Source organism: Oryctolagus cuniculus, chromosome 8 (genome assembly GCF_051225735.1).
Source record: "Oryctolagus cuniculus isolate XC-2025 breed Fujian yellow rabbit chromosome 8, ASM5122573v1, whole genome shotgun sequence".
Taxonomy (NCBI): domain Eukaryota; kingdom Metazoa; phylum Chordata; class Mammalia; order Lagomorpha; family Leporidae; genus Oryctolagus; species Oryctolagus cuniculus.
In genome coordinates, this window is record NC_142874.1 from 105,470,989 (window position 1) to 105,615,167 (window position 144,179).

Here is a 144,179-nt window from a genome sequence, read left to right on the forward strand (position 1 = left end):
GGTTTTAGCATGTCTGTCATATGGTGTTATCACTGGTCTGTCTGAGATAAAATGAGTTCTATTTTAACATCTACTTACATTTATGAATCATATGCCTTTCGTCAAGTTATCCAACTTTTCTTTGAGCACCAATTTATTCAGCAGTGAAATTTGGAATTAAAAATACCTATGCTGAAGACCTTCTATGAGAGTGTTAGAAGCTAGTAGAGTGGGCAGGTCAGTCATGGTGATCGTATTAGCCTTTTCTATATTCCTAACTTTCTTTGTTCCTTTCTATCTATATAATGTATGCAAACATGCTGTTTTCAGTAACCTACTAACCTAGCTAATAAAAAATGCAAATTTAATAATTTATAGACTATTTTCCCAATATGTGTGCACGTATTTTAGAGACAAAGCAGTTGGATTTTATTTTCGTATGTCTAAAACATGGATAAAATGTTAAACTAGCACTTAAAATTATACTACTTTCCCATCTAATCTTTCCCTTCACCTTATAATCAACATTATTTAAACTTCGGTATTTCAAGTTAAGCAATAAAAGCAGGTGCACGGCAGCCTCCCAGAGGAATGTGAACACAATGCAATGGGGATATGAGGATAATCTGTCGTTTTTCATTTCTCCAAACTGGGAACTTGTATCAAATACATAAAGGTGGAAATGGAAAATAACTCTGTGCTTCCTCAAATCTCATCCCTGTGGGGTACTTTCTGCATTTCACTCTCCTGACTTTGGAAGCCGTAAGCTTAGTGGTCTCAGTCTTACATGGCAGCTCAGTAAGAGTCCTGTTCAACAATGGGTAATGGCGGCTGCCTGGACACTTACATTCCTTGGATCTAGAGATGAGCAGGTGAGGAAACGAATCACCACCCTGGCAGTGGGCATTGACCCCGACTGAAAGGAGGAGTTAGACTGACTGTAACACAATGGAGGCAGGAAAACATTTGTATGGCAGTCACATGATCCTCATGGGTGCCATTCAATATTCGCTCATCTGGCTGTGAGAGGAAATGGGCATGTGTTACAGTCCTGACACAAGAAGGACATGGTGATCAAGGGCTCAGATCCCTCAGGCATGATAAGTCACCATAGCAACAGAAGCCACTGTCATCCCAAGCAGAGGTGACAGCTGAGGATGAGAGGAATTTAAATAGAAGTGTTGTATGGAAAAATAATGAGTACCAGTTGTGCCTCCTAAACTGCCTGTAGTGTTAAAGGCTACTGTTTAAAAACCAAAACCAAAACCAAGAAACTTGTTCTTCTCAATTTTCCCCCAAAAGAGAGGTCACTCATAATTCCGGAAGGATTAGAAATAGACACGAGGGTCTGAATGGCACAAACGGTATCCGTGGTGGACACAGTGATGAGCCACTCAGTTCTATAAGGCAGCATATATTGCCTGGCTCTCTCAGCAGGTGCCCTCCTGCTACCAGCTCCTGTGGAAGATTCAGACACCACTTGCCCACAGGCTGCCCCTCCTGGAGCTGCACCTCCTGTGACTAATCCAGGGCTGGCTACTTTAGTCAACAAAGGCAACTTCCAGGTGATGTCTTCTAGAACCCATGTGCTGACCAGGAGGATGGTCAGGGCTGAAGCACAGTTTGACTTCTCTTTCTGCTCAATCCTGTTTCCTCACCTACCTTCCCACAAGTATTCATCCACAGTAACCTGTCCTGCTGTTTAAAATACATCTCAGCACCTTTTTCTGTAGAACCCAACCCATTCTGGTTTTCCTTTTCCTTTTTTTTTTTTTCTATGCAAACAAAAAACCCAACATAAGATTACTATTCATCAAGGAGAATTTACTTGGAGAGTTTTAAGAATCCAGAGTAAAGGGGAAACTTGGAGAATTAGACCCAAACAGCTCCAACAATCAAAGAAGCAGCAACTGCAGGAGTAGTCACAGCAGAAATCAATGAGGTTGTTACACTTAGAATAAATGAATTCCAATTGTTTTAAATCACTTTACATTCTTTTCAGGAGTCAAATTTCAGGGGCCAGCTCTGTGGCCTAGTGGGTAATGCCATTGCTTGTGGTGCCGGTATCTTTTATGGGCACCACTTTGAGTCTAGACTGCTCCACTTCCAATCCAGCTCCCTGCTAATGTGCCTGGGAAAGCAGCAGAAGATGGCCCATGTGCTTGTGTCCCTGCCCCTCTTTGGGAGACCTGGAAGAAGCTTCTGGATCCTGGCTTCAGATGGGCCCAGCTCCAGCCATTTGGTGAGTGAAGCAGCAGATGGAAGATTCTCTCTCTCTCTCTCTCTCTCTCTCTCTCTGTAACTCTGCCCTTCAAATAAATAAATAATCTATAAAACAAAAAAAAGTCAAATTCCAGGGCAGGACCATCCAATGGCTTAGGAAGGTGCAGAGTAATTGATGATAGATCCAGAAGACTGTATGTAGTAAAAAAGAAGTAACTTTCCAGAACAAAGTGAAGTCACTGATACAAAGAAGACATAGCTGTAGAGAAGGCAGAAAATAATAAACATCAAATACACTCCATCTCTTTATACACCCATCCATTCCTCTTCCCACATACACATTACCAAAATAACGAGAATTATTTGTTGTTACTTTGTAACATCATGAGGAATGTATTATTTCAAAGTTTAGATACTTGATACAAAGAGAGTTTCTGTAACCTGGCCAAGGGCTTAAGATCTGCAAGTGTGACATAATGAATTAGCCAAGTCCATCTCAGAATGGGAATAAAATGTTTTGCAAGTAATGCAAATAGTGTTAATCAGTGCCATCCTTATTTCTACCCATTAATATGTCTACTCATGAATTCATAGGGCATACTTGTTGCCCTTATGATTGTAATTAACATCTTTTTTAAAGATTTATTTATTTATTTGAAAGGCAGAGTTACAGAGAGACAGAGGCAGAGAGAGAGAGAGAGAGAGAGAGAGAGAAATCTTCCAACTGCTGGCTCACTCCCCAGATGGATGCAATGGCTGGAGCTGTGCAGATCTGAAGCCAGCAGCCAGGAGCTTTTTCTGGGTCTCCCACGCAGGTGCAGGGGCCCAAATACTTGGGCCATCTTCCACTGTTTTCCCAGGCCATAGCAGAGAGCTGGATCAGAAATGGAGCATCTGGAACTCCAACTGGTGCCCATATGGGATGCCAGCACTGCAGGCGGTGGCTTTAGCCGCTACACCACAGCGCCAGTCCCTGTAACTAACACCTTAACTTAAAATATTCTAGCTTGGTTTAATACCTGATTACAATAGTTTACAGAAACCTTGCTCCAATATACTTCCAAAGCCTTCAACATTCTTCATATCATTATTGTCTAACACACTATATATTTATATTAAGCCATCGCTATAAATTTGTGATTATTGATTTATGCAGTTATTTTCAAATCAAATTGAAGAAAGTAATTAGAAACAAAAACATATTTATATTGCTTTTTATGTGTCCCTTTGTGGTTAGTTTTACTGGTGCTTCTTTTAAATTCATACTGATTCAAGTTACTGCCTAATGTCTTTATTTTAGTCTAAAGGACTCTGTTTAGCCTTTGCTGAGGTGCGTATCTGCTAGGAACAAATTTTACGCATTTTTCTTCACCTAGGAATATCTTAGATTCTATTCCACTTCTGAAGGAAGTTTTTACAGTACATACAATTCTTCGTTGAAAATCCTTTTTTTTTTTTTTTAATACTTTGAAGATGTCATCACACTGCATTGTGGTTTCAGTGGCTGCTAATGATAAGACAACTTTTAGTCTTTTAATTCACTCTTCATTACGAATCTTCATCACCTTGTCTGTGGTGTTTCCTGATGTGGCTGTCTTAACATTATTCTGCTTAGCATTCACTGAGCTTTCTGGATGCATAGAGACATGATTTTTCATTAAATTCTAGAAGCTTCCACTTTTTATGTCTTCACATATTTTTCTTCCCCCTTTTCTTCTCTCTCTCTAGGATCCTTTTACATACATATTGATATGCCTAACAGTGTTGTGTAACTCTGAAAATATTTCTTACCTGTTTTTTACTCTTTTTCTGTACCTTAGGATGGCTCATTTCCACTGACTTTTCTTCAGCTTCACCAATCCTTTTGCCAGGGCAAATTCATTGTTGAGTCCTTGTAGTGGCTTTTATATTTGTTATTGTACTTTTCAATACTGTGGTTTCTATTTGATTGCTTACTATTTTTTTTTAATTCTGTGTCTTTATTGATATTTTGTATTTTGTGGGACACAGAGGTTACACTTTCTTTTAAATCTATAACCATGGTTCTTCCCCCCCACCCCCAGGCAGAGTGGACAGTGAGAGAGAGAGAGAGACAGAGAGAAAGGTCTTCCTTTGCCGTTGGTTCACCCTCCAATGGCCACCGCGGCCAGCGCGCTGCAGCCACGCATCGCGCTGATCCAATGGCAGGAGCCAGGTACTTATCCTGGTCTCCCATGGGATGCAGGGTCCAAGCACTTGGGCCATCCTCCACTGCACTCCCTGGCCACAGCAGAGAGCTGGCCTGGAAAAGGGGCAACCGGGACAGAATCCGGCTCCCGACCAGGACTAGAAACCATGGTTCTTTAGTTCTTGGAACATACTAGCAATTTTTTTTTTTAAAGTCACTATCTACTAAACCCAACATCTGGGCTCCATCAAGGGTATTTTCTCTTGGGTACTTTTTTTCCTCTGTGAATTTGAGACCCTTTCTTGTTTCTTGACATCCCTTGCAAATTTTGATGAAAACAGGCTACACATGATGAAAACTCGATATTACATCATAATAACTCCAGTATTGAATCCATCCTACACAAAAGTTGTCTTGTTTTCCTCTTTTTTTGTTTTTGTTTTTCTTACTGTTGCTTATTTGCTTAATGACTTTCGTGGACTAGTTTTGCAGGTTTTGTATTTCTTGTAGTACATGGTCATAACCACTGATAGTGCTTATTTCCTCTAAGTTCTTGTTTTTTGTTTTTAAGCCTACCTTAGGGGCATGTCTGTATGAAAATTGTGGACAACCATTCATCAATCAGGAAGTGTCCTTAAGTGCTTAACTTAACGTGCCCTTTACCAAAGGGATCTGCCTGTGAAGGGCGTGCTTCCAGTCTTAGATAAAACCTGTAAAATAAGCAGGTTTGTTGGTTTTTTTGTAGTTCCTTCAGCTTATTATCAACACTGTTTCATTGCTACCTCCTTACCTAAACTTCCATCATGCCAAGTGAAAAATCAGTATCTTTAGATGGATTTGAATTATGGCAGCACAAGCAACCCTGAGTGCTCTCAACAGCAGTGTGTGAAAGGCATTTCATCACTCTTATGAAAGCCAGATGGCTAAACTTATTTTGAAAAAAAAAATCATTATTGGATTGATTCAAAGTACATAAATATTAATCTATAAGAATTCAAAATAGAACATGTGAACTTATAAGGAGTCCAGAATAAAGAATAACCCAGTCTAACACTTGGCTTAAACATTTTTAATTATATTGCAAATAGCCACTTCCAACTCACCTTGGAGTTGAGAAGCCAGATGGTCATGCCAGGTCTTATGCTGCCAGGAGCCATACTGATGAGTGGTGACTTTGAAGCAAAGTAACAGATACCTGGGAGGCCGCCAGTGTTGTGGCATAGCAGGTAAACCCACTGCCTGTGACACCAGCATCCTATATGTGGCCAGTTTGTGCCCCAGCTGCTCCACTTCTGATCTGGCTCCCTGATAATAGCCTGGAAAAAGCAGTGGGAATGGCCTCAGTACTTGAGCCCCTCCCAGTCACATGAGAGATCCAGATGAAGTTCCTGGCTCCTTGCATCAGTCTGGCCCAGCCCCAGCTGCTTCAGCCATCTGGGGGATAAACCAGCAGATGGAAGATCTCTCCTTGTGTCTCTTCCTCTCTCTCTGTAACTCTGACTTCAAATCAATAAATGAATCTTCAAAAAAAGATACCTAGGGGTTGGGGTTTTCAAAAAAAGCTCCTAACGGAAACGCCTGATCCCCACATTAAAATAGACATTCATACTTCAGCTCCTTCACTGTGGCATTTTATGCCAACTAGGTCTTGAAAATGTTCAGTGCATTTCTCTTTGGCTTTTGGGCAGTTTGTGTTGAAATTGTGGGGCCAATGACAGTCACCACTTTGCGTAGAATTACTTCCTTGTATCTTTTTTTAAAATATTTATTTATTTATTTGAAAGTCAGAGTTACAGAGAGGCAGAGGCAAAGAGAAAGAGGTCTTCCATCTGCTGGTTCACTCCCCAATTGGACACAAAAGCCAGAGCTGCACTGATACAAAGCCAGGAGCCAGGAGCCAGGAGCTTCTTCCAGGTCTCCCATATGGGTCCAGGGGCCCAAGCACTTGGGACATCTTGTACTGCTTTCCCAGGCTATAGCAGAAAGCTGGATCAGAATTGGAGCAGCTGGGACTCCAACTGGTGCCCATATGGGATGCTGGCACTGCAGGTGGTGGCTTTACTCGCTATGCCACAGCGCCAGCCCCTTCCTGGTATCTTTAAACTCTAGCCCAACCATATCTTTTTTTTTTTTAATTGCATACATACCATATTTGAGTTGCAGTTCTCTACCAGTGAGGGAATTCCTTTAAAGTTGTCCACGTGTGCTCTTGGTATCTTGATAGACTAACCTTGGGATTGACTCCCTAAATAGTATGACAGTATAAATAATATAGAGGTCTGTGGAATCTCTGTTATTACAGCGTACATTTAATAGTTTTTTCTTTCACATATTATATTTACTCCTGATTATGCAAGATATATTTTTAAAAGATTTTTATTTACTTATTTGAAAGTCAGAGTTGAAAGAGAGAGAGAATCTTCCATCTGTAGGTTCACTTCCCAAGTGGCTGCAATGGCCAGGGCTGAGTCTGGTCAGAGCCATGAGCCAGGGGTTCACTTGGGTCTCTCATGTTGGTGACAGGGGCCCAAGCATTTGGGCCACCTTCTGCTGCTTTCCCAGGCCATTAGCAGGGAATTAGAATAGAAGCAGTGCCATATGTGATGCCAGTGTCATGAGCGGTGGCTTTACTAACTACACTACAGTGCCGGTCTGTATATGAAGACATTAAATTATTTTTATTTAAGTCATAATACTCAGGAATACAATACAAAAGACCAAAAGTACAATTGTGCAGTTACTAGTACTTAAGAAAACACAGACTGGCAAAGACATTCTGGCATAGCAGGTTAAGACACCACGTGGGATGTCCACATCCCATATTGGAGTGGTGGTTTGAGTCCAGAGTTCTCTGCACTTCTCATCCAGTTTCCTGCTAAGGCACTTGGGAGAAAGCAGATGATAGCCACAGTACTTGGGTTCTTTCCATCCTTATAGGTGACCTATATGGAGTCCCTGACTCCTGGCTTTGTCCTGGCTGAGCCCTGGCTCTTGCAACCTTTGAGGAGTGAATCATTAAGACCTCTCCCCTCTCTCTCTCTCTCTCTTTCTCTCTCTCTCTCTCTCAATCTGTCTTTCCCCATCTCTCTGTCACTGTCTTTCAAATAAACATATCAGTAAAAAAAATAAGGGACGCTTACCCATAGGATAGCTAGAAAGGAAACAGTAAGAACCCCCTCTGCTGGCAGAGTGTAGGCAAAAGGAGGCAATGTGAGGTATTGAAGGGCTTCTGGAAAGCCATCTGGCAGTGTCCATGAAAAATATAACTAGCATATGTCTTTAAATACAGCAATGCCTCTCCTGGGAAATCATCCTATACAAATAAAAGCATCAGTAAGTCAGGTTATGTGGACAAGGATGATTGTTTGTGTATTTTATCACAGTAGAAAATTGAAACAAAGAAAACGGTACTCATTACTCAGTAAGGAAATGGCTGAATAGACTGAGATACGTTTCTATCATGGGGATTGTGCAGCATGAAGAGAATGAACCAGAGCCCCACTTCACCAAATGAATTAGAGGAATTAAAAAAAATTCAAATTGTGGAAACACAATCTTACTTTTGTAAATCAGTGGCTAAATAAAACCTCAAGTATATGTGTGATTTTATGAGCATGAAGATATGCATTGAAAGGTACACATGAGACTTTATAATATGGTTGATGTGGGGAAGGGAGGCAAAGGAGGGAAAAGGAGATGGAAGGGAAAATTAATTGAAGAAAGTTAAAAAATTAATGTTTGCATAAAATAGTATATTTGAGATTACCTGAAAATTTTTAGATTATGTAGGCATATGCACATGTGTATGCACAAAGAGAAGCAGTCAAGAAAGTAATTACCAAGTGGTAAACCGGGTTTTCTCTTGATAGAGTGATTTCAGAAAATTTTTATTCTTTTCATAGAGTTATTTTGCAATTTTAAAAATGAATATGTACAATTTATATAAAATATACATATAATATAAAAACATTTTCCTTGCGAAGAGAAAACATCAGTGATTATCATTAGAATCATTTTGTCTATCCATCAGGGTTCCTCAGGAAGTTCATGGAAAAATGGAATTAAAGGGTGATGCATGTTTTTCACAAACTTTTGGAAGATTGCTTGTATTTTACACAAATATAATGTTCCCACACCATTTTAAAGATTTATTTATTTATTTATTTGAAAGGCAGAGTTCCATAGAGGCAGAGAGAGAGAGAGTCTTCCATCCGCTGGTTCACTCCTCAAATGGCAGCAATGGCCGGAGCTGTGAGGATCCGAAACCAGGAGCCAGGAGCTTCTTCCAGGTCTCCCACATGGGTGCAGGGGCCCAAAGACTTCCACTGCTTTCCCAGGCCATAGCAGAGAGCTGGATTGGAAGTGGAGCAGCTGGAATAGGAACCGGCATGCATATGAAATGCCAGCACTGCATGCAGCCGCTTTACCTGCTAAGCCACAGAGCTGACCCTCCCACACCACTAAAAAAAAATTATTGATGAATCTTAGCTGAACTACTGGTGTTCCATGCATTGTGTCCTGGCTTACGTAGCTGCCATGCCTGATTGTCTGGACAACTGTTCTGATTCATTCCATAACCCTTTGTTCTTGAACCCTTTGTTCTGCTTACAAATCTGTTACATTGAATCTCCAACTCTCTAACTCTGGCTTTAATATCTGTAATACGGCTTTCATGTTATAATTTCTGGTACACTATTTTCCTACTTCTCCTAGCCATAATTTTGCATAGTAATTTACCCTCTAGTTGTCCCTTTGGATTTCTAGGCCAATTCCATCATAATAAATATAGTTATTTCACTCCTGAATTCTGTCTCTCAACCCAGCACAGTCTCTTTTATTCATTTCCTCTTGACATAGGCTTTCCTCTCGACTGCACCCAGAGACAGGGAAGAGTCTATAAATGAAAATACATGGATAACAAATGCATGACTTGAGAATTACTTGCACTTGGAAAGAGAAAACTTAATGGGAGTATTATATGAAGGCACTCCAAAAGGTTTGTCAAAAATGGAATTAAAAGATGTTTAATTTTGGTGAAATTTTTTTGAAATCTAGGTACAGTGTTTTTAGAATATGCATTTCCCATGAACTATTTGAAATACTCTTATATATGTATATAAATACTTAACTGGAAATGACATACAGAGTAAAGAACAAGACAGAGAGAGGTTCTAAAGAGTAGCAAAAGGGCAGGCCTTGTGATAACACAGAAGTTAAGACTCTTCTTGGAATGCCAGCATCCCATCTTGGTGTGAGTCCCAGATAGCCCACTTCCAATCTGGCTTCCTGCTAATGGGCACCCTGGAAAGCAGCAGATGGTGGGCCAAGTACTTGGGTCCCTGCCACTCACAAGGGAGACCCAGACTGGGTTCCTGGCTACTGTCTACAGGGTGGCCTAACCACCCACCCCCTGCTTTTGCAGGAACAGGAATTTGGTGAGTGAATTAGCAGACACAAGATCTCTTTCTATTTCTGCCTCTCTCTGTTATTCTGCCTTTCAAGTAAATTTTAAAAACCAGATAAAATAAATAAATAAATAAATAAGCAAGTAAGTAAATTAAGGGTAGCAAATTCAAGAAAGAATCTTTTCACAATGAGAGTTACCCTGAAATAGGGACTGGTCGGTTTAGGGCCACAGGATGTTCACTGTGAAACAAAATGTTCAGGGGCTGAAAGATCTCTCTCTCTTTCTGGCTCTCCCTCTCTAACTTTGATTTTCAAATAAATAAATAAAAAATAATTACAGAAAATGTTAAGATGATGTCATAGTTTCTATTATCAAAGTCACAGTAAAAATATTTAATTTGCAGGTAGATATTGGATCAGATTACCTTTTATTTCCTTTTCATCTTGGAAAGTCTATGAACTCTAATGTTTAATGCATATGTGCTTTCATTTCAAAGGCTGGTTGGACACACTTTTCATTTTTACAAATAGTGCAATTTGAATCGGATGATTCATTTGAGGTCACTGCACATGTGTCCCAATCCTCTTTTCTCCTTTGTGTCTTATTTTCCGAATATGCTAAAAAGAAAGTTGCTCAGGATATGTCTTCTGGATCCTCCCTCTTCTGTGTGGCTTTCGCACTGCTCCATGCTGTTGAAATTCACTTTTGGACATTTGTCTGCAGTGTTCATTTCAGGAAATACGTATTTGTAATCACAAAAAAGCCTTCCGATTTCAATACTTCCTTCCTTCTGATCTCCAATGCCTAAAATCCGAGCTCAGTAAAACCAGCTGTTCATCTTCCTAATTTTTCTCTTCTGGAAATTTCCGTTGTCTCATTTAGCTTTGAAGAATAAAAATCAACTCCCAAAGCAAAAACAATGTTGAGTAAAACATACAGTCTTCCAAAATCTTCCAAAATTCTCCTTTCTGGCATCTTAAAATAGTCTTTGAAAAAAAAAAAAAAAAAAAAAGATTGGAGTGTGACTTGATGGTTGTTTGACCAAGTGGTTAAGACACTGGTTGGGACATCTGCATCTCATACCTGAGTACCTGGGTTTGAGTCCTAGCTATGCTCCCAGTTTCCATTTCCTGCTAATGCACACCCTGAGAGCCATGAATGATGACTCATGTAGTTGCGTCCCTGCTACTCATGTGGGAGACCTGAATGGAGTACCTGTCTCCAAGCACTGGTCCAGCACAACCCCCAATTGTTTTCGTTCCTTTTAACATCAACCTCCCTCATCTCCAAACCTGTGATATCTTTGAGGAAGACATGGATTAGAAAGGAGAGTGATGACTACCAATACCCTCCTCCCAACCTTTGCATTCGAATGTTTTTCTAAGTCATTCTAAGTTTTTACAAAAATCATCATTCTCTGTCTCTCTTTATCTCTTCCTCCCTACATGTCAAAACTATCATCCCATTCTCAGCTTATTCTATAAATACTATGGCTTCTTATGACAGCCTAAATCCTCCAATTAGGATTTTTGGGTTGTTAGGCTTAGATATGGGCTCAAGTTGTGTTGCATTTGCTCTTCTTGATTCATTGCTTCATGAGTTTTTCTACTTCATTTTTAAATTTTTTCTTTGAGATAGTATATATATATATTTTTTTTGACAGGCAGAGTGGACAGTGAGAGAGAGAGACAGAGAGAAAGGTCTTCCTTTTGCCATTGGTTCACCCTCCAATGGCCGCCACGGCCGGTGCGCTGCGGCCGGCGCACCGCGCTGATCCGATGGCAGGAGCCAGGAGCCAGGTGCTTTTCCTGGTCTCCCATGGGGTGCAGGGCCCAAGCACTTGGGCCATCCTCCACTGTACTCCCTGGCCACAGCAGAGAGCTGGCCTGGAAGAGGGGCAACCGGGACAGAATCCGGCGCCCCGACCGGGACTAGAACCCGGTGTGCCAGCGCCGCTAGACGGAGGATTAGCCTAGTGAGCCGCGGCGCCGGCCAGAGATAGTATATTTTTAATTGACATTCTAATCAAAGCTTAATGCTTCACTACATAAACACTTCAACAAATGAAAAGTAAAAAGATATAATTCAGCAGGGAACAGACAAGAACTAAAAAATAAAAAACAAAAAAGAAAGAAATGACTGTGTGCATCAGTTTTGCTGCAAATATGGGGTTTTACCATATATACCATATATAAGTGAGACTGTTTCTAGGAACAGGAAATTCTACCCAAAATCCACCAATGAAAATTGTCTTCAAAGGTGAAGAATTTAGAATTTCACGTGCTTGCTGCTCATTAGTTGCACATGAGCAACCACTTCTTACCAAAATTTATCATCCTTTGCTCTTATAAAATACTTAGTTGTACTTTAACTTGGAGCAATGTCCAATCATTTCTATTTCTGGGGAAAATCACATAGTATAAAAGCATGAAAGACAATTTTCAAAATCAAGGACATGAAATAGACACAACTCTGTCTTTTTCCTCATCTCAATGGAAGAAGAAATACCTAAATATGCTAAGGGAAGAGACCTAGTTTAAAGGTAAGAAAGCAGATGCAACTGTGTACTATTTTGGGAAAACTATGTTATTTTAAAAAGCTTTAATAATTCCAAAATTTCTTTTTAGAGTTTGAATATGTCTCATGCTTTTCATCTACCTTTTAGTTAATTTAGAAGAGCTCAAAATTTTGAATTGTGCCTTTACCAGTCTTTTTTAAAGATGACAGTAAACAGCTATTAGAGTATATCTGCTTGTGAAGTCTTTCAGAAATGAACAAGAGGGGACTTGATGTTTGGTGTAGTGGTTGATACTGATCAAGACAGTTCCATTCCATATTGGAGTACCTGGGTTTGATTCCCTGCTCCAATATTCATTCCTGATTTCAACTTCCTGCTAATACACATCAGATGATGGCTCAAGTATTTGGGTTGCTACCACCCACTTGGGAGGCCTGGAACAAGTTCCCAGCTCCTGGTTTCAGCCTGGCCCAGCCTTGGCTATTGTGGGTATTTGGGAAATGAACCAGTGGATGGAGATTCGTCTGGCTCGCTCTATGCCTCTCAGAAAAATCTAGGAAATCTCAAAGAGATATAAAAATAATAAAAGAATCATTTTAAAAGAAAGAGAGGAACAAGAGGAAGGAAATCAAGCAAAATTTCACCGAAAATAGAAAATAACTGACAGAGGACACCTAGTGGTGGTAAGAAGTAGGGCCACATTCTTTTGCAGCACAAGGTTTATGTCTCAAGCATATGGTAAAGTTTCCCTGGCAGAGATGGTCAGGTGCCTACTATCCATCTCACTTTCAGCAGGACGAGAGGTGCCACGAGAGGAGTCAATCAATAAACAAAATACAGTCTTATTTCTATACAAACTTGTCTCAAATGCTTTAAACATTTATAGTCTGATTAGGAAGTTGTAGAAGCTGTTATTACACAATAAATGCTCCTACAACAAACAAAACTTGAATCATTTTCAAGAAAAAGATTAATGTTATTTCCCCCAATAAATGACAGACAGATTCAATAATTCTATAAAATAGTGTTATCATTGTTATTATGTCACTATTATTGTACGTCTCATACTGGAGACACGAAGAGGAATAAGACATAACCTAGGTCCTAGATCCTGAAAGTAGAGGGAGTAAACATGTAAAAAGAGAAATGATGTGAATCATTAGAGTTCCTGTAACACAGGTAAGGACAGTGAAAACATGTTGGAAGGAATCATTGCTTTTTCTTATTAAAAGAGTAAAGTCAGGAAGTGTTCCAACAGAGTGGGCACTTGTTTGTTTGTCATAGGACCATCGATTATGTAGGTAGCTTCTTTGGATGTCTGGTTTATAGAACACAGAAGAAGTGCTGTATCATCACCTCTTATTCTGGCTGCATGGAGACACTGTTAAGATTTTCTAGACCTCCATAAAGCCAGTTCAGCAACTTTCACTCTATTCTGAATTTACAGAAAGAGTAGATTATATATGTATTTTTTAAAAGTTTACATATTTGTTAGTGGAATCTGGGAACAAGAAAAATGAGATTCTTGCCATATCTCTATTACTATGATGTCATAAGTTTTGGTGAATTCATCGAAATGTCACCAGTCTTAATTTTATTTGATGTCAAACGGGAGTCTGGGACTTGATGATGTCTAGTTTTTTCTAGTTGTGAGCATTAAATGGCACAAACCCATGACATGTAACCCAACTGCAGCAATCTGAAATGCATCTACAAATTCTTTCACAGCCATCCTTCCAAAAGGCAGAGCCTGGTTCCCTTCCCTTTCATATGGGTCAGATTCCTGAAGAATAGAATGTGATGAACACAACAGTGTCTGACCTCCCAGGCTAGGTTATAACAGGTGTCACAGCTTTCTGCTGGCCATTCATTCTTGGGAAAGCAGCTTCCATGTCAGGAAAACATTCAGTTAGCTCTAGGGAGAGGCTCCTCAGGTAAGGGACTGAAGCCCCCAGTCAACAGCCATGTAGGTCGCCATCTTGGAGAGCCTCCAATCCCAGTCAAGCCTAGAGAAGGCCAGAGCTCCAGTCAGCATTTTGACTGAAGCTTCATTGGAGGTACTGAACAAGAACCAACCAGAATTCTCAACCCACAGAAACTTTGAAGCAATTAAATTTTTTGTTTAGAGTCTTTAAATTTTGTGGTAATTTGTTGTGCAGCAATAGGTGAAAAAAATCTCATCCTTCAAGACTTTTCCTTGGTTCATAACTCAACACAGAATTTTGGCATTAATATTTCAGTGAGCACTAATGTAGATGTAGAATTTTTGTTTTCTTGGCCAGCGCCGCGGCTCACTTGGCTAATCCTCCACCTTGCAGCGCCGGCACACCGGGTTCTAGTCCCAGTCAGGATGCCGGATTCTGTCCCAGTTGCCCCTCTTCCAGGCCAGCTCTCTGCTGTGGCCAGGGAGTGCAGTGGAGGATGGCCCAAGTGCTTGGGTCCTGCACCCCATGGGAGACCAGGATAAGTACCTGGCTCCTGCCATCAGATCAGCGCAGTGCGCTGGCCGGCGGTAGTGCGCTGGCCGTGGCGGCCATTGGAGGGTGAACCAATGGCAAAAAGGAAGACCTTTCTCTCTCTCCCTCTCTCTCACTGTCCACTCTGCCTGTCAAAAAACAAATAATAAAATAAAAAAAAAGAATTTTTGTTTTCTCTTTAAAGGAAACAGAACATCTATTTTTCTACCTCTCTTCCTGCCATGAGGTAGAAATCTTGACACTAATCCTCTGTCTAGGCCTTTCTTTGCCAAAGAGAATTCTTGCTAAAGGGCCCAGTTGCCATTTGTATCTTACACAGGTATTTTTCTTTTTAATTTATTTATTTGCTTGAAAGGCAGAGTTACAGAGAGGCAGAGGCAGAGAGAGAGAGAGAAAGAGATGTCTTCCAACTGCTGGTTCACTCCCCAGATGGCTGCATTGGACAGAACTGCGCCGATTCAAAGCCAGGAGCCAGGAGCTTCTTCCCGGGCTCCCATGGGGGTTCAGGGGCCCAAGGACTTGGGCCATCTTCTACTGCTCTCCCCGTCCATAACAGAGATCTGAATCAGAAGTGGAGCAGCTGGGACTCAAACCGGTGCTCATATGGGATGCTGGCACTGCAGGCAGCAGCTTTACCAGCTACGCCATAGCTCTGGCCCCCAAATAAACATTTTTTAAAGTACTTTACATATTTTTATTTATTATTACTATTATGTTAAGGCTTCCATGACAGTACAAATCATTTAAAAATTAGTCAAACTTCCAAATCTAACAGAACCTTGTAACATTGTCAACTCAATTTTTGCTTTCAATGCATTGGAAGTACAGCATACATATAAAAGAAGTCCAGAAAGTTGGAATCAGGGTGCAGCACCTAACTATGTAACCTTGGTGAAACTGCTTACTTCCTAGAGTTAGATAATATTCCCTCAACTACAAAATGGGTAAAGGAAATAGCTTTAAGATCACTTCTTGGAAGCCAACAATTATTAAGCAACTCCTGCCTGTGGTTAAATGGAGAGGAAGAATCTTAAAAGAAAGAAAATAATCAGTGTATAGCATTTTTACCTACTTTATTAAAAGAAAGAAGTTTTACCCTACAATAGTTTTATTTGGAGCAGCAAGTGTGAAAATGTTCTTATTTATCTCTTAAATAGCCAGGTGGTGTCTGAGGATTCATTTTCTTTGTAGTTTAATGCAGTTGAAATGAGTTTGCTACTCACTGCTTGAAACCTATGAAGCTTTAAAATCAATCATTTAGAATATGAAGATTCCAGTGAAGCTATTAAATTCTTTGACTTCTAGATGTTAAAGTCACCAAAGCATCTTTAATTTTACTGGTAATGACATATACAACCTTTACTACTGGATATTAAGTATTCATGTTAAATCATAATAAATATTCATGCTGAACCAAAGCCACCTGATATTGCAAATGGTCATTTATTTTGTCATTTATGTACCATTATCAGATTTGATAGGATAATATTTATAATTTATTAAGCAATATGTCAAAAGAAAATGTCTAAATCCATATTATTTCCATATTAGTAGCAATGGATGTTGCCTGGGTATGATGGATTATAAATTATTTCTCAATTTGAACATGATGCTACAGCAATAAAATGCCCTGTGGCTAAGAAAGTCATTAGCATGCACTGTGAAGCAAGTTTGTCACATGTATAGACACACATGCACACAGTTACAATACTTAGCCTTATAGGACAAAAAAGAAATAACAAAGCAAACATTAAAGCAGACTGTTCTCTGATTTATAACCAGCACAGCTGGGGTGAATGACAGTCTCACAATGAGATGCATTGGGAAAGGTTAGCTCTTTTCCTGCAAGCTAAACACTTTTGCCTTATTTTCAAGGGAGCCCAGTTCAAAGCCAGGTCAGCTAGGCAAACCTGGACATGAGGTGAATTAGAAAACGGAGAACTTTTGCAAAACAGCTATTGCTTCAAATGGGTGACTATTTGACTAATAAAAGTGAAGGCTTCATTAATTCTATTTAACTGTTAATCACCAGATGTTGTAAGACATAAGGAAAGAAATCCAGTGCTTTCAGAGCTGTGAAAGTGCATGTGTGTGTGTGTGTGTGTGTGTGTAGAGTACAAATCTATATTTAGATTCTTGTAAAAGGAGTTTGTTTTATCAAGTCTTTACAACAATATGATTATCACTATTTTATTGCAGAAGAAACTGAGGTACAGAGTACTCAGAATCACGAGGCTGGTAACTGGCAAGACCAGGCCTTGAATCTAGGAGATCCATAGAAAAAATAAATTTTGTTATTTCTGACCATTGTATGTTCAAATTATTAATCCTCCTACAAAGAGAAATGGTTCTTATTCTTCCCTCTTATAGTGACTACGTGGAGATTGAAGATACAACTTAGACATTCAGTCAACAATGTTTTAGTTCCTAATATGTGCCCAGAAATGTGTTAGAGACTGTAGACACCTTGATAAATAAAACACAACACCAGGTCTGACTTCAGATTCCAGGAGAGCCAAATATGCTTGGCATTCATTTTCTCTTTCCCCTCTCATTTTATTTCTTCTTTGTCTCTTGCTCTTCACAAATCACTATTCTAACTCAGCTGATCAACATGAGTACATTTTCAGTGATCAGGCTTAGAAGACCAAATCCTCCCAAGAAGTGAGGTTTCTTCTTCAGGAAGCCTCCAGTGATGACACCCAAAACTATGACATTGACATTTCTTGTAGAACAACTTGGGGTCTGGTCCTGGGAAGGCTTGAGATTTTGTTTCAAGTCCTAACTGGGATCATTTAGGAATGCCAAATTGCAGGGACACTTGCACATATGAGGAGTATTCAGAGGGTTCATGGAAATACATGCTATGAAAAATTATGCATGGGTTTCAAATATCTTCGCCCCAAAATGCACTTATTTGATTCAATTTTCCCATGAACTTTTTGCTGTGCAGTCCCTAGGAGGCAGTAATGATGGATCAATTGATTGAGCTCTTGTCACCCACCTGGGAGACCTAGATTCAGTTCTCTACTCCTGGCTCCAGCCCCAGCCCAGCCCCAGCCATTGCAAGCACTTGGGAGAGTGAACCCATGTAAGCTCTGTCTCTCTCTCTCTCTCTCACTCTCTCCTTTCTCTCTCCTTTTCTATCTCACTCTCCCTCTCAAATAAACAATTATTTTAATAGAAAAAAAAAAGGAATCCATGCAACAACATGTCTTCTTAGATGTAAATTCTGTTTTATGCTAGGGCATAAACCTGCCTTCAGCCAAGGAATCGTGAAGCCTGCCATTTGTTTGAAGGCTGCAGATGATAATAAGGCAATACAGGAAGAAAAATATTAATTGCTATGTCAAAATTTGTCCAAGTGTTGGCAGAGATAGAGGCAGATAATCAGAGCTCAGCACCTGGCATCACTAGTGTGCCCAGAGTCTTGAAGGGAGCTGGATCTGGTTTTGGGGAAACGGGGTCACCTCTCGGGTTATAGTCACCCTTCAGGATACTGGTGGTGCTTGGAGGGGGATGGAATTGTGTCCTTGATGCAGGTGTTCAGGATGTGACCTGGATCACATCACAGCAGAAAACAGGTAGCCATGGTGAGGAGTGAGCTGACCAGATGACATCATGATAACATGTGGTCAGGACGTGGGAGACCAAGAAACTGGAAATGGTCATGGGAGGAGCACATGGCATAAGGCATGCACTTCCTATGACAACTGAGTGTTCAGGCTTGGGACTGGAACAAGCACAGGGATAAAAAGCCTAGAGATTCATCTGGAGTTAAGAAAAAAAAAACAATAATACAGGAAGAACAGGAATTGACAGTCTGAAGGCAAAGGAAAGGCCATGTCCCGCTCTCTCACTTACTCCCTCCGACGTGAAGTCTCCGCCCTAAACAAAGCCTATACATGTAGGTTGTGAATGCTGCAAAGAACATTTAACCTTGGGGGAAATAGCTCTTTTGGTAAATACACATTTGCAGTTTTTTTTTTTTTATCATGCAAGGATTATCTGATAGGAAAATTATGTTTTCTTTTTCATTTTACTTTTTGTACACAATATATCTTTAATGAAGAAAAGTTACATTGCAAACAATAAAATTAAAATCAGTTTCAATCTGAGTATTATGTAAGCAACAATAAAAAATTAAACTGTTCAGGATACTTCGATCAAGACAAACATGCTTGCTTGTCTTTAGACAACATTTCCTACATCCCCAAGAAATGGTAGAATTGACGGAAGAGATGCGGATAGATGTAGAATTGAAGAGTGCTATGCAGCAAATACCTGTCCTAAAGCACAATCTCTCTCCCCAAAGCTCATAGAGCTGGAGCACAGCATGAGCATTGCAGTTTTCTAACACTAATACTGCAGCTTTTCAAGTTCCACGGCAGTCGGTGTTTTTCGTGCTCATTATTTCATCAAGAAGAATCACCTAATATCTGTGAGCCTCAATCTCTCATCTCTAAAATGGGAATCTTCACATCGACCTTTCAGAGCTGGAAAGGGGATGCCAAACAATATTGCTAAAGTACGTGAACACTGCCTAGCATGAAGTGCAACAGAATCTGAGCAAATTAAATGTCAGGGTGCAAGCAATCATCTTACTAGGGATTATCACTGACTAAAGTTTACTCACTCAGCTCATTAGGGACAAAGTTAGAACCGATTGTGTACGTTCTATCTTGCCTTGAATTTGAGCCTATGTTTAGGGTTCTGGAACCTCTTGCCAGTATACAGCTGCTTTTGTTGATTCTTGACAGTCAACTGGATACAAACACTAATAGTAGTTTTGTGAAGTCGTTAGTAGCTTAAAATTGACCACAAGAAGAGGGTTTCCACCACAGAAATTGGCAAATTCTACTAATCCAGGATTTTGTTTATAGGAAAGCCACTCATTAAATAATCATTGGCGTACTGCCGATCTAGGATGATAGCTCTGGAACCATTGCCCAGGCAGAATCTATTTGGCTCAATATAATGGATGTGATGCTGAGATTATCTTTCTCTAAAAAGGCCACTAAGGATTTCAGGTCACAAGATTACATCTATAGCTAATATAGTTTCCAGTGTCTACCTAATCACCGTGAGGCACCTTCCAAACTGCTTGATTCTCATTCTGGATGTCACTAGATGCCTTTTAAAAAACCTTAGAATTTTCTGACCATTGCCTTTCACTCTATTTCTTGAAGGCAGAATAAAAGACCTTCAGAAAAATCAGAGCATTGATTTTTTTCTCTCTTTTATGTTGGCAATTCAGTGAAGCTTTCCCCTTAGGCAGAATTAATTGCTCAGGCCTCTGAGCTCCCTAACATTTTGCTCAAACTGTGAATATTGCACTTATCACTTCGTATTACTGTCAGGATTTTCCTGCTTCTTTTCTTGGTGGCATCACGGGTTTCTCCAAGACCCCCAGCTCACCTTCCCCTCATCAGCACCTGCTGTGCAACCCAGCTCACAGTAGCCATTCAGTACTTGCTGGATTGAGTTGAGCTGACTCAGAAAATCCCAGATGTAGTCTCATTCTTTTGATAGAAATTCTTCAAAGAGCACTGCATTTGGGAAAACTATAAATTGTGTTTCTATGTTGCAAAAATAGTTAAGCTGCTCCTTTTATGATGACGTGCTAATTACATACCCAGTTCAATGAGGAAGGAAAAGACAGAGTGGCAGGGTTGTTAACATAGAAGGTTCAGACAGAGTGCTTCCAAACCTTTTCTATGCTACCAGGAGCTCTGGGGGCTGTAATATCTCAGAGGAATTGCCTGGAGGTGGAATGTATGATCATTCAATGATGCTACCGAAACATATCATCCAATTAAGAAGTTCTCAATTCCTCAAGCCCCAAATCTCCCTCTAGAGCAAAAATTTTCTAAGGGTTCCCTTAATTGTCATGGAATTGCTTTTGTAGAGAGTAGAACTTACTTAAGCAGGTATTTCAGTACAATGATGCCATGCCCTAATTGGGATCTGAAGAAGAAATTATAAACGAGTCAATTTATAGCATAATATGATCAATTTGATTTGAACACTAGAAGGCAAAGTACGTGGTCAGATGCTTATCTCTGTAAAGCTTCACCACAAATTGATCTGCCACATTGTACACTGAGATATGTGGCATGTCCTGGGGGCACCTGCCACACAACTTTCAAAATGAACAAAAAGTTACAGGAGTTTAGAAAATGATAACGTACAAGGTACCTAGATTTGCATGGCAGTCAAATTCCTGACAACTTAAGTGGGTATTATAACTACCTAAATCATTCGTCTATGAAATGGAGTTAGGTTGTAAAGTTGGAGAGCTGTCAAAGGCTTACAGAGTACACAAGTGTCTGGGAGGACATCAGAAGTCATGCTCTACATGGGTCAAGTTCATCATGTGGGACGTTTTCGCATACTGTTAGATGTCTCTCGTAGCAGCACCCACTCACACACCATTATAACAACCGAAATTGCCTCTGTTTCCCCAAAAATCCCCTAATATTTTAGAACTTCTGGCCTGAAAACTCTGTGACCCTTTGGTAAAATGAAGTTAAGCATACCAACCCCACCTAAACCCCAAACCGATAGGAAAACCAACTGATGACGATGTTTCTGGGGGCAAGGTTACAGCGCAGCAGTCAAGATGCCACTTGGAACTCCCACATCCCATATCACAGTGCCTAGGTTCAAGTCCTGGCTACTCTGCTTCCAATCCAACTTCCTGCATACCCTGGGAAGCAGGAGATGACGGCTTAGTTACTTGGGTCCCTGCCAACCATGTAGGAGACCCAGGTGGAATTCCTGGCTCTTGATTTTAGCCTAAACCCATCCTGGCTGTTGTGGGTATTTGAGGGATGAACTAGCAGATGGAAGATCTCCCTGTCTCTGTCTTTATCCTTCTGTTTTTCTCTGGTGTTCTGCCTTCAAATAAATAAAAGTGAATAAATAAAACTTGACAAGAAAAGCTTCTGAAAAATCCCTGATAAATTGTACATATCAAATAAATACAATGTGTTACTTTATCAGTTGAGACTTCCTCTACAGAAAATTTGGAAATTTCGGATATTTTCATGACCATGAGACCTGTTCACTGCTTCAGTATTAACTGCAGATTATGGCTTCCCATGCCCAGGGTGACACTTACTCAGAGTCACCACTGAATGAACTTGGTTTCCTATTTTGTTGTTTTGCTGTGGTCTTCAAAAAGTACCTAAATCATAACAGTGACATCATGCTAGCTGGTCGGTACTGCCATCTAGTGGCTCACATAAACATTTGCAAGCTCCATAAAGTGTAGCTAACCAGATACCTAGACAAATCAAATGCTTAGATATCCAAATTTCTGAACCCAACATTTGTATTTCATCCACATAAAGATATTTTGTGAGAAAGTTGCTGTCAACATTTCTGTTAGAGATAGCATGCCTCTAACACTTTGTTGCATAGCTGTTTCGCAGCGTAACAATCTTAATTATTAATTTTGCAAAGTGTTTCAGCTATTTTGGGAAGATACTTAAGGTTTTATTAAAAATTATTTATGTATTTTATTTATAATGCAGAGAGACAGAGATCTACCATCCACTGTTTTATTCCCCAGATGTATGCAATATCCAGCACTGGGCCAGGCTGAAGCCAGCAGCCTGGAACTCGATCTAGTTTTCCCACATGAGTGGCAAGGACCCAACTAATTGAGCCATCACCCGTTCCTCCCAGAGAGTACGTTAATAGAAAGCTGCTATCAGGATCGTAGGCAGGACTCAAACCTGGGCACTCCTATATGAGATGCAAGCACCTCAATTGTTGCTTAACCATTGTGCTGAATGTCTACCCCAGATACCTACATTTTGATATTAATCCACATTTATCGCACTTCTTTTTCTATATCAGGAGAGGAAGGTGCCATAGCATATAGATTTATTCTGGGTTTGATTCAGCTTGGACAGTATGTCTTTGCTCATGCATCCAAACATTTGATCTCCCTGAGTGTTCAGGCAGTTGAGATTTGAGCAAACTGTCATCCATCATATCTGACTTCCCAGAAAGGCCCACCTTTCACTTAAGGAACATCATCAGTAGACACTGAGTGGGGCTTTGAGCTCTGTGCTGTGAAGTGTCCTCTGCACATGGTTTGTGCAGTAATATCAGGCTTCAGAGTGAGCCATGAACACTGTAGCCTGCATGCTGTTTAAGGCAGGTGGCTCAGGAGGCCATTCCTGAGAGTGTCAGCAAACCTTCATTCCCCCCCCACCCCGGGTAAGCATATATCTGTAGGCTTCTTTTAATCACACATTTTCTCTTCTTTCATCACACTTGTTACCCAATGATAGTTTGAAAACATAGGGCATAATTTTTCTTCATAACTACCATTTTTCCTAAATGCAATATTGTTATCATTTTCTAAATTTTAAAAGGGTAACCCACAACAGACACAAAAATCATGGATTTCCCAAATGTTTAAAAGATTGTGCTTTGTTTCTTATCCTAATTCATTGAGGAAAGTCAGATCCTTCTTTCTTGTGGAACCATTTATCACAAGGGATATTAGTTTCAGTTAAGCATCTGCAAGGCTGCTAGAATAAAGACAACATAAAAAACAGTAAACATAGCTCCTCTCTAGGCCTCTGGCCACCCCAATGCCTTGTACAATGTCTTCTCGCACAAGTAGGCACTCAAAAGAAGAATTATTAAGTGAAACATAAGTGAACACATGCCTTAAGATTTACTTTAAAATTGTTTCTTCTGACAATCATCTTGACTTATTATAAAACATACATAAATTATTTATTGCTACCATTTTCCCCTGGGCCTTAGCTCTGTTAATTCAGCTATCTTATGACAGGGCTCTTATACCATGTCCTAGTTAATTAATCTCTTAATTGCTAGAATTTCTCATTTGTGGAACCAGAATGTTATAGCAAAAGAGATAATTTTTAGGCTTCTTTTGTTAATTATTCTTTGTTTCTGTTTTACAGCTTATCATGGAGGCCAGAAATCAATGCACAATGTTAAAGAACAATGATGACAGAAGGATCAGACCTCTGGTTCTTAGAGAGCTGTGTTAAAGACCTTTCGCATACATTGAGGTCATTACACATCTGCTTCCAAAAATGTCTTTTTGAAGAACATTCACCTAAGGGTGCTAATATATTTCAGAGTATTAGAATCCAAGGTCAAAATGAAGAAAATTAGATATAGACAGAACACAGTTTCTTTTAAACAATCTGCTACTTTAATATTTTAAATCTAAATCTTACACTACAAAGTAGTAATAAATTCATTTGATTGCTGGCAATTAGTTGAAAAGAAAAGATGTTCACACAATCTTCTCAGGTAATAATATTCAAGAACACCCAGAGTTGCCATGTTTTAAGCACTCTTTTCCTATTTGATCTGTGCAATCTTCTTGTCCATTGTAATGATGATGTTAATCTGTCTGAATCCTTTGATTTTTTGCCAATTGTCAAATGCAGGCCATGTGCATTCTCCCATCCGCATTCATAGATATAATTATTTAAACCATTTCTCTCAAAGTCAAGGCCATAGATTTAATATGTAGGAAAAATAATAGCTTTGGGAGTTCTTTTTTCTTTCTCTCTCTCTCTCTCTCTCTCTCTCTCTCTTTTTGTTTTGTTAAACCAGGTTTTATTTGCATGACTCTAACACTCTAACTAAAAATTTTAGGTAATAGTTGCTTTGCCTTTGTAGAACGACTCAATCTTTTTTCCCCTCCCCCTGCTCCACACCCATACACCTGGTGATTTCCAAATATTCTACGGAGGTCCCATAAATACTAAATTTTTTCACTCTATCAGTTGCTTTACAAGGGAGGCCACTTCTCTGAACTCCCTCACCATACTCACTCCTTCCAAGGCCTTAATGAAAACCAAATATTTGTATAGTCCAACCACCATGGTCCTTGCTCTGTGGACACAAAGTACCATGGATCAGGATGAGTGCCAACAGTAAAGGGTAACATTGACCCACATCAGCATAAAGCCATTCCCAGGGTGGCCAGGAGATTGAAGAAGAGATTGTTTTTTAAAGATGTATTTTATTTTATTTGAAAGGAAACATTACAGAAAGAGAGAAAGAGACAGAGAGGTAGAACTACCTTCTGGTTCATTCCGCAGATGGCCACAACAGGTAGGATTGGGCCAGGTGGAAGCCAGGAGCCAGGAGCTTCTTCCAGCTCTCCCACGTGGGTGCAGCGTCCAAAGTATGTGGACCTTCTTCCACTGGTTTCCCAGGTGCATTAGCAGAGAGCAGGATTGGAAGTGACACAGCTGGGACTCAACTGGTACCCATAGCTGGTGCCAGTGTTGCAGGTGGCAGCTTTACCTGATTTGTTGCAGCACAAGCCCTGAGATAGGGATCCTGTGATCAGCAAAGAGCAGTCATTCTTTACTCATACAAATAGATATGCCTTTGGTTTCCTGAGATGTAGGAAGGGCTCAGTTGCAGTGCTGTGTGAGGGACAATACCCTGCTATGCAGTTCTACAGGATATAACAAGTACTTTAAATAAGAAGTCAACATGTGGTAACTTCTCCAAACCATAGCCCCTGGGTCTGTAACCAAGGATTGGAATTGAAAGTGGCATCACTCATCACTACATCAAATAATCCATGTAGAATCTAATTTAATAGAATCTTTGTTTCCTGAACTCAAACACTTAAACTCAGTGTCTTTGGTGCCCAAAGAATGCTTCCACTAGCATAGGCAATTATATTTTCATTACACTGGAAGTTGTGATAGGCCCTGATATGCCACTGAATCTATGGCAGAGTTGAGGGGTGAGGATGTTTACTGTCCTGTCCCAGATGGCTTACCCTAATTATCATGGATAAATAGATTCAGTGCTATATAAGAAGGGTCAGGACAATTATCTCTGGAACCCTGGGGATTCATCAAAGTTTCACTTAATACTCCCATGTCTAATAATAACGGTCAATGAGAATCTTTGTCAACCAGTTCAGATAAGACCACCAAGAATTTGAATCCTGTGGGCAAGGAGGCTTGAGCAATGATTCATAAGACTTCAAAAAAAAAATGCTGCATTATGGAGGCCATGATTAACAACTTGACCAACTTTAGAAGTGGGGATAGTAGAAGCAATTTCACTTGAATTAATTGCTTCTTTCTGCACATATTTTTCTATTTTACTTTTCCTTATGAAGAATACTGGCTTTGACAAATATAATTTAGCTAAATGGAAAAAGGAAGAAGAAAGACCTAACAGTTCCATGCAATTCCAAAACCCAGCAAAGCAATTTCTGTTAGATCTCATGCCTTAGCACATAAGCAAGTCTAGTACCTGCTAAAACTAACCGATAGAATAAATAAAGGGGAGAGTGATCCAACATGGGAAGTGAGATACTCAGCAGACTCATAGAATGGCAGATGCCCTAAATAGCACTCTGGCCTCAGAATCAGCCCTAAAGGCACTCGGATCTGGCTGAAAAGCCCATGAGAGTATTTCAGGCATGGAAAGCCAAGACACTCTGGCAAAAGATCTCTGTGAGTGAGATCTCAGTGGAAAGAACAGGTCTTCAAAGAAGGAGGTACCTTTCTCTGAAGGGAGGAGAGAACCTCCACTTTGACTATGACCTTGTCTAAACAAGATAAGAGTCGGAGAACTCAAGGGGCTTCCATAGCCTTGGAAACTCATGACTGGAGCATAGGGAGATTACTGATGCCATAGACAGGAGTGTCAATTGGTAAAGTCAACAACAGGAGTCACTGTGCACTTACTCCTCATGTAGGATCTCTGTCCTTAATGTGCTGTGCATTGAGATTTAATGCTATAACGAGTACTCAAATAATATATTTCACTTTGTGTTTCTATGGGGGTGCAAACTGTTGAAATCTTTACTTAATGCATACTAAACTGATCCTCTGTAAAAAAAAAAAAAAAAAAAAAAAAGAAAAGAAAAGAAACTATCAACTCCCAACTTGACTCTCACTGGGATTAAACATGACAATAGGTCTGATCTGATTTCATCATCATTAAAAAAAATCATCTATTATTTTTCACTTTATGTTTCTGTGTGGGAGCAAACTGTTGAAAGCCTTACTTAATGTATACTAAGCTGATCTTCTGTATATTAAGATAATCGAAAATGAATCTTGATGTGAATGGAAGGGGAGAGGGAGTGGGAAAGGGGAGGGTTGTGGGTGGGAGGGACGGTATGGGGGGGAAGCCATTGTAATCCATAAATCGTACTTTGGAAATTTATATTCATTATATAAAAGTTAAAAAAAAATAAAAAATAAATAAAAAATTAAAAAAAAAAAAAAAAAATAATCCTCTTTGGCTTGATAGTTGTCTCTCAGGCCCAGTGGGTGGCAGTTTCATCCACAGGCTACTCAGCAGTGGTCTTGTCTTCTCAGCTTCTTAGTCTTAGGGCTGGTCTGCTGAAACCAGGGAGGTGAGCCCATCATCTGAAACAGCACCCCGAAATCTCTGTTTTAAATCAGATCAAGATTGGAGTATATTTCTATAAATATCCTGAAGTCCAAGATGGTGGGGGAGAGGGAGCTGGGGGTGGTCTGATTTTAAAATAAAGAGAAAAAACAAAAGAAGAAATGTTGGAGTCTTGGTATTGTACTTAAATTTAATTTGGAACACAATCCTAGTAAAAGGAGGAAACATGAAGCTGTTTTGAGTGCAAAAGAGGTATGGAGCTACTTTGTCTTTGAATATTATAACCTGTTCTTTTGATCTCAAGCCCATTGGATGACTAGAGTGTATTCGTCACCATGACTTTAGAAGTATTATAATTATTTGACATTAGAATTTTGTTTTATTCTTCAGTGTTCAATCATAGTTTACATGATAGTGTGTGGTAGAAACAGCTTTCTATGCACAAAAAATTTTCATTGTGTAGAATGTAGCTTCTCTAATAAGAATTACAGTCTCCAACCAACTTTCTATTCTTGTATGTCAGGTTACTTGTTATGATTAAGGATGACTTCATCTTTCATCCACGACCTTCTTAAAACTCACCATAAGTAACAGCCTATGCGATCTCAACAGAAGAACAGTGTTGAATTTAAGCTGAGTTCTCAACAATGTGCCTACCATGTTCTATCTCACAATAAAAAGTGATCACAATAATTTTTCAAAAGCATTATTTTCAGTATTTATTGAAAATATTCTCCAACATTGGAATGCCACAACTGATTTCATATGATCAGGCTCTCAGCTCCACATCCATCCTAAATATCAACTTTTGATCTTATGAAATCTGGTTATGTTTTGGCTATTTCTACTTACATCTTCTTTGAATTGTATGTAGGAAAGTTGTATCGTGGCAGGTAAACGATCACCTGGTTATTGACTTTATTTGGAGATAAAGTTCAATTTCAGGAGATGCATATGTGTGCCAAGTTGACAAAGGATGAGCTTCTGATGGTTAATTTTAGATGTCAACCTGATTAATACCTGAAAGATGGTTAAAGCATTATTTCTGTGTATGTTTTGGAGACTGCCTACATTGGAAAAATTAAAAATATACTTTTAGTTTAAATGTTACAAATTATTAGATAAACAATTAGATTTATAGCAAGAAAAGTGTCTAGAAATCATTGTATTGTCTTCTTAAATTTTCATAAATGAAAAACTGGTAATAGTTTTCTCTGAAGGTAAACAGGTGAAAATCAGTACTCATGAAGTCCTTACAAAAAATTGCTTAGTTTTTCAGAAGCTACCATATCTCGTCTAAGATTAATGATACAACATTTAAGTCTGAGCTACTCTGCTTTAAAGGATCTAGCTCAAAGAGTATTTTATCATGTAGATAAAGCAATAACAATCTTGCTAAATTTCACTTAAAGGAGTGTTTCAATAATCTTATCAAATTTTAATGTTGAAGATACAACTTGACTTAGGAAAATAAAGTTGGTAGTGCCCTTTGGCAATTGATAGAAAAAGAAACCAATGCTCTCTAGGACTCACCTTCAATGAAAGTCTTGGAGAAATCACAGAGATCGGTCAGTGTTGTAGTGCAGGGAGTTAAGCAATCATGGATTCAGCCATCACTTGTAATGCCATCATCCCGTATCTGAGTGCTGGTTTGAGTCCTATCTGCTACGCTTCTGATCTGGCTCCCCACTAACATGCTTGAGAAGACAACAGAAGATGATTCAAGTGACTGGGCCCCTGTCACTTACATGAGAGTCCCAGATGGGGTTCCAGGCTCCTGGTTTCCGCCTGGCCCAGACATACCTATTATGGCTATCTGGGGAGTGAGCTAGTGGACAGAAGCTTGGTCTCTCTCTCCCTCCCTCCCTCCATCTTTCTCTCAGTTATTCTGCTTTTCAAATAAATAAATAAACAAACAAATAAATAACCACGTTAGAAAGAGAGAAGTCACAGATATAGAGTTACAAGAAATAAATCTCACAATTAAGAGAATAAAATCACAGGACACAAAAAGAAACAATACAAGGCTGGCACTGTGACACAGTAGGTTAATCCTCCACCTGCGACACTGACATCCCACATGGGTGCCAGTTCTAGTTCCAGCTGCTCCTCTTGCCAACCAGCTCTCTGCTATGGCCTTAGAAATCAGTAGAAGATGGCCCAGATCCTGGCTCCTGGCTTCAGATCAGCTTAGCTCCAGCCATTGCGGCCTCGTGGGGAATGAACCAACAGATGGAAGACCTTGCTCTCTGTCTCTCCCTCTCGCTGTATATAATTCTACCTCTCAAATAAATAAATAAAAATATTTAAAAATAATAAAAAAGAAACAAGTCAACATGTATAAGAGTCAGCAGAAACAAACCTGAAACCATGGAGGCATTCAATATGGCTGGTTTTTATATGTTATTTATAAGAAAAACCTGCCAATCACTTAAGAAGACAGAAAGTGGAGCCAACTTTGTGGCATATTGGATAAAACCATCACTTGTGACACTTGCATTCCATAATGAAGTGCTTGTTGGAGTTCTGGCTGCCAGTTCTGATTCAGCTCCTTGACAATGCACCTGGGAAGGCAGTGGATGTTGGCCCAAGTGGTTGGTCCCATAACATCTATGTAGGAGACCTGGATGGAGTTCCTGGCTCTCCTGATTTCAGTCTGGACCACCCCTGATTTTTGTTGTCATTTGGGAAGTGAACTAGTGGATGGAAGTTTCTCTCTCTACCTTCCCTCCTTCTCTCCCTCTGTGATGCTTCGTTTTTTAAGTAAATAGATAAATAAACCTTCAAAATGAAAAACAAAAGGAGTTTGAAATAAAAACAAAACAAATAAGTAAAAAGTTTATATATTTACATTTCTATTAGAAAGTATAAAGCAATGTAAGAAAAATTAGAATTTACAATTAAAAACAATAACAGAGATTGAGATTCATTATACTGATTATAGTTTCAGGTCATATAAACATGACAATTTAAAGTCTATATATACCTAATAACTTAGCTTCAAAAATTATAAAAGTGGCATATTGGGGCTGGCACTGTGGTGTGGCAAGTTAAGCTGCTTCTTGCAGCATTGACATCCCATATGGGCACCTGTTTAAGTCTTGACTGCTCCACTTCTAATCGAGCTCCCTGCGAGTGTGCCTGGAAAAGCAGAGGAACATGGTCCAAGTACTTGGGTCCCTGCATCTACAAGGGAGACCTGGAAGAAGCTCCTGACTCCTGGCTTCAGCCTGGCCCAGCTCTGGCTGTTGTGGCCATTTGGGGAGTGAATCAATGAATGGAAGACTCTCTCTCTTTCTCTCTCTCTTCTCTCCCTTTGTCTCTCACTCTCTGTAACTCTGTCTTTCATATAAATAGATCTGAAAAAAGTGACTTATCCATTATTATATTGGTACCTTTTAGCCTCCATAACTCTTTGTGTGTAATGGCCATATTCATTACACTTGCACACAACTACTATAAAATCCACATTATTTTCAGACTCACTGTTTTAAAAAGATTTATTTATTTATTTATTTGAAAGACAGAGTTACAGAGAGAGAGGGAGAGACAGAGAGAGAGAAAAAGATCTTCCATCCACTGGTTCACTTCCCAGATGACATTAAGGGCCAGGGATGATGACCCAGGCCAAAGCCTCAAGCCAAGAGCTTCATTTGGGTCTTTATTCATGTGGGTGGCAGGGGCCCAGAACCTTGGACCATCTTATGCTGCCTTTCCCAGGCCATTAGCATGGAGCTGGATTGGAAGGAAGTGGAGCAGCCAGAACAAGAACCGGCTCCCATCTGGGATGCCCACTTTGCAGGTGGTGGTTTATCCGCTATGCCACAACACTGGCCACCCAGACTCACTTTTAGATACAATCCTGAGCACATTCATTTGTGATTTATAGCTTTGGTTATTTTGTTTTCTGTGCCAACTCCAACTCCTTGCTTACATAGCTAACTTAATTTGTTTTTCTTCCTGGAAATCCTGAATTCCCATTTGCGAAGAAGGGGCCATGCCCCAGGTAAACATATGTGAGAATAATGATTCTGTATTTGTGCTTCAAAGTAGAATGAGGAAGAAGGAGATTTCTGGGGACTGGGCATGATTCACAAATACCCCTTGAAAATAGACATCCACAGTCAGTAGTAACTGCTCCTTAAGAGTCATTGTCGGGCTTGCCTAGGCACAGCGAATACAGGGCTGAGCACTATTCAAGTAGTCAACTCAGTATCTAGGTGAAGCACCACTCAATAACTGAGAGAATTAACATTGAGACATAGAAAACACTGTTTTTGGAAGCTTGCCATGTGCCAAGGAAACCATCTATCACACCTGACATAAAAACATTAGCATCCACAGGTCTCAGCTTGCTTTTCTCCCTCTCAACCTCTTTTCTTTTCCTTTGATGCAAACAGTATGCAGTAATGCTAACATCCTACAGAAATCAGCAAAACATTTCTGATAAAGAGCTACTTGTTTCAAGTATTCTGGATAATAGCAATAAACACAGTATTAATAATAGGCAATATCTGTGAACTTCCAAAGATTTATGTGTTTACTATGTGTTTTGTAGTTGTTTCACTACTATCTATAAACCTTTTAGGTACATACCATTATTACATATATTTTTAGGGAGAAGAAACTCAGTCACAGAAAGATACAATCGCCCAAGCTCTTAGAACTAGTAAGTAGCAGAGCTGCCACTGACCTGAATCAGTTTGACTCTAGGGTCTGAAATCTTGCATGTGACAAGATGAAAGTCTTGGCTAACATCTGTTCATCAGCACCAACAGAGGGATCATGGGTATAGCTTTACGACCGAACACTTTAGTTGGTAAACAAATCTGTGGTGATGGGATCATATGTTGATCTATTATACCAGCAACATGTTTGTTTCCTTGCTTGGCCAAAAAGACGCCTTCAGAATTTTTTCATATCTGGGAGAATTGATTGCCTCATACATATGTAATCCCTGAAGTCAAGACTTTTTTTTCTTGTAAGGATCTTGGATAGGCTACATTTTCTTAATGAATCAGAGCTAAACTATACTGATGTCTTTTAGAGACAGATAACTAAGAAATGAAATTTGCAAATAATTTACCACTGCTTATAACACTGAATTATTTCTTATCCATTGAACTGTTATTTTCTTATCCATTAAACTGTCATAAATCCACATAAATCCAAATTTGAAAAATGTCATATTTCCTTTTCCTTTATCTTTTTTCAATGTCATTATTTTTGGTTAATGATTCAAAGGCAATAATTATCAACACCCCTACATTTTTTAACTTATGAAAATTTTGGAAAAGTTTCATATATTTATGAATAATAGGCCTCATTACTTTTTTCACTTTTTTTTCCAGTATTTTCTCTTTTCAAAAAGCCTTTAATGTTTTTATTCTAGCTTGTTAGACACAAAGGTCTTTTGGTGTTTCAAAAATACCACATGTCACAGCAACATTTTATAAATGGCACATTTGCTCCTATGCTTGCGTTTTAACAAAATGCCTCTTAGTACAGTTCATGATTCTCACAAGTGCAGATTGGCAAAGGAACGCTGTCACCAAAGGTATTCATTACATTTCAAGAAGGCAATATTAAGTCAGAGAAAGGGGCCCGATTTCATGACACTTTACACAAAGGAGAATGTCCTTGGAGATGGATGACTGAGATCTATAAATGCATGCTATAATTAAAATGGTAACCATGGGTTCATGAATTTCTACAGACATCACAAGATACATTAATTGAATAGATGGAATTTAAAATTATCAAACTGCTATAATCAAAATGAGCAGGGTTATAATTAACTAGGCTCACTGGTGAGGGTCACCAACTGAGATAAACCAGATATCGTCTGTGGCTGCTGTGCTTCCAATGATTAAAAGCAAGGTTGTAAGGTAACAATTTAAACCACAAATATTGTCTGTAGTGATTTTCTAGCTCATAATCTTAAAGGCATAAGGGCAAGATGAACGTAACCAAGTGAGTAACATGCTGAGTTTAAATTCTCCGTGGAAGGAGAAAAACAGCATAGAATGCTGATGTATACACAGTCATGTGTTGCATAATGATGCAACAATTGGCCAAATATATACCACTGCTCTGTAAGATTATGATGGAGATGAAAAATCCCTGTCACCTAGTATTTTCACCATTTCTTTGTTTAGATATTTTAGATAAGCAAACACTTGGCCATTGTGCTAGATCTGCCTATAATATTCAGTACAGTAATTTCGCAGCACAGAAGCAAAAGACTACAGCAAGTAGCCCAAGTGCGTAGTAGGCTACACCACTAATTTGTGCAAGTACACTCTGTGATGCTTGCACAATGACAGAATTGCCAATGTGCTTCTCAGAACGTGAACATTATTAAACAATGTGTACGCTTTATGTATAAATCCCAACACAATACCCAATTGGGTACATTGAATTGAATGAAAAATGTATGAACACCCTTCCTTTTGTCATCTTACCTGCTTTTCTTTCCCCCTGTTAATAAGAGAAGAGTATGTTGGAGGAAAGCCAAACGTTCAAAGCTATTCACACTGCTTAATTACTAGAGCTTTTTTAAGGGCTCTCTGCTGGTCCCATGATAGAAATGCTCATTCCAAAGAAGTGCCAAAAGCTTGCTTAGTTGCCAGAAGTGTTTGTATGGAAAAGTCTAAGATGGGGAAGGAGGAGGAGAGTATGGACAAAGATTCTCTAATTCAAGACGGAAGAGGTACACTTCTTGGTCCAGTAGCAAAGCAAAAAGGTGCTGATCAGCTTCCTCTTTTCCTTACAACATTCCAATTTGAATGTTAAGTTCTTCTCCTAATCTCAGTACTTACTGAACTGTCCCTCAAAATCAGAACATAAACTACTTAAGACTATGGAAATCTCTTGCTCACCATGGACCTGAACATTCACTGTAAGTGCTTCAGTCAGAAAGCTCTATGTCCCATTTCATGCCCTTTCGGTCTCATCTTCCTTCCAACCACAAGATTCCCTCAGACTCCCCATCTGTCACCTGCAATGTTCCACATTAGCCAGTACCATATACCTTTGCTGACTTGGGACTTCGCTTTGCTGGCTCCCATTTTGAATGACACTGTGTAAGGAATTGGACAAATCCTCCCAAAAGGATTTGAGTGCTGTGAGGAGGGCTGTATTGACATTATTCTTATTGTTTTCTTTTTAAATTTTTTTTTACTTATTTATCATCATGTTATTTTAAAGTCAGAGAGGCAGAGAAGAGAGTATGCATCTGCTAGTTCTCTCTCTGAAAGCCTGCAAGATCCAGGGTTGGGCTAGGCCAAAGCCAGGAGCCAGGAACTCAATCTGGGTCATCCAGTGGGTGGCAGGGATTCAACTGCTGAGTCATCATCTACTGTACCCCTGCTTCCCTGGATGCACATTATCAGGAAGCTGGATAGGAAGTGGACCCAGAAATCCAACCCAGGAACTTTGATACGAAAGGCAGGTATCCCAAGTGGTCACTTATCCATTGCACCACTACATTGCTCCCTCTTATTTTTTAAAATGCTACCTGTTATTCTAGTCATTCTTTTGGGTTGACAGATTGCACCCAAAAGAACAAATTCACGAAAGTTTAATTTGCCTATATGTATCTCAGTGAATGCTACATATTTTTCAGTCCTTGTCCAAAGGTCTTCTGAGTGCTTCCGTTTGAGTTTCCTGGATGAATCCACACAAAATGTCTAGCCACCTGTGGGGCTACCCATTGCCAATGGAAGGCATGATTCTATAGAAAAAGATTTCCTCCTTTAATTCTTAGTACACAGGCTAGAATACACATTTGTAATGTTCCTTAAATGGTGCCAAAAGGCTTAAGTACCAGATCCCAGCAAGAGTGGCCCCCCCTATAGCACACTCTAGTTTTACTCCACTCATTCCTCATTTCTGTTCTCCTGGCTCACTTCTAAGTGAATTCCTCAGTGCTTAGTTTTGTCTCACACTCTGATATGGAGTACACTCAGGAAAGAGTCCAATATGTATTCCTGAATAAATAAGCAAGCATACAATAAATAAGCAAGCATTGCTTATTCTCTGATCTCCCTGGCCAGCTCAACTTCCTTCTTTATTACTCAAATGTTGGTATTCTACAGACTTCTCACTTTTATTCTGTTTCCTTCATGGGCAAATAAAATTACTCCAAGTACCACATACACACTACAGCTGTAACTATTCTCATTCTACCCTTTGTTTCTTTTTACCTAGCACCCTCTCTTGAACTCAGAAACTATGTGTGTGCACACAAACATATAGTGAACATACTTACACACATAGTTGTTTACAAGTTTTCCACTTGAATGCCCCATACCACTTCAAACTGAATATATCTAAAAATGAAACCTTCTCCCTCTCTTTTCATTTTTCCTACACTGAAAAATGTTAGTCCATTTATTCAAACTTGCAAGATAGCAATCTAAATCTTTCTTGATATTGATCCATCATTACCCATATCCAATTAGTTACAAAGTCCAATCCACTCTATCTCTTAAATTTAATGTAAATTCCCTTCATATAACATGCCCACTACTACTTTCTGGAATTAGAAAGTTTATTTTGCTATGATAACATCAGAACTGGTTTCTTCTATTTCACTCACATCCCTGCATCCTGACGATAGACTGATATGCCTAAAATTCTTCATTTGCCTTCTTTGAATTCTTTGCTGGTATCACATGTCATCTAATGGAAAGCTGAACTTCCTTAACAAAGCTTGCAAGGTTCTGTATCATATAGACCCTACCTGCTTTTCTCATTCTTTATCCTATTGCCTCACTTATGCCTTTTGTATCAATCTCACAAAATCTCCAAACAAGTCACATTCTTTTGAGCCTCTGTGTATTTATACAAGTGTGCTTTTTCTGTAATAGCCTTTTCCCTTATATAACCAACTCACTTCATGTCATTCTTTAAGAAGTAACTCAAAGCTTAATTCCTCTCGAAAGCTTTCGCCAGTTTCCCTCACATCTTCTCCACCCCTAGGCTTGCTCCTTATCACACTCTCTTTAGTTCTTTATCCTTCAATGTCTCTTTTCTTGTAAACATTACAGTCACTGAACAGTATATTAACTATTGATTTTTTTTCTTACTTTTTTTAGGTAGTAAGTACTTTAGAGGAGGAACTTAACATCTTTATATTTTTGAGATACATTGGAGTGTCTGAATATAATGCCTCTTCAAAAAAAGTTTCTGAATAACATAATCAATGACATAATAAGCTATTCACTGTGTAACATTTTCTAGAGTACACCCTAATGGAGGGCATTAACTTCCACCATTTTCTAGAAGAGGAAAAGGAAATTTAGCAAAAATGAGACTTCCGCAAATCCATAGATAGGAAATAGCAGAAATGACATTGCAAATCTTTATCTACAAGAATGCAAAATCTTTTTCGCTCTATAAGCCATATTACCTCCCACAAGGCCCAAATAAATTAGACTGGAGCAAACAGTCAGTGTTGTGAGAGGGAACTGAGAGTAAAAGATAAAAATCTAAGCGACGCCAACACAAATCAAGTAGTTTCTATTCTTATTGTTCTTACTGTTTTCTTGTTGGTGTGGGAAAAAAAAAGAAATTTGTGGTTGGTTCAACAAACCATATGGAAAGCAAACTTTTCCTGTAAAAACTCCCAAAATTCATCAAGACTTACTTGTCTTAGTTATCTTTTCTATCCTTGAGGGAGCAATGAGCATGTGCATGGCTTGACTTGACAGGCAAGCATTTCCTTTTAGTACTACTCTTCAGAACTTGACAAATCTAAGATAAGTGGGCTCAACAATTTTTATAAACATCCAATAAAACAGTATTTAACACAAATAAAAAGCAAAGATGCATTTTTAATATTAGAAATGGTCTTCTGGGGCCAACGCCATGGCGCACTAGGTTAATCCTCTGTGTGAGGCGCCGTCATCCCATATGGGCGCTGGTTCTAGTCCCGGCTGCTCCTCTTACAGTCCAGCTCTCTGCTATGGCCTGGGAAAGCAGTAGAAGATGGCCCAAGTCCTTGGACCCCTGCACCCACATGGGAGATCAGGAAGAAACACCTGGCTCCTGGCTTCAGATCGGCGTAGCTCTGGTCATTGCGGCCATTTGGGGAGTGAACCAATGGAAGAAGACCTTTCTCTCTGTCTCTCTCTCTCTCACTGTCTGTAACTCTACCTGTCAAATAAATAAATAAGATCTCTAAAAAAAAGAAATGGTCTTCTGGGTGGGTGTTGAATGCAGCAACTAAGATGTCATTGGGGCCATCCACAACCCATATCAGAGTGCCTGGGTGCGTGTCCCACTTCTGCTTCCAATTCCAGTTTCTTGCTAATGCTACTCTAGGATGCATCAGGTAATGGCTTAAGTACTTGGGTCCCTAAAACTCACATGAGAAACCCAGATTGAGTTCCTGCTGTGTAGCTAGGGCACAAACCCCAGGGTCACCCTTGCATGGCCTGTGGGAGCTACAGTCAGTCCCTTCCCTTTCCTGTACCTCTAAGACTGTGGCTGTTGATGCTACCATCTGTGGAGCAACTCATAGTCACTGGTGGTAACTGGAGGGCCCTATCTGCATTTCTGTGCTTCAGGCTGGCAACTATTAGTCTACCAATTCCAAGCACAACCTGCTCTTGGGCTTGTGAGAACTGGGTAAGAACCCCATTGCCTCCTACAACTTTGGGACTGTGACTCTTGGTTCTGTAAGTCCCAGGGACACATGCTCCCCACTATGGGACTTGGGGAAGGCCCCATCTATATCCTTCTGCTCCGGGCCTGGATCTGCTAGTATATTAACCCCAGTATAACCTGCAATTATCATTTGAGACATGAGTAAGATACTGTTAGTCCTGCAGCTCTGGCATTGACACTCTTGGAGCTATATTCTGCAGAGTCACCTGACATCACCCTAAGAAACCAGAGTAAGGAGGTAAGAACTCTGATGCATCCTAGAATTCTGGTTCTATGATTGTTCTATAAGTCCCTAGGATATCTGTGACTGTCCACGGGACCTAGAGAAGGCTTTATCTGCACCCCACTGATTCAGTCTCTTATCTGCTACTGCACAATCTCAAGCATAAATTGTGATCCACCTGTTGGTTGGTTGTAAGTTATCCTGTAAAGTGTTGTAGCTCTGGGACTGGGACTGTTGTAGCTGTACTTGGGGAGAACCCTGTCTGCATTCTATTGCTTTAAACACAGTGCACAATCCACAGCATACCCTTTGTTTTTCCTGTGTGGCCTAGGCAAAGTCCCCTTCCTGCCCTGCAGCTCTGTGAGCATGACTATTAGTACTAACTACATTCCTCAGATCATCGGAACCTACCCCAAGGAACCTGGAGAATACTCTACCCACATTCCACAGTTTCTGATCCACATCTGCCAGTACACAGTCTGTAGCATAACCCGAATCCATAGTGGAACCTGGGCAAGGTGCATCAACATCCTCCAGCATGAGAATTAGAGCCTTTATGCTATTTCCCAGCATTGCTGTCATGCACCCAGTAGGGCTTGGAGAAGATTCCGTTCATATAACACAATTCTGGGACCAACATCACATAGACTTGCCCAGCAGAACAAGGAGGCATGCCCCTCTATGTTTCACAGCAACAGGAATATAGTATCTGTCATTACCAAACCTACCCCTACCTAGTATGATTATCACTAAATTCTCTTGGATATGAAGACACATGATTTTGGAACCCACCTCCATTCTAAAGTCATACTATTCCCCCCATAAACTGCTGCAGACTAGACATTTGTAGAACTTATAGACCCAGCTGACATTGATTAAAGCTGAAGAAATCTCTCAGAGTTTACAATTCTGTGTTCATCTAGAACCAAACCCAAAGAAACTACCCAACTTACATCTTTTATTCCATCTAAACAAAAAACCATATGCAATGGAAGCTACACATGCAGATGATGAAACTGTTACACTGTATGCACAGATGTCAATGTGGGCACACAGGAAACCTGGAGAAGCAAGAAGCATGAGTACTCCAAAAGAACACAGTAACTCTGCAGATACAGAAGAAAATTTCATAGAAGGAAATTTATAAAATGCCTGAAAAAGAAGATCAAATAATAATTCTAAAGAAGCTCAATGATTTGTGAGTAAATGCAAATAATCAATTCAAAGAAATAAGAAAAACAATGGATGATATGAATGAGAAATTGAACAAAGAGAAACCATTAAAGAGAATCAATCTAAAATTTTGGAGCTGAAAACTTCCATTAGTGAAATTAAAACATAAAATTGAGAGCTTCAGCACAGACTAGAGCAAGCAGAGGAAAGAATTTCTGATCTTGAGGACAAGAGTTTTGAGATATACTAATCAGACAAAAATAAAGAGAAAAATATTAAAAAGGATGAGAAAAGCATATGATGCATATGGAATACCAACAGAGAGACAGAATCCTAGTTAGATAGATAGGGATCAGGGGGCCCTTCCCCCACCGACTGGAGAGGAGGATCAGAAAACCTGAGAAAAAGTCAAGCAGCCAGCTCCTGTGAAGGATGTTGGTGTCACATATTAGTCCTTGCAGTCAAAGTTTTTCTGTGCTATTGTGACTGATGTAGGTAGCAAGAATTTTATGCATATTTGGAGAAAGTTTCATGTTCATGTCTTTATTGAGTCTTGACTGGAACTTTCACCAAAGTAATCAAAGAAAATCATCCTACTCCCAGACCCATAGCTGGAGCTGCCCTTTTTATAGCCTATAACAACTCCTAGACAATCCACCTTCAATGATTCCCTTCTTTAGGGACCCTTTCTTGGATTGGGTAGGAGCTTTATCTTTCATTTTTGCTTTCCTGCTTTCTTTAAACTACTTCTACTTTTCATACCCTTCCTTGTCCATGATCCTCATTCTTCATGGATGTGAGAAAAAATCTGGTGAAGAAAAACAATTGTAATAACTATAGACTGCTGAAATGATATCATTAAGCAAACAAATATTCATATCATAGGGATATCTGAAGAACAGAAGGGAAAAGGCATTGGTAACCTATTTAATGAAACGATAGTTGATAACCTCTGAAGTTTGGAAGAGATATGGGAATTCAGATACAGGAAGTTCAAAGAACCCCAAACAGACTCAATAAAGGCCTTTTCTGCAGTCTATTATAGTTAAACTGTCAAAAGTTAAGGACAAGAGAGAATCCTGAAGACAGTGAGAGGATATTTTAAGTTCATATCAAAGGAAAATCCATTTGACTAATGGCACACTTCACAGCAGAAACTCCACAGGCCAGAAGGGAATAGGATAATATATTCAATCTCTTGAAAGAGAAAAATCTCCCAGCCAAGAATACTGTATAGCAAACCTATCATTTAGAAGTGAAGGAAAAATAAAGTATTTCCCACACAAGCAAAAACTTGGAGAATTCATCACCACTATATCAGTCCTATAAGAAATTCTGAAGGGAATGCTACTTTAGAAGTAAAAGGATTATGCATGCTATCATGAAAACATACAGGAGTACAAAATTAGCTAACAGAGCAGGCACATAACAGGAAAAGAAAAGAGACTCCAATCCTATGACAGAAAGCTACCAAAACATAAAGATAAATGCTAAGAGGCAGAAAGTAACAGAGAATATATATATATATATATATATATATATATCACTAAACAATTTATAAAATGAAAAGAATTAATTTTATTTATCAATGTTAACCTCGACTATAAATGGATTACATTTCCAGTCAATACATACAGATTGACTGACTGGACAAATATAAAGACACTTACCCACCCCAGCCCCCCAAGAAATAACTGGATCCAACTATATACTAACTAAATAAGACTTAAAGTCTGTCTGCAAATAATAATTGATAAAATTAAAAAGGAGAGAATGATCCTACATGGGAAACAGGATACACAGCAGACTCATAGAATGGCAATGCCCTAAACAGCACTCTGGCCTCAGAATCAGCCCTTAAGACAATTGGATCTGGCTAAAAAGCCCATGAGAGTTTTGCAGGCATGGAAAGCCAAGACACTCTGGCAAAAAATATGACCTAAATGAAAGATCTCTGTGAGTGAGATCCCAGCGCAAAGAACGGGCCATCAAAGAAGGAGGTACCTATCTCTGAAGGGAGGAGAGAACTTCCACTTTGACTATGAGCTTGTCTAAATAAGATCGGAGTTGGCGAACTCAAGAGGCTTCCATAGCCTCGATAGCTCATTGCAAGAGCCTCGGATGATTACTGACGTCATAAATAAGAGTGTCAATTGTTAAATCAACAATGGGAGTCACTGTGCACCTGCTCCCCATGTGGGACCTCTATCCTTAATGTGTTGTACTATGCGAATTAACGGTAAAACTACTACTCAAACAGTGCTCTATACTTTGTGCGTCTTTGTGGGTGCAGTGTGTTGAAATCTTTAGTAGTATATACTACGTTGAAATTCTGTATATAAAAATAATTGAAAATGAATCGTGAAGAAGAATGGGATGGGAGAGGAAGTGGGAGATGGGATGCTTGCGGGTCGGAGGGAGGTTATGGGGGGAAAAGCCGCTATAATCCAAAAGTTGTACTTTGGAAATTTATATTTATTAAATGAAAGTTGAAAAAAAAGTCAAGGGTTGGAGAAAAGCATACATACAGATTGAAAAAAAAAATAAGCATGAGTAGTTCTACTCATTTCAGATGAAACAGAATCTGAATCAAAAACTATAAAAAGATACAAAGTATGTTATATGTTGATAAAAGCATTGACTCAGCAAGAAGATATAACAATCATAAATATATAAATACAATATAAGACCACCCAAATCTACAAAGCAAATAGTATTAGACGTAAAGGGAGAAATAGACTCTAAAACAATACTACTGGTCTTCAACCCCCCACTGCTATCAATGGACTGAACATCCAGAAAGAAAATCAGCAGATACAGCAAATTTGAACCATAATATAGGGTAAATGAACTTAAAAGATATTTACAGAACTTTCATCCAACAGCTACAGAACACACACAGAATACACAACAGCTAGAGAATACAAAATTCTTATCAGCACATGGGACATTTTGCAGGATTGATATTAGGCAACAAATAAAGTCTGTAAACTTTAAAAAATTGAAATCATACCATGTGTCTTCTCTGGTCACAGGTGAATAAATGCAGGAATCAATAAGAACAACAGAAAATTTACAAATACTTGTAAATTGAACAATGTGCTTCTCAATGAGTAATTGATCACTGAAGAAATTAAAAAGGAAATAAGAAATTCTTGAGACAAATAATAAGGCAGTTTTAAGAGGGAAGTTTATAGAAAGAAATGAAGATATTAAAAATAAAGACCTTATCAGAATTCTGGACATTCTTATGACAATCATCCCTAAGCCAGGAGTGAATCTGAGGAATGACGATTATTAATGGGTCTCAGAAAAATACACCCCTACAAATATCATCCCCACCCTAAGCCCTGGCATAAGCCTACAATCCCCTCCTTAGCGAACTCACATCAAACAAGCAAATATTGGAACTCTCTATAAACAGAAAATCTCATGGTCACACCACAGTTTAAAATCCCTGATTTTAAATTTCACACCAATTCAATGAGATTAGCTATTCACAGAAATTATTTTCAAGAGAGGTTGAGTTTTTGGCACTGAAGTTTAGACTTTGGGACACCCACACCCCCAAGTTCTTGTTCAAATCTCAGCTCTGCTCCCAATTCTAGCTTCTTGCTAATGTACACGGTGGAGGCAGCAGATGATGGCTTAAGTAGCTGGACCTTTGCCAATCACATGAGAGATGAAGGTTAAGCTCTAGGCTCCTGGTTTTAGGCTGGCTCAACGCTGGCTGTTGCAGGCCTTTAGGGAGTGAACTAGCAAATGGGAGCCCTCTCTCTCTCTCTTTCTCTTTGTCCCCCCAACTCCTCTCTCTCTGCCTTTCAAACAAAAATAAGTAAATAAAAATTTTAAAAAGAAAGATAGAAAAATAACTCATGTAATGTTGGGAGAAGAGCCTGAAACTCTAACAATAATAGCTATGATATCTTAAACATCAATTCTATGCCAAGAACTTAATTCATTTTACTACTTCTCAGGAAAATCCTGATGTCTTCTTAAGAAATAATTAATTTTTAAAGAGGAGTTAAATAAATTATCCCATATCATTCATTGGGTAAAAGATTATTCTCCGTATTTAAACCTAGATTTTTTTTTTTTGGTCTGAATTTCTATACTCTTTTCATCAGAAAAATTCTATTTTATTTCCACTAAAAATCCTGTTTCTCAAAAACAAATTATTTATTTATTTAGGAGTGAGCAACAGAAATCTGCCATCTATTGGTTCACTCACCAAATGCTGACAACCACTAGGGCTAGGTCAGGGCTGAAGCCAAGAGCTGGAAGTGCAATCCAGGTCTCCGTTATGCGTGGCAGAAACCCAATTCCTTGAGCCTTAATCAGCACCTCTCAGGATATTCATTAGCAGGAAACTAGAGGTAGGAAACATAGTACAGAATCAAACTTGGGTTTTCTGGTGTGCGACATAAATATCTTAACTGGCATCCTAACTACTGGCCAAATGCCACCCCTGAAGATAATTTTGGGCTAGTTTACTAATGTTTGTCATCTCCCTGAGGAAAGACCATGTCAACAGACAGGCCTGTGTGTGACAATTCTCAGAAAATGTTGAGTTAGTCAGCATGAATTTGGTCTTACATTTATCCAATTCTCTTCAGAACAGAGTGTCAGTATCTCTTCAGAACAGAGATACTGTGTCTAGTAGATACAATAGTCAAGAATTTTCCATCCCCTAGGGAAAGTTTGTTGCTGTTATCCTTTGTTTTGAGTGTTCGATTTTGTTCCTGGACAAAATGTCCCTTTAAAATAGCTACCAACATTTCATAATTCATTGTTTGCCATGAAATCAGCGGGTTTGTAATTTTGTTTCCTAGATACCTTGAGAGCAGCCCAGGAGTGTCCTTGATAAAGGAAATGACTCTTCTATTCACTGAATGCTTATTGTGAATAGAGAATCAAGACTGTTTCCATCATCAGTGTGTCCTGGGTTTATCTGGTAAGTGAGGGTTTTGGGGACCTACTCCTCTGAAGCCTAAGTTTCTGACCACGGAGGCTGATGACCAAGCCCTGGATAACACAGGTTCCGTGTAAACAAGGGCCCCAGGTGATTTTTTTTTTTTGTGAAATCTCTGACTTCACTCGAAAACCTCTTACCCTTTCACTGCTTTAAGCTAAATCTCTTTTTATTGATGCTCTGATTAATTATACCCTGTTCATAAGGAGAAATTTCTTCCCAAAGAATCAGTAATTTAGCAACAGGAGGCAATTGAGTACAATTCAGTCTTTAGTAAAATGGGAGTGATTCAAATTAAATCACAAACAATACTCCATAAGGCTATGTATTTCAGACCATCAGCTAAGGATTTTAATGCATTATTCAAGTCGATGGATAGTAGAAAAAATGATTTTGTTGTATTTTCTTTCTTACTGAAAGAAATATAGTTAATAGAACTGGTAACCAGATCAAAGAAAGCACCTTGAGTAGTTCACATTGAACTATAAAGGAAAACCACAGTATGTTAGCAGACATATAACAGATCATTGAAATCCAAGGTATATATGTGGATATATGCACTCTTAATTGATGTGTAAGCATAAATAACATCCTGAGTGCAGTCTGTCTCATGAAAATGACTGGTGCTGCTTCTAGAACGTCCAGCACCCAAAATGACAGAGAAAAATCACAGGACACGTAGAGTGAAGTCCTGGGTTGGCCACGTTAGCCTGAGCCGAGTGACCCTGTTTGTGTAGCTTACGTTCTCTCACAGTAAGATTTTTTAATCTCTAAGTAAGGATATAGTACTTATCTCCCAGGGATTTTTAAGGATTTAAGAAGATCATCCACCTATCTATTGTGACAAAGTTAATACAGTTATATTTCCTTCTGGGAATCAGCTAAACTCTATTTTCCAGCCTCACCTGTGCTCAGATAGGCCACAGAATTAAATTCCAGAAAATAGGATGTTGATGGAAATGGTACGTGCCATTTCCAATAGAGGGTTCTAAAATATCTTCCACAGTCCTTCAAGATCAGTCTCCCATTTCCTGACTAGCAGACTTCAGGATGTTAAAGGACCAGAAGCATTTATGAGACCGGCGCTGTGTCAAAGCAGGTTAAAGCCCTGGCCTGCAGTGCCAGCATCCCATATGGGCGCGGGTTCTATTCCCAGCTGTTCCTCTTATGATCCAGCTCCCTTCTGTGACCTGGGATAGAAGTAGAAGATGGCCCAAGTCCTTGGGCCCCTGTACCCACGTGAGAGACCTGGAAGAAGCTTCTGGCTCCTGGCTCCTGACTCCTGGCTCCTGGCTTCAGATCGGCGCAGCTCCAGCTGTTGCGGCCATCTGGGGAGTGAACCAGGGGAAGGAAGACCTCTCTCCCTGTCTCTACGTCTCTCTGTAACTCTGTCTTTAAAATTAATTAATTAATTAAAAAATAAGAAAAGAAACATTCATTAGAATTGGCCCTCCTGCATCAGGTATGGAGCAGCCAGGACTCAAATGGAAACACATTCGGGTTGCCAGCCTCACAGGAGGCAGGTTAACAACTGCACCACAATGCTGGGGACAGATAATAAGTTCTAGGAAGAAAACTTTAACAGGATAAGAGAATAGAGTGTGATGAGAGACTATTTATAAGAAGTGATTCTGAGAAATGACCTCTCAAGTACGGATTGAGTGAGAAGACTCCGAACAAAAATTGCAATTGCAAAGGCCTGAGATAGAAATTTTCTGAGCATGTTTGAAGACTCTCAGAGAGGTAAAAGCATCTAGAGGCCAGAGAGCACAGGGTAGAGTGGAAGAAAATGAGGTCAGAGGCCTAAGCAGAGGCCAGATTATGTAGGAACAAGGCCATCAAAGGACTTTGGATTTGATTTGAAACTTTGTAAGGATGGAGGACTTGAAGACAGAGAAATGAAATGGCTTTCCACTTTAAAGAGAATATTGCCTGGGTTTTTGGGATAGTCCACATGAGACAGTGCTATCTGGGGAGTGGTGCTGGTATGACCTGGAGAGGTTGGGACCACCTTGCAAAAATACAGCAAAGCTTGCTCGTGTATTGGGCATGGAATGTGAGAAAGACAGTTTAAGCAAGATTCTAAGGTAGGATCTGAGAAACTGAGTAAAAGCTGGTGTCATTTATTGTGAGTGGGTGCAGTTTAGGGGGTGGTCATAGGGAAGAGTCCAGGATCTTGGATGTGTTAGGTTTTAAGTTCTTCAAATTATACACTAGAATGTCCATAGCTTGCTCTGCTATCCAGCTTTCTTTTTTAAAGATCTCTTTATTTGTTGGAAAGGCTGAGTTACAGAGAGAGAGAGAGTTGGAGAGAGAGAGAGAATCTTCCATCTGCTGATTCACTTCCTAAATGGCCACAATTGCTGGGGCTGGGTCAGGCCAAAGACAGGAGCCAGAAGCTTCATCTGGGTCTCCCATATGGGTGGCAGGGGCCTAAGCATTTGGGTCAACACTGGCTTCTTTCCCATGTGCATTAACAGGTAGCTGGAAGTTGAGCAGCTGGGACTCCAACAGGCATCCATATGGGATGTTGGTTCTGGCTTAACCCACTGTGCCCCAACACCAGCCCCAAACTTTCCTGATCAAAAATAAAAAGATTCGAAAAATTATTTTTCTGCATGTCAAAGGCCTTTGGAAAGCCACAGTAGACATGAAGACACTCAGATATGGTTTATCTTTATCACTGAAGTGGCTTTAAGGGAGGACAGGATGTAAGTGTATGTATCAGATGCTTCTTGCACCCACCCCTTCAGCACCCAGACTTGTGCTGCTGTAACCTGATAGTGCCTCTGCTCACAGGCCCACCATTCCACCCTTAACTTCACTGAAGCCACCTGTGGGAATGCACATGGGCCTTGCACAGACACACCTGTTTGTGGATCAGCTTCCTGATCTTCTAGTGATCACAATAATAACATGTTCTTCAATCCCCCAATTTCCTCCCATTTGGTGGTGGCAGAGGTAAGGGCTTCCTTGGTAAGCCAGTCCTGGGTGTGAAGGGACTTACTGCAGTAGATCTAGAACCTACTCCTCTGATCTATCCAACGATTTTTGCAGGTGCCTACTTATCCACATTACATTCTTTTTTGCTTAAGGTATTTAAAGTAGTAAATTTTTCATACTGAACTTTGGCTCTTATAGGCAAGTTATTCCATTTGTAGGTAAATATGAGGACATTTCTAAAATTTTAAAGAAATGTATATTATGAAAAAGCTGTGCATGGATTTCAAATTTTGACACCAAGCCTAACATGTTTTACTTCTACTTTTCTAGGGGCTTTTTGAAGTACCCTTCTATTATACACCCATATTACATTGAGATCTTCTCAGAGCTCTGGACATTCTTATGACAAGTCTTTCCCAATCATCTGTAAGCCAGGTGTGAATCTGAGGAATGATGATTACTAACGAGTCTCAGAAAAATACACCCCTACAAATATCATCCCCACCCTAGGCCCTGGCATAAGCCTACAGTCCCCTTCCTAGGGAACTCACATCAAACAGGCAAATACTGGAACTCTCTATAAACAGAAAACCTCGTGGTCACTCTCTGATTTTAAATTTCACTGGACATGCAAACATCACACATAACAAGGAGGTTTCCTAAAAGAGGAAGAAAAGTGTTACTGGAGAGGGGGTCTTGAAGGACAAGCGTGGGACCCACATGGTGGCAGAGTGAGCTAAGCTGCCACTTGTAATATCAGCATCCCATATCTGAATGCCAGTTCAAGTCCCAGCTGCTCCATTGATCCAGCTCATGGCTCATGTGTCTGTGAACAGCCCAAGTGATTTGATCCTTGCACTCATGTAGGAGACCTGGATGAAGCTCCTGGCTTTCTCCTGGCCCAGTCCTGGCCCTTGTGGCCATTTGAGGAGTGAAGTTGCAGATGGAAGGTCTCTTTTTGTCTCTATCTCTTCCGCTGCTTGTTACTCAGGCTTTCAAATAAATAAAACAAACCTTTTTTAAAAAGGGCTAGCTCTTCTAACAATCAAATGCTTCTGGGAAAAAAAAAAGTTTCAGTGACTTGAAAAGAAAATCCTTGTATTTATATTACTTAGGTTCTGAAATTCTTAGGCAATATTTTCTGGATAGTGGTTAGCCTTCTTAAAAAACCAGTGTTATTACGGTAAGTAAGAATTATATTACTGCTTTGTGATGCAACAATTTTATGCTTGGTACTTTCTCTACTGGTGTTCTTGAGTGATTTGGACCCTTCTTACTAAGACACAAGATGTCAGACAATCAGATTTGCATATTATGTGTAAATTGGAACCAGGCTATACGGCGCATTTCTTCTTAATCAGATCAAGTGCAATAACTTCAGTGCTCAGCTGTGGTTTTATTGTCTTTAAACAACTTTGTCTCATCAGAAGCTATTTTAGCTAGTATTAGTAATTTACATATTTTGAGCCATGATGGAGGGAGGCTGCCTGGTTACTTCAAGGGATGTAGCATGATGATAAAGTATTTTGCTGTGCACATGCAGATGCTACTAGTTCTAAATGTTTAATGTATTAAATATAGAGTACTTGAATTTATCGTACTGCTTGATCTGCATATATTTCCTCTGTTGACACTAAATATATAAGTACTATCATCAAGAGATGGTGTGTGGATATTTTCATGTTAAGAGGGTCATAATATGCAATATTAAGTGCTTCTGTGCAACAGGGTGCAGTTTTCCCAGAAATGTTACTTACAAGTAAAAATAAGACTTTATTCTCATTGTTGAAAATAGGGGGAGAGATTTACCTTCCCTTCTTTTTGGGCATTTACTTTTTTTTTTTTTTTTTTTTTTTTTTTTTTTTTTCAGACAGAGTTAGTGAAAGAGAGAGAGAGGGAGGGAGAGGGAGAAAGAGAGAGAGAGAAAGGTCTTCCTTCTGTTGGTTCACTCCCCAAATGGCTGCTATGGCTGGCGCGCTGCACCAATCCGAAGCCTGGAGCCAGGTGCTTCCTCCTGGTCTCCCATGCGGGTGTAGGGCCCAAGCACTTGGGCCATCCTCCATTGCACTCCCGGGCCACAGCAGAGAGCTGGACTGGAAGAGGAGCAACCAGGACAGAATCCGGCGCCCCAACCAAGATTAGAACCTGGGGTGCTGGTGCCACAGGCGGAGGTTTAGCCAAGTGAGCCATGGCGATGGCCAGGCATATACTTTTAAAACCTGCTATTGTAACTGCTTTCTCCTGTCTTTGAACAGTACATAAATCCTTTGACACTAGATAGAGTCTTTTGCCAAACTTAAGCCTCAAGACTTTCTCAAAGACCTAGGATCTGTTTATTCGAAAGGTAAACCTCAAGGGAGTTATTGTCCTCAACTCCCAGGTTCAGTGACAGGGGTAGGAATTTGTTTCCCTGGTTCCTTTATCCAAGTGGCAAAAGCACCTGCTGTCAGAAGAATGGAGAAGTGTGTTTTTCCTCTGGATAAAGCCAATTAGCTGCCACAGATGGTCACCCAATTACCAGGTCAATCTAGGATGAACTGTGCGTGACAAATGGTGCTGCCAAGTCCTCTCACTTGAGGACTACCTATTGTTTACCTTGAAAACATATATCTAATAGCTTGTGTCTGCTCAGTCATGTAAAAAGTCAGGATTTATTCCTGCATTTGCAAGCTCTTTGTAAACTGCCTATGATCTACATAACATTCTGGTTTAATGCTCAATCAGTAAAAGAAATTTTTAATTTTTTTGTGTTTTTAATTATAACTTTAATTTCCCCAACAGTAAAAAGGAAATTCTTTTATAGCTGGGTCCAGCATATATGAGGCAAGCGATGAGATGAACAATATCAGCAGTTTCCCTTGTGCAGTTTCTACCACTGCTCTCTTATCTCTGAGGCATTTTCAACAAAACTCAGACCCCATAATCGCTGATCAGAGTCTAATGATTAGCTTCATGCTTATTTGAGTACTTTTACCTCTTCTGATTATGGTGAGGTAGTGAAACTATTTCCATAAGCAATTATACTTTGATTTCTCCTTCATCTGACCATCGAAAGCTGATCATTCCAGGTTATTTTGGTTTACCACATTGAAATCTGGACTTTTGTTCTCAGCAACTCCCCTCAACTCCTGTCTTCCCCTTCTTATGTTTTCTACAATTCCAAACTTTGGTCTTGCAAGGATAATTTTCATCTCCATGCATCAGAATTAGCTTCAAGTAGTCCTTCCTTTACTCAGTTGCAGATTAAGAATAACTTGCACATGGAACAGGATGCTATATGCATGTGTTAGTGTTTTCTTTTCCAAGGATGTTAGAAGGTCCAAGGTAATTCCATTCTGCCTTGGGCAATTTTTTTTTTATCAGCAATTCAGGACTACATTTCAACTGGCAATTATCAACATGTCAGCTAACTTAGTCTCTTGAGTTTCAGCATCCTGTGTTCAAACTGTCACCAGTACTCTAATCTCTCAGGTTTGAAATGTCAGTGGCAGTGACAGAAAGAGCTTGGACTACACACAGTTTGGTAGGTGATATTCATTAGTGGTGAATCTGTACTTATTTCCCGAACCTGATTCCTAGACAAAAGTAACATCCAGAACATCAGCTCATTTAATTGGACAGCTCAATCACTAAAGGAAGAAATAATGTGTTCCTTCAGAATTAACTGACTTCTGAGCCACTCCACTCCACAGTGATTTAAAGGATGCCCAGGGCTTCTTCTGTGTTCAAGAAATAATGCTTAGTTTTGGTAGAAGCCCTGGTAGACAGCCTCATCACAGAATATGATCTATCATATTTCTGCTGTTAGCAAAATATTTTTCAAAAATACAGTTTTTTATTATCAGACATATCATTCTTAATATAATAACTATTTTAAAAGATTTATTTATTTATTTGAAAGAATTATAGAGAGACAGAGGCAGAAAGACAGAGAGAGAGAGAGAGAGAGAGAGAGTGATACTTCTGGGTATGGTGCTGTGGCTCAGTGGGTTAACACCTTGGCCTGAAGTGCCATATGGGTGCTGGTTCAAGTCCCAGCTGCTCCTCTTCCAATCCACCTCTCTGCTATGGCCTGGGAAAGCAGTAGAAGATGGTTCAAGTCCTTGGGCCCCTGCACCTGCATGGGAGACCTGGAAGAAGCTCCTGGCTCCTGACTCCAGATTGGCACAGTTCTGGCCATTGCAGCCAGTTGGGGAGTGACCCAGAGGGTGGAAGACCTCTCTCTCTCTCTCTCTCTCTCTCCCTCTCCTCTCTCTGACTTTCAAATAAATAAATAAATCTTTAAAAAAAGAGTGAGAGAGTGACTTCTTCCATCTGCTAGTTCACTCCCTATTGCTACAATGGCCAGAGCTGAGCTGATCCAAAGCCAGGAGCCAGGAGCTTCTTCCAGATCTCTCACGTGGGTGCAGGGGCCCAAGGACTTGGGCCATCTTCTGCTTTCCAGGGCCATAGCAGAGAGCTGGATCAGAAGTGGATCAGCCTGGACTTGAACCAGCATCCACATGGGATGCCGGCACTGCAGGTGGTGGCTTTATCTGCTACTTCACAGCGCCAGCCCCTGCAAATTTTTAACAACTTAAATTTCTACAGGTGTTCCAGCAATTTCACTGAATAGTGAGTCATTATTTATTAATAATCTGCTGTGTATCTCGAACTCACTACATCATCTCTTTCCCATCGTAAGAAAAAGTGAAAGACTCAGTATGTTCAGAAGGTCAGTACAAAACTCAACAGAAGAGGTAAGGAGATGAGGATGGGATTCCACTATTTTTAATCTGAAGTTAGTTGTTGGTACACTTCCCTAATTCTACAACTTTGCTCAGGGCATTTCTTGAATTACAGTCTCGGGGAAGGCTACTGCATCTTACTGCAAGTATATAAATCTCTGCTCCGGTTTAATCTTGGGGATCTCACAGCCTTTCTTTGGGAAGTCTGCTGTTTCATAAATAGGGATAATAATCCACAACAGATAATATTTTTCTTTGCATATTGACAATTTACCCAGCCTACCTGTTTCTCCTTTGCATTTGAACCAGGTCTTTCTTTTGATAAGGACTTCTATACTTGCGTTTATTTATTTTTTTCTTTCTAAGTTTTTATTTATTTATTTGAGAAGTAGAGTTATAGACAGTGAAAGGGAGAGACAGAGAGAAAGGTCTTCCATCCTCTGGTTTGCTCTCCAAATGGCTGCAACAGCCAGAGCTGGGCCAATCCGAAGCCATGAGCTTCCTAAGGGGCTCCCATGTGGGTACAGGGGATCAAGGTCTTGGGCCATCTTCTACTGCTTTCCTGGGCCATAGCAGAGAGCTGGATTGGAAGTGGAGCAGCTGGGACTTGAATTGGCATCCATATGGGATGATGGCACTGGAGGCGTTAGCTTTACCTGCTACGCCACAGTGCTGGACCCTAGCAAAATATTAAATTAAGAGTTTCCTGACAAATACATTTTTTCACTGTAAGACACCACAAGTAAAACAAGGTTCCCCTTTTGCTTTATTCTAACACTGAAAAAAAATCCCACAGATTGCCACAATATTTTTAAACTTTGTATAAATGATTATTCCACCAGCAATTACAGCTCCATGGCATCTTGAAATATACTTTGCTACAAAGTAAAGCAAAGCTACTGCTTTCTTTTACCTGGAGATCTTTAGTACAGCCATTCCATTAGGATGTATGCCAAGCCTCCTAGCAATGATGCTATTCAATCAATATTTGGGTTCATTGAACCACTTTGCAATTAACTTAGCAAAATTGTAATAAGAAACCATTCCTTGTGAAACAATTAGGAGTGAAGATATAACCCATAGGGGAACATATTTGCAAACTAAGTAGTCTGATAAGGGGTTAATATCCAAAATATATAAGAAACTCAGGTCAATAGCAAGAAAACAAACAACTCAACTTAAAAATTGGTTAAGGATCTCGGGGCCGGCACTGTGGCACAACGGGTTAAAGCCCTGGCCTGAAGCACTGGCAGCCCATATGGGTGCCAATTCAAGTCCTGGCTGCCCCTCTCTCTGCTCTCTGCTGTGACCTGGGAAGGCAGTGGAAGATGCACCCACATGGGAGACCTGAAAGAAGCTCTTAGCTCCTGGCTTCAGATCGGCTCCACTCTGGCCGTTGCGGCCATCTGCAGCAGATGGAAGACCTTTCTCTCTGTCTCTACCTCTCCTTGTAACTCTGTCTTTCAAATAAGTAAAATAAATCTTAAAAAAATTAGTTAAGGATCTCAAAGATATTTCTCAAAAGGAGATGTACAAATGACCCACAAGTACATGAGAAACCTGCTCCATATCACTAATCATCAGGCAAAGGCAGATTCAACCTACGATGCGTATCACCTCACATCTGTAAGAATGGCTATTATAAAAAGACAAAACAGCCGGTGCCGTGGCTCACTAGGCTAATCCTCCGCCTTGCGGCCCAGGCACACCGGGTTCTAGTCCCGGTTGGGGCGCCGGATTCTGTCCCGGTTGCTCCTCTTCCAGGCCAGCTTTCTTTCTTTTTTTTTTTTTTTTTTTTTTTTGGAATGCATAAAAGTTACAATAAATTTATTTTACTTCTGTTGGCTGTACTGTTTAGTGTTATACTCAATGTATTAGTAGAAAATGCACATTTTCAAATAGCCCATTTTGTATTTAATAGTGACATTGTTTGGATTGAAATGCAGAAATTGAGAATTTGAATTTAAAATCTATGGTTAAATACTGAATTATCTTTTTTTTTTTTTTTGTAGTTTTTCTCTTTTTAATGACAAGAGCCAATGGCATGGAGGATAATTCTGTAGAAACGAATAAAAATAATCTTGGAAACCAAAATGCAACAAAACAAGAGAATGTCTGATCAGCAAACCTGCAAACACAAACCCTGTCCGGTATCTTTATTACACGGTTGAGTCTGAAATCACTTAAAGGATCTTGTCAATAAAACACAATATGCCTTGCCAGTCAATGAAGCTATTCTTAAAGGGGTGTTAATCATTTGCTGACACCAAAAGAGCGAGGAAATCTACTGGCAAATTTATTCACTATGGCCTTGTGAAATGTGCATAAGAACTTTAAGTCTCCGGATTGCACTTCTTTTTTTTTTTTTTTTTTTTTAATTTATTTAATAAGCATAAATTTCCAAAGAACAGCTTATGGACCACAATAGCCTCCTCCCCCCCGCCCCGTGTCTTCCCTCCCATCCACAACGCTCCCCTCTCCCACTCCCTCTTCCCTTCCCCTTCACATCACAATTAATTTTCAATTATCTTTATATACAGAAGATCAATTTAGCGTATGTTAAGTAAAGATTACCACATTTTGTTCCCACACAGAAACATAAAGTGTAAAATACTATTTGAGTACTAGTTATAGCATTAATTAAACACCTAAGAGTAATTGTGTATTAATTACAGAGCTCAACCAATAGTTTTAAGTAGAATATAAAACGCATCTTTTGCATTGTTGTGACTTCCCCCCGACCTCCCTCCCTCCCGTGGCCCTCCCCTCACCCACTTCCTCTCCCCTCTCCCCCCTTCATCACATTTCATTTTCAGTTACCTTCATATACCGAAGATCAATTTAGTATATGCTAAGCAGGGATTTCAACAGGTTGCACTCACACAACCGAACCAGGTATAGGGTATTGTTCGACTAGTAGTGTTGTTTTTGAGTTTCATACATAAACATATTAAGGACAGAGATCCTGCGAAGGGAGCATGAACCCAGTGACTCCCGTTGTTGATTTAACAATTGGCACTCTTATTTATGACGTCAGCAATCACCCGAGACTCTTGCTATGAGCTGTCTAGGCTATGGAGGCCCCTTGATTTCACCAACTCTGAATTTGTTTAGTCAAGGCCATATCACAGTGGAGGTTCCTTCCTCCCTTCAGAGAAAGGCGCCTCTCTCCTTGATGGCCTGATCCTTCTGCTGGAGTGTTGTTCGCCAAGATCCTTCATTTAGATTGTTTTTTGCCACCGTGTCATGGCTTTCCATGCCAGGCCAGCTTTCTGCTGTGGCCAGGGAGTGCAGTGGAGGATGGCCCAAGTGCTTGGGCCCTGCACCCCATGGGAGACCAGGATAAGTACCTGGCTCCTGCCATCCGATCAGCGTGGTGTGCCGTCCACAGCGCGCTGCTGCTGGCTGCGGCAGCCATTGGTGGGTGAACCAATAGCAAAGGAAGACCTTTCTCTCTGTCTCTCTCTCTCTCACTGTCCACTCTGCCGTCCAAAAAGAAAGAAAGAAAAAACAAGTGCTGGAAGGTAGTAGAGAATAGGGAACTCTTGATCACTGTTGGTTGGAATATAAATTAGTACAAACATTCTGAAAAATGGCATAAAATTCCTCAAAAAACTATAAATAGAATTATCATATGATCCAGCAATTCTACTTATATATGTAAAGACTATTAAATCAGTATGTCAAAGAGATATCTGGACTTCCATGTTTATTTCAGCATTATTTACAATAACCAGGAGGTAGGAATGACCTAATTGTTAATCAACAATTAAATAGATAGGATGTGATATTGACATGCAATGGAATATTCTTAAACCTTAAAAAGGGAGGGGGATCTTCTGCTATGATCTGAAAGTTTGTATCCCATACCCCCCAGAATTCATATGTTGAAACCTGATCTGCAGTCCGATGGTGGGATGCTGGGGAAGTGATTATGTTGTAACTCATCCTACTCAGGCATAGGACTAATGTCCTCATGAGAGAGGGAACGCAACTCTCCCTTCCTGCCATGTGAGAATGCAACCTGAAGGAGTCATCTTGATCTTGGTTGGATTTCCCAGTTTCCAAACTGTGAACAATAAATTTCTTCTGTTTATTAACTGCCCAATATAAAGTATTGTTATCTCAGCCCAAATGTACTAAGATACCTGATCACATACTGCAATAAGAATTAATCTTGAGGACATTATACTAAACAAAACAAGAAGGATTAATTCTGGGGCTGGTGTGGTGGCATAACAGGTTCAACTGTTGCCTGAAACACAGGTATCTCAAATGGGCACCTGTTCAAATCCCGGCTGCTGTACTTCTGATCCAACTCCCTGCTAATGTGCCTGGGAAAGAAGCGGAAAATGGTCCAGATGCTTGGACCCATGTACCCATGTGGGAGATCTGGATGACATTTCCAGCTCCTGGCTTCAGCCAGGATCAGCCTTTGCTGTTGTGGTCATTTGGGAAGTGGGCCAGCAGATGGAGGATCTTTGTTTTTATCATTCTCTCTAATTTTACCTTTAAAAAATAATAAACATTTTAAAAACTTCTGTTACTGAATGATTTTAGTTATATGCAATAACTGAAGTTGTCAAACTCATCAGAGCAAGAAGGACAGTGGTGGCTGCCAGGAGAGGAGGTGATGGGGAGAAAACAGGAAGTTGCTGTTCAATGAATATAAAGTTTCAGTAACACAAAACAAAGTTCTAGAGTACTGCTGTACAAACTTGTGCTTATAGATCAATAATATAAACACAACTAAACTTTTGATGAGGTGATAAATTCATGCTTTTCATTCTTTATCACAAAATAAAAGAAAGAAGAAAATCCTTGTGACCACTATAGTCAAAGTATAATTGGCACAATGATGAGTGTGAGTCATGACTTCTACTGTCACACCTAACAAGTAGCTAATAGTGATGACCACTATATCCACCTTCTATCCATAGTGCAAATCATGAAAAACGATATATAGAAAAAAATCGCAACTCTGTCTAATCCTTGTTTTTCTATTTGTTTCGATGGCTAATGATACTTGTCTTCTGGATTTGCTGGGTTTAATATTTGTAGCACATTAAAGCATAAGACCAATTTCTACACAGTGGGCATATAAGAAATGCTACCTATCATACTAAATAGCAGTGTCATCATAAAGGTCATGGAAAATGCATAATATGGAAAAATTATTCATGACTTTTCATAGCATTTTATTATGCAAATTTTTAAATAAGAAAATGGCAAACATTTACAAAGACTCCATGTATCTACCTCCTAGATTTTCCCATCTATATTTTACTCTAATTGTCTATCAATTTATCCATTTTGGATTAGTTACTAATACCTGAGTACTTAATTCAAATTATTGGTAACCACCATAAACTGTAAAATTGCACTGAAAATCAATGTTCACAAAAATAGTCTACATGCTATCAAGATATTTCACACTATGTTATCTTATTTATATAAGATGGAATTAAAGCTATTACAGGTTCAAAGATTATTTGAGAAAAAGAAAGCAAGTCCTATTACATACTTTGCAGCTCACAATACCTACCAGCTTCTCAGGACATAACTCCAGCAATGGTTGCTTCCACAACTTTGCCGAATAAACAAAATCGATATGTGATCTGAGTGAGTCTTTCTTCCATGAGTCCTGCTGTACAGACCTTCCTATCATCCCCCTTCCAGAAAATTGCTGAAATGTGCTTACCAATGAAAGACATGTAGCTAAAAACTCAGGAACAATGTTGTCACCTTGCAGGCCAATCATGTTCTACGGCAGAAGTTCTATCCCAGCCTTTAAGGACACATGTTTCTCAACTGATTATGTGAAATGGTGGCAAATACATATAAAAACATTAGCCACAAAAATGCAAATGAGATTAAAATTACAAGATGCTTCTGAATATATTTAGAGAAATTCTTCCAGGTAGACAGCTCCAGTCTGTGGAGCTAAGCCATTTGTCTCATCTTATCATTAACATACAGCTCAGGAGCTGAAGATCAGAATATCTTAATCAGTTACAATTAGAAAACTGGAAAAGTTTTGTGGAAGATCTCATGAAACTGCCTCCCTAGCCCATGCAGTTAGCCTGACAGCTGGCAGGTTGCAGGAGAGCCCCAGGCACACTTCTCCCTACTCCACTTTCTGCCAATCAGGTAAACTGCTCCCAGGTGTGGCCCAGGCCCAGCTGGAAAGCAACTAGCCTTCGTGACCTTCAAGCTGACTGGAGAAGCATAATGGCACCAATATCAATTTTATCCTATAGAATTAGTATTGCCCTGAACCAGTTATGCCTCTTCTGCCTGCCTTTTAAAAGGTGTGCTTAGTCATTAATAAAGAGGTCATGTTCACTGAAATTTGTCTCTGGTGCTTCTTGTCAAAGAGTGCCATGGCCTCACCCATGCCAATAGCATGTGTGGGCCTCACAGGATGAGCCCACAAAGTTTACAAATTTGGACACATTGTTAGATCAGTTGTACCCTAGATTGGAGGACCTACACAGACAATTTGCCACTTCTACAACCTCATTTGAAAATTGATGTCTAGTTAGAATTATTAATGTATAATATAATAATAGGAGCAGTTTACAACGTACCAGTGCTAAAAACATTTTGTGTTATAATGTCAAACTTCAAAATAAAACTATTAAAAAAGCAAAATTTTAATAATTAAATTTTATATAATAACATTTTACACTTGTTTTTGTATTTGACTTTTTTTAATATCATGATATACATCTTGTTCAACTATCAATTTTAACATTCAACATTCAGCCAAATATGTATTAAGTACAACTTCAGTGAATTTGATAAAAATAATTTTCCTTTTGTTAAGATGTCATCCTAATTCTATGTTATAAAATTATATTTAAGATTTTTAGATTTAAAAATTATATAATATTCTGAGAATATTTTTTTGAAGAGCCTTCAAGTGCTTTATAAAAGCAGTATTGTTTTATTCTCACAATTATCCCTTTTGGAGTTAAGATAAGCTTCCATAAAATTTTTTAAAGAAAAATATATTTTAATGTTTAGTGTATTCATCTTGATTTCAGGCTTGTGTGGAGTAACTTTTGGTTTTGAAACTTTGAACAAGATTATGTTCTTATACCTTCTGTAGACTGCATGGTTTACATACATATCTGATCTTACATTTTGTTAACGCAGAGATTAAGCCAAAAACTAAATTATGAATGTACAGTTTTACTAACTAAATATTCAAACTTGCACTGAGTACAGACAAAAGAGAAATACTGAACCAGAAAGCAAGTATGAGAGAAATGGAATGTTTGTTTGATAGGCAGGATGCTGCTGTGGGAAGGGTATGAACAATGAGCCCTGACTCAGTGGGCTTCTTAGAAGCAGGTGCACTTTTGGGCAGTGGATTATGTCTATTATTAAGGCCACTTTTAGAAACAGCTGGACAAACACTTTGTCAACCTCAGGAAAGAAACTGGAAGAGAAAGCCAAATGTAAATAAATAAGTTGGGGACAAAATGTATTATACTAAACTATGGACATAGGGAAACATGCTAGTTCAAACAGGAAACAGAAAGAGAGGAAAGGGAAAGCCTCCTGACCTAAGGCAAGACCCTCTTGTCTGTAGTGAGAGTGTTCCAAGTGAAAATGGGATGAACAAATAAACAGCTATGTGACCCTAAATGTAGCAATTTTATTTATTTGTATTTTAATAAAAAGAATCATCAAGGCTGACTACAATGAGCTAAATTCCAACAAATTGGAACATTTCTAGGAGAAATGAATAGATTCCTGGACCCAAACTATCTAGCAAAATTGAGTAATAAGGACATAGGAAATCTAAACAGATCAATAAACAAAATGGGGATTGAGTCAGTAATAAAGATCTTCCCAACAAAGAAAAGCCCAGGACCACATGGCTTCAATTCTGAATTTTACCAGACATTTAAGAAATAACTAATTCCAATTCTTCTCAAGCTATTCAAAATAATTGAAAGAGAGGGATTTCTCCAAATCTCCTTCTATGAAGCCAGCATCAACTGAATTCCTAAACCTTAAAAAGATGCAACAGAGAAAGAAAAGTGTAGACCAATATCCCTGATGAACATACATGCAAAAATCCTCAACCAAATATTAGCTAATTGAATCCAACAACACATCAGATAGATCATTCACCCAGATCAAGTGTTATTCATCCCTGCTAAGTAAGCAGGGATTGTACAGCATTTGCAAATCAATAAAAGTGACATATCACATGAACTAACTGAAGAATAAGAACCACATGATTATTTCAACAGATGTAGAGAATGCATTTGATAAAATACAGTATCTTTTCATGATGAAAACCTTAAGCAGATTGAGTACAGAAGGAACATTCCTCAATACATTCAGGCAAATTTTGACCAACTCACAGCAACCATCTTATTGAATAGGGAAAATTGGAAATATTTCCACTAAGATCCGGAACCAGAGAAGGATGTCCACTTTCACCATTGCTATTCAATATAGTCCTGAAAGTTTTAGCCAGAGCCATTAGGCAAAAGAAAGAAATAAAAAAAGATATAAATTGTGAAGGAAGAAGTCAAATGATCCCCATTTGCAAATGACATGATTCTATATAGGGAACCAATAGACTCCACTAAGAGACTGCTGGAACTCATGCAAGATTTTGGTAAAGTGGCAGGGTATAAAATTAACACACAAAAATCAATAAGCTTTTTACACACAGAGAATGCCATGGTTGAGATAGTACTCAATCACATTCACAATAGCTTCAAAAAATTAAATACCTTGAAATACATTTAACCAAGGAGGTGAAAGAGCTCTACAATGAAAATTACAAAACATTAAAGAAAGAAATCAAGGAAAACACAAAAAATGAAAAAAATATTTCATCTCCTTGGATTAGAAGTAATTAATATCATAAACATGTTCATATTACAGAAAGACATTTATAGATTCAATGTGATCCCAATAAAAAATATCAATGCTACTCTTTTCATATCTAGAAAAGCAATGCTAAAATTCATATGGAAACACAAGTCAGGCCAATTAGCTAAAGCAATCTTTTGTAAAGATTTGTTTATTTAAGAGGCAGAGTCACAGACAAAGAGAGGCGGAAACAGAGAGAGAGAGGTCTTCCATCTACTGATTCACTTCCCAGATGGTTGCAATGGCTAGAGCTGAGCCCATCCAAAGCCAGAAGCCAGGAATTTCTTCTGGGAATCTCCGTGGGTGCAGGGGCCCAAGCACTTGGGCCGTTTTCTGCTGCTTTCTCAGGCCCTCAGCAAGGAACTGGATTGCAAGTAGAGCAGCCAGGACATGAAACAGTGTCCATATGGGATGCTTCAGCTGCAGATAGAGGCTTAACCTACTACAACACAGTGCCGGCCCTAGATAAAGCAATCTTATACAACAAAAACAAAAGTGGAGGCATCATAATACCAAATTTCAAGACATACTACAGGGCAGTTATAATCAAAACAGCTTGGTACTATCACAGAAACAGATATATAGACCAGTGAAACAGAATAGTAATTCCAGAAATCAACCCACACATCTACAACCAAGCTATCTTTGACAAAGGAGCTGAAATAAATCCCTGGAGGAAGGACAGTCTCTTCTACAAATGGTGCTGGGAAAATTGGATCTCTGTGTGCAGAAGGATGAAACAAGACCCCTACCTCACACCTTATAAAAAATCAACTCAAAATGGATCAAGGATTTAAATCTATAACCTGACACCTTAAAATTACTAGAGGACAACATTGGGGAACTATCAATGACACTGGCATACAAAAAGTCTTCTTGGGAAAGACTCCAAAAGCACAATCAAAGCCAAAATAGACAAATGGGATTAGATCAAGATAAGAAGCTTCTTCACTGCAAAGAAAACACTAAAAACACTCAGCAAAGTGAAGAAGATAGCCGATAGAATGGGAGAAAATATTTGCAAAATATACACAACCGATAAAGGGTTAATATCCAGACTCTATAAAGAGCTGAAGAAACTCAGTAACAACAAGTATCCAATAAAGAAATGGGCAGGTATTTTCCAAAAGAGGAAATTCAAATAGCGAACAGACACTTGAAGAAATCCTTGGGATCACAGCCTTCAAGGGAAGGCAAATCGAAACTACAATAGGGTTAGAAGGCTGTGCTACAGATATCAACAAACAATAAATGCTGGCAAAGATGTGGGGGAAAAGGTAACCTAATCTACTATTGGTAGAAAGGTAAACTAGTACAACCATTGTGGAAGACAGTATACAGCTGCTTTAGAAAGCTAAAAAGAGATATACCATATGATCCAGCAATCCCTCTCCTGGGAATTTCCCAAAGGAAATGAAATCAGCATATGAAATATTTATCTGAGCCCCCAAGCTTATTACAGATCAATTCACAATAACGAAGATGTGGAGCTGACACAGATGTCTATCATCTGATGACTGGATTAAGAAATTCTAAATTATAATACACTATGGAATACTATTCAGCCATAAAAATGTTTTTCATTCTCTGCCTTAATACCCCGGAAGAAAGCTAGCTTCAGAATAGGGAGCGCAGAGAAGACTCCTTGTAGCTGATACCACCACTTACCAATCCCAAGTTCTTTGGCTCAAAAGTCTTGGTGCAGATAAAAGGGAAAAAATGTTTTAAATTAGATATAAGCTAGCCAAGCTAGTGTTAAAAAAATGTTATGTATTTTCCCCAATAAGGAATAGAAATGGAAACTTCATAGAGTATTTCAGGGAAGTGATATTAAGAAGAAAGAGATTAGAAATTTTCTGTGTCTCATCAAATTTAAGTGTTTTTTAATCTGGCTAATATTTCATATTTAAATTAAATATTTCATATTTAAATTAATTTATCTAATCCTTTCCTCAGTAACTGGCAATAAGATTGTTGATCAGAGAAGGAAACAGAAATAATTTTTAATATGAATGAATTTGGGGGATAAAGCTTGAATAATAATAATCTTAAGAGTAAGGGCTACTAAGTGAAAGGCATTTTAAAAGCATACTTGGGAATCCTTACAAGTTTGTAGGATAAATATTAATCATGCCAGATTTGAGATGAGGAAGTACCATCAGAGAAATCATGTAAATCACCTAAAATAATTGGGATAAAATCAGGACTTAAAGAGAACTTGATTACGACGTCCATGCTGCTTTCATTACACAGATCCTGTGGTATATCTGAAAGTGAGGAGAGCAAGGACATTTTTCACGTTGATGGAAAAAAAATAAAAACAGGTGAGGGGCCTAGAGAAAAGAAGAAAATTAGAAAGGGGAAGTTGAAAAATTATTTTCCAACTTTACAGTTATGGCTATGGCTGACTTCAAATATTTAACTTTATTATATTTTATCCATGGAAAATCCAAGTATTGACTTTAAAATACATAACTTTTGTGTGCTTTACCATTATCAACCTGTTTGTGGCTGTGTGTAAAGGTCTATGTCTTTCAGAAAGGAGAGTGTGTGAAACTAATATTTAACCACAAAACTAGTTCCAAGAAAGGTCAGTGGCTTTTTTTCAGATAAGCTTTTAATTTCCATGTTTGGAAACATCTGAGCCAAAAGACAGAATGGAAAATGACATGCTCCTCAATCCTTCCTGTGATCTGGGTTCATTGAAATGACTTCCTTATGTTGAAAAATGGCAAACATAATAACATTTGAGAGTGCCATAAAATATATTATTCAGCAAATTCTAAGGGTACTTCAAAGACTCCATGAAAAATTGAATTTAAAATTAAATTGGTTTTGGTGCAAAACTATTTTAAAATTTATGTGTAGCTTTTTCATAAAATACATTTTCATGAACTTTTGAAGAACTCATGTATGTAAAACTATACACAAGTGTGAAGAACTTTATCTTATGTTATATTTTATTAATGCAGATCTATGAAAACTTTTAAGTTCTTTTATTTGAATACCATATAAAATATAGGGTTAACATTATTCTTTCTCTAGTGCCTAACCTCTCTCCAGATATATGCCTGCAAACATAGAACTTAAAATCAAATTTACTTACCTGTGAATTTGTTTCATATTTACCAAGTAAGACTGTATGTCCTCAACGTGTATATGTGTGTTCATGTGTGCATACGTATGAGTGGAGGATTATGAATCAAGTGATTCAACAGGAGAACATTTTAGTGTTTCCTCAGTTGTGCTCTTATAATCCACATGCCACACCACGAATGACTTTTGCTACCTCACAGTCATACTTCAGGCCTTCTCCATAACCTAATAAAATATAAGTATTCCTCTTAATTTTTTAAAAAAATTATCTATTTTATTTGAGAGAGTTATAGTGAGAGGGAAAGACAGAGAGAAAGGTCTTCCTTCCGTTGGTTCATTCCAAATGGTCGCAACGGCTGGAGCTGCACCAATCTGAAGCCAGGAACCAGGTACTTCTTCCTGGTCTCTCATGTGGGTGCAGGGGCCCAAGGACTTGGGCCATTTTCTACTGCTTTCCCAGGCCATAGCAAAGAGTTGGATTGGAAGTGGAGCAGCTGGGACTAGAACTGGAGCCCATATGGGATGCCAGCACTGCAGGCAAAGGATTAACCTGCTATGCCACGGTGCTGGCCTCAATATTGTTCTTAAATTTAAGACTCAAAACACCCAGGAACCTTAATGAAATCAAGAAGGGGCTGGTGCTGTGGCATAGGTTAATCCTCCACCTGTGGCACCAGCATCACATATGGGTGCCAGTTCTAGCCCAACTGCTCCTCTTCCAGTCCAGCTCTCTGCTATGGCCTGGGAAAACAGCAGAAGATGGCCCCAATACTTGGACCCCTGCACCTATGTGGGAGACCTGGAAGAGGCTCCTGGCTCTTGGCTTCGAATTAGCCCAGCTCCAGCCATTGCAGCCATTTGGGGAGTGAATCAGTGGAAAGAAGACCTTTCTCTCTGTCTCTCCCTCTCACTGTCTGTAATTCTACCTCTCAAATAAATAAATAAAATAAAATAAAACACAATGCTAAAATATCAATAAATCTTGTCATGATAATCCAAATTATAAAATACATTTGTCATGTTTTGTCCTCTCCTTTACTTATTTAATTCACATGGACATTAAAAAATGCCAAATGCGTTCTTTGTAACTTCTGTTCACTCTAACATAGTTCATTTTCTTATTCTGGGTACATGAGAACATGAACAGTAGAGGAAATCTCGAAAGAGAGGGTGTGGGATGATGAAATTTAAGGAAAGGTGTAGGCAGCCATTGGACAAGTCAAGGCTAATCTAGGCCTTGAGTGTGGGGAGCAACTCGGACTAGACTGTTACTGGAATTAAGACTTATTCTATGCATCTGCTCTCCCACAATATGGCGCTGAGAAGGGAGTAACAACTTCTACGCAGCTGCCTCTCGCCAACTTGAGTGATGACCTGCAGGAGCTGATCCTGCTCCTGATTGGAGGAGAGCAGCGTACTCGGCGTGTGGGTAGCAGAGTTGGGATTGGTGGAAGAGGACTATAAAGGAGGAGAGAGACAACATGCACCAGGAACATCTATCTGAAGGAGCACCTGTGCAACCCCTGAGAGAGCCGGCCGGCGGTGTGCCGCTCCCCCGCGGAAGTGGGGAAAGTGGCAGGGGGAACTGCCCTTCCACGGAGGTGGAAGGGTCGGTAGCCAACCCGGGAAGAACCAGCAGCAAACCCGGGGAGGGCCGAGCAGATAAAAGAACAACGCAGGGTCCTGTGTCGTTCCTCTGCGAAGAGGGGGAGCGACATAATGGTGCCGTGACTCGGATATGAAGCCTAGGCAGGGTTTAGTGTCGTTCCTCCATGAAGAGGGGGAGCGACACTTGAGGAATTCCTTAGATAAGAAAGTCACATACTTCTATCCTGAAGGAGGATGGCATCCTGAAGGAGGATGATAATCAAGAATGCTCTGTTAAAATTATCTGTGCTATCAGAGGCCCCAGTAAGTTGCTATCTTTTGTGCTTCTTTGTTCTACAGCTGGTTATGTATAAATACCACCAAGATATTATAATAAACGAGCCTTGGTCAGCCTTGTTGTCTTAGCTCCATTCTCTGCAATTGCTTGTCTCTCTTTTTGGTCCCTCTCCCTTCCTTAGGTTGCGTTCGACTGGTGCGGCTGGCCTGCACAGAAAGGTGATGTATATTTACAAGACTAATCAATAGAATAAGTCCAGTGGCTATTTTAAAATATTTCCAAGCATTGGAATATACATGAGATTTTCCTAAATCATCTTCTAAAGCATACTCAACTTGACCATCAGTTGTCCTCAAATTGGAAATATTCCAAGAAAATCAGTTATTTGAAGTAAATATAAGTCTAGACTCCAACAGTGTTTCTTTAGGTTGCCCTCACACTTTACTATAGAAATGTTTCAACATGACACTCTTTCAACAAAATAAGAAAATGGGTAGTAGTTCCTATAACAATTAGAAATACGTTTAGTAAAGGTGAAACAATAATCTTTTATAGCGGTTCATTGAATTGAGAATTACTTTTATACCTAACAAGATGACTAGTTGCAAGCCAAGGGCTGGTATAATTGCTCAAGGAAACAAGCAAAGACAAGCTCCCTCTAAAAATAGGCAAAGACAAGCTCACCATCCTTAACTTATAAATTTTTCTTTGTGATTGCAAGATGGTGGCTTTATCTTTAGGTATATTATTACTGTTTCAGGCAGAAAAAGATGAACAGAAACAGCAAAAAACACACTCAATCTGAATTTTTCATTTTAAAAAATCAGAAAACAACAGATTTCTTGGAAACCTTAACTAGTAGATTTCCAGTTATGTGTTAGTTACCAGAACATCCTGTCAGGGTCAATTTTAGCTCTAAGGGAATTTTCAAATGAGAATAGGGGCCCCAATTTTGTTGTTATTATTAGAAAAGAAACAGTTTATGGAGTTGGGTAGGTAAATTTTGTTGTTTTTATGGAAGAAGTGACTTATGAAAATGGGAAGTTAAAGAGCAACATTTGCCAATAAGAATGAAAAGGGAGCAAATGTAGACTCTTTACAATTAAGAAAAATTGCAACTTGATTTACTCTTATTTTTACTGATCATAAAAAAGCACACAAACTGTAATTTGCCCATTTCTTACTCCAAGAGTGGTCTATATTGATGCTCTAAGGAAATTTCATTGCATCTCCCACCACCCTGCATTCAAATGGACCAATTCATTTTGAAAGAAATTGAAATTTTCATCCAGCTATAGGTCATTAGTCATCTTAGACTGATTTATATTCTGCAAATTCAAAATTATTTGCCTCCTTACTTAGGAGTGCCCCATGCCTGGTGAAAGTGAGTTGACCCAATATTGGGTCATTCTTTACACATGTCCACAGCAGACATGAAATCCAGCACAAATCCTAGTAGGTGTGTGATCTGATTTCAGAAGATCTCACTGTTTTCCACATGGGTTTATATAAATAAGAAGGAACATGTAATAGAATTGATGGAGATTGATAGAAAAGATAGAAAAAGAAATTGTATAAGTGGTTGATTTCATGGTAACTTTAGAAGGATAAAAGAATATATCTTCTGCATATTTATTTTTATGGCTGTCATTGAAAAATATCATAGCCTGGCAGGCACCGCGGCTCACTAGGCTAATCCTCTGCCTGTGGCGCCAGCACCCCGGGTTCTAGTCCTGGTCGGGGTGCTGGATTCTGTCCCAGTTGCTCCTCTTCCAGTCCAGCTCTCTGCTGTGGTCCGGGAGTGCAGTGGAGGATGGCCCAGATCCTTGGGCCCTGCACCTGCATGGGAGACCAGAAGGAAGCACCTGGCTCCTGGGTTTGGATCTGCACAGTGCGCCGGCCACAATGCACCCACTGTAGCGGCCACTTTGGGGGTGAACTGACAGAAAAAGGAAGAGCTTTCTCTCTGTCTCTCTCTCTCACTGTCTAACTCTGCCTGTCAAAAAATAAATAAATAAATAAAAAATAAACATAACCAAAAAAAGAAAAATATCATAGCCCTAACAACATTTATTTTATTATGGTTCTGGAGATTGGAAGCCCAAGAACAAAATGGTGGCAAGTTTGGTTTCTTCTAAGGCCTCTTTCTCTGGCTTGCCTGTGGCCACCTTCTCACTGTGTCTTCACCTTGTCTTTCCTTTGTGCACAAACATATTTGTTATTCTTGTGTTCAGATTTTTACTTCTTTTAGGGACACTAAGTCAGATTGGATTATAACTGCTGCTGTACCCTCATTTTAACTTTACTGCCTCTTTAAGGGCATTATCCCCAAATAGCATTCCATTCTCAGGTACAGGGGATTAGGACTTCAACCTACAAATTTGGGGTACACTTAATTCACATTATACTAGAGGTGTGTTGGGTTGAGATTAACTTTTGTGCTAAAAATTTAGCCCTTCTCACATTTCATTTACTGGTTGAGGGTTATAAAAACATTGGGTTGGTCTAAAACACAATGAAAGGATACATATAAAAAACTGAAGAGCATTGAGAAAATTCTGGGTGGGAGGAGAGTAAGAAAAGCTCTTCCCAATAATGTTTTTTTTTTTTTTTTTTTGACAGGCAGAGTGGACAGTGAGAGAGAGAGACAGAGAGAAAGGTCTTTCTTTGCCGTTGGTTCACCCTCCAATGGCCGCCGCGGCTGGCGCGCTGCGGCCGGCGCACCGTGCTGATCCGATGGCAGGAGCCAGGAGCCAGGTGCTTTTCCTGGTCTCCCATGGGGTGCAGGGCCCAAGCACCTGGGCCATCCTCCACTGCACTCCCTGGCCACAGCAGAGAGCTGGCCTGGAAGAGGGGCAACCGGGACAGAATCAGGCGCCCCAACCGGGACTAGAACCCGGTGTGCCGGCGCCGCTAGGCGGAGGATTAGCCTAGTGAGCCACGGCGCCGGCCTTTCCCAATAATGTTTTACAGAATTTGGAGTCAGATAAACTTCAGTTTGAACACAACCACTGATCCTATCAGCCATACCTGCTTGAACAAAATAACTATCTGCAATAAAAGGAACTAATAAATTTGAGATATTAGTTCAAAAAAACCCATTTTGTATATATCGTGTGATGACTACATGCACAGCAAATCCCTGGAAGGGTGTGCATATAGCAACATGGCAGTAGGGATTACCTCCTGCCAGCAAAACTGCAATTTTTTTTCTCTTGTACTCTGTATTTTTGAAAGTGTATGATTCTTTTCTAATAGAGCATTAATTAGAATTAATATTAGTGATAACCACCCTCCAGAATGGTCTCCAGTGATCCCTATCTCCTGGCAATGACACTATGAATAGTCACCTCCCACTCTGTACCAGAGATTAGTATGTGTGAGCAAGGGATATGGTGGAAGTGCTGGGATGTGATTTAAAAAATGAGGGTGTCGTTGGCTACCCCTTGCATCTCAGGCTCCTGACTCTCTCCCATCCCTCACTTTGAAGGAAGCCATTGCTGTGTCAGACTTTCAGGTACCCTATGAAGATACTTAATTTTGTATTGGAGCCTCCCACTAACAGCATGCCCACAGCCACGTGACTGAACTTAGCAGTGAATTGTCCAGCTGCAATGGAGCTATGAGATGGTCGCTGCTGCTGTCACAAATTCTGCAACCTCGTAAGTCCTTGACCCAGAACCAGCCAGATTCCTAACTCCCTAGATCCCTGACCTCAGAGACTGTGACTGATAATGAGTATTCATCATTTTAAGTTGTTGAGCTTTGGAATAATCTATTAGCAGTAGCTAACTATTTCCCCACACACAAAATACTGAAGATCAATACAAATAATCAGATGGATAAATATCTTTTTTCCTCCAGACTTTCCTGAGAGTTTTTAAGGATTATTAACACATATGGATAAGGACCCAAGGCTTGGAACAATTCTTACAAAGTGAAAAATCTCATTGGCGTAAAGAATTCAGTAATGCTTTCTTCATTTTTTTTCATATCTGTGAAGAAGGGGTGCTTCTAAAGCAGGTTACATCTGGACTGACAGAAAAACTCAAGGTAAAGTGAAGATAATCGTGGGAAACAACCACTTAAGGCTAAAGCAATTCTATACCAACTTTGGAGTTTTGTGAAATATAGCACATGACTATAATGTTACTGAGAACTAGACAGAAAGAGCAAACCCAAATTGAAAGCAATAAGTTATTACTTCCCTGCTGTGACAGCACAAGGAAATTGTTCTACATCCAGAAGGACCCTCAGGCTTCTCCTGACAAAACCGTACTATGACAAGGCTGACCCAACACAGTGTTTTATATGCAGACACTTTACCAAAACTTGTCTAGAAGGCAGCTTTTAAAAAAGCCTTGATGTCACTTACTTCCTTGGAAAAATAATAAATACAGCCTTCAAAATTGGTGTGTGTGTGTGTGTGTGTGTGTGTTCCATCCATGCATTTTCAAACAGACCCTAGGTTCCCTTTGAAGTAGACAATACATGAAACGATTTGGCCTTTTCCATTTATTGTTACTTATTTGGCCATTTCTAGCTCCTGATTTCTCTTGAGAAATGTAAAAAGAAGACACAGCAGTTTGGAATGAATGTATGTTTTATGTTTACATTGTGGCACACAGATAAAAGCAACCAGTGTCCAGAAGTGGCCCCCATCAGAGGTTGCACAAGCACATGAATTGTGAAGTCACATGAGCAGCCTCGGAGCCCTGCTGACATCTGTCAAAGTTTCACCTGTCAAGGCTCACAGCAAAGGCTCTCGCCTTATTAAATCTTTCCCAGTGTTCTTAATATAATACATACTTTGCTTTCCCCACCTCAATTCCTTTGTGAGTATATTTATCAAATCGTTCTTTTATTCTGCCTTTTAATATGTTGTTCAAAAATTTCATGGGTAATGCACATTGTCTTTTACTTCCATTTTTCCACAAACTGTTTCAAGTTACCTGGTATTTTTATTACACAAAGATGGAATGCTGGTAATTTTGGTAAACACTGGGAATACAATGATATACGAGCTAGGTTCCTCACTCCTGAAAAAGCAGTCACTCTCCTTCCCTATCCCCTTTCAAAATAGTGCCAGTCTAATGCCTATTAATAGTGAAATAGATCAGTTATCTAGAGGGCAACTATAAGTAGAATGCATGCTGTATCTATCTGCAAGAAATCATGCAGATGAATTGCATCGGATTTACAACATTGTCTCTTAGACAGAACTCCTTGTCCTCCAGACTCTTACCTCCGCCTTTGCAAAGCCCCTCGGCTTGTTGACCTCCTGCCCCACCTGCCCTTATGTTTCTTCTGTGTTCTCTAGCTTGGCATCTACAAAAATCTGGCACAGTACCCTCAAGTTCTCTGAAAGCTCCTGGAACATTCTTGCTTAGCTGAAGCCAGCTGAAGGTTTGCTAAGCCCCATGGATATCATTTCTCCTACAGGTCTCACAGGTGGAGAGTATTCGTTCTCTCTCTGCCTACAAAACACTAAGAGGAGCTGAGGTTATCATCCTTCCTGTTCCCCAATGCAGCTTCTAGATTAATGCTACTCTCCTTATCCAAAACAAAGGAAAGAACAAATAAACAATAAATATACTTGAAACGTACATCATCATTACAATACCTTTAATTTTTTGCAGTTGCCTACAATCCACCTGGTCAGTCCTTGTGTTTATGGAGGATTTTAAAATTTGACTTCAAGTACTTATTCGTACAGCACTCTGTTATTGTTGATGGTGAGTTTAACATCTCTGTAGACGATTCATTAGACTTCAAGTTCTGCTGGTCCTCAATTCTTTTCATAGGCAATGTCTTAAACTTTACTTTCTGCCACTGATGTTCTTGGTTTTACCCTAGACCAGACAAATTGTGTCCCACAGCCAAATCTAGCCCATTGCCTGTTTCTGTATATGAAAAATATGTATATATCTTAAATTTTAAGTTGAACACAGTCAAATTTATCCATTTAAATATTGTCTATGACTACTTTGTGTTCCAGTGACAGAGGCCCTATGGTTTGTAAAGCTAAAAATATTTACTATGGACCCTTTACTTAAAGGTTTGCTAACCCATACTCTAGATCTTAACACTAATAATGACAATACTCAACAATCTTAGACCAGCTTAAGCAAGTAAAGAGAAAGGATAGGCAAGAATTAATAGACAGATAAGTATGGATAGATATATTGATAGAATAGAAGCAGGAGAAAAAGAAAGAGAAAAAGAGAGAGGGAGAATTTTTGCTAGCTTTCTGGAGTAGCTGAAATACTTAAAGGAAAATCTAAAGGAACTGTAGAGAATCCATGCTCAAGTATTGTCTGATTCCCTCTGTAGGCTGAATTCATGGCTCCCATTGTGGAGAACTTGTCTACCAGAAGGTAGGCATGGGGAAGGCCAATCTTGGGTCTAGTGTCTGTTCTGGGTTGATTTTGTTCCAGTTTAATGACTCAGAGGAAAAACGCTTCTTGGTCATATAGAATCTCAGGAAGAAATTGACTGTCTTGGCTTAGATTAAACACCATTTGATAAACAGCTCTAGTTTTAGGAAGAGAGTGCCAGGAAACTTAGACTGGCTCATGTGAGCACCCTGGGACCTGGAACAGAGTTTGTGTGGGCAGGAACTCAATGGTCATTTTCACAATACCTGTAAAAAGATTAAAAAGCATACCAGAGGACAGATGAGGATATAAGATGCTCTCACCTAAAGAAGGGGGAAAAGGAGATGTCTGGAAGATGGCGGAATAGGAAGGGAGCACACTGATAATCTGGGGAGAGATAGTTTAATAAAAGTGGAGATACTGCAGGTTCAAGGAAGAGTAGGGGAGGAAACAGCAGAAGAAACTCTTCCGGAACGCGTGACTCACAGCAGACCTGCATAGAGAGCGTGGGAGCCCACAGTTCGGGACATCAGCGGCAGACTCAACACACCAGCGCTGGAACGCGAGGTGAGCCGAACCTCAATAGCCCGAGACACCGGCAGGCAAGCGGAGAGAGGAGACTAGAGGGAACGACCCCCGGGGGGGGGAAGTTCACAAGGCTAACTGGAAGAGAGAGAGAGAGAGAAAAAAGGGTGACTAGTACGGACACGAGTTTCTCTCTCTCCGCTCACCTCTCAAGGGCGAGCAAGACAAAGAGCAGGCGCCATCTTGGACATACGTCATAAGCAGAGCGACCTCAGGTCTGCACCGGCCCTGAGCCTAGCAGAAAAACCTGACTCTGGGCGGGGCGAATTAACAGGAGATTAGGAGCTAGTAAATTTGTGGTGCTACTGAACTGAGACTGTGAAAAAAGAGACGGTGGGGGAGAGAACTCACGGAATTCACGTGAGCACTCTCCAGAGACGCTACAATTCCGTAACTTTGGCAACCCAGTGGGAGGCTGAAGGAGAATTTGAGCCCACTCTGAGGGCCGAACAGATTCCCTGTGGGGATCTTGGGAAAGAGCTTCCGATCTCTGGCTCCTGTGGGTATATCATTTGCCTGCTAACTACCTCCAACTTCGTTCAGCTGTGCGGAATTACTTCCCTTTTGAATCAAAAAAAAAAAAGAGAGAGAGATTTACCACGCCTAACCTGGGAGTGTCACCTTTGGCACACCAAACAGAGCTCTCAGGCCACACCCATCTCAAGCCCTAAGGCTCCATCAAAAACAGATAGTCCACTTAATCTAGAGTCATAGTATAACAAGAAAAAGCACCACAGTGAAGAAACCAAATATCTCCAATATGCCAAATAGCAAACGCAAAAACCGAGGTAATAAAAACAAGGAAGTCACCATGACGCCCTCAAATGAAAAAGACACCCCAATTCAAGATTATGAAGATGATGACATAGAAGAAATGCAAGAAGCAGATCTCAAAAAATTGATAAGAACATTAAGAAGTTCTCAAAAACAAATTCTGGAACTACACAAATCCTTAATGGACAAGATAGAAAATCTCTCTCGTGAAAATGAAATATTAAGGAGGAATCAAAATGAAACGAAACAACTAGTACAACAGGAAACTGTGATAGTGACTGAAGTGAAGAATTTAATAGATCAAATGAAAAACACAATAGAGAGCCTTACAAACAGAATGGGTGAAGCAGAAGAGAGAATATCGGACTTAGAAGACAGAGAACAGGAAAGGATACAGTCAGACCAAAGAAAAGAAGAGGAAATTAGAAATCTGAAACATATTGTCGGGAATCTTCAGGATACTATTAAAAAACCCAACATTCGGGTTCTAGGAGTTCCTGAAGGCATGGAGAGGGAGAAAGGATTAGAAGGCCTTTTTAGTGAGATATTAGCAGAAAATTTCCCAGGTTTGGAGAAGGACAGAGAAATCCTAGTACAGGAAGCCCACAGAACCCCTAATAAACACGACCAAAAGAGATCCTCACCACGACACGTTGTAATTAAACTCTCCACAGTGAAACATAAAGAAAAGATCCTAAAATGTGCAAGAGAGAAACGTCAGATTACTCTCAGAGGATCTCCAATCAGACTCACAGCTGACTTCTCATCAGAAACACTAAAAGCTAGGAGGGAATGGCGAGATATAGCCCAGGTACTAAGAGAGAACAACTGCCAGCCCAGAATATTATATCCTGCAAAGCTATCATTCATGAATGAAGGTGAAATAAAGACTTTTCATTGCAAACAGAAATTGAAAGAATTTGTTGCCACTCGTCCAGCCCTGCAAAAGATGCTTAAAGATGTGTTACACACAGAAACACAGAAACACGGTCATCAATATGAAAGAAGGTAAAGGAAGGAAACCAAGGAAGGAAACCTCACAGCAAAAGATCACAGGGAATTCAAAGCATATATTAGAACTTATCTTGGGCAAATGGCAGGGCAAAGTTACCACTTATCATTAGTCACTTTGAACGTGAATGGCCTGAACTGTCCAGTTAAAAGACACCGATTGGCTGATTGGGTTAAGGAACAAAACCCATCTATTTGCTGCTTACAAGAAACACATCTTTCCAACAAAGATCCATACAGACTGAAAGTGAAAGGCTGGAAAAAGATATACCATGCCAACAGAAATGAAAAAAGAGCGGGCGTAGCCATCTTAATATCGGACAACATAAACTTTACCACAAAAACTGTTAAGAGAGACAAAGAGGGACACTATATCATGATTAAGGGATCAATTCAACAGGAAGATATAACAATTATCAATGTATATGCACCTAACTACAGGGCACCAGTTTATCTAAAAGATTTATTAACGGACTTAAAGGGAGACTTAGACCCCAATACAGTAGTACTGGGGGACTTCAATACTCCACTCTCAGAAATGGACAGATCATCCGGTCAGAAGATCAACAAGGATACAGTAGATTTAAACGACACTATAGCCCAAATGGATCTAACAGATATATACAGAACTTTCAATCCTACAGCTAAAGATTTTACATTCTTCTCAGCAGTACATGGAAGCTTCTCTAGGATTGACCACATACTAGGCCATAAAGCGAGTCTCAGCAAATTCAAAAGAATTAGAATCATACCATGCAGCTTCTCAGACCATAAAGGAATGAAGTTGGAAATTACCAACTCAGGAATCCCTAGAGCATACGCAAACACATGGAGATTGAACAACATGCTCCTGAATCAACAATGGGTCATAGAAGAAATCAAAAGAGAAATCAAAAACTTTCTGGAAGTAAATGAGGATAACAACACAACATTTCAAAACTTATGGGACACAGCAAAAGCAGTGTTAAGAGGAAAGTTTATATCAATAGGTGCCTACATCAAGAAATTGGAAAGACACCAAATAGATGAGCTTTCAATTCACCTCAAGGATCTAGAAAACCTACAGCAAACCAGACCCAAATCTAGTAGGAGAAGAGAAATAATTAAAATCAGAGAAGAAATCAACAGGATTGAATCAAGAAAAACATTACAAAAAATCAGCCAAATGAAGAGCTGGTTTTTTGAAAAAATAAACAAAATTGACACCCCATTGGCCCAACTAACTAAAAAAAGAAGAGAAAAGACCCAAATCAATAAAATCAGAGATGAAAAAGGAAATGTAACAACAGACACCACAGAAATAAAAAGAATCATCAGAAATTACTACAAGGACTTGTATGCCAGCAAACAGGGAAACCTATCAGAAATGGATAGATTCCTGGACACATGCAACCTGCCTAAATTGAACCAGGAAGACATCGAAAACCTAAACAGACCCATAACTGAGACAGAAATTGAAACAGTAATAAAGGCCCTCCCAACAAAGAAAAGCCCAGGACCAGATGGATTCACTGCTGAATTCTACCAGACGTTTAAAGAAGAACTAACTCCAATTCTTCTCAAACTATTCAGAACAATCGAAGAAGAGGGAGTCCTCCCAAATTCTTTCTATGAAGCCAGCATCACCTTAATTCCTAAGCCGGAAAAAGATGCAGCACTGAAAGAGAATTACAGACCAATATCCCTGATGAACATAGATGCAAAAATCCTCAATAAAATTCTCGCCAATAGAATGCAACAACACATCAGAAAGATCATCCACCCAGACCAAGTGGGATTCATCCCTGGTATGCAGGGATGGTTTAATGTGCGCAAGACAATCAATGTGATACACCACATTAATAGACTGCAGAAGAAAAACCATATGATTATCTCAATAGATGCCGAGAAAGCATTTGATAAAATACAACACCCGTTCATGATGAAAACTCTAAGCAAACTGGGTTTGGAAGGAACATTCCTCAATACAATCAAAGCAATCTATGAAAAACCCACAGCCAACATCCTATTGAATGGGGAAAAGTTGGAAGCATTTCCACTGAGATCTGGAACCAGACAGGGATGCCCACTCTCACCACTGCTATTCAATATAGTTCTGGAGGTTCTAGCCAGAGCTATTAGGCAAGAAAAAGAAATTAAAGGGATACAAATTGGGAAGGAAGAGCTCAAACTATCCCTCTTTGCAGATGACATGATTCTTTATTTAGAGGACCCAAAGAACTCTACTAAGAGACTATTGGAACTCATAGAAGAGTTTGGCAAAGTAGCAGGGTATAAAATCAATGCACAAAAATCAACAGCCTTTGTATACACAGACAATGCCATGGCTGAGGAAGAACTTCTAAGATCAATCCCATTCACAATAGCTACAAAAACAATCAAATACCTTGGAATAAACTTAACCAAGGACGTTAAAGATCTCTACGATGAAAATTACAAAACCTTAAAGAAAGAAATAGAAGAGGATACCAAGAAATGGAAAAATCTTCCATGCTCATGGATTGGAAGAATCAATATCATCAAAATGTCCATTCTCCCAAAAGCAATTTACAGATTCAATGCAATACCAATCAAGATACCGAAGACCTTCTTCTCAGATCTGGAAAAAATGGTGCTGAAATTTATATGGAGGCACAAGAGACCTCGAATAGCTAAAGCAATCTTGTACAACAAAAACAAAGCCGGAGGCATCACAATACCAGATTTCAGGACATACTACAGGGCAGTTGTAATTAAAACAGCATGGTACTGGTACAGAAACAGATGGATAGACCAATGGAACAGAATTGAAACACCAGAAATCAACCCAAACATCTACAGCCAACTTATATTTGATCAAGGATCTAAAACTAATTCCTGGAGCAAGGACAGTCTATTCAATAAATGGTGCTGGGAAAATTGGATTTCCACGTGCAGAATCATGAAGCAAGACCCCTACCTTACACCTTACACAAAAATCCACTCCACATGGATTAAAGACCTAAATCTACGACCTGACACCATCAAGTTACTAGAGAACATTGGAGAAACCCTTCAAGATATTGGCACAGGCAAAGAGTTTCTGGAAAAGACCCGGGAGGCACAGGCAGTCAAAGCCAAAATCAACTATTGGGATTGCATCAAATTGAGAAGTTTCTGTACTGCAAAAGAAACAGTGAGGAGAGTGAAAAGACAACCGACAGAATGGGAAAAAATATTTGCAAACTATGCAACAGACAAAGGGTTAATAACCAGAATCTACAAAGAGATCAAGAAACTCCACAAAAACAAAACCAACAACCCACTTAAGAGATGGGCCAAGGACCTCAATAGACATTTTTCAAAAGAGGAAATCCAAATGGCCAACAGGCACATGAAAAAATGTTCAAGGTCATTAGCAATCAGGGAAATGCAAATGAAAACCACAATGAGGTTTCACCTCACCCCGGTTAGAATGGCTCACATGCAGAAATCTACCAACAACAGATGCTGGCGAGGATGTGGGGAAAAAGGGACACTAACCCACTGTTGGTGGGAATGCAAACTGGTCAAGCCACTATGGAAGTCAGTCTGGAGATTCCTCAGAAACCTGAAGATAACCCTACCGTTCGACCCAGCCATCCCACTCCTTGGAATTTACCCAAAGGAATTTAAATTGGCAAACAAAAAAGAGGTCTGCACCCTAATGTTTATTGCAGCTCAATTCACAATAGCTAAGACCTGGAACCAACCTAAATGCCCATCAACGATAGACTGGATAAAGAAATTATGGGATATGTACTCTTTAGAATACTATACCGCAGTAAGAAACAACGAAATCCAGTCATTTGCAACAAAATGGAGGAATCTGGAACACATCATGCTGAGTGAAATAAGCCAGTCCCAAAGGGACAAATACCATATGTTCTCCCTGATCGGTGACGACTGACTGAACACCAAGAGGGAAACCTGTTGGAGTGAGGTGGACACTATGGGAAATGGTGGCTTGATCAGCATAGCCCTGACTGTTAATGAACAACTAAATACATTATCCCTCTTAGTAGTTTTTTTTTTATCTGTTCTACTTAATATGACTGGTTTAGATCTGAAATTGATGCACAGTTATTCTTAAGTGTTGAAAATTAACTGAAATGTGATCCCTGTTGAACATGGTGGTGGGAATGGGAGAGGGAAGAGATGTATAATTTGGGACATGCTCAGGCTGACTTGCCCCAAGTGGTGGAGTTGGAAGCATACCAGGGGATTCCAATTCAATCCCATTGAGGTGGCATGTACCAATGCCATCTCACTGTTCCAGGTGATCAGTTTCAGTTCACAGTTGGTCATGGTGAAGGGACTGGGAGTCAAAGGGAGCACATAGACAAGTCTAGTACCTGCTAACGCTAACTGATGGAGTAAATAAAGGGGAGAGTGATCCAACATGGGAAGTGAGAATCTCAGCAGACTCATAGAATGGCAGATGTCCTAAATAGCACTCTGGCCTCAGAATCAGCCCTAAAGGCATTCGGAGCTGGCTGAAAAGCTCATGAGAGTATTTCAGGCATGGAAAGCCAAGACACTCTGGCAAAAGATCTCTGCGAGTGAGATCCCAGTGGAAAGAACAGGCCATCAAAGAAGGAGGTACCTTTCTCTGAAGGGAGGAGAGAACCTCCACTTTGACTATGACCTTGTCTAAACAAGATAAGAATCGGAGAACTCAGAGGGATTCCATAGCCTTGGAAACTCATGACTGGAGCATAGGGAGATTACTGATGCCATAGACAGGAGTGTCAATTTGTAAAGTCAACAACAGGAGTCACTGTGCACTTACTCCTCATGTAGGATCCCTATCCTTAATGTGCTGTACATTGAGATTTAATGCTATAACGAGTACTCAAACAATATATTTCACTTTGTGTTTCTATGGGGGTGCAAACTGTTGAAATCCTTACTTAATGCATACTAAACTGATCCTCTGTAAAAAAAAAAAAAAAAAAGAAAAAAAAAAAAAAAAAAAAAGAAATTATCAATTCCCAACTTGACTCTCACTGGGATTAAACATGACAATAGGTCTGCTCTGATTTCATCATCATTTTAAAAAATCATCTATTATTTTTCACTTTATGTTTCTGTGTGGGAGCAAACTGTTGAAATCCATACTTAATGTATACTAAGCTGATCTTCTGTATATTAAGATAATCGAAAATGAATCTTGATGTGAATGGAAGGGGAGAGGGAGTGGGAAAGGGGAGGGTTGTGGGTGGGAGGGACGGTATGGGGGGAAAGCCATTGTAATCCATAAGTCGTACTTTGGAAATTTATATGCATTAAATAAAAGTTTAAAAAAAAAAAAAAAAAAAAAAAAAAAAAAAAAAAAAAGAAGGGGGAAAAAATTAATGACAAGGTTCCTCAACTCCCCTTCCCTCAATCTGCCACCAAAATAATGATGATGATAATGATGATGATGATGATGATGATAAACCTACTCCATTTTCCTTATGAAGGTAAAGAGTTTTGTGTGGGTGTAAACTGTTGAAATTTTCACTTAGTATATACTAAGTTGATCTTCTGTATACAAAGATAATTGAAAATGAATCTTGATGTGAATGGAATTGGAGAGGGAGCAGGAGATGGGATGGTTGTGAGTGGGAGGGAGGTTATGGGGAGAAAAACTGCTATAATCCAGAAGTTGTTCTTTGGGAAGTTATATTTATTAAATAAAAGTTAAAAATATTTTTTATAAAAGAGCTAAACCATTTTTAACAGATGAGCACCCATACCTAATAAAGAAGTCTCATTATGAAAGTCTATTGTCATCTATTTCAGTTTTCTCTAATTGGCCAAAAGTCTTCCATAATAGGTGACCTAAATTTCCCACATTTTAAGATGAGTACCAGCAGAAGTGATGACTACTTCCCTTTGGGATGAATAATTAAGTAGCCATTTAATAGTCTTAATAATTTGTCTGTGTGATCAACTTTTTCAGCCATTTTATCGTCTTTTTAAAATTTTGTTAGCATCATTTTTAAAAGTAATGTATTTTACTCATTTTAAGTTGAGAAATAAGTAGTATGATTTCACAGGGATCTAAAGACAATGTCTGAAGCTATATATAAAAGAATTCTGATCATCCATAGATTATGCTATAAGAACTAAGGAAAATATTGTCATTTCAGAACAAGAAGAAGGAATCTTAAGCTGCTTTTTCTACTGCCATGTTGTCACCCCATCCCCTCTTTAAGAACCATGCAGTAACAGAGTGGTACCTTGTAAACAGGCGTCTGACCTCTCCAATGGCCAACTAGTCCCACCTTACTGCAGATGAGTATCCACAGAATCAGATCTCCTTTCCACTCCAGTCAAGAGTCCATGAAGGGTTACAGTGTACTTAGGTTTTAATGGATTATGCATTACTGTGTTAGCATTGCCTTCCTTTCCATTCTATTATATAATTGATTTATCTTGAACTTATCTTTTTTAGCCATGAAGACTTTATAGGTCTGCTTTACTTACGGTTATGTTTTCCCATATTTTTCTATGCATATTTCTTTCTAAACTCATATTTCTTTAGATAGCATCCTTCAACTTGATTCCAAGTGGATACTAGTCATAATAATTACTAAAATTTGCACCTGGACATTTCCAGGAGTGTATTGGAAAATCTAAGTGCCAATTTAGATTATGAGTAAAACAGGTTTATAAAAATGATAACATATTTAAGTCTGATATAAGCATATTTCAGTGTTATCCATGCAGCTCTGTGTATATTTATTTAAACTAATTTGGAAATAATGTCAAATGTCTGAAATTGGTTCCTACACTTTTTGGGCTCATTTATAGGAAACCTGGTTGCATGACATTTGCAAAAAAAAAACTTAACTTTTCTACATTTCAGTTTCCTAAGAACATTTGCTTACTTGTTCCTCTAAGGGCCCTTGCTATGTGAAAATTCTGTTATTCTGCTGATCTTCCCCTATTCTTCCTCTTACTTCATTGGAGTAGAAATCCCTTTCTTCTCATAGACAACTTCATTTCTTATTGAGCCCCCCTGGCTGTGTTCTCAGGTCTGTTCTAAATGACTCTTAAAGATAAATCAAATTTTTGAGACTTTCAAGTCTTGATTGACTGAGACCTTTATACCCTAACAATAGCTATTTGATACACTCAGTGGATAAAGCAATGGCTCTTCTGTTATTGTGTGTAAGTGCCTCTGAGTTCAGTCAACCAAAAAATCCATTTTGTTGAATAGTCGTAGTACTGAGTAAGGTCTCATTGCAAAGGAATCCATTTTTTTGTACGAGGAAATGCTAGGTAATCTTTTGTTAAAATCTTTGTGCAGTCCAAATGACTTAGCTGGAAGCAGTGGATGTATAGTTAAGGTAGATTTCTGTTTTTTAAAAATTTAACTCCATGGTGTCTTGAACAATAAGAGGAGTGGTTACTGAGGCAATAAGGCATGATTCAATATCATGGTCAAAAATAAAATGAGTGGTATTAGTTCTGTATTTCTCAAAAATCTACATAGAAAGAGAAACAGAATATGTATTTGTTATTAAATGTTAATATATAATTATACATATTATATGTAAATAAATGTAAATATAATATGTATAATTATATGTAAATAAATGTAAATATAATATGTATAATTATATATTATATATATTACATTTGTATATAATATATACAATTATATATATTTTTTCTTTTTTTTAACTTTTATTTAATGAATATAAATTTCCAAAGTACGATTTATGGATTACAATGGCTTCCCCCACATACCGTCCCTCCCACCCACTACCCTCCCCTTTCCCACTCCCTCTCCCCTTCCATTCACATCAAGATTCATTTTCGATTATCTTAATATACAGAAGATCAGCTTAGTATACCTTAAGTAAGGATTTCAACAGTTTGCTCCCACACAGAAACATAAAGTGAAAAATAATAGATGATTTTTTTTAAATGATGATGAAATCAGATCAGACCTATTGTCATGTTTAATCCCAGTGAGAGTCAAGTTGGGAGTTGATAATTTCTTTTTTTTTTTTTAACAGAGGATCAGTTTAGTATACATTAAGTAAAGATTTCAACAGTTTGCACCCCCATAGAAACACAAAGTGAAATATATTGTATGAGTACTCGTTATAGCATTAAATCTCAATACACAGCACATTAAGGACAGAGATCCTACATGAGGAGTAAGTGCACAGTGACTCCTGTTGTTGACTTTACCAATTGACACTCCTGTCTATGGCATCAGTAGTCTCCCTTTGCTCCAGTCATGAGTTTCCAAGGCTATGGAAGCCCTCTGAGTTCTCCGATTCTTATCTTGTTTAGACAAGGTCATAGTCAAAGTGGAGGTTCTCTCCTCCCTTCAGAGAAAGGTACCTCCTTCTTTGAAGACCTGTTCTTTCCACTGGGATCTCACTCACAGAGATCTTTTGCCAGAGTGTCTTGGCTTTCCATGCCTGAAATACTCTCATGGGCTTTTCAGCCAGATCTGAATGCCTTTAGGGCTGATTCTGAGGCCAGAGTGCTATTTAGGACATCTGCCATTCTATGAGTCTGCTGAGTATCTCACTTCCCATGTTGGATCACTCTCCCCTTTATTTATTCCATCGGTTAGTGTTAGCAGGTACTAGACTTGTTTATGTGCTCCCTTTGACTCTTAGTCCTTTCATTATGATCAATTGTGAACTGAAATTGATCACTTGGACTAGTGAGATGGCATTGGTACATGCCACCTTGATGGGATTGAATTGGAATCCCCTGGTATGTTTTTAACTCTACCATTTGGGGCAAGTCAGCTTGAGCATGTCCCAAATTATACATCTCTTCCCTCTCTTATTCCCACTCTTATGTTTAACAGGGATCACATTTCAGTTAATTTTTAACACTTAAGAATAACTGTGTATTAATTACAGAATTAAACCAGTCGTATTAAGTAGAACAGACAAAAAAACTACTAAGAGGGATAATGTATTAAGTTGTTCATTAACAGTCAGGGCTATGCTGATCAAGTCACCGTTTCCCATAGTGTCCATTTCACTTCAGGAGGTTTCCTTTTTGGTGTTCAGTCAGTTGTCACCGATCAGGGAGAACATATGGTATTTGTCCCTTTGGGACTGGGTTATTTCACTCAGCATGATGTGTTCCAGATTCCTCCATTTTGTTGCAAATGACTGGATTTCGTTGTTTCTTACTGCGGTATAGTATTCTAAAGAGTACATATCCCATAATTTCTTTATCCAGTCTACCGTTGATGGGCATTTAGGTCGGTTCCAGGTCTTAGCTATTGTGAATTGAGCTGCAATAAACATTAGGCTGCAGACCGCTTTTTTGTTTGCCAATTTAAATTCCTTTGGGTAAATTCCAAGGAGTGGGATGGCTGGGTCGAACGGTAGGGTTATCTTCAGGTTTCTGAGGAATCTCCAGACTGACTTCCATAGTGGCTTGACTATTAATATATTATATATATATATATATTATATATATATATTACATTTGTATATAATATATACAATTATATATATTAATCCAAAATCTTATTCTTTTATAGCTTATGGAAGTATAGGATAAAATCAATTCTAAACTACTGTTCAATGACATAATAGGAGTGGGCTTATTTTATGGTAAAAGATGTTTACATTTTAGGCCGAGACATTCCTAGTTGGAAGTGTATAAGTAAGTACAATGTATCTGAAACAATTAAAAATATTTATATAATGATGATTTTTATTTTTATGACTTTCAACATTTTCAAAGCACCAGAATGTTCCTTTTAATGGTTTAATGATTATTAGCATTTAACTCCACATCTTTCTCCAAAAGTTTAAATGTGTGTTACTAAAATCATGAGATCTTAGTTTGTTCTCAGTGAGGCGCACAGAATGACTTTTTCTCACTTTTTTCCTGACTCCTCTTTATTTTTAATCATCTCATCTCTGAAGATTTTCTTTTTTTATTATTTATTTATTTATTTTTTTGACAGGCAGAGTGGACAGTGAGAGAGAGAGAGAGAGAGAGAAAGGTCTTCCTTTGCCGTTGGTTCACCCTCCAATGGCCGCCGCGGCCGGCACGCTGCGGCCGGCGCACCGTGCTGATCCGATGGCAGGAGCCAGCTGCTTATCCTGGTCTCCCATGGGGTGCAGGGCCCAAGCACCTGGGCCATCCTCCACTGCACTCCCTGGCCACAGCAGAGAGCTGGCCTGGAAGAGGGGCAACCGGGACAGAATCCGGCGCCTCGACCAGGACTAGAACCCGGTGTGCCGGCGCCGCTAGGTGGAGGATTCGCCTATTGAGCTGCGGCGCCGGCTTTTATTTGTTTTAAAGATTTGTTTATTTATTTCTTTGAGAGGTAGAGTTACAGACAGTGAGAGGAAAAGAGAAAGAGGTCTTCCATCCACTGGTTCACTCCCCAAATGGCCGCAATGGCCAAAACTGAGCCGATCCGAAGCCAGGAGCCAGGATCCAGGAGCTTCTTCCTGGTCTCCCATGTGAGTGTGGTGCCCAAGAGCTTGGGCCACTTCCACTGCCTTCCCAGGCCATAGCAGAGAGCTGGATTGTAAAATGAGCAGCCAGGACTAGAACTGGCACCGGTATGAGATGCCGGCACCACAAGCAGAGGATTAGCCTACTATGCCACAGCCCTGGCCCCTGAAGCTTTTCTTCACCCTGCTTCTTCCCATGGAGTAAGCATCAGCACACCTCTGGACCTTTTAGCATGCACACCATCCTCTGCCTTAATTGTTTGCATGTCTGTCCCTCAGATGACAGATGATATGCGGTCACCTTCATCTCTGTGTCCCTAATACAAGCATAGATCTGGCATGGAGTATGGGTTCAATGAAGAGTGTCGTACTTCTGAGAACACTGAGGCCCACATAAAGGCTGTTGTTCCTATCAGATCACATGGCCCCATAGTGATAATTCTTGCATTGAAATACCAGGGGCCTACCCCTAGCACAAAGCCTTCCATTTAGCTCATAAATATTTAAGGAATTAATGAATCAATAGATTGATAAATCAATGTTTCCAGAGCACTTCCATTGTATCATTTTCATCAAATAATAAAATTAATAAAATTTGCATATCTCATTTATTTTACCAATCCTTTTTAAAAGATTTTTATTCATTTATTTGACAGGTAGAGTTACAGTGAGAGACAGTGAGAGAGAGAGAGACAGAGAGAAAGGTCTTCCTTCCGTTGGTTCACTGCCCCCCCCCCCCCAATGGCTGCAATGGCCGGTGCTGCACTGATCCAAAGCCGGGAGTCAGGTGCTTCTTCCTGGTCTCCCAAAATGGTGCAGGGGCCCAAGCACTTGGGCCATCCTCCACTGATTTCTGGGCCACAGCAGAGAGCTGGACTGGAAGAGGAGCAACCAGGGCTAGAACCCGGCACCCATATGGGGTGCCGGCACTGCAGGCGGAGGATTAACCAAGAGAACCACAGCGCTAGTCCTATTTTACTAATCTGGTGGTAGCTTGACTTCAATGAAGCAATGATGGTACCACAAACAATATCAAAAGGACCACATATTTTTTTTAAAAAAAAAGTTTTATTTATTTACTTGAAAGTCAGAGTTACACAGAGGGAGGAGAGACAGAGAGAGAGGTCTTCCATCCACTGGTTCACTCCCCAATTGGCTGCATTGACCATAGCTGTGCCAATCCGAAGCCAGAAGACAGGAGCTTCTTCTGGGTCTCCCACATGGGTGCAGGGGCCCAAGGACTTGGACCATCTTCCACTGCTTTCCCAGGCCATAGCAGAGAGCTAGATTGGAAGTGGAGCAGCCAAGACTTGAACCGGCACCCACATGGGATGCTAGCACTATAGGCAGCAGCTTTACCCACTACACTACAGTGCTGGCCCTGAGATATTTCATGTACATGAAATTTTCCATGGTTCCAAAGAGATATAAACTATACTGATCATAGGCTAATTTTTGTCTGGTAGAAAAAATTTACTGATTATATCTAACAGTCTGAGAGTCTGAGCCAATGATCTGGGACAACTGTCTTAGTATGTTGAATATCTATCCAGTCCACATGGCTATCTCAGGGTCTTTGTTTGAAAACTAGTCTTCCTGGATGTGGATCAGGGCTTGTGTCACAGCTATGTTAGGGAAAGCTGAATGGCAGGGAAGGAAACTTCGTATTGATTAGACACTCACCAACTGTCCGTTTGACCGTAAGCCTCATAATATGTTTTAAATGTATCACTTCTTAGAAACAAAATAGGAATCTTTTTCTCTTGGATAATCTCACAGCTTATACACCTCTGTCAATCAGACATTTGTGTATATATCACCTTACCTGAGAGGCCTTTCAGGATCAACCTCTGGACCACTTTCTGGCTTTCTCTCTTCATGATCCCCTTTCCTGATTTCTTATATCTATTGACATCTAATATTTAATTTCTGACTCTTTGTTCTTATACACATATACAATGTGTATATACTAATCATATTTTACATATTTTCAATATTTTCTAAGTACTTAGCTATTAGATACATCAGAGATCCTGCTTTTGTGAAATTTCAGACTGAAGATTTAAAAATCGGTAAGGACATTGTATGTCATGTGGTACAAACTTCTCATTTTATAAGTATGAAATCTGCTAACATTAAAGGCAGCTAATAATTGTGCACTTCAGGTGCTGCACACTGAATAAAGTGCTTTCTACAATGATCTCATGCAATGCTATAGTGCTAGTATAGGGTAGGTCCTATTGCTGTAAGTTGTTGAGTTAAAAATATTCATTTTCTCATTTCACATTTGAACATCTTTAAATATCAAACTCCTCCAAGAAAAGGGCTCATTTCCCACTATGCAGCCACATATATATGTATACTACTTATATACCAAATTGTATATATGTATACTACATGTATAGCCACATGTATACTATGTGAAACATTGCTTTTCCAGTTCTGGTATGAGACTCAGTTAGCCACTTGGAAGAGGGGCTGGAACAGCCAGCGTAGTGAGGTCTGAGGTTGTTTTGCAAGTACAGGGTGAAAGCCAGAGAACACAGACCAGGATAATTTCTAACTAGGATAACAAAGTTAAATTTCATAAGTCCAAAATGTGCGAAGCTAAAAGTCAGGGAGTTGTTGTACAAATGGCTAAACAAAGTAGAAAATGCAATAAGAGGAACCGACTGGGCTCTGCTTTGAAGAGACCAAACTGTGTAAGAGAAGAGAATAGATTCTGACAGAGAAGACACCGACCAGAATCGAGGGTTTAAATCAGGCCAGAAAAAATAGAAGGAATGAAACCAAATGGAAGTGAGCTTAAATTTGAGGATGAAAGCAAGCAAGTGTGCCCCAAAGGGACTTAGCGTGAGTGATTTTTTAATTGTAGGACACAGCTGTGTGCACTATGGCTCCTGGTTTAGAAGCAAATAAGCCTCCAAGAGACTGTGTGCTCGAGAGGGAGGTGACACTGGGGATACACCTCGGGGCAGAGGGGGGAGGCGGTCCTCCTGGAGCACTAATAATTCCTACAGTGAATATCTGGCTAATGAAACAGAGGAAATTAAAACTCCACTGAGAGACTCACGTAGACGTCAAACATAATCTTTGATGAACGGCGCTGCACTAGCACATGTTAACATGATGCACAACAGCCTTCTCCTCGGGTCTCTAGAGGACCTGAGTGACAGGCTATGTGGGGAGTGATGCAGGTGGATGACATGCCGTCAGGGCTCTCCTCATTACAGCTCTGCATTTCTGACACAGTGCAGAGGAGGGCCATTTTCAGCAATAACCCATGTTGATTTGTAGGCCAGTCATTTTGTTTCCAAACAGAGCTGCCTCCATAAAACCCAATTTGCAAAATTAAAATGGAAATACACACAAGTGTTTATTAATTTATGAATAGGAATTCTTTTCCAACACAAAAATATCTTAATGAACATAGCCATACTTGGCAACCTTACTAGACACTTGGATTGAGTAAAAACAAATGCTCTCTCTGCTGTTGGTCTTTATCAGTTGCATTTTTTATTATACAAAGAGCTTAACAATGAACTTTTGCATCCACACAGCAGTGCTGATTGATGTAGAGAATTCAGCTTCCAAGTTGAATATTTTAGCCTGACATCTCTGTTTATTATAACCAAATAAATTCTGGTTTGTCCTTACCGCTTTCCAGGGCAATGCTGGGTCAGGAGGGAAACCTATTGCAACATCTCAAATGATGCCTACAGTTTTAAGTTCTTTGAAGATACTGTTAGCTACTGACCATGGCTACTTTTTATTGAATAGTTACTTCTTGCAATTGAAGACATTTAGTCCCTGCATCAATCTTCTAAAGTAATAGGAGGATAGTTCAAACAGTTGATTGAAATAAAATTACTTAAAAGATCTGTTTATGTTGGTGCAAGCATTTTTGAAATCTGAGCATAGTATTTTTTTTTTTTTATAGGCAGAATGGACAGTGAGAGAGAGAGACAGAGAGAAAGGTCTTCCTTTGCCGTTGGTTCACCCTCCAATGGCCGCTGCGGCTGGCACGCTGCGGCCGGCGCATCGTGCTGATCCGAAGGCAGGAGTCAGGTACTTCTCCTGGTCCCCCATGGGGTGCAGAGCCCAAGCACTTGGGCCATCCTCCACTGCACTCCCTGGCCACAGCAGAGAGCTGGCCTGGAAGAGGGGCAAACGGGACAGAATCCGGCGCCTCGACCGGGACTAGAACCCGGTGTGCCGGTGACGCAAGGTGGAGGATTAGCCTAGTGAGCCGCGGCGCCGGCAGTATTTTTTTGTAATTTCATACTTTCCATGATTTTTTTTAACTTTTATTTAATGAATATAAATTTCCAAAGTGCAGCCCATGGATTACAATGGCTCCCCCCCATAACCTCCCTCCCACCTGCAACCTTCCCCCTTTCCTCTCCCTCCCCCCTTACATTCACATTAAGATTCATTTTCAATTCTTACATACAGAAGATCAGTTTAGCATATATTAAGTAAATATTTCAACAGTTTGTACCCACATAGAAACACAAAGTGAAAAATACTGTTTGAGTACTAGTTATAGCATTAAATCACAATGTACAGCACATTAATGTGGGGAGCAACTCGGACTAGACTGAGTTACTGGAATTAAGACTTATTCTATGCATCTGCTCTCCCACAATATGGCGCTGGGAGAGAAGAAAACAGCTTCTACACAGCTGCCTCCAGTTCAGCCAATAAACTGTAGGACCTTGCTCCTGATTGGAGGAGAGCAGCGTACTCGGTGTGTGGGCAGCCGAGTTGGGATTGGCAGAGGAGGACTATAAAGGAGGAGAGAGACGGCATGCACCAGGAACATCTAAGGGGAACATCTAAGGGAACACCTGTGCAGCCCCCGAGAGAGCCGGCCGGCGGTGTGCCGCTCCCCCGCGGAAGTGGGGAATGTGGCAGGGGGAACCGCCCTTCCACGGAGGTGGAAGGGATGGTAGCCAACCCGGGAAGAACCAGCAGCAAACCCGGGGAGGGCCGAGCAGACGAAAGAACAGCGCAGGGTCCTGTGTCGTTCCTCCACGAAGAGGGGGAGCGACAATTAAGGACAGAGATCCTACATGAGGAGTAAGTGCACAGTGGCTCCTGTTGTTGATTTAACAAATTGACACTCTTGTTTATGGCATCAGTAATCACCCTAGGCTCTTGTCATGAGCTGCCAAGGCTATGGAAGCCTTTTGAGTTCACCAACTCTGATCTTATTTAGACAAGGCCATAGTCAAAGCGGAAGTTCTCTCCTCCCTTCAGAGAAAGGTACCTCCTTCTTTGATGACCTGTTCTTTCTCTTTCCACTGGGATCTCACTCGCGGAGATCTTTCATGTAGAATGGCAGATGTCCTAAACAGCACTCTGGCCTCAGAATCAGCCCTTAAGGCACGCAGATCTGGCTGAAAAGCCCATGAGAGTATTACAGGCATGGAAAGCCAAAACACTCTGGCAAAAACAAACAAACAAACAAAAAAACAACAAAAAAAAACCTTTCCATGATTTTTTTTATATCCTTTATATGGCTCCCCCTCATTTCACAAATAAAGAAGTACAGTATTATGAAAGTTAAATAACTTGTCCAGAATGATGAAATTATATATATATAAGAATGATGGATAAATGTCTTTATAGGAGAAAAACATATAAAGATGAAGGATAAAGGAATAAAGAAAAAAATTGTTCTGCCTGGATTGAATTGATAAAATCAATATGTAATATTTGCACTTATATGTTTTATAGAAGCAAACCTCAAAGTGTTTTGTTATTTTATTTTATTTGAAAGAGAGATAGAGATAGAGAGAAAATGAGAGAGATAGAGATAGAGAGAGAGTGAGAGAGAGAGAAAAGGAGACACCAATCTTCCATATCCTGGTTCACTTCCCAGATGCCCTCAATAGCCATGGCTGGGCCAGGCCAAAGCTGGAAACTGAGAACTAAATACAGGTCTCCATGTGTGAATGGTAGGAACTGAAGTACTTTAGCCATCACCTGTTACCTTCCAGGGTGAGCACTAACAGGAAGCTGGATCAGAAGCTGAGCCAAAGCATGAACCCACGTGCTCTAATATGAAATAGAAGCTTTCCAAGTGGTGACTTAATACTTATGCAAACACATCCCTCAGCTTGTTTTTTAACGTGTGATTGAAAACATAGTAACATTTTGTAAACACTAAAATCTTGAATCATAGTTAATAGACATTTAGTAAATATATAAGGATACTTCAAAAACTTCATGGAAAGTGGGATTAAGAATTTCCAATTTGATGGAAAATATTTTGAAACCCATGCAAATGAAGGGCCTTAAAAACATTTAGAAAATGCATGGATTTCAAAATTTTTTACACCAAAATTATTACCTTTTATTTTAAAATTTTTTTGAAAGATTTTATTTATTTGAGAGGTAGAGTTACAGACAGTGAGAGGGAGAGACAGCAAGAAAGGTCTTCCTTCTGTTGGTTCACTCCCCAGATGGCCTCAACGGCTGGAGCTGCGCTGATCCGAAGCCAGGAGCCAGGTGCCTCTTCCTGGTCTCCCATGTGGGTGCAGGGGCCCAAGTGCTTGGGCCATCTTCTATTGCTTTCCCAGGCCATAGCAGAGAGCTGGATTGGAAAAGGGCAGCCAGGACTAGAACCAGCACCCGTATGGGATGCTGGCGCCACAGGCGGATGATTAACCTACTGAGCTACGGTGCCAGCCTGATAAAATTATTACCTTTTAATTACGTTTTCTATAAACTTTTTGAATTGCCCTCATATAACTGGAATAATTAGAATTGTTTTTTTTTTTTGCATTTAGAAAACTGCTTGTATTGTAGTCACTTTATTATATCAAATGTTGAGCTTTTTTGAAAAGGGAGTAGCACTGTCAGCACAGAAATCTAAACAGTGAGAAGCAAGCTGTGCTTATTGAGAATTGCCTACTCCTGGAAACAGTCTCATCAGGGTCAAGGGCCACCAGGCTGCTCTGACAACCTGCCACTCCATGCATGCATTGTGAATCTCCCCCTGTTTGGGTCCATACTCAACAGGCAGGCTTCTGATGACAATTTCGCTTCCTGAATATCACATTTACAAGGACAGATTCTACTGACTCATGCATTCTAGTTTGCTACCATTGCATTTTTTTACTGCAGATGAATAAATCATGATTATGGAAGTGTGTCCATTTCTACAAGCTTGAATAACATGATTCTATTCCTGAAAGGCAGGTATGCTGATAAAGCAGCATAAAAATAAAGGAATCAAACTGGAAACATTATTAATTTACCAAATAATTGTATCTCTATCTACCTGCCATTCCTATTGAACCCTTTGAGCTCTGCACAGCATGACAACGATAGTGCAATTCTGCTGGGAAAAAATTAATTAAGGGATGAGCTCATTTTCAATGCTCCTTCCTTCCTTCCTTCCTTCCTTCCTTCCTTCCTTCCTTTCCTTATCTCTCTCTTCTCTCTCTCTTTCCTTCTCTCTCTCTCTTTTGTTTGTTGTTTGCTTTTAAGAAGCAGAGATACAGAGAGACAGAGCTTCCATCTGTTGATTCACTCCCCAAATGCCAGCAATGACCCAGCCTGTGAACTCAATCCGAGGCTTCCAATGGGTTGCAGGGTCCAATAGATTCAGATATCACTTGCTGTCTCCTTGAGTCGGCATTTGCAGGAAGCCAGAATCTGGAGTGAAACTGGGACTCAAACCCAGGCACTCCAATGTGGGCTATGATGTTAAGTGCTGTGCCAAACACTCATTCTCACACTAGCTTATTTTCACTGACCCAGCCACCTCCACCATAATCCACTGTTCAAAAAATCTTATAAAAATTCAAACAGAGATACAATAGGAGCAGAATGTAAAGAAAACAGTACACAACAGAAACACAAAATATACTTAATATATTTCTCCCATATGGGAGAAAAAAAATCATTTCTGGCTTCAGACTGGCCCAGTCTTAGCTTTAGACTGGCCCAGCTCTGACAACTGGGGGCGTTTGTGGAGTGAACCAGTGGAGTGAAGATTTCTCTCTGTCTCTGTCTTTATGTCTTGCAAATAAAATGAAAATAAATAGATAATAAAAATATTAGCATCATTCCTAATATACCATGATAGCATATAGCCTTAGTACTATGTGTTATTGATTCACACATACGGTCTTTCTCCAAAAAACCCAACACTTCCATAAAACCATAAAAAATTAAACACGTCCTCCTTAAGGAAAATCGGCAAAATATTCCTCAAAACCTTTAAGATCATAAAGCATAAGGAAAGATGGAGTAACTGCTACACAGTGGAGGAGAGAGATGATGGCTCAATGCCATGTGTGCCCAGGAGGGGATCCTAGAATGGAAAATGAACACTGGGAAAAGCCAGCGAACTGAATGAAGTCTGCTTTTAGAAAACAATGCTGTACCAGTGTCACTTCCCTTAGTTGTGACATGTGTACCATAGTAATATACAATGCTAACCTTAGGTGAAACTGGGTGAAAATATTTTGGAACTCTCTGTACTATCTTTGCAATCTTTCTTAAGTCAACATGTATTCTACAACTAACAGCTTAACTTTTAAAAATATTTATTGCTTTTTTCTTATTGTTGCTCTGTAGAGTTCTTAAATGGTATATAATGAAAAATTCTGTATCAGATAAATTTTGGCATTTCTAATTGTTCTGCAGTGGTAAGGTTACCTTGAAAAGATTGCATTAGGATTTGAGCAACATAGAATTCAGTTAGGCTCACTATCAAACTCTCTGTGCTTAGCATCTTGCAAGACCCAGGCTCTCTGTTATCATAGCAGAAACCATTTTGATCTGGCTCTTTAGTTGCTGGTATCACCCTAAACCTGACAGTAAAAATAAATAGATAGTAAATGAAGACAAACTAGATCAATAAAGTAATCTTGCACTATACATACTCAGTTTGATACGGAACAAAATGAACAAGGTATGTTTTTGTAAGGAGAGCTATGATAAAAATGCTGTTTAGTTATTCAGTAAGCTATATTACTTGCCCTTCATGAACCAGCTAATCCTTTCTGTTCATCCAAAAGGAAGTCACAAACTGGGTGAAAAGACAGGACTGGGGAAATTTAAGTACATATATTCATGCTAGAATTGTCAATAAGCTAGCTGCTGTCTCCGCACACCACCTCACCATGCACCATTAATGGCTACAATTCAAAGATCTTCCTGACTTTTGGAGAAAAAATAATTTTCAGATTCAAAATTACCCTAGATGTTGAATCCTTTTTTGTTGTTGTTGTTGTTGTTGTTGTTGTTTTTGTTTGTTTGTTTGTTTTTTTTTTTTTTTTGACAGGCAGAGTGGACAGTGAGAGAGAGAGACAGAGAGAGAAAGGTCTTCCTTTGCCGTTGGTTCACCCTCCAATGGCCGCCGCTGCAGCCGGCGCACCGCGCTGATCCGATGGCAGGAGCCAGGATCCAGGTGCTTTTCCTGGTCTCCCATGGGGTGCAGGGCCCAAGCACCTGGGCCATCCTCCACTGCACTCCCTGGCCATAGCAGAGAGCTGGCCTGGAAGAGGGGCAACCGGGACAGAATCCGGCGCCCCGACCGGGACTAGAACCCGGTGTGCCGGCGCCGCAAGGTGGAGGATTAGCCTATTGAGCCACGGCGCCGGCTCTGTTTTTGTTTTTTTGAAAGCCATTGCCTAATTGTAATTTCTCTGCCTCCTTCAAATACTGTTCTTGCTATAGACATCTGGATCCCTGTTTTTTTAACCACTTCATGCTCATTTACAAGTAAGTCGCCATAGTCACCTGACAGTATAGACTTAACCTCCAAAGTAATTTATGCTCCCCAAAGATTTCTAAATGCAAGACCTAAACAAGCTAAGGAAGTGTTTTGGTCAACACCACCCATGCCTTTTGGTTTTATTTTTGCCTTATCATCTGTGTAGAGAATTTTAACTGACCAGAGCTTACCCTGAGTAGTAAGGCATAAATGCCATTTATGATTACTTTTTATATTAAATAAATTGTCTTGAGGAATAAAACATACACATTTTAAGTATGCATTTCAGTAAGCTTTGACAAATGAATATATCCAGGTAACCACTATAACATGGAACATTTTTCCAACATGTCTGACAGCTCCTACATGCTCCCAACCTCAGCCCCAGGCAAAATGAACAAGGTGTATTTTGTAAGGTATATTCTTCTGGGAAGAAGAGGCTAAAAAAAGGGTTGCCCATGAAAGATATTTAAAGAAAATCCCATAAAAATAACAGGGAGAAAATATTAGATAACCTGGAGAGCCTGAAAATCCTTGGGATTCTGGACGCCTACAAAAGGAAGGAGGAAGAAGGGAGGAAATGTTAAAAAGAGAGTCTCAGACTTCAGTGCAATTCCAGGAAAGATTTCGCCAAGGTGAGGGGTTCTTCTCAAAGTATCCCCCAGTGGCAGAATCTTCTGTCTTTTAGGAGTGGACCAGAATCACTCCTGGCTGATGTAGGTTTCCATTGCAGGATTGTTACAGTGAATTTATTCACTTATTCCTGAGTATTTGTATTGTTTCCAGTTGGGGGCTACTGTAAATAAAGATGCTATGAACATTCATGTACAACCCTGTGCATAAATATATGCTTTCATTGTTTAGGCAAATATATGCATGGAATTATAATGTTACACAATAAATAATTGAAGAATCCCCCACATTTTCTCATATATGTTAGAATCATTGCATGTTTTTAAGTTCCACTTGCCCACATCTTCATCAACACATGCTGCTGTCAGTCTTTTTCAGTTGTGCTGTTCTCCTGGGTGTGTGGTTGTAATTTGCCTTTCCCTTTTGACCAGAGATGTGGAGCAGCAATTCATGTGCTTATTGGTCACCCTTCTGAAGGAGACTTATCCCATTACAAAGACCCATTACAAGATCAGCTTAAAATCATTTAAATCTGGTCCAGGCACAAAAAAAAAAGTCTCCTGAGTATAATTTGTTAAATATAGCTACTGAGGTATAATTCTCCATTGGCATATGTGTATTGAAAATATTTCCTACCAGTTCGTGGATTGCCTTTCATTCATTAGGGCTTTGTGGTTCATACAATCCTTAGGCATCAAATCACTGGAAACATAAAAGCAATTTATATTAATATATCTTTTTGACACAGACCAAATGTAGGTCTTCTAAGATGCTCTTCTGTAAAGGATTTTGTTGCCTGCTCACACTCAGCAGGAGGATCACACGAAGAGAAATACACAGGTTGAATTTACTCCAGACAGCCAAATAACTCAAGACTTGTATGAAAATCTTTGATTTGGGACATAAGAAGTAACTTAAATGATTGATCTCACATTACAGACTGAACCTGATTATTTCCCTGGACAGCTAAAACAACTGTAATTTTTATAACCTCAATAGCATCAAGTAGTGTCTTCTCACTACACAGCTGGTAAAAACCACCAGTCAGGTAGATGTAGATAAGTGCAGCTGGTTGTTTCTCTTTTGATACCAATGGTTCCCCTTCCTTTTCTGTCTAGTATTTGCTGACCCTTAAGGTAGCAACATCCTTATCCATGTTTATAGAAAATGTAGAGTCTATATATTTGAAATTGTTGGTTTCACTCAGTGATTTGAACAATATTCCACAGTAGCAGTGACTGGTTTTTCTCCTGTCCAAAGGCCTTTGTAAAATGCCTGGTGCTCTGCACTTGTTGCAGGGCACAGCTTCTCATTCCCTTTGGGTAGTGTATCACATCTACATGCTGTGCATAGGAGCCTCCTGGTGTGTTGATATCCCTCACTGCTCCTCGGAGGGTGAGTGGAAATTTCTAATAGCTTAAAAGTCCAAAGCAATTTACTTGTTGGAAAGAAACACAACATCATTATACTTGGGTTTCTTGCAAAACGTTTTAACCATCTCCTTTAATCTCTCCCTATCTGCAGAGATTTTATTGCTCAACACTTTGTTCCCAATGATTCAACGTTTATTAACCACATGATACTCCAAAAAACATCTTATTCAGAGTGGCAAGAAAGAGGGGGAAAGTAAGGAAACATGGAAAGAAGAGGATGAAGAGAATAGGGTGAAAGTGGAAAGATGTGTAGATCAGTTGGGTTACTTTTGAGTAACTGACAATGAAGTGATTCATCCATGATCCTTATTGAAGAAGAATAGTAAGTCAATCTAAAGAAAATAATCACTAGGAGATTATGCTATTTTTTTCTTGTAAATTATACTTTATTTTATTCGAGATGATGTAAGGTAGAGATATAGAGAGCTCCCTTCATTTGGTTGACTCCCCAAATGTCATTTTCTTTTACATAGAATAAAGTCCATACCCTCAGGAAAACCAACATGATCTGCCAAGGCTGGACCAATGTCTGCTTCTCCCTCACATTCATCCTGTTTTTCAAAAAGGAACTACTGATGACTCCTTATCTTTGCATGTGCTCATCTTCCTGGAAGCCCATTCCTGTTGGCCAATCTTCATAACTTCTCATTATCTTTTGTATTTTGATGGCACATTACCCTCTCTTTGCAATTCCCTGACTCACATAGGCAGATATACGGCCCCTGTAAAATGTTCACAGTCAAGTGTGAGACACATTTTAAAATCTGTGTCTCAAATTGATGCCTTAACACAGTATACAATCAAGGTGCTATATTAATACAGTTATTGTTATTTATCTGTAAGCTTGATTTGTGTATATTGTTTCTTCTTCTTCATCACACTTATCATAAATAATAAAGCAGGTTAATGTAGATTGTGAAAAATATTAGTTACAAAAGATAGAAACCAACAGGTATAATGTCCTTGATCATACTCTAGTAGGAAGGTGCACTGTATCAACTACATCAAAATGCGCAACCAGGAAAATCAACAGGTTTGTCAGCTAACTGAGCACCTAAAAAGAAACCTGTTGAAGTGAAATGGACACTATGAGAAATAATGACTTGATCAGCCCTTGTCCTGACTGTCGAGGAACAACTTACTATTTTATTCCTTTTAGTATTTTTGTTCTATTTAATACCATTGGTTGAACTCTTTAATTAACACAATTATTCTTAGGTGTTTAAATTTAACTGAAAAGTGATACCCATAAGAATGAGAATAAGAGGATGTGAGGGCGATCTGGCTGCGACATCTGTCACCCCATTGATCGCCAGGGTGATTCGGCTGATCTGGCTGGCTAGGCGGGTGTCCCCTTCCTCCCTCACTGCTCCATGTGTGTCCCTCCCAAAGCTGTGTGCTCGGTCGAAGAGGACGACCTTCCCCACTAGAGGAGGACCGGTCTTCGATCAAGGGTATACAAGTAGCTGCACTCCCCTGCTAGAACCTCCAAACAAGCTCTCAAGAATGAGACTAAGAGAGAGAGGAGATGTACAGTTTGGCACATGCTCAATCGGACTTACTCCTAATGGTAGAGCTAGAAATGTTCCAGGGGATTCCAATTCAATCCCTTTAAGGTGGCATGTACGAATGCCATCTCCACTAGTCAAAGTGATCAATTTCAGTTCATAATTGATCATAATGATAGGATTAAGAGTCAAAGGGATCACATAAAAAAGATTAGTGTCTGCTAATACTAACTGATAGAATTAAGAAGGAGAGAATGATCCAATGTGGCAAGCAGGATACACAGCAGACTCATAGAATCGCAGATGTCCTAAACAGCACAATGGCCTCAGAATCTGCCCTTAAGGCATGCGGGTCCGGCTGAAAAGCCCATGAGAGTATTTCAGGCATGGAAAGCCAGACACTCTGGCAAAAAAATGACAAAAGAGTGGGCCATCAAAGAAGGAAGTACCTTTCTCTGAAGGGAGGAGAGAACTTCCACTTTGACTATGGCCTTGTCTAAATAAGATCAGAGTTTGTGGACTCAAAAGGCTTCCATAGCCTTGACAGCTCATGACAAGAGCCTCTGGTGATTACTGATGGCATAAATAAGAGTGTCAACTCTTAAGTCAACAACAGGAGTCAACGTGCATTTACTCCTCATGTAGGATCTCTGTCCTTAATGTGTTGTACTATGTGAATTAACAGCATAACTAGTACTCAAACAGTACTTTACACTTTGTGTTTCGGTGTGGGTGAGAACTGTTGAAATCTTCACTTAGTATATACTAAGGTGATCTTCTGTATATAAAGCTAATTGAAAATGAATTTTGATGTGAATGGAATGGGAGAGGGAGCAGGAGATGGGATGATTGTGAGTGGGAGGGAGGTTTTGGGGAGAAAAAGCCACTGTAATCCAAAAGTTGTACTTTGGAAATTTGTATTTATTAAATAAAAGTTAAAAAAATACAAATTCTTATTTAAGGGATGCAAACTTTATGCATTTCATATATATAAAGTTAGGAACATAGTGATTCTTCCCATCCTACCTTCCTGCTGCCCATTACTCACACCCTTCTTCCTCCTACCTCTACCATTCCCATTCTTATTTTTACCAAGTTCTATTTTCAGTTAACGTTATACTCACAAGAGTAACTCTATACTAAGCAGAGAGTTCAACAAATAGTACAAAGAAAAATGTAAAAACCAAAAACCAAAAATCATTGTTCCCCAACAATCAGAACAAGGGCTGTTCAAAATCATTGCTACGTGAAGTGTCAACTTCACTCCTATAAATTACCTTTTAGGTATTTTATTAGTTACCACAGATCAGAGAGAACATATCGTATTTATCTTTTGAGGACTGGCTTATGTCGCTAAGTATAATGATCTCCAGTTGAATCCATTTTGTTGCAAATGACAGGATGTCTTTTTTAACCTCTCTGTAGTACACAGTGTATATATACATAATTTCTTTATCCAGTTCTCATTAGGTGGACATCTAGGTTGATTCTAAATCTTACTTCTTGCAAATTGAGCTGTAGTGTACATGGGGTACAGATAACACTTTCATATGATGATTTCATTTTGTTTGGGTCAATTCCCAGGCGTGAGATGGCTGGCACATATGGTAGGTCTATATTCAGCTTTCTAATGTATCTACATAATGTCTTGCACAGTGGCTGCACCAGTTTACAATCCCACCAACAGTGGATTAAGATACACTATTTCACATATCCTCATCAACATTTGTTGTTTGTTGATTTCTGTATGATAGCCATTCTAATGAAGATGAGGTGAAACTTCATAGTAGTTTTGATTTGAATTTCCATGATGGCTAGCAATTCTGAGCATTTTTTTTATGTGTCTGTTGGCCATTTGAATTCCCTCTCTTAGAAAACCTCTGTTCAGGTCCTTGGTCCATTTCTTAACTGGATTGTTTATTTTAGCTATATTGCATTATTTTTTCTAGATCTGAGAATGTTTTTGGTATTTTGATTGGGACTGCATTGAATATGTAGATTGTTTTTGGTATTATGGACATTTAAATGATCTTGTTTCTTCCAATCCAAAACATAGAATTTTCCTCTTTTTAATTTTTTCTTCTATTTCGTTCTTTAATGTTTTTTTTTTTTTTTGACAGAGTGGACAGTGAGAGAGAGAGAGAGAGAGACAAAGAGAAAGGTCTTCCTTTGCTGTTGGTTCACCCTCCAATGGCCACCGCGGCTGGTGCCCTGCGGCTGGCGCACTGTGCTGATCCAAAGGCAGGAGCCAGGTGCTTCTCCTGGTCTTCCATGGGGTGCAGGGCCCAGGCACTTGGACCATCCTCCACTGAACTCCCGGGTCATAGCAGAGAGCTGGCCTGGAAGAGGGGCAACCAGGACAGAATCTGGCGCCCAGACCGGGACTAGCACCCGCTGTGCCGGCGCCGCAAGGCAGAGGATTAGCCTGTTGAGCTGCGGCGCCGGCCGTTCTTTAATGTTTTATAATTTTCATCATAGAGATCTCTGACATCCTGGGTTAAATTTATTCCAAGGTATTTAAGTCTTTTTGTAGCTATTGTGAATGGGAATGATCTTAGAAGTTCTTTCTCAGCTATGACATTGTCTGTGTATACAAAGATTATTGATTTTTCCATGTTGATTTTATAATCTGCCACTGTACCAAACTCTTTTAAAGAGTTCCAGTAGTCTCTCAGTGGAGTCTTTTGAATCCCCTATATATAGGATCATGTCATCAGCAAATAGGGATAGTTTGACTTCATCCTTTCCAATTTGTATCTTTTGATTTCTTTTTCTTGTCTAATGACTCCAGCTAAAACTTCTAGGACTATGTTAAATAGCAATGGTGAGAGTGGGCATACTTGTCTTATTACAGATCTTAGGAGGAATGATCCCAGCTTTTCCCCATTAAATGGGATGCTTGCTGTGGGTTGTATTAAATTGCTTTCATTATATTAAGGAATATTCTATCTGTACCCAATTTGCTTAAGGTTTCATCATGAAAGAATGTTGTATTTTTTTTTGATGTTACATTTGATATCTTTATTGTTGGTTTCTTTTTTTTAACTTTATTTAATAAATATAAATTTCCAAGTACAGCTTATGGATTACAATGGCTTCCCCCCCATACCGTCCCTCCCACCCGCAACCCTCCCCTTTCCCACTCCCTCTCCCCTTCCATTCACATCAAGATTCATTTTCGATTCTCTTTATATACAGAAGATCAGTTTAGCATACATTAAGTAAAGATTTCAACAGTTTGCTCCCACACAGAAACATAAAGTGAAAAATACTGTTTGAGTACTAGTTATAGCATTAAATCTCAATGTACAGCACACTAAGGACAGAGATCCTACATGAGGAGTAAGTGCACAGTGACTCTTGTTGTTGACTTAACAAATTGACACTCTTGTTTATGGCCTCAGTAATCACCCTAGGCTCTTGTCATGAGTTGCCAAGGCTATGGAAGCCCCCTGAGTTCACTGACTCTGATCATTTTTAGACAAGGCCATGGTCAAAGTGGAAGTTCTCTCCTCCCTTCAGAGAAAGGTACCTCCTTCTTTGATGACCCGTTCTTTCCACTGGGATCTCACTCATGGAGATCTTTCATTTAGGTTTTTTTTTTTTCCTCCAGAGTGTCTTGGCTTTCCATGCCTGAAATACTCTCATGGGTTTTTCAGCCGGATCCGCATGCCTTAAGGGCTGATTCTGAGGCCAGAGTTCTGTTTAGGACATCTGCCATTCTATGAGTCTGCTGTGTATCTCACTTCCCATGTTGAATGTTGTATTTTATCAAATGCTTTCTCTGCATCTATTGAGATAATCCTGTGGTTTTTGTTATTCAGTTTTTTCACATGAAGTAACACATTTATTGATTTGTGGATGCTGAGTCACCTCTGCATACCAGGGATAAATCCCACTTGGTCAAGGTGAATGATACTTCTGATGTGTTGTTGGATCAATTGCCTAGTAATTTATTGAGAATTTTTGCATCTATATTCATCAGGGAAATTGATCTCTAGCTCTCTTTCTTTGTTGTTTCTGTTTTGCTTTAGGAATTAAAGTAATGCTGGCTTCATAGAAGGAGTTTGGGAGGATACTCTCCCTTTCAATTGTTCTGAATAGCTTGAAAATAATTGGAATTAGTTCTTATTTAAATGCCTGGTAGAATTCAGCAGTGAAGCCATCAAGACCTGAGCTTTTCTTTGTTGGGATGGTCTTTATTACTGATTCAATCTCCATCTCTATTATTGGTCTATTTAGGTGTTCTAAGTCTTCATGACTCAGTTTTGGTAGATTGTATGTGTTCAGGAATCTATCCATTTCTTCCTTTACTGATAATTTTTGTTGTTTTTTTGTTTGTTTGTTTTGATTTAGTTTATTTCTTCTTTTAATTATTTCTTTCCTGCTACTAATTTGGAATTTGTTTTTTGTTGTTTTTGTTTTTGTTTTTCTAGGTCCTTGAGACCCATTGATAGCTCATTTATTTGGTTCCTTTACAATTTCTTGATGTAGGTACCAGCAGCTATAAACTTCCTTCTTAACAATGCTTTTGCTGTATCCCTTAAGTTTTGATATGATATATTGTCATCTTTCTTTGTTTACAGAATTTTTTTAATTTTTCTTTTTATTTCTTCTATGAACAATTGTTCATTCAGGAGCATGTTGTTCAGTCTCCATGTGCTTGCATATGTTCTAGAGATTCTTGAGTTGTTGATTTACAGCTTCAATCCATTGTGATCAGACAAGATGGATGGTATGATTTTGAGTTTTTTGAATTTGCTGAGTATTGTTTTATGGCCTAGTATATGGTCTATCCTAGAGAAAGTTCCACGCATTGAAGAGAAGAATGTATATTATGCAAATTTCTGTAGATATCTGTTAGGTCCTTTTGCTCTGTACTTTGGATTAGCTCTGCTGTTTCTTTGCAGATTTTTTGTCTTTTTCATCTATCCATTGATGAATGTGGGTGTTAAAATCCCCCATTACTATTGTATTGGAGTCTATGTCTCCCTTTAGATTCATTAATATTTCTTTTAAATAGCCAGGTGCCATGCAATTTGGTGTGTATACATTTATTATAGTCTCATTTTCCTGTTGAATTGATCCCTTAATCATTACACAGTTCCCTTTTCTGTCTCTCATAACACTTTTTTGTGTTGAAGTCTATTTTGTCTGATGTTAGAATGGCTGCACCTGCCCTTTTTTACTTTCTGTTAGAATGGAATATGTTTTCCATTCTTTCACTTTCAGTCTGTATTTATCTTTGTTGGTGAGATATGTTTCCTGTAGGCAGAAAATGGATGGGTCCTGCTTTTAAATCCATTTAGCCAGTTTTTATATTTTAATTGGAGAGTTGAGACCACTTACATTCAAGGTTACTATTGATAAGTAATGACTTGACCCTGCCATTTTTCCATAAATATTTTTATTTTTATTTTACATTTCTTTTGTAATTTTACTGGGGGATGATATGCCTTTGATATTTGATTTTTAATTCTTCTGTGTAAAGAACATACCACAGTAGAAAGAGGGTGCATCTGAAGTCAAGATATGAGACCATTTCACTTCATGTCTAACTGTTTTGATGTAATTGATATTTGGTTTCTTCTTCATTAGATGAAAGAATATGGCTAAATTACTGGAAAGGTACTGTCATGGTGAGCTACCCAAGTTTTTGTGTGCCTTTTTCTCATTCTGGCATGATAAAAAAAGAACATACAAAGTACAAGAAAAAATGTGATATAATAGGTTAAGCAACTGCTTTACAATCAGACATCCCAAGTTAAAGCACAATACAAAATCTGGCTGCTCTGGTTCATATCCAGCTCCATGCTAATATGCCTGGGAAAGCAACAAATTAGATCCCAAATAAGTAGGCCCCTACTGGGAGTTCTGGATGGATTTCTGGGCTCCTGACTTCAGCCTGACATGGGGCACACACTTGATTCTTGCTGTCATTTGAGGAAATGAACCAGTGGATAAAATACCTCTTTCTTTTTTAAAAAAGAAGAATTACTTATTTATTTTTTCAATTATTTTATTGAAGTTTTATATAAGTTATGCAAAATTTCATGTATTTCATATATATACATTTAGGAACATAGTGATAGTTCAACCCTACACTCCCTATGGCCAAACTCCAACCCTTTTTCCTCCTCCCTCTCCCATTCCCACTATAATTTTTATGAAGATCTACTTTCAGTTTATTTAATGTTCATAAATACCCTAAGTTAAAGAGTTCAACAAACAGTATGAAGGAAAAAAAAACACTATTCCTCAACTGAAGAGACAAGGGCTATAAACAATAATTGAATATCAAGATGTCCATTTCACTCCAATACATCACATTTCAGGTACTTTATTAGTTACCTCATATCAGGTAAAACATGCGGTATCTGTCTTTTAGGGTCTAGTTTATTTCACTAAGTATAATGGTTTCCAGTTGTGCCCATTTTGTTGCAAGACACATTTTTTTTACAGCTGAATTGTACTCCATGGTGTATATATATACTATAATTTCTTTTCTTTTTTTTTTTAACTTTTATTTAATGAATATACGTTTCCAAAGTACGAATAATGGATTACTATGGCTTCCCCCCCATACCGTCCCTCCCACCCACAACCCTCCCCTTTCCCACTCCCTCTCCCCTTCCATTCACATCAAGATTCATTTTCGATTATCTTAATATACAGAAGATCAGCTTAGTTTACATTAAGTAAGGATTTCAACAGTTTGCTCCCACACAGAAACATAAAGTGAAAAATAATAGATGATTTTTTTTTAATGATGATGAAATCAGATCAGACCTATTGTCATGTTTAATCCCAGTGAGAGTCAAGTTGGGAGTTGATAGTTTCTTTTCTTTTCTTTTCTTTTCTTTTCTTTTCTTTTTTTTTTTTTTTTACAGAGGATCAGTTTACTATGCATTAAGTAAAGATTTCAACAGTTTGCACCCCCATAGAAACACAGAGTGAAATATATTATTTGAGTACTCGTTATAGCATTAAATCTCAATGCACAGCACATTAAGGACAGAGATCCTACATGAGGAGTAAGTGCACAGTGACTCCTGTTGTTGACTTTACCAATTGACACTCCTGTCTATGGCATCAGTAATCTCCCTATGCTCCAGTCATGAGTTTCCAAGGCTATGGAAGCCCCTTGAGTTCTCCGACTCTTATCTTGTTTAGACAAGGTCATAGTCAAAGTGGAGGTTCTCTCCTCCCTTCAGAGAAAGGTACCTCCTTCTTTGAAGACCTGTTCTTTCCACTGAGATCTCACTCACAGAGATCTTTTGCCAGAGTGTCTTGGCTTTCCATGCCTGAAATACTCTCATGGGCTTTTCATCCAGATCTGAATGCCTTTAGGGCTGATTCTGAGGCCAGAGTGCTATTTAGGGCATCTGCCATTCTATGAGTCTGCTGAGTATCTCACTTCCCATGTTGGATCACTCTCCCCTTTATTTATTCTATCGGTTAGTGTTAGCAGGTACTAGACTTGCTTATGTGCTCCCTTTGACTCTTAGTCCTTTCATTATGATCAATTGCGAACTGAAATTGATCACTTGGACTAGTGAGATGGCATTGGTACATGCCACCTTGATAGGATTAAATTGGAGTCCCCTGGTATGTTTCTAACTCTACCATTTGGGGCAAGTCAGCTTGAGCATGTCCCAAATTATATCTCTCTCTCTCTCTCTCTCTATATATATATATATATATCTCTCTCTCTCTCTCTCTCTCTATATATATATATATATATATATATATCTATATATATATATCTATAATTTCTTTATCCAGTCTTCAGTTTATGGCCATCTGGGTTGATTCAATATCTTAGCTACTGTGAATTATGCTACAATGAACATTGGGGTACAGATAACTTGTTCATATGCTGATTTCTTTTGATTTGGGTAAATTCCCAGGAGTGAGATGGCTGGATCATATTATAGGTCTATATTCAGATTTCTGAAATATTTCTGTACTGTCTTCTACAGTGGCTACACCAGTTTACATCCCCACCAACAGTGTATCAGAGAACATTTTCCCCCACATCCTCACCTGAATTTGTTCTTGTTTAATTTCTGTATGAGAACCATTCTAACTGGGGTGAGGTGAAATCTTGTTGTGGTTTTGATTTGCATTTCCTTGATGGCAGTGATCCTGAGCTTTTCTTTTCCAAGTGTCTGTTGGCCATTTGAGTTTCCTCTCTTGAAAAATGCCTGTTCAAGTCCTTTGCCCATTTCTTAACTGGATTGTTTACTTTGCTGTTGTTAAATTTCTAGAGCTCTTTATAGATTTTGGTTGCATAGCTTGCAAATATTTTCTCCCATTCTGTTCTTTGTCTCTTCTTAATCACAAGCTCCAACACACTGTTTCAGGGCAAAGATCTTGAGCAGCAGGTATAGAGATATCATTTGCAGAGTAAAGGATCCAGACAGTGGTCACAAACAAAGAAACAAGACTGTGTGTGTGTGTAACCTTTCTTCTATGATTATTGCACTAGCATATAATTAGTGCTAGTTAGCAGCCAAGTCTACTAGGAGAGGTGCTTCCTGAACCTCCCTTTCCTTTAGAATCCAAACATGCATCTGCATTCTACAATTCCACTCTACATTTTAATGCTATCTCAGCCATGGGACAGGACTTAGCAGGCAAGATCTTTGATGAGCGAACAAATAAATGATGAGAAAATCATGACAAAAATATAATTTTCCTAGAAATTCCTCTTTGTTCTACAATGGTTGAGAAATATTCTTTACTTTTATATTTACTTTTATCAATTCATTTCCAAACTCATTCCCATGCCCTCAAAATGCCATAATACCACTACTGCCTCTTGTTAAGAAAATGCCATTTTTGCTTTTCTATTCAGCATTAAAATGAGACTTCTTTAGCAAATAATATATTCAAAAGCTTCTTTGAGCTAGAACAAGGATAACCCCCTTGTGAGTAACAGCTCCTGTGGCCTAAAAAAATGTTCTGCCATTCTACTGTTAACCTGCATATTTCACACTTTGGAGCTCAGTCTGTTGCATCTGAATTTTGTAAACTTATCATGTGGTTTTCTATTGAGAGTGCTTATGTTGAATAAAGTCAAGCTTTTCAATTTTAGAAGTTCTTAAAAATATTTCTGAAAAAAGTGTTTTACAGTAAATGGTTAAATATTGATGGTGGGGGAAGACAAATCTACACTATTACTCCTAGAAATTGCCCCCTGATTATTGTATCTTGATTTCAAGATCACGAGAGTGCCATAACCTACTTTTGGTGATTAGCTCTTTTGTTAGCATCAACAGAATATTCTTTTATATTGGGACAGACATAAGAGAACATTATACTGAGGGGGAAGGCTGCATTAAACACATAGCACACCATAAGTGCCATTCCCTTGTATATTCCTTTTTTATTTCAATAAATAGCTTCCTCTTATTTCCAGGGGAGTCCTTACAAAAGGAGGGCATATGGGTAGTGTGTGGAGTAACTGAACAAGAGAGCAGTGAAAAGCTTCTGGAAAATTCAGACTTACAGATGAACTTTCAGTCTTGTGTATAAAATATTTGGAATTCCTAGAGCATTGACCACATTTATTTGAAAGGAAATGGAAAAATGTATTCTAAGCACAAATATAAGTGATTTTTGGATTATCTGCTTTTGTTCCTCTCCAGTAGCTTGGAAAATTGAGTCAACTGCATGTGAACTTCATATTCACAGTCAGATAGAACACTGTCTCCTCTGAATTATTCATGCTAATTATGAGGAGGAGAAACATTTGATCTAAGTTAAATTTACAGATGAGGAAAAATATATATATTTCTATTGCATATTGCATTTATCTTTGAGACAGTGTTTCTTAATGTATTATAGCATTATAATATTTTTTTTGATTAGACTTGAAGTTTTGGGAGTGCCCAGTGATAAAACTGTAGAAATTAGTGAGTCAAAACTGGTCATCTTAAGAATTTGGAATCCTGGGCCGGTGCCATGGCTCGCTTGGTTAATCCTCTGCCTGTGGCGCCAGCTTCCCATGTGGGCTCCAGGTTTTAGTCCTGCTTACTCCTCTTCCAGTCCAGCTCTCTGCTGTGGCCCAGGAAGGCAGTGGAGGATGGCCCAAGTGCTTGGGTACATGCACCCACATGGGAGACCAGAAGAAGCACCTGGCTCCTGGTTTCGGATCGGCTCAGCGCCTGTCATAGCGGCCATTTGGGGGGTGAACCAACGGAAGGAAGACCTTTCTCTCTGTCTCTCTCTCTCACAGTCTATTACTCTAACTGTTAAATAAAAAAATAAAAAAGAAAAGAAAAGAAAAAGAATTTGAATCTTGGGACCAGCGCTGTAGGGTAGTGGGTTAAAGCCCTGGCCTGAAGCTCCGGCATCCCATATGGGTGCCGGGTTCTAGCCCCAGTTGCTCCTCTTCCAATCCAGCTCTCTCCTATGGCATGGAAACCAGTAGAAGATGGCTTAAGTCCTTGGGCCCCTGCACCCACATGGGAGACCCGGAAGAAGCTCCTGGCTCCTGGCTTTGGATCGGCTCCACTCTGGCAGTTGGGGCCATCTGGGGAGTGAACCAGCAGATGGAAGACCTGTCTCTCTGTCTCTTCATCACTATAACTCTCTCTTTCAAATAAATAAAATAAATATTAAAAAAAAGAATTTGGAATTTTATAGAAGACCTAGAGGTTTGCAAAAACATGAATTGCTATGACCATTGTTTTAGAGACACAGGGTGGTGAAGGAGGAACTTCAAGGAGTGAAGAATTTACAATAGTTAATAAACACTAATGGACGATAAAGAAGGGCATGGGTGACTAGCGTGAGTGAAACAAGGGGTCCACCTGGCTTACAATGAAAATCGAGCAGTTCCATTGAGTTTTGACCAGCTCTAGACAACAGTAGAAGTCTGGGCTTGGCTGCTGGTGCTGTAATCTTGAATGGCATAACAAGCATTTTTGACAGCTAAGATTTAAGTAGCTTGCAAAAGAACCAAAGCACTTGAGGGCTTATCTTTCAAAAGTGCAGATTTCTAGCCGGTGCCGCGGTTCACTAGGCTAATCCTCCGCCTTGCAGTGCCGGCACACCGGGTTCTAGTCCCGGTCAGGGCACCGGATTCTGTCCTGATTGCCCCTCTTCCAGGCCAGCTCTCTGCTGTGGCCAGGGAGTGCAGTGGAGGATGGCCCAAGTGCTTGGGCCCTGCACCCCATGGGAGACCAGGAGAAGCACCTTGCTCCTGCCATCGGATCAGCGCGGTGCGCCGGACGCAGCGCACCGGCTGTGGCGGCCATTGGAGGGTGAACCAACGGCAAAAAGGAAGACCTTTCTCTCTCTCTCTCTCTCTCTCTCTCTCTCTCCCTCTCTCACTGTCCAATCTGCCTGTCCAAAAAAAAAAAAAAAAAGTGCAGATTTCTGGACAACACATATGAACAGTAAATAACAACCCCGCAGTTAGCTCCAAGAATCTTCATTTTTAGCAAATTGTCTGTATCTTAAATATATTCATTAATATTTAAAACTTACATTCTATGGCATCACTGAGGAAGTTTTAAAAAAAATGCTGATGCCTGGCCCCACCCCTGATGTTGGAACCCAAGTATTGGTTTTTCTTAGTTCCCATGTGATTCCAATATGCAGCATGTTTGAAAACCATTTGTGAAGGGCAACAGTCACTGCACATTTTTCTTCTCTTTTTGCTAATGCATATCCCCAGTGGTATTTTTTTTTCTCCCAGTGGTATTTTAAACCAAAGCATAGGTCATTTCTCTAAGTACTGAAACCCACTTTTATTTGCATAAAAATAATGGTGGTCTGGTTTTTGTGTTTATGTTTAGCAACAATTTAAATCAAACCTTGCAATCTTTATTTTCAAAAATTCCAGATAATTGGAAGAATATTTAGCAAACACAAAATCCTTAGGGAGATAGTATTTGGTATCCTCAAGTTTTCTGTTTTGGGACTAAATATTCCAAGATCTCTATTTTAGGGAACTTCAGAATCTTGCTTTCCTGAATGTGATTCAATAATGATATGATTTCCTACGCATATGACTACATCAACTGATAATTATGAATTTTCTGGTGTGAATGCTTTCTCTCGTGGGCAGATGTTTGTTGCCAGATAATTTAGGAGACACATTCAGAGTTACTTTACACATTTGATCACTTGCTTGTTTTTCCTAAAATGTTTTTCCTAATACATGTTTATACATGAAGTAAATCCATTGGCCACATTTGAAATGGACCATGGCCTTTAAACTGGTCCTGCACAATCACTCTCTGTTCAGCAGTGCACTCCCTCTTTTTTAAGAAGGGACAACGGAAGCAAAATCAGCCAGTTACTAGATTTTTTAGCAGTACCAGATGGTATAAGAGTCTGCACTGGCCTCTAACCACTTTGAGTGGAACAATAATGAGACAGATAATCAAAACCGTCAAAAAATTGTATGTAAGAAGGTAGCTCCATTCACTTGTTGGTTGAAATAACGAAAGTACCGGAATTTTTAGAACATGCTTATCAAGAAATATTAGGAGAAGGAGGGAGTAGTAAGAATATAGCAATGCATTATTCTTCAGCACCTGTTGAGGATAGATCTCAACTGTTCTAAGTCTGGTGCCACAGCTATTTGTCCTGGAAGATAAGGTTGATGAACAGAACAAAGGACAAGGTCATACCTGATTTCATGTGTGGTGAGTGGTGAAACAGCTATCATTTTCCAAACTTTCCACATAATGACAAGAGGTGAAAAGGCAAAAGCAAAATCCATTCTCTACTTATGTGCTCAGGTCATTTATGAAAATCCATTACATAATGTTCCAGAATGAAATGGACCCATGTAGATCCAGCTTTGTCTGTTGCAACTATCAGTACCATCATAAGCATTTGTGATAGCATACACAGTTTTATATATATGAACCCAAACACATTTACTTCCTGTCTTCTTTGAGGTTAAAAACAAAAGCAACTGAGTCTACAGGTAGAGTAGGCAAATATAAGGTGAGCCTGGAACACCTTACATTGTCAGAAAGTGAATGCTGAAGACACAAAGTGAGAAGGCTTGTCCAAGGAACAAAGGATACATACAGCCTGCAAGAGATACCATTGATCAAAGCTGGAATTGTCTGAGTAAACATAGTAAGTAATGCTATATTTGATTATGATGCAATTATAAAATAAATAGCCAAGGCCATGCTAATATAAATAAATAACTGAAAAAGAAATGAAAGGAGGAGATAAAACAAATTTTTATTACAGAAGTATTCTAAATAGTTCGTGCGTGTATTCTTCCTTGCAGAAGCTGGAGCTCAATCCCATTACCCTTTAAGGTTGACTGGATCTAGTGATTTAATTTTAAAGAATAGAGTAGGAAATTGGAAAAGAATAACTTTTTTTTTATTTTTATTTTTTGACAGGCAGAGTGGACAGTGAGAGAGAGAGACAGAGAGACAGAGAGAAAGGTCTTCCTTTGCCATTGGTTCACCCTCCAATGGCCGCCACGGCCGGCCCGCTGTGGCCGGCGCACCGCGCCCATCCGATGGCAGGAGCCAGGTACTTATCCTGGTCTCCCATGGGGTGCAGGGCCCAAGCACCTGGGCCATCCTCCACTGCACTCCCTGGCCACAGAAGAGAGCTGGCTTGGAAGAGGGGCAACCGGGACAGAATCCGGTGCCCTGACCGGGACTAGAACCCGGTGTGCCGGCACTGCAAGGCGGAGGATTAGCCTAGTGAGCCACAGTGCCGGCCGGAAAAGAATAACTTTACAGTGGAAAAAACTGGCAAACAATACATTGACCAGATAATAAAGGTTAGCATTAACAGTATAATTTGAGTTGATAGCAGTCATGAGAAACAAAGAAATACTGAGAAATCATGACAGACTGGAAGAGACATGACAAGGAAATACTATGTGGTATCCTCGTCTGTATCCTATACCAGACAATTAGCAAAAAAGCTAGTGAATCTTGGGTTTCAACTTAATAGTAATAAACCAATGTCAATTTCTTAGCTTTGATAAATGTGCCCTGGTAATATTATGAGATGTTAACAATAGGGAAACAGAGTGATAGGCATTTAGGACTCTCCATATTATTTTTGCATCTTTTCTATAAATCTAAGACTATTTTAAAAAAATAAAAAGACAGCATTATAGTAGCAGTGGAGTGATACTTTCAGACCAAAAGCACTCATCTGGCACATGATCTATAGATAATATTTTATAATTGTGAATGAGGTGCTTTCTAGCAGGAATAAGGCAAGAACACACTACAAAAAATTTATGCACAGAACTTAATATGGTTCCACTTTGTGACAGTTCAACTTGCTTCCTTTTCCTAAAATAAAAAAAAAAAAGATCAGTATCATTCAATTACTATGAAGAGTAAATTTTCACCAGTGAATATCAAACTTGAGACCACCAAGCAAAAGGGCAAAAACTTCAAAGAGTTTGCTCCAAGTACCCACGTAGCATTTTCTAGGAGATCCCTAGTCCATGCAGGCACCCTTGTATTTCCTACTAATTCACTGTTTCCCAGTTTTTCTCTTCAGTTGTCATGTGCTGTGGTTCCATATGGATCCTGCAGCCTGGATAACTACTTCTGTTTCTTTGCCTTCATGGTCTTTTCTTCATTCTTCTGTTTGTGTAGGGCAGCAGAATTTGGAGGCAAGCTTCATTTCCATCATGAAGTTGATAGACTTTGATCAGGGTTGGATAGTGTTCAAGGTTATTTTTATCATCTTAGTTTGGTTTCTAAGTCAGAGTAGAGCCAAGACCACCTGCATCACAGCCATCTGGAATATTGATCCTTAGCCTAAACCTACTGACTTCGAATCTTTGGAGTGAGTCCTAGAAATCCGATTTCAGTGTTGACTCCCTGGTTACTTCCTCATTTACTGTGACAGGAGGTTTACAAATGTGTGAACTTCCCAAGGGAGTTTCACCCTTGGTTTTAGCATTCTTCTGTGCAATCATATGAAATTGGTTTGAGCAGTCTCCGAACTCCAAGTGAATAACTAGCTGCAGCATTTGGAGGTTGAGAAAGCTGTGTCACAACTCTTTATTAGGAAATCCTTCAGTCAAAAAGAAGTAACTGATAGAAATAAGCCTTCCAATACTTACCTGGCAGGGGAGACACTAGGATCAGAAATAAACCTTCCAACTCTCCCATTCTCAGCATTTCTAGGAATTCCATCCAAATTAGCCCCCAACTAGACCCAGCTACAAAGGGCTTCATTGAGGAATGTTTCCCTATTTTTAAATATTATTTCTGGTATTGGCTTCACTTTCCTTGATTGATTTCTTGGCACAGTCTCTAGATGAATAATACAAATGTACTTGAAAAAGTTCATGGAAAAATGGGGTTAAAAGGTAAATTTATTTTGGTGCATAAAGATCAGAGACATAAGCAAAGCTTTTAAATAATATGAATTTTCCATGAGCATTTTTAGAGACCCCTTATGTCCATAATTTCAAAAATGATCACCAAATTTACTTGTCTTTTAATTCAATTTTATGAACTTTTTGAAGAACCTTTATGTAACAGAGGTTTCATATATTATGAAGTTAGAGCATTATATGAAGAATAAATCACTTTAGTAGACATTATTAGGTTTAAAATTTCCTTGAAAAAACATGTTTTTCCCTTAAAACTAGAATGCTTGAAAAGCATATATGGTTTGTATTTATTCAACTTTTCTTTGCTTGCTAAAAGGTCCACTCTCTGCTTCAAGTGGGCACATCATTCTCGTTTTCTTCTCATTTCATTTAAAATGATCAAATAATCTTTCAAGTTAGTTTGAAATAAGGAAAAAATCTCTGTAAATATAACATCTAGCTCCAGATAGGCATTATTGCATTAACTTCATGCTTTCAAAACATAGCTGTTGGTTGTTACAGCCCAGCAGAACAGGTATAAATTAAATCTAAATGGGTCTTTTATTAAAAAGGCAATGTGAAGTATTCTGAAAAGCAAGGTCTCTTAGTTTAGTGTAATGTCATTTTCTCCATAAAATATTAATGTTGCCCTGGCGGTTCAAGCGCACATTCATTTTAATTAACTACTAAATTCTTTACTCAAAAATAATATCTTAAAAAGAGGACATTAGGGACCAGCATTGTGGCCCAGCAGATTAAACCACTGCTTGCAATGCCAGCATGTGATATCAAAGTGCCAGTTCAAAACCCAGCTCCGCTTCCCATTGGGCTCCCTGCTAATGCACCTGGAAAGGCAGCAACAGATGGTCCAGGGCCCTGGGCTCCTGACACCCAGTTTGAGACCAGGATGGAGTTCCAGGCTCCTGACTTCAGCCTGGTTCATACCTGGCTATCGTGTCCAGTTGGAGATTGAAACAGGGGGTAGAAGATCCCTCTCTGTCACTTTCCTTTTCAAACAAATAAATAAACCTTTAAAGAGAGAGAGAAAGAGAGGGAGAGAAAAGAGATTAATGTCGATTAGACTTTAAGACAAAACCAACATCAAACACCAGGATTAGTATGTCCTGTCACATGCCATTGAGTCCTATACAAATGTTTTTACTCAGGGATTCAAGATTTCCTAAGAAAATAATGCACACAGGGCCGGGGCCATGGCTCACTTGCTTAATCTTCTGCCTGTGGCGCCGGCATCCCATGTGGATGCTGGTTCTAGTACCAGTTGCTCCTCTTCCAGTCCAACTCTCTGCTGTGGCCTGGGAGTGCTGTGGAGGATGGCCCAGGTGCTTGGGCACCTGCACCCACATGGGAGATCAGGAGGAAGCACCTGGATCCTGGCTGCAGATCAGCGTAATTATGGCCGTAGTAGCCATTTGGGGGTGAACCAATGGAAGGAAGATCTTTCGTAATAAAACAACAACAACAACAAACAAAAAAAGAAAATAATACACACAAAGGTGTTTTGTAACCACCATAAAGTCAAGTTTAATTATTTGAAAGGCACTAGGAGTTTTTTAAACAAATAATTTATTCCTTTAATATTTTAATTCTGAGGTAACACAATTTCAACTAGGTTAAAATAATTAATAAAGCCAGTTAGACATAAACCTTTTATATTCTAGAAGCCTTTCTAATATTTTTTTCTTCCTGGAAGAGATATGTTTTCATGATATTTGATTCTATTTTAGTATACATGGGAGGAAATTCTTTAGAGTTCTAAAATATATAGTAATCTGATGTTTTTGAAAAAATATTCTTCCATATTTCATTTAACAAAAAATCTTCACTCTTTTTCATAGGCCAGGAACTGTACTCTATCTTTTTGGTACAAATAGGAATACAGCAGTAGGCTGCCTGCCCTCCTGGAGTCTGAAATATAGTTCCATTATTTAATTCCTAAAATTATAACAATCGGCGGGGCCAAGATGGAGGAATAGTGAGGGCGTGCACTGATAGTCCGGGAAAAGATAGTTTAATAAAAGTGGAGTTACTGTAGCCTCAGGAAAAGGCTCAGGAAAAAATTGCAGAGGAAACTCTTCTGGATCTAGTGAATGTGACACAGAGGACCTAAGGGGAGAGCAAGGTCACTCATCACGTGGAAGCCCAGCCGCAGAGTCTGAGCACCAGCGCTGGAAGGGGAGGTGAGACAAAAACCTCAGTAACCAGAGACATTGGCTGGGAAAGGCAGAAAGAGCCTAGAGGGAACGAGGCCTGAAGCCACACTGGGGAAAGTTCACCAGGCTGACTGAGGAGAGAAAAAAACGAATAAATAAGGGGAACCGGCACAGACACTATTCTCTCTCTCCACTCACCTTACAAAGCTGAGCAAGACAAAGAGCAGGTGCCATTTTACGTATGTAAAGTGGCACCCGCCATTAGCCAAGCAGAAAAACCTGACACTGGTGGGGAGAAATAACAGGAGGTTAGGATCTAGTGAAAGTGTGGAACTAATGAACTGAGACTGTGAAAATCTAAGGGGGAGGGGGGCGAGAGAAATCACTGAGTACAAAAACTCGGTAACCTTGGCAACCTGGTGAGAGACTGCAGAGAAATTTGAGAAATTTGAGGGCTGCATAAACTTTGTGTGGTCCCAGGGGTAGAGCAGATGAATACCCACAGGGGCCAGATTTCATACATCAAGTACCCTCAATTCCACTCAGCTGTGCAGAATTACTTCCCAACTGAGTAAAAAAAAAAAAAAAAGAGAGAGAGAGAGTGAACAAGCGAGCGAGAGAACAACCTGGGTGAGTCAACTTTGGCACACCCTTGACCCTGAAGAACCAAACAGAGCTCTCTGGCCAACCCATCACAGCCTCTAAGGATCCATCAAAAGCAGACAGTCCACTTAATCTAGAGTCACAGTATAACAAGAAAAAGCACCACAGTGAAGAAACCAAAGAATATCTCTACAAAGTCAAACAAACGCAGAAACTGAGGTAACAAGAATAAGGAAGACACTATGATGCCCCCAAATGAACAAGACACCCCATTCAAGATTATGAAGATGATGAGATAAGAGAAATGCAAGAAACGGATCTCAAAAAATTGATAAGAACATTAAGAAGTTCTCAAAAACAAATTCTTGAACTACAGAAATCCTTAATGGACAAGATAGAAAATCTCTCACACGAAAATGAAATATTAAGGAGGAATCAAAATGAAATGAAACAACTAGTAGAACATGAAACTGTGGTAGTAATGAGAAATCATAATGAAATGAAGAATTCAATAGATCAAATGACAAACACATTAGAGAGACTTAAAAACAGAATTGGTGAAGTAGAAGAGAGAATATCGAACTTAGAGAAAAGGAAAGGATACAGTCAAACCAAAGAAAAGAAGAGGAAATTAGAAATCTAAAACATATTATCGGGAATCTACAGGATACTATTAAAAAAACCAACATTCGGGTTCTAGGAGTTCCTGAAGGCACGGAGAGGGAGAAAGGATTAGAAGGCCTTTTTGGTGAGATACTAGCAGAAAATTTCCCAGGTTTGGAGAAGGACAGAGACATCCTAGTACAGGAAGCTCATAGAACCCCTAATAAGCATGACCAAAAGAGATCCTCACCAAGACACGTTCTAATTAAACTCACCACAGTGAAACAGAAAGAGAAGATCCTAAAATGTGCAAGAGAGAAACGTCAGATTACTCTCAGAGGATCTCCAATCAGACTCACAGCAGACTTCACATCAGAAACCCTATAAGCTAGGAGGGAATGGCGAGACATAGCCCAGGTACTAAGAGAGAAAAACTGCCAGCCAAGAATATTATATCCTGCACAGCTATCATTTGTGAATGAATGTGAAATAAAGACCTTTCACAGCAAACAGAAATTGAAAGAATTTGTCACCACTTGTCCAGCCCTGCAAAAGATGCTTAAAGATGTGTTACACACAGAAACACAGAAACACGGTCATCAGTATGAAAGAAGGTAAAGGAAGGAAACCTCACAGAAAAAGATCACAGGAAGTTCAAAGCATATATTAGAAAATATCTTTGGGAAATGGCAGGGCAAAGTTACTACTTATCAATAGTCACATTGAACGTTAATGGCCTGAACTGTCCAGTTAAAAGACACAGAGTGGCTGATTGGGTTAAGGAACAAAACCCACCTATTTGATGCTTACAAGAAACATCCCTTTCCAACAAAGATACATACAGACTGAAAGTGAAAAGCTGGAAAAAGATATAACATGCCAACAGATATGAAAAAAGAGCAGGCGTAGCCATCTTAATATCGGAAAACATAAACTTTAACACAAAAACTGTTAAGAGAGACAAAGAGGGGCACTATATATTGATTAAGGGATCAATTCAACAGGAAGATATAATGATTACCAATGTATATGCACATAATTACAGGGCACTGGTTTATTTAAAAGATTTGTTAAGGGACTTAAAGGGAGACTTAGACTCCAATACAATAGTACTGGGGGACTTCAATACTCCACTCTCAGAAATAGACAGATCAACAGGACAGAAGATCAACAAGGATACAGTAGATTTAAACAACACTATAACCCAAATGGATCTAACAGATATCTACAGAACTTTTCATCCTACACATAAAGCATTTACATTCTTCTCCGCAGTACATGAAACAATCTTTGGATTGACCACATAGTAGGCCATAAAGCAAGTCTCAGCAAATTCAAAAGAATTAGAATCATACCATGCAGCTTCTCAGACCATAAAGGAATGAAATTGGAAATTAACAACTCAGGAATCCCTAGAGCATATGCAAACACACGGAGATTGAACAACATGCTCCTGAATGAACAATGGGTCATAGAAGAAATTAAAAGAGAAATCAAAAACTTTCTGGAAGTAAATGAGGATAACAGCACAACATGCCAAAACTTATGGGATACAGCGAAAGCAGTGTTAAGAGGAAAGTTTATATCAATAGGTGCCTACATCAAGAAATTGGAAAGGCACCAAATAGATGAGCTTTCAATTCATCTCAAGGATCTAGAAAATCTGCAGAAACCAGACCCAAGTCTAGTAGGAGAAAAGAAATAATTAAAATCAGAGAAGAAATCAACAGGATTGAATCCAAAAAAAATTACAAAAAATCAGCCAAACGAGGAGCTGTTTTTTTGAAAAAATAAACAATATTGACACCCCACTGGCCCAACTAACTAAAAAAAGAAGAGAAAAGACCCAAATCAATAAAATCAGAGATGAAAAAGGAAACGTAACAACAGACACCACAGAAATAAAAAGAATCATCAGAAATTACTACAAGGACTTGTATGCCAGCAAATAGGGAAACCTATCAGAAATGGATAGATTCCTGGACACATGCAACCTACCTAAATTGAACCAGGAAGACATTGAAAACATAAACAGACCCATAACTGAGACAGAAATTGAAACAGTAATAAAGGCCCTCCCAACAAAGAAAAGCCCAGGACCAGATGGATTCACTGCTGAATTCTACCAGACATTTAAAGAAGAACTGACTCCAATACTTCTCAAACTATTCAGAACAATCGAAAAAGAGGGAGTCCTCCCAAATTCTTTCTATGAAGCCAGCATAACCTTAATTCCTAAGCTGGAAAAAGATGCAGCATTGAAAGAGAATTACAGACAAATATCCCTGATGAACGTAGATGCAAAAATCCTCAATAAAATTCTGGCCAATAGAATGCAACAACACATCAGAAAGATCATCCACCCAGACCAAGTGGGATTTCTCCCTGGTATGTAGGGATGGTTCAGTGTTCACAAAACAATCAACGTGATACACCACATTAACAGACTGCAGAAGAAAAACCATATGATTATCTCAAAGTCCCAAAGGGACAAATATCATATGTTCTCCCTGATTGGTGACAACTAACTGAGCACCAAAGGGGAAACTTGTTGAAGTGAAATGGACACTATGAGAAACAGTGACTTGATCAGCTCTTGTCCTGACTGTTGATGTACAATGTAATACTTTATCCATTTTAGTATTTTTTTTGCTCTAGTACTATTGGTTGAACTCTGTAATTAACACACAATAATATTTAGGTGTTTAAATTTTAACTGAAAAGTGATCCCTGTTAAATATAAGAGTGGGAATAAGAGTTGGAGGAGATATACAATCGGGGACATGCTCAATCAGAATTGCCCCAAATGGTGGAGTTATAAACGTGCCAGGGGATTCCAATTCAATCCCATCAAGGTGGCATGTACCAATGCCATCGCACTAGTCCAAGTGATCAACTTCAGTTCACAATTGATCACACTTATAGGTCTAAGAGTCAAAGGGATCACACAAACAAGACTAGTGTCTGCTAATACTAACTGATAGAATCAAAAATAGAGAGAACGATCCATCACGGGAAGCAGGATACACAGCAGACTCATAGAAGGTCAGATGTCCTAAATAGCACTCTGGCCTCAGAATCAGCCCTTAAGGCATTCAGATATGGCTGAAGAGCCCATGAGAGTATTTTAGGCATGGAAAGCCAAGACACTCTGTGGAAAAAAAAAAAAAAAGACCTAAATGAAAGATCTCTGCCAGTGAGATCCCAGTGGAATGAAAGGGGCCATCAAAGAAGTAGGTACCTTTCTCTGAAGGGAAGAGAGAACTTCCACTTTGACTATGACCCTGTCAGAATAAGATCGAAGTCGGCCAACCCAAAAGGTTTCCATAGCCTTGGCAACTCATGACTAGAGCCTAGGGAGAATACTGATGCCATAAACAAGAGTTCAAATTGTTAAGTCAACAACAGGAGTCACTGTGTATTTACTTCTCATGTGGGGTCTGTCCTTAATGTGTTGTCCAATGTGAAGTAATGTTATAACTAGTACTGAAACAGTATTTTTACACTTTGTGTTTCTGTGTGGGTGCAAACTGATGAAATCTTTACTTAATATATACTGAATCGATCTTCTGTATATAAAGAGAATTGAAAATGAATCTTGATGTGAATGGAATGGGAGAGGGAGCAGGAGATGGGAGGGGTGTGAGTGGGAGGGAAATTATGGTGGGGGGAAGCCAATGTAATTCATAAACTGTACTTTGGAAATTCATATTTACTAAACAAAAAAATTATAACAATATTTTATCATTTTTGTGCACATTGGATTCATTACTTACTAAGTAATAAGATTTTTCAGTACTTAAATATTACTATTTCAACAACACAACAAAAAGCAAATAGTATTTTAAACAGATAGAAATGTAAGGTGTCTATTATATATGAAATAATTCATAATCAAGGTAATATGAGTTTTTCAAAAATGGCATTTAAAAGTCAATCAACTACATGGTGAAACTGGAAAACAGAAAAATTACTGGTTGAAATGATAATTCTATGATGTAAATCTCACTCCCTAAAAATTGGAAGATGCATCTCTAGAATAGAAAACATAGAAGGGTCAAGATCCTGTCTTTTCCAAGTAAATAGTTCTCCCCCAATATAAATGTGAGGAACTTAACCTCCTTCAACCATTACTGCTTTATAAAGCCATACTGTGTATATATAGTTAGTTTGGAGAAATGCATGAAAATCCTAGAAAATGGTTCTTCATTGTGGGATTAATACTGTGCACATATATTACAATTTATAGTTTAGCTATTTTATAAACCAAGCAATAAATTCAAGGATGACCTAGAGACTGCTTAGTTTCTCCCAACTTTGAGTTCAGCTCAACCTTTCAGTCACCATTACTAAGTCAGGAAAAGATTTCTGCTGGTTGTCAAGGAAACTATAATAGAAAGAGGATTGAAATTCTGATAATCTCATTTTCCATAAACCTGTAAACAAGAGATAAACTGAATAGAGAAAGCACAAGTGCATTCACCATCCCACGGGAGAAAATGGGTTTTAAATTATCCTACCAAAAGTCTCATCACATATGGGCATACTGTTTGACAGTGGAATGAAAGAAAAGCACGAATCAGAAGGATTTTCAAGAGGCACTGCAATAACTGAGGAAAGAAATGGAATGTGAAGTCTTATGATGTACATTCACTAAAAACTCAGAAGGTATTTTTTTCCTTGTTTAATTTTAAAATTGGAATCAAGAGCCTGTAGTCATGCCAATATAACTTTGTCTTTATTATATAATGGGGCAGTTTTAGTTGTTAGTATAACTTGAGCAATTTTCAGGAAGGTTTAATGAAAAAAAAAAAAAAACTCAGCAGTAAGATTTTTGTATTTCCCTGAATGGTTTCAGCAATATCCAGAGCTATCATTTTGTTAAAACTGTAGGAGTTAACTTAAAATTGTAAAAGTTCAGTTTCTTGTTTCCCATTCTTGAAGTTATAAGACTTAAAAAGGGAGAAAATACTGACAAAAAAAAAAAAAAGAAAATGAGGAGGAAACTAGGACAAGATGAAAGCAAAATGCTAAGAACTATATTGGAATGTTAGAATGGTTCATTCTACTCATTTAAAGAACCAAGTAAAATTTACAGATAGAGGTGGAACAGGAAAAAATAAGTATGCAAAATATTGGTAGTAAGAAAGATCACCAAAATCAAGTTTCAATTATTGCACAGTTTAGTACAAAACATACTCCCGCAAAGTAGCTCTTCTAATACTAATTGCATGTAATGTATAAATCAGCTATTGGTTATATTGGCAAGTATTGCGTCCTTGACCAAACTTTCACTGGACTCTTCTGAACACTATTCAGCTAGGTCTTACATGCCTATATTTGTTTTTTTAAGTCAGAGTTACACAGAGAGAGAAGCAGAGGCCAAGAGAGAGAGGTCGTCCATCCGATGGTTCTTTCCCTAATTTGCCACAAAAGCTGGAACTGTGCTGATCTGGAGCCAGTAGCTAGGAGCTTCCTCTGGGTCTTCTCATGAGGGTGTAGGGGCCCAAGGTCTTGGGCCGTCTTCTACTGCTTTCCCAGGCCATGGCAGGGAGCTGGATCAGAAGTGGAGCAGCCGGAACTAGAACCAGTGTCCATATTGGGATGCTGTCACTGCAGGCTGCTACCCCACAGCGCTGGCCTGCCTATATTTGTATTGGCCAATTTTAGCAAGAATTCTGCTTTGTCCATTTAGCAAGAATTCCTCTCAATATCCAATCAAATTCCTCATCTTATATACTCTTGGTATCTGATTATCTTGGCCTGTCTTTGGCAAGAAACCTGTCAAATTGATTCAGCCAGAATTTCACCCACCCCTGTTACTTCCTTTTAGAAGTTTTACATTCTTTGACCTCAAACCCGTTCCTCAAACTGAGGATATAAATCCTCACTTGTCTATGATGTTCTCAGAATTGAGCCTGGTTCTATACTGATATCTCTTTTTCTCTATTGCAATATTTTCTGAGTAAATCTGTTTTTACCTCATTACCTGCTACCCAATTCTGACTCTCTTTAACAATATTCAGTTGAATATTTCATTACATACCACTTCTTGCGGTTCTCTGTTTCACACTGCTACTCCCCATCTTGACAAATGCTAAAAGTATAGGTCATTATGACCCAATCTACATTTCTCTCTCGTGTTCCTGTCTCTCTCTCCACAAGTAGCCAGTAGAAAAATAATAAATATTCCTAACATGTAAGTAAATAAGATAGAAATGAGGTTGCTTTTCTTAAAGATTAAATAGGGAGTTATCTTTCCAGGATTGAATTATTTGTTTCTACCAATAGAGATATATGCATTCCAACACTGGTTATTTTAGGATTCCTTCTTATTAAATAGCTTTAAAACTAGAAATGTCTCAAAGTTAGCTGCTGACACAGATATCAGACTTTAAAGATCTAAAAGAAAAGTTCAAAATCCTTTTAGCTTCCTTAGAATTTGTTTGACAGATTCTTCCGTAAAATGAAGAAAGTAAAGGGAAATGGAATAATGTACTATGCATAGACTGTCTCTAGAATAAAACGGCTCTTCCAAAAGAAAATGTAATGTCTCATATTTTCTTAAGATTTAGTTTAAATGGCTATGTGAAAGATGCACATAATGCTGGTACCTGCTAGCCAGGGATTCTACCTGCAGAACTAACTACCCTTTAGCTGCATTTTCAACACCCAGTTGAGCACTTCTCTCATCTCATTCTTATTAGCAGTCATCCCTACTGGATTGCGCACATGAAAGGGAGGGACGGTATTGAATTTATGACTAATTTAATGCACAGATACTGAATCATTAGTTTTGTGTCACACATTTTTTATAAAAAGAAAGACTTCAAATAATTATAAATATAAACAATAGGAATAGTAACAGTCATGCAAATTTGTATGATACTTCACTGTGAGGAGTCAGATGAGTTAATAGGCACTCAGGGTGGTTCCAGTGGAATTTGGGGTGTAGAATGCTTGCTTCCCCCCAAAAGGTTATCTTTAGCAAAAACAAAATGTCCACCCTCCTTCTTTAGGAATCTCCAAATTACCCATGAGAACAGCATGGGAGTAGTGATTCCATCCTCCTGAGCTCACAGTTTATTGTGAAAACACGTTACCTATCCCACCCTTCTGGGTGGTTTTTTGTTTTATCATGAGCAAGCCAGATAGGATAAAGGATAGTAAATCAGATCTTTTGATGGGTTTTGTCCCGGCCTTGTAACTGAATGTCAATCTGGTTGTCAAAGTTTTTTTTTTTTTTTCCAAAATTGTGCTTAAAAATCATAATTCCACCACATACTTCAGGTTTTTTCCTCTCTTGGAAAAAGACCTCCACTCTGCTTGGAGGTCTTTAACTCTAATAAATCTCACTTTTCAATTTCTTTGCTTGTCTGCTTGGAAATTATTCTTCCATGTGAAACAAAGAACTGAGGTAATAATATTCTCTCCATCATTGTTTCTCCATAATATCACCATTTATAAATTAATTTTGTGCAAATTTTCTCATCTGAACATCAATACAAATCACTCAAGTGAACATAACAGTTATTATCTTTGCAACAAATGAAAATCTGGTTTAAAAATGTTTAATTTGTTCTATCTAAATATTTAACTGGAGGGACATTCAATACTACAAAGAACTCTGTCTTCATTTCTCAGAGATACCATTTAAAAATTCATGGTGATCTTTTGATGGATTAGAACTCATAGAAAATTTTCAAAAATTATTTATTTATTTCAGAGGCAGGAGGACAGAGAGTGGGATAAACAGAGGGAAATAGCTTCCATCTACTGGTTCACTCCCCAAATAAACTCAGTGGCTAAGGATGAGCCAGGCCAAAGTCAGGAGACTAAAACTCCCAACTTCGTCATCCATATGGGAAGCAGGGGCACAAGTATGTGTGCCTTTCTCCAGTGTCTTCCCAGGAGTTTTTAAAGGGAGTTGAGTTGGAAGCAGAGTAGCCAGGATTAGATCATATCTCCAATATGAGATGCCAGCATCACATGTGGTGGCTTAACCCACTATACCACAAGACTGGCCCTCCTCGTAGAAGATATAAATCATGTAAGATTAGATGTAAGTTATCTTCTACTTCTATATTTAGTGATGGGAAAGAATTAAATGGCCTAACTAGAACCCAAATAATAAAAGTTACTGTAATAGTTTGTCTGTTTAATAGATTTTACTCTGTTTTCAATTTATCTTTTTTTTTTTTTTTTTGGTATAGCTAAAAATAAAGAGTCAAAAGAACTTAGTAGGAAAATTTGGTATGAATTTTATGCTCAGTTTTTTAGTGCCTATGGAATTATGCTATTAGGATTCTTATCAGGAAATATGCATTATTCTATAGGCTTCATTTATCCAGAACTAGTACAAAAACGATAAATTTCTCTTTAGCAAAGTAAAACAACAAATTTTATATTCCATTGCTACAACTAAGTATTCCACTAGTAAATGTCAAAGGTTGGGAACAGGGAACATTGTCCTGAAAGAAGGCTGGCAAACCACACGGGAAATTCTGTCCCTTCCACTTCCCTTCATAAATCCCAATGGAGCACCTCTCTTATTTACAATTTGGATAAAATGTGAATACTCTCCTTATTCTTCTCTGCATTTGTCTTTATGTGTTTTGCAAATTTATGTAGGAGCTATTTCACAATGGTATTTCAAAATATAGCTACACTTTAAAAGGTAAGCCTATTATCATTACAACAAATATACAAACCATGGAGTTCTATCATGAAGGTCCCATTGGAAAAGTTTTGTCTCTCAAATGTCACCAGAGCTTTAGGTCACTGATGATTTCCCTTTGTTTTCTCTCTTGTCCTTGTCAAGATCCAACCCCACCAGCAGGGAGTGGAATCAGTAGGATGCTTTGTGAGAGTTTCAAAAAGCCACCTCTTTACTAATGAGGCATAGAGGGGAGACAGCCACAGTCTGATAAAATCATACCATAAAACTTTGATGCTTCCTGGTGCATTTTCCACTAGAATTAGATGAAAGTACAGAAATATTAAAGATCATGAAAAATACTACAAAAGAAATATCCTTGCCAGGTATGACAACAACACGGAGACATGTACAGCTATGGAATTTATTTCACCCAGTACAATTAGAGCTCAAATGTTGTAAGGGAGTTAAGGTTTTAAATTATGGTGTGCATTATTTTTTAGTTTTCTAACAAGTTGCTTGGAAAATCAAACAAAAACCTTTTTTTGGCCTAAAGACTAACACAATGAAAGTATTTTCCTTATTGAAACAGAAAACTTTAATGATCTAAAGCCACACAGAACTACACAGAGTGACTTCATTCCTGACAAAAGCCCTCATGGGACCATGCTGAGAATGTAGATGCTGTGGTGAGCAAAGGCTCCCCTCTGCTCTGTGCTGCCAGGTGAGTACCCATTCATAAGAGGACATGGATCAGTTAAGATCAAAACTAGTACTGAGTCAAGCATAGGCCTGTAGCAGTCCTGGGTAGGGGAGTGAAGGTAACAAAAGAACATTCTTTTATACTCTTTTTCCAGCAGAGTTCCATGATTGTCTTTCGAACTCATGCTTCTGGTAAAATATAAATTATAATTCAACTGCTTTAAAATTTAAATTCTGTGGTGCATACCTTTCAAAAGTGCTTCAGGGAATGGAGTGAGGGATTTTCTACATTGTCATCATGAGGCTTCAGGCACATGGACTCCTCTGGGGGACTCCTGGAGTCCAACAAGGGCCACCTGTACAACCTTCTGAGAAAGATTTTATCATCTCTGGAGGTTCTGGAGGAAAGAGACCATATATCCCTCAAACTTGTTCTTTTCTTAAGATTTATTTATTTACTTGAAAGGCAGAGTTTCAGAGAGAGAAAGAGGGAGAGATCTTCCATCCTCTGGTTCATCCCACAAATGGGTATAACATCTGAAGCTGGGCCAATTGGAACCCAAGAACCAGGAGCCAGAAGCTTCTTCCAGGTCTTCCACGTGGGTGCAGGTCCCAAGCACTTGGGCCATCTTCCGCTTCTTTCCAAGGTGCATTAGCAGGAAGCTAGATTGGAAGTGGATCAACTGGGACTTGAATTGGCAACGATATGGGATGCTGGTGCTGTAGGCAGTGCTGCAGGCAGTGGCTCTACCTACTATGTGGCAGTGCCAGGCTCAGACTTGTTCTTGCTTAACTATCATGTCAAGACTTCCTGGTCTCCTGTAAAAGCTATGAGAAGAAAATTCCTACAGGAAAAAAGAAATGGATTTTACAGATAAATTTTTGTGGCATACCAAGTGACAAAAATTCTTGGTAGTTTGAGACACCCAGGAGATGTGGGTACCTGAAATACTTATAGATATCCCTAAACATGGATTTTAAGCATCACTCTTTCATTATATACAGCAATCTTGGGAAAACTGGAGAAACCTGAATGAGGTCTCCACATTAGATAGTAGTACTCATTTCCATTTTTAGATGGTTATTTCCTATTTGGATGGTTGGATTGTTGTATGAGAGAATGTCCTTTTCATGTAAAATGTATATGAAAGTACTTGGGCTGATAGGATACCAGGTCAGCAAGTTACTTTCAAGCAACTAAGGAAAATAAAAATTCTTTTGTACTAAACTTGCAATTTTGTGCAAGCTTGTAAGTTTCAGATTACTTTAAAAAGGACGGACACACACACACACACAACACATTCCACAGGCCTAAGTCTTCTATTCCAGAATAATTTTTATTCATTATTCTCTTTCACAATCTGGATCTCCAGTTTTTCTAGTTTACTCTTTATTCCACTCACAGGAAGGAGCTGCTGACTTTGACAAAACTGTCCTCTGCCGATTACCTACACTCAAGAAAATTTCCTCCCCCAAAATTCTGTGCTGTTTAAATGACATCTTCTGAGAGCCTAGTCTAATGCCTCAAACATAGAATGTACTCAAAATTCATCTGGCGAAGAGAACTCAGTCACTTATTATCAGAATATTAAAGGTAATACACAAAGGTTGTGTGTGAACTGGGCCCCTCAAAATCAATAGAATTAGTCCAAGGGTAGACGATGACTTCATTGTTATTTGTGAACAGGAAGTAAATAATATATTAATCAATGTACTCCAGCTAAAAAGAACCAACATATAATGGGATGTACTATAATGTATTGAATCAGACAATTACGGAAGCTGAGAAGTCCCGCAAGCTAGAGACTCAGGAAAGCTAGTGGTTCTGTCAACAGCTAATGGTGTCAATCCTAGCCCCAGTCTGAAGACCTGAGAACCAGCAGTGCTGAAAGTGGTAGATGAATTCCAAGTTCAGTCAGGCAGAGAAAGAGTTAAACCTTCTCCCACCTTTGGGTTGTATGTAGGTATTCAGTGGATTGAGTGATGCACTCCCACCTGGGGAAGACAATCGGACTTACTCAACCCACTAGCTCAAGTGCTTGGGCCTTCCAGAAACACACACAGAGAAGTAACATTTAGCCAGGTATCTGTGACCCAGTCAAGTTGGCCTATAAAATTAACCACCACAAATGTGAGGATTAAAAAAGAATAAATCCTAAGTGGTTCTTTGGGACTGTACTAGAATGATCCACAAGAAAGAGGATAGAATAAGTTCAGATGGCTATGGTTGGAAGCATAGTCCCCACTGTCTCAGGATTGGATAATAAACCAGAGTGCTAATTAAACCAAGGGAAAAAGAAGAGATTTTCATGTATAAGCAGCTAAAGAAAGCAAGACAAGACTTCTTTTTTTCTTTTTAGATAGAGAAAATGTATTTATATTTGCTTTTGTTAGATGCTTGAAGGAGCATGGGTTGAGTCACAGGCAAATATTACAGATAATCTTAAAACACTGTAATAAGAAAGACAACCAAAAAGGAATTACATATTCTGGTTGCATATTTCCTAAACAACTTTAGTGAGAAAAATAGTCTATAAATTAAAAATATATGTATTAGGTGTAGTTATGAAAGATCAAATACCTTCTGCTAAAGAAACAAGGTATCCCAGCTTCTTCTTGAGTATCCTAACAAAACCTAGAAGATGATTGTAATTTCTGTGTAATCAGAATATTTCATCAAAGAACTACCCAGAATTGTGTGGATACTTTCATATGAATTCCAGACTTTAAGTGGATTTCCTCAGAATGGAAAAACAAATAAATGTGATGTTAATGGCTAAAGGAAAATACTAGAAGTCTGCCATCTTGCAGGATTCAGCAGTTTGACAAGTGAAAGTCTCACTCATAAAACTAAAAGAAGCAATTTCATAATCAAACAAAGTTGCCAGCATGAAACATCTGTCACTTCACCCTTAACCCTGAGCTTTTTTTCTCTATGACATGTACAAATGTTGAAGATTCCTCTGTTTTTCCAAAAGTTTGATTTCACTAACAATTTCACTTAGAAAATCAAAGAATTTCACCTTCCCACCACCAGCCATTACAATGAGTGAAGGATATTGAAATGGATCTCAAAGCACTGGGAACTTCTCTATTCATTGATGCCATCCTGTTGTCCTGTTTACAGCCTTTCCCAGAGACCCAAGCCTAATTTTTTCTGCTGTGTCTCTATTTTGTTTCCACAGCAGTCTCCAAAGCTAGTGTGCCTCGAGGAAAACACTCTGAAGGCACTTCTCACTCTGAGATTCAGCCAAGATGAGCATAGAATATCCTGGATGAGATCAATTAGAGTCTGCACTGTAGCTCTCAGCCCTGTTCACTCTTTCTTTTGCAAAGCTGAAAATTAAACTCACTAGGCAGAAGGAAATCATGTGGCCATTTTTCTACAAATTATCGTTCCCTTGGGGAGCTTTCATTGGGAGGAATGAAAGGGTAAGGGCTCATTTACACTCCAGGAACAAATGATAATGACTTGTAATGACAATGACAATAAGTAGCAGCCCAGGGGGGTCTAAGGCCCAGAATAAATCAGGGTGGGATTAATGGGAAAGAGGCAATGGTCTTTATTGGTGGTGGGCAGAAGGTCTGGTGAGAAATGAAGTAATTTCTGTCAAGTCTTTCCACTAATTTGTGGTTTGCTTTTCTGTTAGCACTGATTTGTTGGTGACCTTTAAGAGATGCATCTTCCAGGCACATGATTGTTTTCTGTTATTTCTTGATTTAGGGAGCAGTACGTGCTACTGAAGAAAACCAGGAAGAGGAAACAGGTCTGAAATATATGAAGAAGACTTAAGCAAACATGTTTTACTCTAATACATATACTAAGCCTAAGATATCTCATATCAATAATTGTTGCGAGGGTAGTTAAAGAACACCCAGAAAATTGTAGTAAATCCTTCTTTTCCTTTGTTTTATTTTAAACTTGTTTATTACTTATTTGAAAGGAGAGAGAGAAGGACAGAGAAGGGAGAGAGAGACACAGAGAGAGAGAGAGACAGAGAAAAAGAGAGATAGAAAGAGAGAGAGAGAGATTTTTCATATGCTGTTTTACTACCCAAATGCCCACAACAGCCAGGGTTGAGCCAGTTCAGAGCCAGAAGCCTGGAACTCAATGAGATCTCTCTTATGTGTGTCAGGGATTCAACTACTTGAGTCATTATTTGATGACTGCCAACCTCCGCTTCAGCAGGAAGCTGAATCAGAAGCTTAAATCAATCCTGGTCAATCTGATATGGGATGCAGGTGAAATCGGACAAGATCCCCTAAAATCTACACTAAAATGTGGCCCCTTAAATTTCCATAGAAATGCTATCTGGGGTGCCACATGTGCTACCGGAATTTGGGGTGCCTTACGATTTCACCACAGGCTTATTACTAAATCCCCGATATCAATAAGCCCAAGAGGGTTCTTGCCTAATTTTTTTTTTTTGACAGGCAGATTGGACAGTGAGAGAGAGAGAGACAGAGAGAAAGGTCTTCCTTTGCTGTTGGTTCACCCTCCAATGGCCGTTGCAGCCGGCGCGCTGCAGCCGGCGCACCGCGCTGATCCGATGGCAGGAGCCAGGTACTTATCCTGGTCTCCCATGGGGTGCAGGGCCCAAGCACTTGGGCCATCCTCCACTGCACTCCCTGGCCACAGCAGAGAGCTGGCCTGGAAGAGGGGCAACCGAGACAGAATCCGGCACCCCGACCAGGACTAGAACCCGGTGTGCCGGCACTGCTAGGTGGAGGATTAGCCTAGTGAGCCGCGGCTCTGGCCCTTGCCTAATATTTAGAGAAGAATTCTTAATACCAGCACAGATAAATGAGGCAGCATGGTACGTTTTAAGCTTTTATTTAGTAAGAAAGATGCATAAGAGAGTGAGAGCTTTATTTAGGGGAGAGAGGTGAATAGGGGTTCATACCAAGCACCAGGAACCAGCCATGTGGAAAAGCATCTAGGCCAGGAAGCCTAGAGCACATGGCCCGAAGGCCATGCACCCTCGAGGCGCAGGGCTACAGCAAGCCCTGTCCTGGCAAGAGGCCAGGGAAGAAGAGCAGGCCCGGGCACACTGTGCCCTAGGCTTTTAATCCACTCCAAAGGGGAGTGGTTAATTAACCTGATTGGCTGGTGGGCACCCCGGTGTGGCCAGGTAGGGGAATGAGGCCACACAGGGGTGTGGCAAAGGCATCAGGTAGGAGCGTGAGGTTACACAGGGGCTTGGTAATCTGATCAATTTTAACCTGTATGCCTGCCTACTTCATTGGCAGTGCAAAGCTTGATAAGTAGGGAAACACTCAGCTATACCATAGGGCTTCCCCCTGCAGTAAATCCATTTCTGCATAAAATGTTTCTTGAACTAAATTCTGAGTGGACTAGAAGAAATATTTCATATTTATAAAGTTGATGACAATATCTCATCTTAAATTTACATAAAGAAAGACTATCTTTTTTTCCTCATAAACTAGAATATTCTAAGGCTACGTGTGTCTTTAAAAACTTATTCCTTAAGCTATGTCACTTCAATTGCTGTGTTCAAAAAGGAGCAAAGTTAACTTGAAATAAATGATAATGTTTCAAACAATCAGAAGATAGTATGAAAATTAGTTGTTTGGCTTAAGAGAACTGAATTTTGTTTTATTCAGTCATATATCCCTTGATATATAGAGCAGATTGAAGTTAAGTTACAAGGAAACAAATATAATCTATAATCCACACAGCTGAGTAACTCTATATTGGAAATTACTATATTTCCAATTACCCCCCAATTACTCACATATTGTTGTTTTTAGTTACTTCCAATTAAAGAAGTTAAGACAGTAAATAATAGAATTGTACCGTGTTTCAAAATTAATGAGAATTATTAAAGATAATTTTTTATCACATGCCTTTCCTACAAATCCAGTAGAGTAATAACCAAATAGGGAAGTTACCCACAGTGTGGCTGCCAAAAAGAGTTATATGAACTCATTTCCATAAGACCTTGGAGAAAACTGGTCTCATTTACAATTCTGATAAAAAGGAAGGTAGAAAAGGCACTGTAAAGGAAAAGATAAACAGATTTTTCTATGTGCTAACACTTCTGTCTTTATAATAAACCGTATCATAAACAGAAAAAATCTAGCTGTCTAGCAATAAGAAATGTTATTTAGCTGGAGTTTATGCTGACAACCAAGATGGTGGAATAGGCAAGGAGTTTATTGCTTTAATCTAGGGGAAGATAGTTAACGAAAAATGTGGAGAGAATCCAATCTCAGGGAAGAGTTAGATAGAAAATGGCAGAGGAAATTACATGCAAATTATAGGGACATGGTTAACCTACAGAGAAGGTGTGGGCACACACAACTCAGGACCCCAGCAGCTGAGAGCCTCAGCACCAACTCTAGAGAGTGAGGGGAGGCCAGATTGCAGCAGCTGAAGCCACTGGTAATAAAGCTTCAGGAAGAGCCTGGTGTAAGTATGGCTTGAAGCCCAGTGGAGGACAGTGTACCTGCCAACCTAAAGGGAAAACAAAGGGGACATGTTTCTGTCTCCCCAAACACCTGGAACCAGCATCCTGTAACTAGTTGAGAGAGGGTAGGTGCCATTTTGGACATATGTAATAGTAGCACCAGCTCATGTCTGTGTGCCCAGCAACCAGCCCAGCAGAGATGCCTAAGTCTGGCTGGGTTGACAGGGGGCTGGGTGCTTGCGACTGTGGGAGCCTTGTGTGCTGGGACTATGAAAACACTATGGCTGCATGGGAGGGGTGCAGGGTGTGGCTGGGTCTTTGGGTAGTCACTGTGGGCAGCTCCACACTTTCAGGGATCCCTGATTCCGTGGTGAAGATCATTTCTGCAGGATCCGTGCTCACACCAAGGACTGCACGAATCCTTTGTGTGGTTCTTAGGGCAGTGTGAATGAATATTACACCCACTGGGGCTAGTGGCCAGGCATTGGTCTCCTTGGAGGATAGGACATGAGCATGAGACTATGCCAACAGAGCAGATTAATCCTCCTGGCTTACTAAGAAAACAAGAAGAAGAAGGGGAAGGAGGAGGAGGAGGAGGAGATGTACTATACCCAATTTGGGTGTCACCTTGGACACTCCTCTTACCCTGGAGCACTGAATAGAGCTTCCTGGCCACACTGAGCAGACGCCTCAGGGCATTCAATGAAAGAGCCTACATTCCACTAATCCACAGAGGCATAGTCCAAAGACAAAAGCCATCACAGGAAAAAAAATATCTCTATAAATACCCAAAAATAAATGCAGTAACTCAAGAAACAAGAATAAGGAAGAATAAGGATACCTCCAAAGGAATACAACACTTCAATACTAGAATGTCAAAATGAAGAAATGCTGGAAACAGAATTCAAAAAATCAATTGTAGGATTATTTAGAAATAATCAGAAGCAAATCCACAAATTAAAGAAATACATGACATGAATGAACATTTTTGCATGAAGTTGAGATTTTAAAGAGAAATCAAATTACTGGAAATGAAGAATTCAATAGATCAAAAAAAATGTGGTGGAAAGCCTTAACAACAAACTTGGTGAGGCAGAAGAAACAATACCCAAGTTAGAGGACAAATCTCTGAAAATTTTACAGTCAGACCAAAAAAAGGAAGAAGAAATTAGAAAACTATAAAATAGTGTTGGAGATTTATGGTATATTATCAAATGATCCAACATATGGGTCTTAGGAGGCCTTGTAGGCATGAGAAGTGCTGCTCCTCCGCACGCGGAGGAGCCGCACCGGACCGGACGCTTGTTGTTTCCTTTTTTTACAAGTCCTTTCTATAGTAAAGTAAGAATAAGTAAACAGCAAACTCCCAAAGCAAGAAATAGTAGAGAGAAATGAGAAAGAACGAAGTAACGAACTTCCCCGCGAACTCTCCAACGCACTCTCCAACCAACCCACACCACCATGCCGTCTCTCTCCTCCTATATAGTCCTCTCCACCAATCCGTGCTCTGCTACCCACACGCCGAGCGCACCGCTCTCCTCCAATCAGGAGTGGCTCTTGCAGCTTGTCAAGTTGGTGAGAGGCAGCTGGGTAGAAGCTGTATGCTCCTCTCCCAGCGCCACATTGTGGGAGAGCAGATGCATAGAATAAGTCTTAATTCCAGTAATAGTATAGTCCGAGTTGCTCCCCACAAGAAGAGAATGGGTTAGTAGTTCTTTTTAGTGAAACAATTACAGAAAACTTACCTAATTTGGAGAAAGAAAGGGACATCCAAGTACAGGAAGCACATAGAACTCCTAATAGGCATGACCAGAAAAGATCTTCTCCATGACACATTGTAGTCAAACTCTCCACAGTAAAACATAAAGAAAAGATTCTAACATGTGTGCAAGAGAAACACAAGATTACTTTCAGAGGATCTCCAATTAGACTCACAGTTGACTTCTCACCAGCAACCCTACAGGTTAGGACAGAATGGCAAGATATATTCAAGTCCTAGGAGAAAACAACTGTCAACCCAGAATACTGTACCCTGAAAAACTCCCATTTGAAATAAAGACCTTCCATTACAAATAGAAATTGAAATAATATGTCACCTCTTGTCCAGCCTTACAAAAGATGTTTAAAGATATACTACACACAGAAACATGATCATCATTATGAAAGAAGGTGAAGGTAGAAAATCTCCTAGTAAAAGTACAAAGAAAATCCAAAGTAAACAATAGGAACATTTATGGAAAAAACAGCAGGGAAATTGAACTTGCTCTGGTTTTTCTTCTGTAGTTTCTTTGATTTCAGAATATCCTGTTACTGGGAATCTAGTTACATATTATGGCAATCTGTTTTTGAATCTTTTTAGAAAGAAGACATTGATTATATTAGACCATCTTTTTTTCTCCTCTTATTACATACCATTTGTGTGATTATGGTGTTAAGGCTTAGTTCTTATGTCTTTGGGCAGAAGAGTGCATTAGTTATTTTAAATGAATTTTTCCCTGTTTTTGAAGCTCTGTCCAGAAGTGTGTTGTACCACAAAAGAAAATATTTGGGTTTGCATTACTTGAATACTTGAAAACTGAAATAGATAAACTACACTATGTAATGAATTAGGTTTTTATTTCTGGATAAAATTAGAAGTGGAATAAATATTTGCACTACTTAAAGAATGAAAACAATTATGTTTATAAGTACTGTGAACCCTTTTCTGTTTGAGGCATCCAAAATTCAAGTGTTTACTAAATTTTTCTCCTGAAATCTTGCTCTTCTTTTCTGTGGTTGATGAATTTAGTCTTATTGATGTTGCAAAACAGCAGAGTTAAAGCATCATTATATCTGTGCTCATTGAAAATTCCATAGTTTTTCTAGTTAAGAAAAAAATAGTCTCAAAACACACTGTGTCTTTTTTTTTGTTAATATTTTACCCACTGATGGTGTTTTAGATACTTTTAATCATTTTAATAAGGTGTCTATAAAAATTCATTACATATTGTATTTGTACTAGTTAGTGAAGAGTAAGAAAAAAAATACTAGCTTATTGGGACTATAGATATTCCATTAGTTAAATTTCAAAATTGTTAATAAAGGAACTTTCAAAGATAGGTTGAGACCCAGCAGTACCCATTAAACTAGCTCCTGTGATGTGGAAAGGCATCCCAGAAATAGTGGAGGGCATGTGAGGGCATTTACACACCATGACTGTGGTTGTGATGTGCTCATAGTTAAATACAGGTAGTGACACACCAACATTTGTGTTGCCTAATAATCTGGAGTTGTGTCCTTCATTTGTCTGTACTAAAGAAACTATAAAATACAAAGAAGAAACTTTATGACTGTACTGCATTTGGGAGCCTTTGTACAGCTAGGTAAAGTTTTCACAATACAAAGTATTTGGATTTTAAAATTTACTATTATAAGGAAGACATGGCATTATTCCATGTGCTTAAATGTTAACTTGCTTATTGAGTTTCAGAAGAAAGAAACATGAAATGAATAATTGTCACTGCATTAGGTATAATATTAAATTGGCAAGTTGTATCATTAAGTTTAAATCTATGTTTCTCAAATATGAACCATAGTGGTCTAACACTGCTTTTTATATATTATAAGTACTACAAATAGTCTCAGCACTTTATATTGAACCTCTCAAATGAATGCAGCCTTTGATGTAGCTATTTTGATATGCCTCAGAAAGTATCTCAGTGTTTACAAATTCATTAATCTGATAATGAAGATACTTCCTGCTATTTTGTTGTTGTTCTTCCATATTTTAATGTTTAAATTTTGAATTTTTACATTTTTACTACTGTTAATTTAAGTGTAGTTTGTTCAGTGGTTAAGTGGTGTTGTCAGTAAAGAAACTTAAAAATAGCCTCATTCAAGGAACTGTTTAAGTATAAACTACATTTTGTGTTCTATGTTCATACAATTTTAATGATCTGTATCTCTGTTAAAATATGAGTGATGATATTTCTGTTCCTGCTTAATAAGGTTTTTTACAATTGTCTAAATGAAGAAATGTATCTTTTTGAAGAGATTTGTATTCTGTGAATTGGTTGAAACCATTAAAAAAGGAAAAAAGAAATGTAATTAAATTTCATGGAGTATTATTGGACAATAATTAAATTGTTATTTATAAGGATTCTGCAGCAACATTTGATATACATTAAGTGAAAATAACTGTCAAAAAAAAAAACTTTATACCACTCAAGAGAATAGAAAGGGTTGAGGAAAAAGGAAAAAAAAACCTGGGTGTAATATTGGCAGTGCTGCATCTAATTTTTACACATTTTTGCTCTAGCTAATGGAGAGTAAAAAATCATTCAGGCTTCTAATGAGATTCAGTAATCTCAAGATCATTCAAATATACATTTTTCTACCTGAACTTGAATTGCATTTTATTTCCAGTACAACATCATTCACTTATAAATGTGTAGAAATTATATTCGATGAACTATTTGCTCAGTGCCATCACCTTAAGTGGGAGAAGCTTGACAGGATGTTTGAGCAAACTGATGCAGTTTTAGGTTCTAGAGCAAAGGATCTGAGGTCTGGTGCAGGTTGAGGGCAACAGGAAAGGTAACACAGGTAGAATCAAAACTGTTCTGATTAGAGATCCTCTTGAAGTTAGTGAAGAGAACATAAAATGGAAACCGGAAGTCTGCTTTACAGCCTCTTGCCTACTCGGTTACATTTGAAAATTGCTAAACAGGGCCAAGTGTTTGGCCAAGTGGTTAAGATGCCTGCTGATATGCCCACATCCCCTATCTGAGTTGGTGGGTTTACTGGCCAGCTTCAGCTCCTCACTCCAGCTTCCTGCAGATGGGAACCCTGAGATACAGCAATGATAGCTCCAGTGATTGGCTCCCTGCTCCCAGTTTCAGCCCTCTGCCTAGGGCCATTGCGGGCATTTGAAAATCATCCAATGGGCTGTGTCTCTCTCACTGTCACTCTCACTCTCACTCTCACTCTCACTCTCACTCTCACTCTCACTCTCTCTCCCCCTTCTTCCGTCCTCCCTGTCTCTCAAGTAAATATTTCCCTATAGGAATATCATTAGAATGCTATCTCCGTCTGCCCGTACATATACCCTGGTTGCTTTTATAAAAGCCCAAGTCAGTTAAGCAGGGCTCAAAACTCAAGACCTGGGGGTTAAATCTGGATTACAGATTTGTGTTTGGCTGGACAGAGTGTTCCTAACAGTTTGAACTGACGTGGCCAAGGATGGGTAAAGCAGTCTGGGCCAAGTCACCCATTGATGTGACTTGCATCTCAAGTGGTGGTGGAACTCATGACGGCTTACTAGGTGCTAAACTTCACGACCCAGAACCAGTGGTAAATGACTGTGAACTGCAATGTCTTGGTAATGGGACCACAGTAGGAGCCCCACCAAGGTACCCAAATGTGCTAATGGCTCAATTTTCCCTACAAATCCCAAGACTGTAGCAATTAAATATGATTTTTTCGAATCATGTGGTTCCCAAGGATGGGAAAATACAATTGCTTCACTCCTGCCCTTTTTTCTCAGCCTCAGCCCAAGAGGTTGAGATGCAATTGTGCTTTGGGATCAAGCCATCAGGGCCAGGTGGGAATGAACAGTCAGCCCTTGTTAAGTTAAAGCACAGGGTGACTCTTACCCTATTTCTCTTCCTCCCCCTTAGGGAGGCAGCTCCCAACAACCCTTCTTTGGTTCTCGGTAACATTTTTTTTTTTTTATCTTTTATTTAATGAATATAAATTTCCAAATCGGTAACATTTTAACATAATGATGTTGGCATTGTGTATAGTATATGGAGTCCCCTGCCACTGTTTAAAAGAAAAATATGATCATTTGGAATATTTCACAATTAGATATGCATTTCAGCACCTTTCATCTGAGACTCTCAAAGGTTTATAGATGTTAGCCAGCCAACATTCAATGAATAATGTACTTTTAATTCTTAGAGCCTGGAAATCATGTGTAAAAGCTATGAATGGAATCTCAAAATATGAAACAGAAGGATGGAATAATAAAACCAAAACATGTTGTCATCTCCAAAGCTTTAATATGTCCAATGGGAAGAAATGTTGCATGTAATAGATAAAAGCATTTGTGACATGGTCTGTGAAAAAAGCACATTTTTCCCCTTTAGTATTTTTCACAACTGGATTCAAGTACTATGTAAACATTTCTGTGTATTAAGAGCGCCTGCTACTCAGGCATCTTTAACTTTTTGGCGACACCTACTGTACAAAGAAGAAAATGCTTAGGATCATTCTTGGGAATCATAGTTGAGTTTCTAGATTTTACTGCATTTCATTTCATTTTCTTTTATATCTGCCATTCTGTAATTTCTATGGCACTCTCTTCAATGTGAGTAGTTCTGCTTTTAAAAATTTCAGGATATTTAATTTTCATATACACTGCATTATGGAAATATGGATCTGTGTTGGCAAATCCTAATTTAATTTTGGAGTTACTAATTTAAAGTTGCCATTTTGATTTAACAATGCTACTAAAATTCTTTATAAATATAGAAAAATACTGAAGTAGACATTTAAGTACTTTTTTATTTTCTTATTTTTTATTTTTTTATTTTTTGACAGGCAGAGTGGACAGTGAGAGAGAGAGACAGATAGAAAGGTCTTCCTCTGTCATTGGTTCACCCTCCAATGGCCGCCACAGCCAGCGCACTGCGGCCGGCGCACCGTGCTGATCCGATGGCAGGAACCAGGTACTTATCCTGGTCTCCCATGGGGTGCAGGGCCCAAGCACTTGGGCCATCCTCCACTGCACTCCCTGGCCACAGCAGAGAGCTGGCCTGGAAGAGGGGCAACCAGGACAGAATCCGGCGCCCCGACCGGGACTAGAACCTGGTGTGCCGGTGCCGCAGGTGGAGGATTAGCCTAGTGAGCCACGGTGCTGGCCGGTACATTTTCTTATATTTAAAGACAACCACTACTGAGGGCTTATTAAAATGTTTCGTATTATATAATAGTAATATTTACAACAGAGCTTGAAATTTGAAAGAAATCAAAACTCCTACTAAGTTTTCAAGTTGACTTTCTGCTCTCCACACTAGCTATGAAAATAAGCCCAATTATCTGATGTGCAAAAGGATCCACATTTATACATACCCCTAATTGTGTTCCACCTGAATCCTTTGGCTCTATTCCGTGGCTGATGGTTTACCAAAGATTTAAACCCTGCACTTCGTAGTTCCTGATTATAACTAGAAGCATTTTTCAGAGATGTCCTGTGACTGAATAAAAAAGTAAACTTTTTATTGCATGTTTATTGTATGGAGGCACTGTGCTACATAGGTTTCCAACATAACCTGTGGTGAAATGGGCCAACTCCCAAAGAGAAGCTCAAAATAGGAGAATTCCATATTCTATAATATGGCTTAGTCTAACTCACCCCTAGCAACAGGTGAGAAGATATTTACTCCATTTCATGGTTCTCCAATAAAAAATGAGCCCTTCATTTTTAATTTGTCCATAGTAATCCCACAAGCAGATGACCATTTCAAGTTTATGGCAGAATAAAAATGAGATATAGTTTAAATAAGTAAAACTAGAGTCTTATGTGTTTGTATATGGACAAGTTTAATTCCTCTCCAAATCTAAGTATCACCCTCCCTTTTGGTAATTAATATTCTTGGCAACCTGTTTGGAAAAAAAATACATCAATAATTAATTGGTGCTTATTCTTGTAATTATGTAATTTAATAATTGCATATGTAATTTAATAATTATGTCATCATAAGTATGATTGCATAGATAATTATAATCTATAATTGTATAATAAGATTACTTCATGAATATTTATCAGCAAGATTAACTTGCCTTGTGAATAATAAAATGTATGATATTTCTTAAGAGTTTTACAGTCTAGGGGCTGGTGCCATGGTGCAGTGGGTTATACCTTTGCCCCTGGTGCTGGCATCCCATGTGGGTGCTGGTTCTAGTCGCGGCTGCTCCTCTTCCAATCCAGCTCTCTGCTGTGGCCTGGGAGAGCAGTAGAAGATGGCCCAAGTCCTTGGGCCCCGGCACCCACGTGGGAGACCAGGAAGAAGTGCCTGGCTCCTGGCTTCAGATTGGCACAGCTCCAGCTGTTGTGGCCATTTGGGAAGTGAACCAACAGAAGGAAGACTTCTCTCTCTGTCTCTCCTTCTCAGTGTCTGTAACTCTCTCAAGTAAAATAAATAAAGTCTTTTAAAAAAAAAGAGTTTTACAGTCTAGAAAAAGAATGCATCAACATTCAATTCAAAACAGAATGCATTAAGTATTTAAATGAGATAAATATTCTGGTATGAGATTACAATTATTACAATTTATAAGAAGGAAGAGTATGATCAGGTGAAGGAATCAGAGGAAAGTTTATGGAAAAAGTGATCCATTTGATCAAAAGTGTGGATTATGTTAATTTCTAAAGGAGGGGCATGGTTAGTTCAGGTAAAGAGGAATTCATTGATTTAGGACAAGGTCAATGTGGAGGAAGCAAGGCATGGGCCTGTGATGAACACTGCATGACCCAGGATATAGAGACCCATCTTGTGCAAACCCTTAACTGAAAACTATGCAGTTTGGATATCTTCACCAAAAAAATTATGTTACTTTCTCCATATCCCTAGGTTATAGAAAAGAAATATTTTCCTAGCTATTCCTCAAGTCAGCTTCCCTTTAGCTTCAATTGCTCTGGGTGGGTCGACCCTAGCTTCATTGTTCTTTGATTTCTTCTGGCCTTAAACGAGGGTTTTCTGGCCAGTTATTTGCTATAGTTCTTTCACACTGGATCAGTGTGTACTTTAGATTCTAAAAAATCTCTTTCTTCCAATTTCTCTAAAAATAATAAATTATAGACAATCACCACCGTGCCCTGGGAAAACAGGTTTTATGCTCACTATTAATTTAAAAACACTTTAGATTCCCCTACCCAAAACCATGTTATCTTACTCAGCCTTTGATTTTCCCCTACTTCTTCTAGTCAGTAAAAGTAGTATTAGAAAACACACCCTTCATCTCCCCTGACAGCAGAAGGTGGGAAAGGAACAGCATAGAGAAAGGCACCAATGCAGAAAGGAACTTCACCCAACGCCACTGACTCTCACCAACCTTCCCCCAAACCCTCAGTTCACTGTCTCCTGAAGTTTGAAATAATTCTTCCTGTGGTGTGTCAACAAAATACGGAAGTAGCATGTTTGAATTCCTATTAGATAAGCACAAAATTATTCAGAGCTAATTAAATTCAGTTGGTAACTCAACTGTTAATCATAAATATATATGCTACTTAGCAGTCTGTTAGAATTTATCTTTCACCCTTATTTTGGCAATATCTGACTGTTTCCCCACTATATCAAGCTTTGAAATTTCAACATTATCTTAAACAGGTCCAATTTTTTAGTTGTGAATCTATAAATTAATAATTTTAATCATTTATTGTTATTCTTCTACAGTTCTAGCCACATCATATTAGTAGTTTCTACTATTAGTACTGGCCCTTTGCTATTAGTAAAATTAAATCACCCTCTTTTTTAGTTTGTAGTCTCAGTCTAACATCAATGAAGAGAAATAGGACAAGTTCAACTGATAATACAAATTATAGAGATTTTACATTTCTAGAACTAATTTTTAAAGTGGCTGTATGAGGCAGGCAGCTTAATTTTGGATCTGCACAAGTCTACAGAAACTAGAGGAAATGGCCATGAATAAGCTGTTGTTCTCTATAATCCCAGCATCGGACACTTGCCCTGAGTGTCTTACTCACCTGCTTGACAAGTGTGCCATCTACTGACAGAGTCAGTTGCACCCACGGAAGGTGGTTGAAAAAGTGACCATGTAATTTGTTGTGAAATTGAGATAACACTACTTTGACAGTGAAAAAAATACTTTTTTACATAGTCCTCTTCAAAAATGTGTTAATTTTTCCAAAGTTGGGAGCAACCTATCTGTATAAACCAAGACAAAATTTATGAAACTTCTTCATATTAATTTTGTGAACAGTAAAAGATAACTATAATAATGTAATATAAATATTCTTGATACATATTCATATCCTCATACTGTAATAGATGTCTTTTTTTTTTTGACAGGCAGAGTTAGACAGTGAGAGAGACAGAGAGAAAGGTCTTCCTTTTCCATTGGTTCACCCCAAAAATGGCCACTATGGCCGGAGTGCAGCACCGATCCGAAGCCAGGAGCCAGGTGCTCCCTCCTGGTCTCCCATGGGGTGCAGGGCCCAAGCACTTGGGCCATCCTCCACTGCACTCCCAGGCCACAGCAGGGAACTGGACTGGAAGAGGAGCAACCGGGACAGAATCTGGTGTCCCAATCGGGACTAGAACCCCGGGGGTGCCGGAGCCACAGATGGAAGTTTAGGCAAGTGAGCCGCTGCACTGGTCATGTAATAGATGTATTAGTGCTACCTGCCTCTAATACCAAGAGAATTTTCTTAAGAAAATGTATTTTTAAATATTTCATTATTTTTACATTTTTAAATAATAAAGGCTTTGCTGAAATCTTTTTGAAAAGAATTTTATCATTAACAACTTTGAAATTGTTGGCATTTTCAATTGACTCCTCTCTGGAGATCATAATTAAGTAAATACTTCTCTGCAGGTGCTGAGATACCTGAGAAATTCAGAATAAATTCCTCTAAATGACAGACACTGACATATGGCTTTATATTGTTTCCAACTAATTTCTCTTCAAGATAATAGTGAATACAGTTGTGATCAATGAAGCAAAACTATATGTAGATACATATAAAATAGTGTTTTATGTATATACTCTATAGTTGTATTGTATTAATACAAAGTTTATTTAAATATAGATGTATATATACATATGTGTGTGTGTCATACATATATATAGGATAACTCTACAACAAACTAAACTTGTGATTTGGAAAGTGGGTAAGTGTCAAATATTAAGCTGTCTTGCTAATGAATTCTATTATCCACTTAAAAAATAATGCAAGGGTCAGAAGCCACACAGTTAAGACCATGCCAGCATTTTTATGAAAACTATGGAGTGTTTCCATACAGGGATGAGACCAAAAGAAAGGAAGCAATGTACCAATGCATTGCTACAAATACATCTTTGTTATAATAACAAGAAAGTCCACCAGATTTTTCTCAGAATTTTTGTTCCGCAACAACACGATGCCTACTGTGCTATAAATCTTGGTTGTTGAATGAATAAAGGGAAGAATGCTAGGGTGGAAAAAGAATGAATGCATGAAGCTTGTTCATGGAGTGCTGCTTGGAAGATGAACTTTCATGCTCTCTTTGGGCTCTGGGCTTCTTGTACAAAATATCCTTCTATGAAACTGTTATCTAGAGGACTGCAAACATGGAACACAATCTTTGAGTCTCTTAAAGAATTATTTGGTTTTCACTAGTATTCAACAGTG